A 144,179-nucleotide genomic window follows, 5' to 3' on the forward strand; every position below is an offset into this window, starting at 1 on the left:
TATGCGTACTTTATTTACAAATACATGTATATATATTTAATCTGTATAGTTTATATAAACATCATAGGCATGACCACGGAGATTTTAATTTTATACATTAATTTACAATATTGTGATCAAAATTCGTTTTTTAAATCAAATAAATAATTTTGTAGTCGCACGCTATCTTTGAAATTTAATTGCATTATGGGTAATTTTGGATCGTGTAGATAGAATGGGGAATGGTGTATGGTGTAATGTGTAAGGTGTATGGTGCAAAGGTGTAACGTGTATGGTGTAATGGCACAAGGTGTATGGTGTAATGGTGTATGGGGAATGGTGTAATGGTGTATGGTGTGAGTGGGAAGTTTACACCATCCAAGGACTGTACAAATATTACTGATTTACTATGCGACTATAAGATTTACATAATAAAGTGCAAATATTGTCTGTTTTGGTTGATGCGGACAAATAATTTTGTAATACAAGTCAGTCTAAGGTATGAAAACTACTGAAATTTGTTAACGAATCAATATTCCAAATAAAAAGAGGACATGCTGGCACTCTTGATTGATGCGAACAAAATTTTTAGTCATTGTGTTCCAATATTGCTGTCATTTGTATTATACAGTTCATCCTGATATCAAAATATAACTCATTTACTATGCGGCTACACAGATTTGCATGATAAAGTGCAAATAGGGTCAGTTTTGATTGAAGTGGTCAAATAAGGTCAGTTTTTGGTTGATGCGGAAAAATAATTTTGTTATACGAGTCAGTCTGAGATATCAAAACTACTGAAATTGTTTACGATTCAATATTTTGAATGAAAAGAGAACATGCTGGCACTCTAAATTGATGCGAACAAAATTCTGTAGTCATTGTGTTCTAATATTGCTGTCATTTGTATTATACAGTTCATCCTAGCATAAAAATATAACTGATTTACTATGCGTCTATATAGATTTACTTGATAAAGCGAAATATGGTCAGTTTTGATTGAAGTGGTCAAATATGGTCAGCTTTGGTTGATGCAGTCTAAGAATTTTATTATAAGAGATAACAAAACAACTGAAATGTGTTTAAGATTCAATATTTTGAATAAAAGAGGACATGTTTGAACTTTAAACTGATTCGGAAAATTGTTTGTAGTCATTGTGTTCCAATATTGCTGTCATTTGTATTATATAATCCCTCCTGACATAAAAATATAACTGATTTACTATGCGGCTATATAGATTTACATAATAAAGAGCAAATATGGTCAGTTTTGGTTGATGCAGTCAAATAATTTTGTTAAACGAGGCATCCTTAATTATCAAAACTACTGAAATTGGTTCACAATTCAATATTTAGAAAAACAAGAGGACATGCTGGCACTCTAAATTGAAGCGGAATATTTTTTGTAATCATTGTGTTCCAATATTGCTGTCATCTTTCTTATACAATCTGTCCTGACATAAAAATATTACTGATTTACTATGAGACTATAAGATTAACATACTGAAGTGCATATATGGTCAGTTTTGGTTGATGCGGACAGATAAATTTGTTATACGAGTGAGTCTGAGGTATACAAACTACTGATATTTGTTTGCGATTCAATATTTTGAATATAAAGAGGACATGCTGGCACTCTTAATTGATGCGAACACAATGTTGTAGTCATTGTGTTCCAATATTGCTGTCATTTGTATTATACAATCAATCCTTACATGATAATATTACTGATTTACTATGCGACTATAAGATTTACATAATAAAGTGCAAATATGGTCTGTTTTTGTTAATGCGGACAAATAATTTTGTTATACATGTCAGTCTGAGATATCTAAACTACTGAAATTTGTTAACGATTCAATATTTTGAATAAAAAGTGGTCATGCTGGCACTTTAAATTGATGCGAACAAATGTTTTGTATTCATTGTGTTCCAATATTGCTGTCATTTTTATTATACAGTCCATCCTGACATACAAATATAACTGACTTACTATGCGACTATAAGATTTACATTATGAAGTGTAAAATGGTCAGTTTTGGTTGATGCAGACAAATAATTTTGTTATACTGAAATATGTTTACGATTAAATATTTTGAATAAAAAGAGGACATGCTGGCACTCTAAATTGATGAAAAAAAAATAGTATTTATTGTGTTCCAATATTGCTGTCATTTGTATTATACAGTCCATCCTATCAGTCTGAGATGTGAAAACTGTTGGATTTTGGTGATGATTAAATTATTTGAATAAAAGAAGGACATGCTTGAACTTTTTATTTGTAAAGAAAAAGACATTTACTATGATTGATTTTCAATTAATTAAAGAGATGTAATAACATTATTAATTAACTGCTATCGTCAATATGTCAATCGAAAATGACCAGTTGGTCATCTAATTTTGATGTACCTTATCATTTGATATTTAAGGTCAATGTATACAGGATACGATGACAATCTGCGTTAACGCGCGTTAACTTCAAACAGTAAACGCGCGTTTACTTTTGACGAAAATAGAAGACGCGCCTTTTTTTCACGTTAACGCGGAAGTAAACGTGAAAGTAAACGCCCGTTTACTCTTTACAAAATTATAAGACGCGCCGTTTTTGCGTTAACGCGGAGGTAAACGCAAAAGTAAACGACCGTTTACTTTTTATATCTACTGCAATTTCGGAGTTAACGCACAGTTAACGCGGCGTTTACATGAAGTGTCCGCGAGTTAACGCCGCGTTAACTGTTTCCGCCCGTCTACATGTAATGCTTGGTCTGCACCCAACTGTAGGACAATCCCTGATGATGGTGGGCCTATATAATAATATTTTATGCATCATATAGAAAAATACCGCCGAAACACTAGAGTAGTGTAGGATTGATGCAAACATTAAATTTACAAATAGCATACATTACTTTGTACTAAAGTACTTTGGTACTGGCATGAAAATTACGGATTTTATTTTATCAAAAGTTTCTGTTACAAAATTTGGGAAATTATTAAAAATTAAGGAATGTATCTCTATCATGCAAAGCTCTGATTCCTTGCCAAGCTTTGGCTATACCTGTTGGTCCTTTTTTGTTTATAGCTCTTCATATTATTAATAAGCTTTGGATTTTCAAATATTTTGGCCTCGAGCATCACTGAAGAGACATTGATTGTCGAAATGCGCATCTGGTGCAGAAAAAATTGGTACCGTTTCTGTTATTACTGATACAAATATGATAATTTGTTATCAGAAGGAACCCATCTCTTTATAGACATTATTATAGATTATGTGATAGAATAATTGTAGGACATTTATTAAACTAATATGTTCAAAGTTATTCCGTACATGAACCATGTATTTCTTTTATAAACAAACAAAATAACAGTAATTGCCCGTAGATGAGGAGGGAATGTGTGGATGTTTGGTTTCGCTTTCTTTTAAATGTTAATCAATTGCTCAATAAATAACGAATTTCCTATCAGAAATTTTCCATATGTATGCATATCCCAAGTCTGTTTTTTTTACTGTTTCTTATAGAAAATAAATATAGGAAGGAACATTCATTCGTTTGACTAGATTTGACCACCCATTAATGATTTTACATGCATTCAATTCCTCTGCTCACATCGTTAACTTGGATATGTATGATGGCTCATTTTCAAGCTGAGACATTTTCACGTATGTGGTTAAATTTTCGGGGTACGATATGAGAGTTAATGTTTCCGTAAATTGGCACACCCCGAAAATCCTTTCGTGATGCGACTTTTTGAGTTAAAAAATCCTTTTTTTCACAAAAAAAGTTCTTTGAAAATTTAGTTGTTTGCATACATTTAATAACTCAATAGTTTTTACACATTTATTCTATGGTCCTCTACTTTCCAAATGAGCACACATGGTTAAGCTCAGTAACTTGTTCGAAATAGAAACATGTCCAATATCACTACACAGAGATTTTTTTGTTTACGCACAAATTTTGAGTTCCTCAATTTGAGGTGCATTTACTATATAAACCCATATTTAAATTTATAGTGGTGATTTTCAAAATATTCTGGTTTGATCTTTATCGGTATGACTTTTGAAATAAATCTGTGTATTTTGTCCATTTCTGAGAGAAAATAAAGTTGCTTCAGCACTATAAGGCAATGACCATTGTAACGCTATATCTAATAATTATTAAAATAATGTGTAAGTATACTTGATTTCTTCCAGTATACCTTAACAAGTCAAAATATGGAGAAAACATCTGATGATAACCTGCAATTACAACATACAGACCCTGTAAAAGCATTTAACAACATCTTCTGATGTCTTAAAGTGTATTTTGACTGAGAAATTATGCAAAATGTAGATTTCATCACAACCCATAAAAATACTTTATAATTTTTACCACTTGAAATCTGGTATTTTCAACTATAGAAACCTATCTGAACTACTGTGAATGTCATTTTTATCAGACAATTAAAGCGCAAGCAAGTGAAATTTTTCGAAACTTGTCCTTTCACATAATTCTATTTAAAAAAGGGTTTTTAAAATGTATTCTAGTGAAAACTTTTTATCAGTGAGAAATGCCCATTAGGTTTAAAAGTAAACATCATTACATCACACGTATTATGCTGTCATTACATAACGACTGATTAAACTAATGCTAAGCACAGTGTGCAGTGTTACATAACGAAAAGCTGCTTCAGGGTTTAACTCACACTGTCTAGTCGAAAAGATCAGTAACTAAGCATTTATATATATATCAAGACCATAGCAACAGTGTTCATATCAGCATACTTTCAACGTCCTGACTGTAATTTCAATTGCATAAATGCCATACACAATTCAGAGCTTGTCTAATAAAACCAAATGCTTACCAGTAATTCATAAACTTTATAAAACCTCTAATTTGAGTCTCGGGTTAAACTGGAATGATATGTCTGAAACTGAAATAAGACAAAAAAATTTACTCCGGTCGTATCATCATTTACACATGTATCAAATTATACTCGTACGAAGTGCGTTATTTCCCTTGATTATCAGCTATTCCTTTAGCATGTGTAGACTTGAATCACAATGGCATACCAATGTCGTTAATGTGTCATGTTGACTTAGAATATTTTACAATATTAAATGTTTCCGTAAGAAGTGAGTACCTTTTTCAAGTCAATGACATGTGCCTTTCGGCGTATCATGTAAACAAAGTTTTGATTGTGCCTAAAAATAGTTCTCCAGCCACGAAAGCTAAAATGTTTGCTGATCTTAAAAATATTGACTGTAATTTCAATTGCATAAATACCATAAATAAACAACCTAGAGCTTGCCTAATAATACAAAATGCTTACAAGAAATTAAGAATTTTCTAAAACCTCTAATTTGCCGTCTCAAGTTAAACTGGAATGATATGTCTCAAACTGAAATAAGACAAAAAAATGACTCAGGTTATGTTATCATTTCATTTATTTAAAATCTTGAGAGCGAGAAAATCAAATTCTTTAAAGTTTTATCACAAAAAAAAAGAGATGTTTCTACCTTATGGTTTCGCAACCTTCATTTTAACCTTTTTTTATGAAGAGCAATCAGTAGTAGCTTAGTAGCTGAATATGTAAAGCACTTTGCTTTTAAGAGGTTTGACCCTTACCCTTTTTCACTGAGAAGAGACACTATCTTGTGATTTGTAACTGTGCATTAAACTATAGCAATTCATCCTTTTCTTAAAATAAGTTTGTCTGTTGATTTGCATGTATTAGTAATCAGCTGCTAATAATGGTCAAATTTTTGGTGTAAAACTGTTGGTGTAAAACGCATGTATCCAATTATACTCTTACGAAGTGTGTTGATTATCAGCTATTCCTTTAGCATGTGTAAACTTGAATGATAATGGCATACCAATGTAATTAGTGTGTCGTGTTGACTTACAATATTTAACAATAATAAATGTTTCCATAAGATGTCAGTTCCTCTTTCTGGTCAATGACATGTGCCTTTCAGCGTCTCATGTTAACAAAAATTTTAACTGCTCCACCCGCCATGCCAGTAATACATTTCAAAAGCAAAATTTGTTCCTGATCTTTATAGATAATGATAATCTAGAACCATCTGTGATAACTAGGTATTTATAAAAGACAACTTACCTTCATGTTCACTATTTTCTCTGGTGAATTAGATGCAATCATGCATAAATCAATCTGACAACTTCTTAAATACATCTTATAAATAGGGCACAGATGCGCAATTCATTTCAGGTAGGCGGTAATTGTAGCCTTTTCCTCAATTCCTCTGCTCACTTTGTAATCTTGGATATGTATTATGGCTCATTTCGAAGCTAAGACATTTTCACATATGTGGTTCTATTTTCGGGGTACGAAGTGAGATTCATGTTTTCGTACATTAGCACACCCCGAACATCCTTTCGCGATAAACCCTCTGAGGTAACACATTCCTTTTTTCACACAATAAGTTCTTTGAAAATTCTCTACTTTCCAAATATGCACAAATGGTTAAGCTCAGGCACTTGTTTAAAATAAAAACATGTCAATTATCACTACACAGAGATTTTTTCGTTGACGCTCAACTTTTGAGTTCCTTAATTTGAGATGCATAAGGGATATTAACCCAAATTATTCTTTTTATTTATGAAATATATGAAAAAAGGTATCAAGCCAAGACTGGCAACACAACCTATTAAAGTTGTTGATGAATGTAATAGAAAGATTTACAGGTAGCTACATCATTAATGTACACTTTTGATTTATGGGAAAATAACTGAAACTTAAGAGAAAGTTAGCTTAATTATACTTACATAACAAGTCTGTGCGTTTAAACAATGAACATTCGTTAGATGTGTTTGATCTTCCATTTTAAAATGGACTTTCCGGTTTGAATTTCCAGTGGAATTCGGTATTGTAATTATTTTACTTTTTGTAACGATAATTAAAATGCGTGACGTTTATGACAAATGTACAGTGCAATTAAGAACATAAAAAGATATGCACTAAAAGAAGAATGACTCTTATTTTCAAAAATTATTATTGGATAAAGCTCTATACATTTCGGATATTTTATCTATCATGCAGAATTGTTTTTTTCCATAGCATTTTCAAAATTGACGAGATATACTTTTTCCTATAACAAAAGTTCCTATATAGTACCGTATAGCGGGTTATTTTCGCGGGGTGTTTTTTTTTCGCTTATTTTGGCGGGTCGCGGGAAATCGCTTAAATAAATTCCGCGAACATTTATGCATAGGTTCGATACTTTCTAATAGCTAATGCGTTTTGTATACTATCTATTCTTTCCCGTTCGACGGTTAATGTTAATTTAAACAAAATAAATGCCAAATGCCATTTTTCACTATCTGTCAGGTGTTAATTAGTTTATTGGTTACATAATAAAATAAATAATAATATAAGAGCGTAAGGTACGCTGTCAGGTATTTTGTCCTTATCAATTAGTGTCAAATTATATAAGAGTTGCAAATCACTCATGACAATTTTATAATCTAATTAGTACATCAAAGGTCCGGTAATTTCGTTACTATCAACCGTAACATTAACAAGAAGTTTGTACACCTGTGACAAATAACTATGTACCGGTATTCTATTGATTAACTGTATCAAAATATAATCAGTTAATAAGACGTCATGCAGGTAAAACAATAATTTAACCATAACAATATACCATTGTTTGTCAATTTTTACAATTTTTTAACTGTACCATTTCAGCATCCGCCATAATATTTAATTGCGATTAAAGCATCCGCCAAAATAAACACCGCCAAAATTTTTCGTATACTTTGTTGCCCCTAAATCGCGAAATTTTAAAACCGCGAAACAACTTGCTATACGGCATTTCTGTCGCAATGTTTCTCCCGTTAACATTTCTCTTGAAAAACGAAGATATTATGAGATTAACTTATGTTCTATAGAACAACACAAAATCTGACAAGAAAAAAAAAATATAAATTATAGAGCAATACTTAATTTACCGATAATTGAAACGTATTAAATGTTTGGAAATGTTAGAGATTTGGTGTTCATAAATCACTATGTTGCATAATTTGCTCTTTAAAATATGGTCCTTTCAGTAAATAAAGGCAACAGTAGTATACCGCTGTTTGAAACTCATAAATCGATAGAGATAAAAACAAATCCGGGTTACAAACTAAAACTGAGGGAAACGCATCAAATATAAGAGGAGAACCACGACAAAACAAACACACAACATTAAAATGTAACACACACAGAAACGAACTATAATAGAACAATGGCCACGTACAACCTATATCATAAAACATGCAATTGGGTCGTTTCTGATTTTCATCAATATGTACAGGTAAAAAAGCTTATTGTTTAGCAAAGGGCGTAAAGTCTATTTTAGTCTAAAATTTGCGTTCATGAACACTATCATAAATTAGACAATGAGTGTAGTCTACGTATGTTATGCATGGGTTCTACTTGTAGTCAATACTTTTAATGGATCTTCTTGTTAAAAAAAAACCCAGACAGACGGAAGAAAATTAAATAGTTCACACAATAACTTTAAAGTTAGTAATGCATACGACATAATTTGAAATGCAAGAGAGTAAACTCCTCAATCACACGAATCAAGAGGAACAACTCATGCAATTCGTCATATTGGTGAGTCCTATTCAGCCTATATGAATTATAGTATTTGCATTGATAAAACAACTTAAATCGGCATCACCATAAAAGAATAATAAAAATGTCAATCGAAATTGTCCGTATCCCTCCAAATCTCTCTCTCACAACACACACACACACACACACACACACACACACACACAATATATTTTATATGTACACAACAAGATTTGCATACTAATTGTTAATGTGGTAAACAGGCGTTTTACGTGTTTTATAAACCAAACGCTAAACGCAAGTCTCTTCATGACCACGCATATAAAAAGCATGTATGACAAAAATAAATTATGTACGTAAGAATACGTAACACGTGAGTTCAATAATAATGTATAAATGCAATTTTACGATTTATCTAGCAGATTTTGCGTTTAGGTAAGTGTGTTTGCTTCACAACAACCGCTAAACATTAGTTCGTTTTTGTCCCAAGTAGACAGCGTCAAAAGGTGAGACTTATGTTTGATGTTTCCGACAGCGTTGGTGGCGGTGGCGTCAACAATGTAATAGTTTGCGATTAGGTCAGTTTATTGGGAACCACTAATGGTAGGTCAATGGTATTTGATATGCAATTGTATTGGCATTCGCACATTTCCATAGAAATTATTTGGCTCCGCCCCCTCAGTCTTGGTCTATTGACTTTTAATGTTTTGCATATTATACATGTTAAGTTTGTGATTAGATCGTTTTAAGAGAACCGCTAATGTTAAGTCAATGATAGTAAGTATGCAGTTGTATTAGAATTGCAAAGTCTCTTTTCAATGATGTTATGGTCCCGTCCTTCTAGCGTGGTTCATTGTCTTTGAAACTTTCACATCATTTTCATGTTTACATTTTGTCATTTAGATTCAATATTTGCATTATACTATCAAAATTACAGAAAGGCGAGACATATCTCTGTGTTAACAGTTTATAAATTCAGAACAACCGTTATTCGTTTGTTTTCAGTTTGGCACCACATCCGTTATACATCTGCATTATTTCTTTCAAACGAGCCGTAACATATTATAATATTTCGGAGTGTTATATTTCCTGATTATGCATAAATATTACATATTGTGCACAATAGAAATTTTATAATTACTCATAGACAGTTATTTGAATTACTAATAAGCTTGACGAATATCCTGTCGGAAATCACGAAATCTATAGCTACATATGACAGTGTTGTTCGTCCGTGTTTTATCTTAATTTTGGTTTTGATTGCCACTTTGCATATTTGTTGTCCACCTTTAATGACCTGCCGATATCATCTTAACTATATCTCTTCTAAATAAGTCTGTTTAAATGTTTGGTTAGCTTTTGAGGTGAATACCGACATTGTTGTGCTTTGTATAAAATATTACCACACAACCTGGGATGTGAAAGCCCTACACGTATAAATACACGTGTACCGATGATAAAATTAAGTAAATGTTTCGGCAAGTTTGTGATAATTTTTAAAAAATGAGTGTGCATTGGAGCCTGTTAATATGAAAGTAAGTCAAAACATTCACAAACAGATATTAGCATGACAATATACGCATTGGTATTATCAATGATTTGTTTTAACAGATGAACAATGCACGCCGTACACGCATTATTCAGTGTGCAGTTCGCGTCAAATAATGTCTTGTTCGAAGTATACACACCAATCCGTGTCAACCAGAATTAAGATTTAAACTTACATGTAGAAAATGTATATGTTTAGTTCAAAGAAAAATCCATGTATTTCTATTACAATTTCGAAATACAACAAAATATCTCAGTTAACGAATTAAAAAATCAATTATGGTTTGTGATCTTTAATTTATAATATATATTAAACAAAATTGATGTTTAGCTTAATACTAATTTTGTTACAATACAACTGTTCCATTAGATAGGGTGGTCATGTTGGTTACTAATTCCTTATTCCTTATTCCTTACTTATTTCTTGTTCCTTATTCGTTACTAATTCGTTACGTATTCCTTATTCGTTCCTTATTCCTTTCTCGTTTCTTATTCCTTTCTCGGTATCTATTTGTTATTTATGTCTTATTCCTTATTCGTTACTTGTTCATTCTTTATTCGATTATGAGATGTGTTCCCCTTTTTATGCTTTATTTTCTAATTTCTAGTTATATATGTTGGTTTGTAGGTAGAGGTGAAATCAACTTTTTGAGCGCGTTTCTATCCGTTTCAGCGCTTGACTTATACCCTGTTGCTTATTCGTTAATTATTTGTTCCTTATTCGAGTTCATACGTTGCACCTTTTTAATGAGTTCCTATCTTTTCTTTTCGTGTCTCTTGTGTTAGTTCTTGGTTGGTAGAGGTCAAAGTACACTACTAGCACGTCTTTACCCTCTTTGTGCTTGACTTATACTATATTACTTATTTGCTACTTATTCGTTCCTCATTCAAAATGTATACGTTGACATTTTAAACGAAATTTTACGGTTGACCTTTATGCATTATCCGTTTTGCAGATGATAACGGATATGTTCTTAATGTCGTAACTACAATCCCGTCCCCTATTCCCGAATGTGACATACCGAATAAGACCGATTATTGGGTTTGTACTAACATGAACAGTCTTTTGGTGGGGTTCGTGTTGCTCGGTCTCTTTTCTGTGTAATGTTCTGTGTACTTTTGTGTGTTTGTTGATCTTTCCTTTTTTAGCCATGGCGTTGTCAATTTATTTTCGACTTTGAATGTCCCTTTGGTAGCTTTCATGATTTCTTCTCTTTTACTTTCTCTTATCTGGTGTTATTTCTTGATTCGTTGTGGTGAAATTACCCTAGTAGCGTGTATGTACCAGTTTCTGCGCTCGACTAATACCCTATTACTTATTCGCTACTTATTCGTTCCTTATTCGATTTGTATACGTGGAATTTTAATGCATTATTCTCTTTTACTTTCTTGTATCTGGTAAATATTTTTGTTTCTTAGTGGTGAAATTTTTCTATTTGCGCGTATGTACCCGTTTCCGCGCTCAACTGATACCCTGCTACTTATTTGTTCCTTGTTCGCTTTTTATACGTTGCATCTTTTTAATGCATTCTTTTCACATATTTTGTTTTGTCTCTGGTGTTATTTTGTGGATTGTAGTAGTGAAATTACCTTTTAGGCGCGTATGTTGTCGTGTTTGCGCTGGACTGTTACCCTGTTTCTTATTCGTTACTTATTGGTTCATTAATCGCTTTTTAAACGTTGAAGCTTTTTAGAGTTTTTTTCTTGACGCTGATGTTAGTTCTAGTTAATTGGAGTTACATTAACTCCGTTAGCACATATGTAGAATAAAATTGAGAATGGAAATGGGGAATGTGTCAAAGAGGCAGCAACCCGACTAAACAGCAGAAAACAGCCGACGGCAACCAATGGATTTCTTGGCTGGACATATAACCTGTTACTTATTCGCAACTTACTTGTTCCTATTCGATTTTTTATACGTTTGCACCTTTTTAATGTTTTATTTTCTGGTCTCTGCTTTAATTCTTGCTTGGTAAAATCGAAACTACACTACATGCAAGTGTGTACCTGTTTTCGCGATGGACCGATAACCTGTTTTTTATTCGCTACATATTTGTTCCTGATTTGATTTGTATCCGTTGCATCTTTTTAATTTTTTTCTTTCCTTTTTTTTCTTCTCTCTGGTGTTAGTTCCAGTTTATTGGAGTTACATTAACCCCGTTAGCACATATGTACCAGTTTCTACACTTGACTGATAGCCTGTTACTTATATTATATTCATTCTTTCCTTATTCGCTTTTTATTCGTTGCACATTTTAAATGCTTTTTATTTTCCTGTCTCTGGTGTTAGTCAATAATAGAATGGTTAAGTAGAGCTGTAAATTTGTAATATCTTTCTGATAAAGGGACAGATACTATTACATGTAGAGATGATTGTGTCCAGTTTCTGATATTACAACTCCAAGACAGGAACAATGAAGTTAATTGACATTTTGTTTATTTTAACATTTAGTATTTATTTGTGATGTATTCCTGTCATGTAAACTTATCATTTTAGCAGTATTTTCAACATTGCCATTAAGCGCGAGGTTTAGCTAGCCATAACACAAAGTTCAACCTACCATTTTTTTTTAAAAAATGTCCTGTACCAAGTCAGGAATATGGCAGTTGTTATCAAATAGTTCGTGTTTATGTATGTTGCATTGGCATTTTTTTTTGTTGCACTTCAGTCTTTCTGTTGTTCCGTTGTTTTCCTCGTATAGTTGATGTGTTTCCCTCGGTTTTAGTTTGTAACCCGGATTTTTTTTCTATCAATTGATTTATGACTTTTGAACAGCGGTATACTACTGTTGCCTTTATTTAATGTTGAACAGTTTGAAAACCAGGCCCAAAATTAAAAATCTAAAACACTGTTAGATTGGGTACATTAAACAACACCAATAATTCGATTTTTGATGAAATCAAACAAAGTTTCATTTTGGAACGCGATTTGAACCAATTTGAATACTGTGTCCAAAATCAGAAATCTAAATACAAGGTTATATTCAGCATGTCACAGAACACTAGTAAATCATTTTTTCATGAAATTAAAAAAAAATGTAATATTGGAATCTTAACACCTTAATATAATCCAATTCCAAAACAGGGCCAAACATCCAAATTCTTAATACACGGATAGTTTCAGGATATTAAAGAACTTAAAGAATTCAAGACTTGTCATAAATATTGTCGATAAACGACTTAGAAATGAAAGGTATCATGGTAAACGCAAAACCCGTAATCAACGTATTAAACATCGTATAAATTATACACTTGCTGATCTGTAATCTATAATAAAAATAATGATAGACATCAAGTATTATGCAAACTGGGAAATATACCAGTACGTAAATTATATGCTATTTTTCTGGAGTGTGATAACATTTCCTTGTTTAGCTCGTTGTATGAATCCACCCGTATTATTACAGCTTTTTGTCATCACAGGCTGTTTTTTAGAATCGATAAACCAGAAAATCATAAACGGCATTTTCTTTAACTAAGATATATAAATAGAGGTATTGATTTTATTAACTTATCTAGTGTATTCAATGACTCTACCATCTATAGCCACATGCCTCCATATTTTGATAATATAAAACCTATTATTTCGTATTCTTATAAAAAAAAAAACCCAGCAGAAGTTTGATTTTTAATTATACGTCAGTTACATTAGACGTCAATATAGAAAATAATGTTCCTTCCACTTGAGACTGTGAAACGTCTAGTTTAAGATATGTTCCTTATGGTCATGTCATTACAGGAGACCTCAACATCGTCGAAGACCGTGAGATCAAAACTTTTCTTAAGAAAGGACCTAAATCGTCCTCCATCTATATAGATTGTAAAACAGTGTCGTCAGGTCATTAAAGCTCTGTCTGCCTACTGTAAAAATTAGTGTACACGTGAAAGATCTGATAATAAATCTCTAGACAGTTATATGAATAAAATTATGAATACTGTTGATATTCCTATATCTCATTTTGAAAACAATTCTGAAATTATTGATAGGGTCCATGATATACCCATTTCTAGAAAAAAAAAATCCAAATACTCGCAGGGCGGTTTTTGTTCGTTCCGGCAGACAAAACAGCCAATAATGTAGTGGTGGTGTGACTCATATACTACACGGAAGTTCTCCAAAACGATCCGTACGATCCACAGCTAGTCAAATTGTACACAAACATATCACTGCCATTACCCAGCTTAAAGCCTCTTCCGAATATTTGAAATTCCCGACTATGTACTGGTTACCCAAATTACACAAACAATCATTTAAATCCCGTTTCATCTCCGCAATTAGTAAATGTTCTACTACTTATCTATCAGTGATTCTAACTACCTCTTTTACTACTATCAAAGAATTTATTATTAACTTTTGTAATAAAGCTTATGCAAATAATGGTTTTAATTATTTTTGGAGTGTTAAACATTCTTTAGAGGTTTTAAATAAAATACATGCTTTTGATGGTCCTTTTAATTCTGTTGACAGTTGTGACTGTTCTACTCTCTACACTACGCTTCCGCATAATCTTATGAAGAAAAAGTTTTAATATTAAGTTAAACGGTCTTTTGAAAAATCATTTGTTTTTTAAATGTATTTGCTGTAACTCGTTGAAAGTCTTTTTCTGTAACGAAAAAGGAAAGTATGCTAGATACACTTACTGGAAATGTGAAGATATGATTTAAGCTTTAAATTTTCTCCTGAACAACATATATATACGTTGTGGCAATACAGTGTATCGACAAGTAGTAAATATTGCTATGGGCACTTACTGCGCCCTATTTAATCGCAGCTGTATTCCTGTATTGCTATGAATCTCAGTTTATGACCAAACTCAATAAAGACACGTCATTGTTATATTTGGTTGATACATTCAACAATACCTACCGTTATCGTGATGATATATTTTCGTTTAATAATCCAGAATTCTCTAAATATACTACCGAAATTTACCCAATGGACCTTACTTTAAATAAATCTAACATAAACAGCAGTAGTTGTACTTTTCTAGATTTAGACATTTCAATTTCTAATGGGAAACTCCATACTAAAATTTACGATAAAAGAAACGATTTTTCATTCCCTATTGTTAATTTTCTTTTTTTAGACAGCAATTCTCCTTTGGCTCCATCATACGGTGTTTATATATTCCAACTCGTTCGTTTTGCACGTGTGTGTAGTGATGTCATAGTTTTTACGAACGAAATCAGTGCATTACTGATAATTTATTAAGTCAGGGATTTCGTTATCATAAATTACTTAACATTTTTACTAAATTCTTTCAAAGATAAGTAAATTTGGCTGTACATGTAGAAAACTTATTCAAAGCGGCATTTCACATCCTATATTTTACGGTAATATTGTACTAACAGCGCGGAAATCACTATGTGATCCGTGTAAACTCATCGAACTTTTAAACCAAATTATTAGTAAAGGTTATCTTAACAATGTTGTAATTAGATCTTTGAATATAGTTTACATTGGCACAAATATCGATTTTGTCATCAGCAAATTAAAACATAACTAAATTTGTATTCTTTGCAAACGGTTATTCGGGATGTATAAATACATAACCACAATCATTTTCTATATAAAGATTACTCTATCTGTGTATTACATTATACGTATTTTTTAAAAGGTTAACTCCTAACTATCCTACTGCCTGTCCATACTTAATTTTTGGCATTGCACAAGTCATGTCTTCTTTGACTGTCCATGACGTTAAAATACTAAATCCCTGGAATGTGTTTAAGTTGATTGTAGTCTCTGATGCAGAATTTTTTTTTATTATTAAGTGTTTCTGGCTTTTAACTAGCTTTCAGAAACTGCGAGTACTCTCAAATCGCACGTTCGTGTTAATTTGACCTGTTGATACAATTTGTAATGCTTTTTTTGTTATTTAATGTTTACTTATTTAGTGTTATATCTCGTCTCTATTTTTTTAATATATACCAGTTTTGGTAAGTGTTTAATATGACTATACATTTTCACTTCTGTTCTCGTACTATGAACAAGCAAATTATTTATTTTGTAAACGTCTTTCCGTATTCCATTTCTGTATACCTTACAACAAGATTATTTTCATTTACCTGTGTACATTTTTTTATTTGGCGGCATTTTGTCCAAGGTTATGGTTGTTCTTCTGGTATTGTTTAGCATCTCACCCCTTATATCGCAAATCGATGAACCCATCAAGAGCCAAACTTGTACATATGCGCTAACAGGATTATTGCAAATCCTCGAATACAGAACAAACAATAGAGTCATGAGAATAAAAAGGGAAATCATTTAAAACGTGCAAAGTTTAAAATACAAATAATGAACAAATAAGAAGCGAATACGTAGCAGGGTATCAACTGGGCGGTACATATGTGGTAATAGGGTTAATTTCACTCCAAATATTTAAAACTAAAACCAGAGACAAGAAAATCAATCGTTCAAAAGGTGCAACGTATTAAAAGTGAATATGGAGAGAATAAATAACTAATAAGTAATAGGGAGTCAGCACAGAGCAAAAACGGGTACATGCGCGCTTAAAGAGTAATTTAACCTCTTCGAACCACGAACTAACATCAGAGACAAGATTAGCAAAAAAATAATATCATTCAAAAGGTGCAACGTATAAAACTCGAATAATGAGGGAATAAGTGGCCAATCAGTAGCAGGGTATCATTCGAGCGGGAACAAGAGTATATACGCGTTAATAGAGTAATTTAACCTCTACGAACCACGAAATAACACCAGAGACAAAAAAAGAAAAAAAAAAGATGAAAAATATAAAAAGCGAATATGGAATATAAATAAGTAGCAGGATATCAGTTCAGCGTGGAAATGGGTACACACGCGCGAATAATATTATTTCTTCTCTACGAATAGAAATATCAACACCAGAGACAGGAAAGTAAAGCATTAAAAAGGTGCGAATGTAAAAATATCGAACAAGGAACAAATAAGGCACGAATAAGTAACAGGGTATCAGTCGAGCGCGAGAACGGGTGCATTCACGCTAATAGGATAACTCAACTTGAACAAACCAAAAACTATCACCAGAGACAAAAAAAGAAAAGAAAAGAAACATTAAAAAAGTATTGCGTATCAAAATCGCAAAAAAAAACAAATAAATAGCGAATACGAAACAAAGTATCAATCGAGCGCAGAAACTGGTACAAAACAAGGTTAATTTAACTTCAATAAAATAGAACTGTCACAAGAGACAATAAAAGAGAACGCGATTGTGTACATACGAATAGAATATTATTTTAAACTTTAACAACAAATATTTAAAACCTGATACAATAAAAGAAAGCATTAAAAAGGTGCTACGTATTAAATTCGAATAAGTAACAGGGTATTAGTCCAGCGCGAAAATGGGTACATACGCCCTAATAGAGTAGTTGCAATACTACCAAGCAAACACGAAAAGCAGAGACTAGAAAATTAAACATTAAAATGGTGCAACATATGAAAATCGAATATCATTTTCAAGTCACAACAACCTCAAATTTTAATAACATATCAAGTTCACATTATAATGTTCATTGTGCATGTTGTGAACGTGCAGGATAGTGATGATCCTCTATCTGTATGAGACCAAAATATCTTCATGCAGTATGCACTTTTGACAATGTCGTATTAATATTTGATATCGGCTACTATACGCTTTTCGCGAGATTACTTTGTTTAACTGTCTTATTAATTTTGTTGTTTGTTTTTTTCTATCCAGAGCTGTGATACTGCACTTCACATTGCTGCACGGATAGATAACACAGAACTTGTCAAATTGCTGATTGACGGTGGTATTGATCTCAATGTACAGGAAAAGGTCAGTGAATAATCAATCAAACTGCAAAACAATACCACACACATATCAATATCTACAATAAAATAAAACAATATTAATGCATCATATTTGCATGTCAAACTGTACATATTTAGCTATTCTGGAGTTTGGTCGGGTACTTTGCTAGAGTTGCAGCCTGTCTTTCAAAAGTTAATGTTTTGAGCGTTCCTAAGTGAGATTGATCTAGAATAGCGCTTTGAAGATACGGCATAAGTGACGTTACAATGTGAGGTTAAATGCACGAATGGGAAACTGAATGTCGTCAAAACATGAAAACATAATCAAACGATGGTAATAACTTGTATAATATCCATATCTTCTTAAATGAAAGAAAGATAGTCAATTAATTTCATCCATATCTGTTTTAGTATGTTATCGTATATCGTTCAATAATGTCACTTATTCAATTGTCTTCGTCATTTACGTCAATAATAATAGTGTTAACATGTCCCTTCACATAGGCGCTTCGATCCAAAAGAATTGCAGTCTTTGTCCTATTAAGATTTATATAATTCATTCGGGCTTGAATTTATATTAATTCTAACACGGGTTGGCCGTTTATGCTAATACTTTTCCCCTTCATATTGCTCGTGGTAACATATTTAGTATTAGGGCCAACCCGTTGTAACATGAAGCTCCCATGAATTATTTCGTAAATTTTACAGACGCCATCACAGATAATATCGGATATGTTCCTTATGTCGTAACTACAATACCCTTCCCTGTTCACGAACGTGACCTACCGAATTAGACTATTTACAGAATTTGTAATAACATAAGCAACACGACGGGTGCCACACGTGGAGCAGGATCTGCTTACCCTTTCGGAGCACCTGAGATCACTCCCAGTGTTTGGTGGGGTTCGTGTTGCATAGTCTTTAGTTTTCTATGTGGTGTCATCTGCACTATTATTTTTGGCTATGGCGTTGTCAGTTTGTTTTCGATCTATGAGTTTGACTGTCCCTCTGGTATTTTTCGTCCCTCTTTTGTTAAAGAGTATGACATGGTTTTACTGAATGCGAAAACTCATTAAAGACTACCCTCGAACGGGATGATACCACTAAACAATGCCGGAAAATTAAACTAAATTAAAGTATACACATAACATTAATGGCAGAATCAATTCTTTATATTTGCACAATCGAGTCTAAAGGTCTACACCAAACTGTAATAATCATGAACGTATACGCCTTATGCAAATGGAACATTCCTTTCACATGTTGCAATAAAATTGAGAATGGAAATAGTGAAAATGTCATGGAGACACCAACCCGAGACAGCCGAAGGACACCAATGGGTCTTCAACGCAGCGAGAAAATCCCGCACCCGGAGGTAGTCCTCAGCTGGCCCCTACATAAAATTGTGTATTAATTCAGTGAAAATGGACGTCACACTAAAATCCAAAACATATAAATGAACTAAAATTAGAAAACATCCCCGGCTTACAAAGGACAGAGGCTCCTGACTTGGGACTGGCGCAACAATGCGGTGGAGTTAAAATGGTTTGTGAGATCTCAACCCTCCCCCTATACATCCAGCCAATGTAGAATAAAGAAACACATAGCAATACGCACAGTAAAACTCAGTTTAAAAGAAGTCCATGTCCGATGTCAGAATAGGTGACAAAAGAAACTAAGCAAAACGACAATGATACATAAATTAACAAAGAACCACTAGCAGTTACTGACATGCCAGCTCCAGACCTCAATTAAACTGATTGAAAGTTTATGTCTTCATCATATGACAATCAAGTACAATCCCTTCCGTTAGGGGTTTAGTATCATACCGTCATAAAATATACGAGAAGATCATAACCCGTATCATGCGATTTACTGGTTTCAGAATAAATGTGTTTATTTCCGATGCAGAGGCCCTATGAGTGAATCAATATTAATACCAAAAAATGCAATCCTTAATTATTTGACAACAGTATCATAACAATATCCTTACCGAATAAGTCTGTTTAAATGTTTTGTTTAGTTAACCAACTTAATGCAATTATGCTTGAATGTGACAATTTCAAACAATGACAAAATGTTTTGTGTCATTTCACATGTAGGGATTATAGTTTCGACAATTGGTGCATGTAAAACTGTCGAGGCATACTACATTTAATTGTCGGATTTAAACATCATATATCCAAATAAGGTTGCCTTGCCATACCTCCTTTTTCTATTCACCACAATTCTAACAAGCGTACAATAAATCAAAATGAGTATCTGAACATAAATGATATAATATTATGCGATATAAAATATGAACATTGTTTAACATCTCAAAACCTAATAAAGAATAATCAAGGGAACACTGATATAATTACTCGAAATATATATAAACAGCACTGTAAAAAAATTTGACACAACATTCGATATTTTACTACATTGTTCGACAGGGTTTTAATGCATGCGAAAGCTCGTTAAAGACTACAACAGAACAGGGTGAGTCCCCTGAACAATGCCGAAATGAACTAAATTAAATTTTCATATTTGTACAATCGAGTATAAAGGTCTACAGTAAACTGAAACAACAAAAAGATTGATTGAATGGGGTAAACAACAACATTCCAAAAAGACACATTTTACACACAATTTAAAAGAACTTGCTCAGTCCCTTTTCTGTGGTGTGTTTTTTTTGTGGTTAGTTTTGTTGGTCTTTCCTTTTGTAGCCATGGCGTTGTCAATTTATTTTCGACTTGTGAGTTTGAATGTCCCTTTGGTATTTTTCGCCTTTTGTTTTTATCTCTTGTAGAACGTTAAGCTCTGAACAAAACCTCAGTATAATTTAGTATTGAAACACACTTCATTGGTGTCAATATGAAACGATATTTTCGGAGATATCAAAGAAAAAAAGCATATTATACAAAAAAGAGAGTGCAATCAAAACTTGAAAATACCATATAATTGTCAACACGAAATTTACACAAGAACAAATTGAAGTAATACTATTCATAGTATACGTGACTTTACAAAACACTTAGCTACTTCAGTTCTGCTAATATCCGGTTTTATTTGATATATCTAAAGTAAGGCGACACTGGTAATAAATAGAGACATACTAATTCATCAAATTAGCACTCTGAGCTTAGTTGAAGTAAGGTAGCGTACATTTATTGTCACCATGGAGACATTATTGGATACTTTGGGGATCGGAAAAGTAGAAAGATAGAAGGGATGAATTGGTGACGACGAAGAACAGCCTACAAAATTTGTAAATACAAACTGGCATACATTCATTGTGCTACATAGTACCAATCTTGCAAAACTAGCAGCTAAACAATTCCTTGGTGTTTTAAAAAACAATGAAAGAATGAACTGAAACATCATTCGAGACATATGTACAGACCTCTCAGAAATGTCTAAAAATAAATTATGAAGGGGCTCTTTTCCAAAAGGGATCTGTCAGTTTAGAATATTTAAAAAAAATAACAACGGAAGCTGCCAACTGAAAACAAGTCTTCTCAAATTAACTACTACAAAGGATAATTCATGTTGACTAATATATTCAATCTCCAATCAGATGCTGTAAATGCAAAATTTGGTCACAAATTCGTGCAAAGGTAAATCATGCAGTTGCTGGTCACTGCAAAAGAAAATCCTCACGTATTAAATACCGTGTGATCTCAGGTGTGCTTCTAAAAGTTGCCCTGTTTTGTGTTTAAAAGCTTTAAATGAAATACTAAAGCATAATAAATAAGTATATAATAATAGATCCAGAGGCTAGAAAATTATGCTTCGAACGCTTCAAATTCTAAACCGTCTGATGAAATAGTTGCATCTCAGAATGTTGTTATTTTCAGAACACTGACTGAATATTAGTCATCTGAATTAAACCTATAAATTTCCAAACCTAGCGTGACTCAATTCAATAATGCATCATCAAGGAAACAAACGTCTACTTCATCTTCAAGTTAACCTTTAGTCACCTCCACTCAGCTCCATCATGAACATCATCTACTAGTAAAATTAAACAAAAGGGTAAATCAACAACAGTAACGGTATCAAAAGCAATAATACTTCTTATTCAGCTTACTTAAAGTTATCAGTCGGACCAAATCTCTAACAAATGTAACCGAAACCATCAGCTGATCAATCTAATTTGAAGAAATCTAAACATTTAAAAAACTTGACTTCTAATCATAACAGCAAGGCAGAGCATAATACTGTACAAATGCATTAGCGTGTCAACCAACTAGTTGAAGAATACGATGAGGAGAACAATATATTTTACAGACATCACTTTGTCTATCCGTGACTGGTCACTCACACAGAGTTAATGCATGTTTGTCATATCATTTTTGAAGGTTAAAGGTACTTCGTCTACTACTGATAGTCATATAAACTTATTAGTAATATACAACCAATCGTCACCAATGATAAAAAATATTACATTCAACTACTTGCATCGAAAGTATATCTGTTTAAAAAACTACGTATGCATATGATTTTTACTAAAACCGAGATATTCACTTTTATATATATATTTGTCTTTTTCAAGGATGGAAATACTGCGTTACATTTAGCTGCTGAAGAAAATAACGAGGTGATAGCAACTCTTTTATTGAACAAAGGTTGTAATGCAAACATACCAAATAATTATGTAAGTACCGGTACAAGAGTATTTTGTGTTATTTCAAATCTATAAATTGCTGTAATTGATATAACAGAAGTCAAATCTGCATTGTTACTTCAGCTAATATTCATCGATGTACATGCTCATTTTGTATTCAAGCATGCCTATATTGTAATATAGACATTTTTTTGTTGATTGTATTTTTTTTATTGGAAATTGATTTAACAGTGTTGTGAATTATTTATCATGAAGTAATGTACAAAACGAAAAAATGCGAAATAAACAATCAATGGATCTAAGGTTCACTCTGTCCAAGGATGCTACTAACTTTGCTGCAATAAAATATTTAAATTGTATAAACTAGGGAATCTTAATTTAAAGTTGAAGTCCTCTCTACGAAACGAAGATCTAGTTGACAATGCATTTGCTAAACAGTTAATATCAGAGTATTTATTAGTTGCAAACGATAACAAAACTTCAATGTTAAGGTAACAAATACATAAGCTGATTGTCAAAATGTAGAAATTTCATGTTTAGAATTATTATAAGAAAGTCAAAATCAAAATGTCAATAATAATGCACTAATATACTTATTAAAGAAATAAAATAATTCTTCAAAGATCTAGAAAAAGTATTCGAAAACAATTTGTTTTTTTTCTTGACAAGCATAGTAATTTGAAATTATAATGTTCGTCAAAACAATAAATTTGATGATTAATTGATTGATTGATTGGTGATTATCTCCATTTTCAACACAATTATGCTATTTCGTGGCGGTCATTTGTTATTGGCGGAGGAAGCTAGAGTGCCCGGAGAGAACCACCGACCTTCGGTAGGAAAACTGACAATCCTAGTCAGTTAAGATGGAAGTCGAGTGCACATGCCCCGTGCATGATTCGAACTCACAACCTCTGTAATGACTGGCTAGTGGTAAAGTAGTTGGACTACTTAAACCACTCGGCCACCGGGGTACCTTAAATAAGATGAAGAACTATCTTTAAAATTGAACAAATTCAAACATATTGCAACACCTAATCATATTTACCTATGTATGTCTAATCTTTATCTTAACTGGCATATATCAAACTGACATGGCAAATGCTTGTTCATTTTCGCAGGATACAGTTATTATAAACACATACAGTGTTGTCCCTAGATTTCAGTCTCGTATGCAATCTTTTAAAGAGTATGGTTTCCTCCAAGTAAACCTTTTAACTTTCTTTAAATAATCTTCTAACGGGGTCATTTATGGTATAAATTTCCATGATAACAAAAACTTGTTCTTTTTGTTTTTGAATATTAATATTTCCGTAATTACACGTATCAAGGTCTTGATTTTCCTCTGAGATATAATCTCCAATTGAGAATGGAAATTGGGAGTGTGCCCAAGAGACAACAACCCAATCAAAAAGTAGAAAACAGCCACAATGACTGTCTGATTATCAAATTCCTCAATTACTTCACCTTTTTTGTCATATAATTCACAGGTATCGCTAATTGGGCCATATAATGTATAATCATTGTTATCTTTAATTTTAATATTTATTCATTAGAAGTAGACATGGCAATATTTTCGAAAATATCATTAAATGAAATGGCCATTCCTCTTTGGTTTAGGAAAATTAACTAAAGATACATATAGATTAGACCGTTGGTTTTTCTGTTTGAATTGTTTTGCACTTAGACTAGTCATTTGTGGGCCCTCTATAGCTTGCTATTTGGTGTGAGCTAAGGATCTGTGCTGAAGGCCGTACTTAGACCTATAATTGTTTACTTTTTACACATTGTGACTTGGATGAAGAGTTGTCTCATTGGAACTGATACAACAACTTTTTATTTATATTGTAGTTTAACAAGGTATTTTCTTCAAATCTTTTAAAATTCTTGTTCTGATTTAATGGTTGTAGAAAGACAAAAGGTGTCAACGTTAAAGGTATGCAAAATCTAGAGAGAACTATTTCCGCAGAAATTTTCAATTGCTTACCTTTTAGAAATAGTCTGTAAAAGGCTCGTTATTTTGAAACAGATAAGCCAACATATTTGAATGCGCTAGGGACATATGTGACACTAGTTAGAAGAATTTTTTGAAAAATATTACAACCTTGTTTTAATTGAATACTACTTTAAAGTTCTATTTTTGGATCTTTTAGATTTAAACGAGTTACGGTATAGCGTCAAAATGACAGATATGACGTTCGATAAATTCGGTTTTACGACGTTTCCTGAAATTCATTAAACAACATAATTGATAGATATTGCTTACGTTAGGATGTCCATTCGGACATCATCGCGGTCAATATTAATAGTTTGTACAATTAGGGGAACAACACATCTGTGTCTTAGCCTAGAGTGTCTCGGTCAAATGAATATCCTTCTCTGTCCTTTAGAAATAGAACTTATTGAATTTGTATTTATTGTGCACCGGTTGGCCTTCGTTGACGATATCTTACCCCTCGCTATAGTTCATGGTAAAATATGTTGCATAGAATGTCAACCCTTCGACCAAATTGTAGCTGACAAACACCCCCTCGTTTGAAAACCCTTAATAATCTTTAAATTTACATTAATATGTATATGACTTAGGTAGTATATTTTTTTTTCTACGTAATAATATTGCAAAAACATAAATCATTCGGCGTTTTGCATTTGCGCCGATCTGCATTTCACTTGCGCCGATTTTTTATTTCACTTGCGCCGATTTTATTTTTTATTTGCGCCGATTTAAACGGGAAAACTAACAGCATAATTAATGTACAAAAAAATGAACGAAAAACAAATATGTAACACAGCAACAAACGACAACAACTGAATTACAGGCTCCTGACTTGGGACAGGCACATACAAACAGACATTTAAACGGGGTTAAACATGTTATCAATGTTAGTGTTATATGTATTTGTCGTTTACACATTTTGAAGAATCATGTTCAAACATATTTACTTCGTCATATAAATTTTGTGATTTATATTACCTTTGATCTTGTTTCAGTTTTATTTCAAATGAAATGTGTGCAACGTATATGTTATATGCAATTATTACAAAACAAATTTACTTATTTGATCATGATAAAAAAAAACAAAAAAAAACATTCCTGTCAAAGTACAAATGAAAGCTGTAAACAATTAGGATAAAATAGGCTGTAAATGAGATATCGTATGACTGAAAGTTCGATAACTTATTTTAGTTTTGCGTTTTTAAAAACATCACAATCAAATGACAATAGGAGCATTGTTGTAAGACAATTTATAATCATAAAGAAATTAAAATTATTTGTGCCTTGTTATATTGATGGATATTGATACTAGCTCTGGTCTTCTATTGATCTTTTCAGACCAGATCTTTCTGTAAAAGGTGATAAGTGTTACACTTTACTGCTGATAAACCCCGTTGATCGGGGGAAGGGCTACTTCCCGCCGATGTAATAATATTATCTTTCGATTTTGTTTGATTTTATTGGTAAATTGTGTGGCAATTATGACACATGAATCAGTGATCCTTTGTGTGTAATTTCTTTAACTTTCTTTCGCACATACAAGAAAGTATTTACAGAGGATGCTTCGTGAAGTACAAGGAGTTCAATATCTCGTGACTGGACTTACAAATATTCGTCAATTAAATTACGATTTCTGTGTGCAAAATAACCGATTCTTTAGAAAAAAACAAGCGCTCAAGATGTGTTTTGTGTCAAATAGTTTTTGGCAACCAAAACTATTTCCGAAACTTGGACTTTTTATAAAAACGTAAAAAACCGCTCGATTGCCTTCGGAAAGCTTCCGATTTAAATGTTATACTGAGACCGCATACTTAGTATTGATTAGTCTTTGTATATGTGTATTATATCTATAAGTAACACATAAAACATATTGTAGTAAATATCTCTTTTTCTATAAAATTTAATACATTCTTTGTTTTATAAACAGAATGAATTATGACTCGTGCGTTTTCAGAAGTTTCAAAGAAATACTTAAAGGAAAATATCGTTTTAGGATATGCGAATTAACTATCATAACTGATTAACTGTGTTATCGGAACTATCCCGAGAATAGAAGGTTTTGATGGATAAAGAAATTCATGCAGTACATGCATCAAACAGTGAAGAGATCAAGAACCAATTTTATAGAATCGATTTTGTTTTATTAAAACGAAATTATTAAAATATAATAAATGATATTACCAAAATGCTAAACCCACTACCAAAAGCAGCTGTATTTGTCATATCATAGCTTGACTAGTAAAGCTATGGAAATATTTATTCATATAATATGCACATTTCAAATATATCAGCAAATTTAAAGCATATATAACTATTTACCATACATTTCTAGCTGTCTGGAATATCTGTCTTTATCATATCTTTGCATATATATTCAAAGTTACATATGCCAATATATTTACACATGTCATTGATATGATAATTTGATCAAATTTCTCAATTAAGCAAATTGTCTGCAAATCTATGTATTTACCATACATTTATGAACATGTTCATAGGCTTTTGATATAATTTGATTTGAAATACATTTCAGCCGATTATAAGTATTAACAAAAATATTCCTTTACAATACATTTGACAGGTCTCGGCAGACAAAAGGAAATGATGTTTTACACCCCCTATAACGTTTGTTTTAAAATTGAGTTACATACAAGGCAAATGTAGATGCACCTTACACTTTATAACCCCTATTCAGTAATTTGAATAATGATGCTTTGCTACCTAGATAACGAAACACATTTGTGGATAAATTAACACCATAGAAAAATACATGACAAAGATTTCCAATTGCAGCGGTATACAAATAAATAAATTTGCGAAAGTATTGAGATGGTCATAAATATATGCGAATCCTAAACTAAAGGTTTGATAAAGTGTTGATATATTTTTTTTAAACCGCGGTCTCTCATAACTGCCCATAGCAGGACAAAGCACAATAATTGTTTATATTTACTACATGTAAAGACAAGATACACTATATGCAGCGGTTTGTAAATATTTGTAAATGTCGGTCTCTGAATACATTTACATAACATTTGCATACCTCTTTAAATCCGATATTTCGTGTAATGTGTGTACAGGTAAATTACAGGTGAATGCTTTTTTTTATCTATCATAATAAACCTCATTCATTAGCCAGTTGTACATATGTTATGAATTATGAATTATTTTATTTATTTATTTTTGTTTTATTCACTTTTCAAATATATTGATCATTCTATATTGATATATGTATTGATTGGATATATTATAATTTATAAATGTATATATTTCAGATAACAGGCAAACTAAACTAATAAGTACTAACCAAACTGTTATATACCACAAATGGTTAACGAGACCGGGATACGGTACCGGTACTATATGTATCCAACTAATAAATGTCAAAATATCAAAAAAGTATGATTTACCAGGCAAAAAAAAAAAAATAATAAAAAAAATAATGTCAAACGTGAAGCAGTCCTCGATTTCATCTGGAGGAAGGAATGGTATCCCGAAAAATTGCGATAGCCATTTACAAGTGTCACTTGAATTTCTTTTATACTCTGTGATTAGCCCAACAGACTGAATTTTCCAACCAGTTTTTAGCCAGATGAAAACGACAATAATCATTTGCAGGGGACAACAGTTATATTCAAGGTATAATTGACAATTTATAATATATATACAACTGGCTAACGGAAGAGGTTTATAATGATAAATAAAAAAATAACATTCACCTGTAATTAAGCTGTATACATTCGGCGCAAATGAAATAATAAAATCGGCGCAAATGAAAGATCGATTATTTTTTTAATCGGCGCAAATGTCAAATGTTTGATTAAAACATATTCTTATGATTCAGGAGCAGACGCCAATGGATAAACCAACCAACAATGAGAAAATAAGACAGGTATTCAAGGTAATAAATGGATTATTTTTCTTTTGTTAAGATTCGTATGCTTAGCCATACTAGTGTATATTTTGCACTTAAAATCCTATCTACAAATCTGCTCGATAATACATGTGACTGATTCAAAATTTAAAAAAATATTTATTTGTTAAGAATGTAAACATTTGATTATGCTTTGCTTGAAATATTTAAAACCGACACATAATATTACTTTATGTTGTATTGCAGGATTATCAATCACGCTTGCCTGGTAAGTATTGTGTTAACTATTTTCAATAACGACTGCATCATTATTTGCTTAGTGATATCGAATTCATCAAAGGAATAAATAAATATCTATGTTTTATATTTGTCTCTAGAGTTAAATAGTTACTATTTGCTATTACAATGAGTTTAACTATTTTTTAAGTTCGTAATAAAGGCAACAGTAGTATACAGCAGTTCGATAGTATTAATTCGATTAAGCAAATACAAGTCCGGGTAACAAACTAAAACCGAGGGAAACACATCAACTATAAGAGGAAAACAACGTTAGACACCTGTTAACTTGATAACAAAAATTAAAGATTGATTTACATAATAGTTTGAAAAAAAAAATAACAGGTCCGATCAATTAAGAACTTCAATAGTCTTCAAAAAACGCATAGACGATGTCTCTAGATATGATCTTAACGAAGAACGACCTACTTTTTGGCGGCTTCAGACATGTTTAATAAAGGCAATAGTAGTATACCGCTGTTCAATATTCATAAATCGATTTAACTGAAACAATTCCGGGTCACAAACCAAAACTTAGAGAAACACTTCAACTATAAGAGAAAAAAAAACAAACGACAGAAACACCGAACTGCTACAAACACAAACGCCAACATACACAGAAACAGACCATGTGATAACAGTTGCCATATTCCTAACTTGATACAGGACATTTTAAGAAGAAAATGGTGGGTGAAACTTTGTTTTATGGCTTGCAAATCTCCCGCTTGCATGGTAATGTTAAAAATATCGCTAAAATGACAACATTACGTGACAGGAATACAGTAAAAACAAATGAAATTACACTAAGGACAGAGAAAAACATAAACAAACAATACAATAGCACATCCAAACATGTAAACCACAGAATAACAACGAACACCTAAAGTTATTCTATGACAGAACACAAATTCAACACAATATAATTATGAACTGTACGTCACACGAATGTATCAACGCCACTCACACTGACTTCACAGGTAAATTTCTAAAATTAAAATATAAAATTGGGATTAAGATTAAGACAAAACATGACATAATATATATGCCTTTCCTAAGTCAGTACTTGTCTCAGTTGAATTATTTCATATTTTTCATGTCGGGGACTTTTTAGGCGACTACACGGTAAGGGTTTTTCTCATTCTAGAATTTCGTACAGGCAATATAACACACTTATTTGTAAATGTAGAGTATTTCAGAATCAGGACTAGGTTATGATTTCATATTATAATAAAACCAATTTGTTTGTTATTTGCAACATTAGTTAAACAATTATTTTAATTGAATAATATTGTTTTATAGTATCAAATCAGTTTCTTATATATTCATCAATGTATTTCGGTAAACTATTCCTGCAATTACAAACATTGAACACTAACAATAAAACCATATTTGTTCTTACCGAAAAGTTGAAAAACAATTCATGAAGGGTGTCCCGAATATTAGAGTAATTAGAAAATAAACAAATTATCAACTGGTTTTTAGTTGTGTAATCAATGTTTTTTTCTAACTTTTTATCAATGATCAACGTACAATGTCCTTCTTTTAATTTGTGTTTTGCTCTTCACTCAATACATTCAGTTTTCGGCTTATGGAACTGAATGGAAGTGAAAATATCTGATACCATAAACTAAACGAAACTATATACCATACGTTTAACAAAAGGCTAAATGATAACAAATACAATTGATAAATGAACATGATGAACGATACCAGATGCATAATGATAAATAAAGGCAAAAGTAGTAAACCGCTGTTCGTAAGTCATAAATCGATTGTGAGAAAACAAATCAGGGTTACAAACTAAAACTGAGGTAAACACATCAATTATAAGAGGAAAACAACGAAACAACAGAAACACTGAAGCCCAACAAAAAACCAATACGACAATGCAACACACACAGAAACGAACTATAAGATAACAACTGCCATTTTCTTGACTTAATACAGGACATTTTAAGAAAACAATGGTGGGTTGCACCTGGTTTTGCGGCTAGCCAAACCTCGCGCTTTTATGGCAATGTTAAATATAACACTACATGACAGGACTACAGTACAAATAAATGCAAGAACATTACGGACAGAAAAATACACAAATAAACATTACAATAGAACATTTCGACATGCTAATAGTTATCAAAGGTACCAAGTTTAAAATTTAATACACCATGCGTGCGTTTCGTCTACATTAGACTCACCAGTGACGCTCAGATGATAATTTTAAAGAAAGCCAAAAAAGTACAAAGCTGATAACCGACATGCTTTAAAGAATACCATATACCATATTATAAACTGTTGATGTACTACTGAGATGCTGACTAAACGTTTTACGAACAATTCCTGAAAAAAGGAAGTTTTGATTTATAGGCTAAATTGACGCTAACATTTTAGTTCTTGGTTTACTTTGCATTCAATCAATCTTAAGTGATCTGTGTTATGTTTTGTTATTATTGTTTCTCCTTCCGTCCTTTTCGTTTTTTAAAAAACGATGCTTTCAATTTGAATTAGGTTGTCGATTTGCGATTGCCCATTTGGTATCTTATATGTCTTTTTAAGTTTTCACCTAGCATACCTAGCATACGTAGAGTTTTTGGGCTTGTTGGTCCTAACAACGGGACAATTTGGGACATGACTTCATAACTAGTCAGAAAAGATTTTCTCGTTTATTTCCCCAAAACCATACACGCGAATCGAACAGCAATAACACAAAACAATTATATAGGTCGTTGCTTTGATCGAATATAGTACCAACAATATAATGGTGAAATATTTGCGGAAAATGTACCAGCACTACTACGCCAATCTGTAGATCGTTTTATATTACATGTGACCTTAGATTTATTATTCGAAATTCCAGGTCTTCCAATTGAAGTTCAAAAGTTAGACAAAAAATCTGCACAAGTGTTCACTAGTCTGTTGGAAGAAGAAAGTTATCCACACTTTGAATCAAGAGTAATGTTAGCTGGAGAACAGGGTACAGGAAAGACAACCATAGCCAGGTATCTTGTCGGTAAACGGCCAACTCGATTCAGGATGTCAACAGATGGAATAGAATTATACAATGGTCTTTCATATATGGACCTTAAAAGGAAGGAATGGCTTGGTGGTGAGCAAGGTAATGCTTAAAACAAATCGAAACGATTCGAGCAGAAATGAAATTGATATTTAACGTGCATTTCATCTTCTAAACAATGAACGGTCTATCAGGACGGTCACCAATTATTTCCAATGGAAAGTGCTGAAAAGATACGAAAAAAGGCAATATGTAAGGTATCTTGTTCAAAGAAGATCATTACTCTTACTTTTTAATCATATGCTTTACTGTTTCTTTCACTATGTTCATTTATTGTTCGGCGTTATAATACCCTCATCAAACAAAAACATAGACATGACTTGGCGAGTATATATACATCCCTCATTAATAAAAACATGAAAGAAAATAAGTACAAATCTGAGAGTACTCGAAGTTGCTGACAGCCAATAAAAACTTATAGAAAACAATGTTACTAGGACTAAACTATCAATCAGTACACATCCAACAATCAATGTTAAGTGTGAAGACATAATTAACTGTCAGAGAAAACAATGGCATTGTGCAATGCTAACATATAGGTATCGACATATTGTAGTATCGTGAAAGTACATATGTGTAATATTTAGTATGGTTTAAATCTACTGATAACAACATCAGGATTTACACCAATAAAAACAATATTCAAAGATGAATGGGTAGCCCTTTAAAATAAGTCTATTCAAAGGATTGATAAGTCGGTTAATAATATCTCCGTAACCTTTAGGATGTGTTATTCCGTTTGAAATAAGTTTTCTATATATACAGCCAAACTTGGAAACCACGGTTTTGTATTTATGGAAGAATTTCTAAAAGCTTTTGAGTAATTTGTGGCATCGAAATACCTGACTTATTAATTCACAGTTATAAAGGAACTTTACCGTCTAAAAAGGAACATTAGAGTTTTTGGTGTAACACTGAAATATCTGTTGTTGCTGTTAATATTATATTGATTAAATGTCAGTTCCTTTGCGTAAGTTTCTGCAGTACATTTAGAGGATTCTTGATTTTTTAGTGAAAATGTATCATCAAGACAACGATAAGTGTTGTTGAATTTATCAATTGAATAACAAAATAGACGTTGTTTTACTGAGTTTGGCCATACAATGTGATTCATAACTGTATAGGAACAAGTCTGCTATTCTTACAACCTGTCGATAAGCTTTATTGCCGAAACGTAAATAGATAATGTCAAGGAGAAAATTTAGGGATTTAATCATCCAGTTAGTATTTCTAGCATATTTACCTTTTTATTTGAGAAAAAAGGCTGTATATAAGTTTCAGCAACTACATTTGCAATCAGATTTATCAAACTATCATTTAATTAGATAGGAAAACTGTTGTTTAATAAGATTGTGTGGTAGTGTAATATAAATAGTAGAAAAGTAAAAACCGTCAACCGAATTTAGTTCTAAATCGACCATCTTTGTCGATTTTTTGTTCGAAACAAAAACTTGAATCTACGTTTAATGCTTCTTTTTTCATTTTCCGTGGGAAGTTCATGTTTGCTGGCTGTCTCATTAGAATAAATGAAAATGTCCGAATGCAAAGGGATATAATTGATTCCAATATTTGAAACATTTTAACATCAGTACAACTGTTGTGTTAGTTTTTCCTAATTGTTCCAAATGTTTGGCTTTTTTCAACTTCATAATTTACTTTTACTTCCAATATGTAACTTAGTTCACTTAAAGAAAATCTTTTTTTTTTTCATTTTTAAATGTATAGGCATCCGACCTTTCTTTATTAAATTTTGTTGTCACATGTTTAGGTTTCCAAGTTTCACAGGTGTTTACCAACAACACAGTCCGTTATAATGCAGTTAATGCCATGCAATATTCAAACACAATTGTAAGAGACTTTGTCTCCAGTGACAACACATATTTGTAATGACGGAGTTTTCATATACTTATAAGTTTTAATTTTTTATTTTACTGATTTGCATCAACAATCTAACAGCCACCCTCGATTCTGCAAGAGTATCCTCCCTTTCGCGTTCAGTACATTCCATTCCTATTTTGCAATTAACTTTATAGACACATTTCACAAGTTATTATAGTCTTATAACATTAGTTGTGAGGTATAAGGCATCAAACATGTTTGTAATTGAAATTAGAAGTTACCAAAGATGTTAATTATTGCCGTAAAACACATAGCGTTGTCGCTGGTAAAATGTAGTGCATACGTATACAAATATGTATTTGCTTTATGTTTTTAAAGTTACATGTATATTGAACGTTGCCAACACATCTAGTATATAATGAATAGTTTTGAATAATCTCTCAATTAGATTTTCCCTCGAAGAAATCACAGTTAGCAGATCCCTTTTACGAGAAGACAAACGAAAAAAGAATGTTAAGTTACCAGATACAACGTCAACCAGTCAAAATGTATCAGATGTGAGAGTAGACGCATCATTGTCGGCCAGCGAAGGAGATCTGAATTATAAATCAAATGAATCACGATCGTCAGATGCATCGTCATCTACTAAAAGCTCCATGACAAAATATGAAAATGTCAAAACCCTGTCTGAACATGACTTTCAAACCTTACCTGATTTAGCTGGTAGTTTGGCAATAAGTATGGAAAAGAAACTACCAGGTCATGTTTCAGGACTGAAATCAGAAATAGTAGACAACGATGACACATATGAGTCAGATGTACAAGGCAAACTCCGTAGTTCAGAAAGGCAATCAGGTAGACTTGATTTTGATGGGAAAAGTTCAGATTACTTAAGAACTAGGAACAAACAAGTCACACACGATTATACAATTGAACACAGCAATTTGGATGCTGCGAAAAAAAGAGAAATATCTGAAGCTTCGTTTGCTGAATACAAACCAATAGACGATTCTCGTGATGACTCTTCAAAGGCAGGTGTCACCGGTAATTTGCTTATAGAAACTGTTACTGAAACTGGAATTATTAGAAAGCTAAAAAAATTCTTTGGCATTACCAAACAAGTCAAAGAAGTAAAAGTGTCAATCACTAAAGAAAAATTCTTAGAGAAGTCTTATAAAGTCGGAAAAAAGAAGTTACACAACAAAAAGATAGCACCTATAATCATCTGGGATTTTGGAGGGCAGGATGTTTTCTATTCAACTCATCAGACATTTCTGACATACAGAGCTATTTACATAGTTGTATTGGATGGAAGTAGAAAACTTGATGATCCTTGTCCGTTTGAACAGTACCTTCCAGGAAAGAGTGGACATAAAACCTCAAGAGGTATGTTTAAACATACATACATTTGAAATACACACTGTTGTGAAACAAAAGTAAACAAGGTAAACAACATTTCCAAATATGTTAAAAAATACGCTTGTTAACTTAAACACTTTCAAATGTTAGTCCAGTATTACAAGACTTAGCACTCAATTACTTTATTTAGTAGACAGTAGATTTCGCAGAGAACGTATACATTTAAATGACAGTAGTACCTTTCCTCTTATGTACTCTCATTCTTTATTTTGTTTATTATTACAGATTATCTGCTATTCTGGATCAACACCATTGTAACATACTGTAAAGGAAGTATTCAGGGGTTTCCTAAAATTATGGTTGTTTTAACGCACAAAGATCAGGTAAAAGCTGTAAGTATTTTTTGGAACACGTTCTACATTTGAAATGATGGACTGTTTGGATTTTGAGTAATATGCAGTAAAAAAATAATTAATGTTTAATGATTGAATATAAAATGGAGAATATTTATTGTTTTTTAGTGCGTTAAACGCAGATCAAATAAAAAGGCGTTTTAGCTCACAATAAATCAACTAGTCGATCTACGAATTTGCCTACCTAACATTGTATATGTCTACATGACATGAGCCCTACGAAATAGCCAATTAGAATGCTAGATAAAGTCCTCATTTATGTTGTATTTAATATATAAAGAAACTAGTTTTATTATATTTCGTTTCTTCATAATAAAATACACACTGTATTCTTACATATACCCATTAAAAGGTGCCTGGCTTTTACTAGAATACGCCAGATTCGTGTTTCGTAGGTAGGGCAAGTGTCTAGAAAACGGTTACAAACATACTGGTTTATATTTTGTAAAGACTGTTATATAAGATACACATCATCGTTACTTACGCATTTACTGCTTGTACTGTGTAGTTGTTTTTGTTGTCTGATCTCCAGAAACATGTTTTGTGCATATCAATTTGGGTATTGTCTGATCTAAGGTTGGATTGCTGCCTGCTAATTATAATTTTCCGAATGTTATTTATTTATTCCATTTTTTTTTTTAAATTTGATTTCTTAATTTGGGTATCTTTTCCGTATCTTTTGTTTTTGCTCCTATAAAATGATACCAGTGTTATAATTTTGAAATCCCGATTTTACTCGTTTTGTATATGCAAGTAATGGTGTGATTTCGATAATTTAATTGGTAAATTTAGTAAATAAGCAACAAGTAGAACTTACAATTAAATATTTTCATTGAAATATAAGTGATTGTTTAATATAAATATTTGGGTAAACATATCATATTGGTATTATTTTCAGTGTGAGGTTGAAACAAGACGACATGACATATTTGGAGAAATCTACGAGATGTTCCACAAAACGCCATTGATGCAACAGTTGGTGATTGATAATAAAATATTTGTAAACGCTAAAGACAAATATGACCCAGAAATGGCGGCTATAAAGGCTGCTATCATCAGAGAATCAGAGAGGCAACCAACATGGGGCGAACCCCTTCCAAAGTGCTTTATCCCGTTAGAATTAGAATTTGCATCGCTGATCAGACGCAACATTCCTCTGATCACCCTAGAGCATCTGAAGAAAATAAACTCATCGCAGCCTGTAAGACCATTGTCAGAAGTTGAGTTAAATGTATTTCTTAAATTTCAGCATTCCATTGGCAAGCTTTTGTACTTTGATGAACATAAATTGGACGACAGAATAATTCTAACTCCCACTCTTCTCATTGATGCATTTAAATCTATTGTTACTGATAGGAGGTTCTGCCAAGGAGACACAGAAAGGGAAGAGTTGTGGGATGTAATGGGCAAGAAAGGGGTAGTCTCAAAGAAAGTTATCAAAACCGTTTGGAAGAAAAAGATATATCGGAAATTCTACAAAGATAAAGATTACTTACTGGATGTCATGACCCACCTGGATATATTGGTAGAACCAAAAAGATACGATTCAGACCACAACCGTATCCCTGCTGAGTTTTACTATGTTGCAAGTATGATACGAGCGGAAGATGATTCTGGATACCTCCGTTCAGCTGGTTTCACACACAGGAGTATTGCCATAGCCTTTGAATCGTCATCATTGATGATACCTCCTGCATTATCATTTAGATTTATAAGCTACTGTCTATATGTCTGGGCGGTGAAGACATACGGAGAGCCCAACAAGGACATGTTGTTCCATAGGTCAGGGGTGTTCACCATTGATCCGTCTTTAGATATGTACATTGCCTGCGAAGATAAGATTATCATTGCCCGTCTTGTTCATGCTACATCAAACTCACTTATAATGAGGGATGTAGCTTCCAGTATCTATGAATGTCTAACATCAGCCTTAGAAAAAATAAGTCAGCTGTATATTAGAACAAGTAGCGACCAGACTCAAACCAGTGATGCATCTTTTATGACCCGGATATGTTGTAACTCACCAGATAACCTATGTTTCCTCCAAGTCAACGATCTAGCTAACACAGAAGAAGTGTGGATATGTCCTTCACATGGCATTGAACACAGGATACACACAATGACATCATGGATTTCAGAAAAGGTAGTAATATATGTGATGGAATGTTTGTTTTTGTTGAAATCGCAGGCAAAATACTGAAATGAATACACACCTATATCGATTCGACATTCCAATTTTACATCGATAAACTTGCTTATCGTTTAGAATAATATCAAATTGACCGTTAAGATCCGAGAAAAAAATGTACTGCCTGATACAATGACATTTTTTTTTTCTGTTAACGAAAAAAAATAACAACTAAACGGTAATTATGATGATCAAACTTAACACCTTTTTTTTGTGAAATGCTCGAAATTGTATTCTTCCCGTTTTACTCTATCTGTCATGCTTTTTAAATAGATACACATATGGAAATTAAAAGTTACGATGCATATATTTTCTGAGAACCAATTATAATGTACGAATAGGGAAAATTCTTTATGCCAAGCCTGATGTATGCTAATACAAAGATAGTTTGTAGATTTTACGATCGTTTTCCAATTTCTATCCCATCAATTTGGCGGTAAACCTTTTAATTATGTATACCGAATTGATGTATAAAATCAAATAATTGCCTTTCAATAAGTTTATTATTTACTTTTTTTCCTCAGGATGAAGAAAAGTGCAAACCCGGGTGCACAGGTATTGTTGAATAACGAATAACGTCATTTATAGTTTCATATTTTTGTCATTTTTTGGAGGACTACTAGCTTTAGAATATCAATTACCTCTCAACCTTTTACATTTTGATAGTTGTATTTTCGTATCGTTTCGTGTGATAGCATGAGCACTGTTCAACAAATAATGTTCGTACGTTAACAACTTTTTTTTCTGATGAAAAAGTAAAGGACACATTCAATGTCGACGAGTCTCACTGTTCATGTCTCTGTAAGTTTCGGTACTAACGTAATGTAATACAAACCTTTCAAAATTCGAAGTTGATACCCTGAGCATGTTTTAATAAAATATGCTTTTAACTCCATCAAGCAAATTTTACCGTATATAGATATGGCTATATTTAGCGTAACTTTTATGGTCACATAGCATGTGTACGGACACCAAGGTACCATGGGTAAGTAAAATATTGGGATTAAATGTTCATAATAAAGGTAAATTAAGGGAAGCTTGTTGGACGCAGTAGATATATCAAGTGTTTCCTTGAATTAGTTATACAGGAGTTTTTGTCATGATTTATTAAAACAAAATGCGCTATACCGTGTGCATATGATAATCAAATGATTTTGACAATATTTAGATATCTTGTCAATTTTCATTGCGTTATCGTCGAATCATGTGGTAAATCTTTTCAAGTATTAGCCTTTGTTTACTTTTCTCTCTCGCACTGCTATATTTATCTTAAATCTATTTATTCCTCAGTTCGATGTTAAACCGTGGCATATATAAAAGTGAATTGTCAATATTACATGTTTTAAACATATATCATTGCTAAAGGCAAACGGCTGATATAAAAAGGAAAGCATTACATGATTAACCTTTTAAATCGTTACCAGGAAAGCATTACATAATTTTTTTGTTTGAATCATAAACATATGACACGTTACGAGAATAGTGTATAACATTATATCGTAGACATATATTTCTGCATACCATTCTTACCATCTGATAGGAATTGATTTCTCACTGGCAGGAATGAATTTTAAGAAGAAATTAAAGTTATCCGGGGCACATTTTAAAACCTGATTTGAAGATAATATACATCTTTTAGTTTTAGTTTGCAATAATGTTGTTTGTATCAGTTTTTCTTGTTATAAGCTGTTTGGACAAAATATGCGTTTGTCTGTTTCTCAATGATGTTGTTTATATCACAGTAATATGTATCTGTGATATTATGTTTCGGTGTTTTTGTAAGATGTGTTTCTTCAAACTGTCTAATGACTATCTTCAATGTTTTTTTAAATAAAAATCCTGTTGTTTTAAATGATACATATGCAGCATTTTCGATACAGTTACTAAAGAAGAGTTTCTGAAAGCGACACCATCAGACCTACATTTACGTCGTTTGTCGTTATTGTACAGTCCATTTGAAGCTAAAGAGCTGACAATACATTTGGGATGGTCGAACAGAGAAGTTGAAACCATATTGGAAACTAAAGATCCAACGACCTCAAGCTTTGAAATTTTAAGACAATGTCGAGATAGCAGGATGGTGACATTTAAAGACATCAAAGAGGCATTAGAAAACATTGGAAAAGAAAGTATCCACATACTTTGTAAGGTAAACATATTTGAACGAATCACAACATCTAGTAACAGTGTTTGTCTAATAACTGTAATGTGTTTTATATTATATGTTTTATTAAAACGTTTACCTGAACATATTAACTATTAACAAACACCTGTTATCACCTATATTGTGCATATCGAGGGTACATGTAAATATGATGAATGTGGATGTAAAAGACAGGCGAAGAATACCAAAGGGACAGTCAAACTCATGAACAAGAAAAAAAGACAAACAGGCAAACAACAGTACACACAACACAATATAAAAAAAAACCAAAGACTAAGCAACACGAACACCACCAAAAACTGGGGGTGACCTCAGGTGCTCAGGAAGGGTAAGCAAATCCTGCTCCACATGCGGCACCCGTCGTGTTACTCATGTTAGTACAAACTTAATGATAAGTATAATTCGGTAGGTCACATAGGTAAGGTGAAAACACAACCCAAGTGCAACAATATGAAAGACAAAAACAAAAAACAAATATAAAAAGTAAAATAACAAAAATACAGAACTCCGAGGAAAATTCAAAACGAAAGTCTCTAATCAAATGGCAAAATCAAAAGCTCAAACACATCAAACGAATGGATACCAACAAATGTCCTTAGGGTAATTTGCAGGTGAATTTCGATGGTGTTAGGCAATCAAATATTTCATTTCAATTAGCATGTGTCTTCATTACACCAAGACATACTTATTAATTAATACAAAGAAATCCCTATAACGTTTTCAAGACATTCAAGGAATGGAACAGGCAGTTTAACTGGTGTTCATCCTATTAAAATCATAGCGAGTCTTTCGAGTCAAGCAAAGATTAACATTACAAAATGATCAGACCAGCTCTAATACTGAACGTCGATAGGTCTACATAAATGCATTGAGGATACTAATGATTTTAAAAGAAACACATTACAGACTATAACAAGCAGTTAAATCGAAAACGTTATGCTGAAAATCTCCTTAAGAATTAAAAAATACCAATGTTTGACACGCCAATACTATTTGAAAGGTAAATTTACAAAACACAATGTATGAAGTGAAACACGTCTTGATAATAGACTGCATAACTTTTATATTCTTTTGTTTCTTTTTAATTGTTTTTGTGTATGCTGATATTAAATACAGTATGAATGTATTGTACACGAAACCAAGCTTCAATCATATGATGACGTTATGTAAATACTATCTTTTTAAATATTACAGCTTGTGAAAGGTCAACCTATTTATTATGGTAAGTAGTGTTTATCAAGGATTGTCCAAGACATGCAGTACTAGAGTTGTGGATACAGATTGTCCGTAATATTAAGATATACATGTATTTCATTTCATAGTGTTTACATGTACGAAAATGTTACACAGGGATTTGACATAGGTGCTATATAACTTGGTTGACAATGGGAAACTTTACATTCTACCAAAGTAAACTTATAGCAAGAAGTACCGTAAATTCAGAAATTAATGCAATGTTTTGATAAAGGCGACAAATGCATTAATATTTTCAGAAGTGATGTTCCGTCGCATAATTTTTGCAATCGCATTAATGAGATCTCAAATGTTCGCCAGTTATCAGTGATTACCAATAATAAATGCACGCATTAATCTCTGAATTTACATTATCTACATTCGACAAGTTATGCGATTGATGAGGTAACCTGAACACTCCACACTATTATCACTTAGGCAACAAGTTGTAGTATTGATTTGATTACCTAATGGCAATGGTATGTCTGTTGGTATTTGTACGGTTATTCAAATAACACGGTTTACGTCTTCTATAAAATAGAATGTAATGCATTATGGGTCCTTTGCTATGATAAGAATTGAAAATAAATGCATCTCAGACTTCGTTTAGATTGGTTTCGGATATATAGAAGAAACATCATTAATACTTGATATAATTATTGCAATTCCCGCAATAAGACCAATAGATTGTCTTTCTGTAAATAGTTATCCATCTAATTGCATGTTTTTTAGACATTCTTGATTGAAATTTGAATCATTTGGCAAATATTTTCTTATCTTTAAACAACACAGACATGGAACCTGAGAAGTGGGATCTGGTACCTACAGCAGAACACATTGACAAATTGGCTCCGTTGGTAGGAAAAAACTCCCTCCCGTTCCTTATCGAGCTTGGAATGGATTTTCATACCTGGGAGCAGATCAGCCACAGGCAAAATGAAAGCGATTTGGTAAGACTGAACATGGATATCTTAGAAGAATGGAGATTCAAGTTTTGCAAGATCCACAATCTGAAACCAACTTTACGAAAAATCGCGCATGCGTTCAGTAACATTGGAAAACATATAAAAATCGTTGACAACACATTATCAGATTTATTTTAACTTTTTAATAATTTTATTCATGAATGATTTTCTGCTGTATGCATCTAGAGAAAACCAATCAAAAGATTGTATAGAAATCATCTCAGAAAGGATAAGATAATACGTATAGACAGAAAGTGTAGACAATTCCTTGAATTATAAATGTATTAATACAAATATCAATCTAACTTCCGAACGAGGAAATATGTTTACCGCTATCTTGGATTATAAAAAATTGTTTAAATCTGTAAATTTTGAGACAGATTTGCAATTAATGTAAGAAAATTTAGTGATGTTTTGCATTATTTAGACTGTTTTGACAAATACCAAATATTTCTGTTTGTTCGAATCAATTTTTCAACTTACCCATTTAAGGGACGAAAACATGAAACAGTATTTTTTTTAATAAATGAATGTTAAAGAAATTTTATTTTTTTACTGATAGCAAGAAAACAAGTTCGGTGACACCATTTTTTCTTTTAAATTTCTGAGCGTATATTATAAAACCTTTCTTCTCATATTTTATTTCAAAACTCTATCTCACAGATTTCTTTTATTCACATAAAAGGTTTTTTTTCATAAATAATTCTATGGACTTCTGCTTTTTGAATAAGCCATGTATTACAATTTTTTCTTCTTAACTTTTTGTTTATTGTTTTCATCTAATTTACACACTGTAGCTAAGTCATGTCTTAGTTTAACGTTAACAGATTTTATTCAAGATCATATGTTTCACATCAAAATATGGTTTATAAAACTAATTACCGTTTTATTTTTCAAACCAATACTTTTTTATTGCTTTTAAAATACTATCTAACTAATTATCATGGATATATTATATCATTCAATTTTAATGACTAAATCAAAATGAATTGTGGTCATTCTTATTTCACTGGTCATGTGATTTGGTGAACCAATGTATCCTAGATACCATGACACAGTGAACTGGCATGCGTTTAGTACTGATACTAAACATGTCTTTACCTTAAGCACAAAAGAAAAACGCACATTGTCGATCTTAACACAGAAGTAAACGCCGAGGTAAAAGTGACTCTAGTTTACAAAAATTAACTGTAATGTGTAGGCAGGTACCTACGATTTGAGACGGAATTATAACCACCACTTTTGTTTAAATTTCCAAGGTATTTGGGCTATAGTTTTCGTGTTCTTTTCATCCTTACATGTACAAAGTAACTTTATATATCCACAATAAGCTTTGAAACATACATACAAGCCATCCGTATTTTTCTTTAATGATCTGTTGATTTTTTGCCTATTATCATAATTACGGCATACTTGTCTTGCAACCTTATTTTGAAAATGATGTAACCTTAAGCAAAGTATATGTGTAAATAATTGAAAGCAACATCTCAACATATAAATGTATATACATAGTGAGATTGTTTTTAAAGCAGAATTAAACGTTCAATTAAACTTGTTTTTATTTTACACAAATTACATGTAATGTACAAGCAGGTAACTATGATTTGAGGAGGAAATATAACTACCACTTATGTTTTGGGTTATAGTTTTGAGAGTTCTTTTTATTCTTACATGTACACAGTAACGTTACATATCAGCAACAAGCTTTCAAACATAAATACATTTTTTTTTTCATATTTTTATGAAACACGTATGTTGCTTTCCTTGCTAATTATCATAATTATGGCTTACTTTTCTTGCAACCTTATTTCTACAAATAATGTAACCTTCTGCTTTATATATGAATCATCTATATATGAGCTCACACTCAAGCATTCGGTTGATGTCAGATGGTTATTTTCATAGGTTTTGTTTTAGTGTTTGTTAAATCATTATGTGTCAGAAATGTGAACTCTAAAGTACTGTACACTCCATGTGATATATAATAGAAAACAACTATTCAGCAATGTAAATGTATATACATATTGGAATGTTTTTATTGCAATTAATTATTTTGTGCCAAATTTAGTTTTCATATTTTGCTATGTATTTTGTTTGTCAATCATTTTTTCTCAAGTACTATACTTGTTTTCATTCTTTCGTGTTTGATCCGTATATTCATTATTTGATATTCTTAGCTGTAAGCTCTAAGTTTGTTATGGAAATGTATGTTTAACCAACAAACAATCCAGTTATTGTTTTATTAGGGTTTTATATGTATATAACATTAATTTTTTTTTGGAATATTTTAAATTTGCTAAAGTCCCCAACGAATTATTGATTGCTGGTCTCAAGCTTGTGATATTAATATGCTAATGTTCAAATGAAGTATTATAAATCGTTTAAGATAACTCATCAAAATCACAAAACCAATCAAAGAAACATTTGTGAGCACGATGGCTTACATAACGGCCAAACATTTTCAACAGGCAAACAAAATCTCACCAGATTCCTAACTTCAAAGACTCAAAACTCCTAGAAGAGTCAACTGATACAACACTTGCTGTAGATATGAACATCTACACACTACGTCATGTACGTCCTTATTATCTGCAAAGTCTCATAAAACTCTGTTATGTGGTTTCAAATGAGTTGCGGTGGCAAACTGTTGCAGTATTATGTTTAGGCCAACATTATATGGGCATAACGCATAAATGAAAATAATGAAACATAATTGTCCGTCGATAAGCAAATATAAATAGTATTTCCTAATTAACTACAAGGCTGCATGAACATCTGTTGTGAGGTTTCAGAGGAATTTTTGTGACAACAACAGGATTGACTGACTGGTCATAAACCATGATAACGGAACAAAGTCCCGTCGGGTTATGATAAAAACTGAGAGAAATGATCCTGGCAATTCTCCTTTCGTAGCTTTGTCGTGTAAACATGTTAAACATATAGTTTTAATTGCTTCATTGTAAACAAATTCGTCTAGTATATAAATAATTTTCATAACTAATAAAAAAAGGCCAATCAAAAACCATAAGTTAAACAGAGACAACATTATAACAAAAATGAAAAAAGGACGAAAAGTCAAACAGCTGTTCAGATGTTATTAAGAACAAATGACTGTTTCAGACTTATACTTGTTTACTAGTGCTGTTAGAAATTGCCTTTAAGTTCCTTTTATTATATGTGTGATGATAAGTGTCACTAAGTGATGATACAGAGAGAAAAGAGAAACAAGATTGTGAAAACGACACGTGAATTAAATATTCTAACTCATCTGTTGCATAACTAGTCATCACAGTCAACCAAGTTAAGATGCCATTACTATATCATTTTGATATTTGAAAAAAGAAAATAATTTCGAAACATCATATTGACTTCGTGATACAGCAAGTTGCTGTTTTTCGTAGCTCGATGGCGTTCATATGAATATAACTTCTATTGATTATTAAATGATTGTTAGTCAATTATTTGAGTGGTACTTGTATTATCATTTTGTAACAGGCATTTCGACAGAATGAAAAAAAGTTTAAATTGATTTATTTAAACAGTCTTTTTTCTGATTCTGTCGAAATATTAAGAAATATAAACAATTGCATTCAGAATTATATTGATTGAATGATTATAATAATATAGCTTTTATTAGTATCATATTTACTCATTTGCTTTATAATAAACATTTTTAAATAAACGTTAGTGCTTATTAAATTTCTAGTGTTTGGGTATTTGTGATTTGTTAAAGAGAGGTGTACTTGCCTAACAGTGGTAAAATAAGCAAAAGATAATGTACAAACAAAAAATGGACAGAGAAGATACAATTGGTTATCGTGTAGGATGTTATGACTTCATCGGAATCTCCTTTTGCTTATTGTATTGTTTTTGGTATTGTGAAATTAATTGTATAAAGTTCGAGATTGCATGTTCGTAACGTAAGTGGATCACTGTTTGTGATGTCCTGTGGTGTATGTCGTTGATGTATGGTGTTCGTTGTTGTACTGCGGTTTGCCTGTTGTGTCGACTATTATAATATTTATTTGTGCGTTTCTCTGTGATGATTGTTCGTACGTGTGTTTGTACTGTATTTCTGTCATGTAGTGATGTCATTTAGCGATATTGTTTCAAGATTGTCATATAAACGGGCGGTTTGGCTAGCCAGAAAACCATGTTCAACCCACCCTTTTTTCCAAAAATGTCCTGTACCAAGTTAGGAATATGGCAGTTGTTATCAAATAGTTCATTTCTATGTATGTTGGTGTTTGTTTTATTTGGACTTCTGTGTGCTTGTTGTTCCTTTGTTTTCCTCTTATATTTGATGCGTTTCTCTCGGTTTTGGTTTGTAACCCGGATTTTTTTTGTATCTCAATCGGTTTATGACTTTTGAACACCGGTATACTACTTTTGCCTTTATTAAGAGTTGTTCTCATGTTGATCTCTATTCATTGATACATAATATAAAAACAAGAAGGTGTGGTATGATTACCAATGAGACAACTCTCCACAAAAGACACAGAAAATAACAACTTTTGGTCACCGTACGGCTTTCAACAACGAGCAAAGTTCAAACCGCATAGTCTGCCTTTATACAATGATTGTTTTTTCAAGAATGATGGAGCCAATCCTTGGCTGACACATATGATCTTGAATTGTAAACAAAAGCATTGTATTTAGGTAAAAGAACCACCATTTAATGAATGTTTATATTTTGTTATATTTCTTGAACGTGATACGGCAACAGTATTATATATGAACCATAATGTCAAGCCAAGAAAACCTTTTAGCTGAGAAAGTAAAATACAGGCAAAATTATATAATATTTGCATTACAAAAAAGTAGAACCTACAAAAAAACGTACATTTAGAATGCATACTCATATATCACGAGTTCGCAAATACTTGGTTACTCTCTAAACCGCAGTTAAATAAAATACATTGCAATGACAATTTGTTATTGTCAATAACACTAAAATAATTACGTATTCCTATAGAAGTTTTTATTGTATTAAATCTCTATTGTTAACAAAATCAGTTGATAGGAATATATGTGTTGTTTATATCAGAATAATTCGTTCATAAAGCATACACATGATCATTTACATGACAGATTTACAGATGAAAGTAACACCAAAGATTATCAGCGAACAATTGTCTTCATGCTTTCCTCCTTCAACCCAAACAAACCACCAGAGGTTGAAAATTCACTTGTATGATTCAGTAAGTTGCTGATGTATTTGACATTGTATTGGGCAATGCATAAATGAAAAGAGAAACCAGAAGGTGCATTGCGAAATGTTTCCATGTTCAGAGTAAAACTTGTTCTCATAAACAAATAAACATCAAAATATACAAAAAAATGTAATTGATGAAAGGGGATTGTGGGGGGAAATTTTATAAAATCCCAAATAAAAATCATGTTTACAAAATATCGATCTGTAGATCAGCAAGAATGTGTAGTAAGATACATTGTGTAGAAACTGACCAATGGTTATCCACCCAAAATATCGTAATGCAGGGGTTCCCCAAAGGGTTAAGGAAAAGTAATGGTTTCCTTTGTCTGCATACAAATATTTATTAAAATGAATTGTTTTAATGCATTCCTCCTTCAACCCAATTACTTATTCATTAAAAATTGTTAAACACTCAGTAAATTGCAGTCATAACTACTGTTCAAAAGTGATTCATGCTGAAACAAATTGTACGACTTGTTATTTTAGCTATATTAGTCCACGTTCTATCTGTATCTTAACTTCACATGTAACAGTAAAAGTACCCAATATAACAAATAATAGTTGGACAGTTCTTAGATTTGATACAATACCAGCCGAAGCAAGTACTGAAAAATACAAATTAAAGCAATGTTCTGAATAATATTTTTAAAAAAGTGTTAAGGAGTGATACCAAACCAGCCTGACCAATGATCATCCCGCTAACAAATCGTAATGCAGGGTTCCTTGAAGGGTTTAGGAAAATGTAAATTTCTAACAAAATGAATGGCCTTCGTCTGCATACAAATAGTTATTATAATAATTTGCCTTTACATAAAGCATTGGTAATATTTAAAAAAAAAAGCCACTTACCACAATATATCAAAATACTGATATGATTGAGTTGAAATAAAATAATTATCCTATTCCAATTGACTGAAATAGAATATCTAATTTAATGTGCAAGAATAACAAACTTCAGCAGTTTTTTATCTTTTAAAGGACAAAATTTAAGCTGATGTATGCACAGTAGTTTTAGAAAATAAGATCTGTTCTAATGTTCATGTATAAGTAATAAGCAAATTGTGAAGAAAACAAAAACGTATTTAAAGGAGTATCATGAAATTTTGAAATCTGGTATACCAAAAAGCATTAAAACATATTCAAGTTTTTTTCTAATCTATTAGATTTATTACACACCTTCCTCTTGTTCACAAATTCTTTTCTGACTAGATATGTTATTGCTTTTCAATAGGAATGGCAAATTAATTGATAGTGTTGTATATAATAATTCCTCAAAAGTACGGCAAAATATATTTTAAATATATAAAAAATCGTCATATTCTTGTATGATAAACAAAGATAAAAACAGGTTAAATTATATTTAACGTTTATGCGTCTAGTGTTTTTCCTTTATTCGCGTGAAAAAATGGGTTAACGATAGGAACGTGTTCGTGTGCTTTTCTACCTTATCTATAAATGAGATGGGGTATGAATGAAATGAGACAACTTTCCAACAATCCCAAAATGATCATGATAAAATCAATTGAAGATCAGGACATGGCCTCTAACAACGTGAAAAAATCATTACCGTATAGACAGCTAGAAAAAATGAAACTGTTCAAACGAAAAAACTTACGACCTAATTTATGCAATACAATTTACGAAAAACAGACATTACAGACAAAAAAATACCAAACACAATCACGGAATTACAAGCTCATGACTTTAGATAGGCACATACAGATTGTGCCTTGGTTTAAATTGTTGTTCTGAGTTGTCAACCATCCGCTTATCTGGAACAGTAGCTTAAAACCCAAACATAATAACAAACTTTAAACATCTGTTACAATTAGCTTTACTTATTACATAGGTACGATGAACAAATAAACCTACTAACACTGATACAATAGACAAAACGTACAGATATGAGAGCTATCACTTCTGGACCAGAGTAAGTCTTACAATATTTTATTTAAAGTTTCCCTTCTTGGTCATAATATCATGTTTGTTTTACAACAATACAAACAATTTATTAAGCAATACAAACGTAGCCACCTAATCTTAATAAAGAAAAACTTAAAGTTCCAAACTTGTGTGTTTTTGTCGAGTAAAAACTGTACTTTACACTTAATTTTCACCCTTTTATCATTGTGTACGTCGGTAATGTCCTTTTGCATTTATATTCTACTTCAATTTATTTGACATTTTGTTATATCAACATTGTATAATGGTCGTGTGCATTTCAAGTTGGATTTGTCTTTCACCAGACAGAAATATCCAGAATTAATATAATCTACATGTCGTATTGTATTTTGTTAATACTTTTTGTTTTCCATATCATGTTTTTTTTTCTCTATCAATGTGTTTATTGAAGATCAAATCAGTATACTGCTCTGAACAGGACAACCTGATTCATGTGATTGGATTGAAACAATACGTCTATCAGGGATGGGGTAATTGTTATCTGTAATCGTAATCGACTGTTATCTGTAATCGAAGATAATTTTGATAACATGTATTCGTAATCTAATCGAATACAGCAAAAATTACAATGTAATTATCGATTACTTTTCGATTACATTTCGATTACTTTGGCCTATTCTAAATGAACATTTGTATGTATTTATCACTTTATAGTAAAGATAACATAGAATGTATTAATAAGACTTCAGAGTTTAGCAAACGCCTTATTTGTATCTGTTGTCTCAAGCTGCATTTTGATCAACCAGATTTTCTACCAAATTTCACTGAGTATCCAGCTTTTGAAACAATTGACCTTACTGTCTTCAAAGCTTGTCAATAATTCAAAGATTTGTGTTTAAATTGAAATAGGAAAATAGATTAAGATAAGAAATGAGTGTTATGTTGAGTTCTGTACTATATTGAAATTAAAGCGTAATTTTCAATAGGAGTTTGAATTTTAGATATTATAGAAAAACAGTTGATTCGACGTAATATTATGATATAAAAAATCAAAAAGTCACAAAATCCTATTGTGTCCGTTTGTTTTTTGTTCACGCATCGTTGTAAATATAATGGAAATTTGATGCGACTGTCATACAAGTGATATATTAAGCTAGCTATAAAACCAGATTTAATCCACCATTTTCTACATGAGAAAATCCCTGTACCAAGTCAGGAATATGACAGTTGTTATCCATTCGTTTGATGTGTCAGAGCTTTTTATTTTGCCATTTGATTAGGGACTTTCCTTTTTTGAATTTTCCCCGGAGGTCAGTATTTTTGTGATTTTACTTTTGACAATCTACCAATGGTTATGCATTGAAATTCTTGTTAAGAAATAGCTACATTTATCCCCTTTTGGCATTTAAATATAGTGTTTATAATTTTGAATAGAGCATTAAAAATTCTCAACAAACTTCTGGCCTTTACTTATCAGATGATCAAGAAGGACTTCTTACCAATGACATGCCAACTTTGTTTTGTTTTCAATCATGGCTAATTAAGAGGAGATTTACATTGTATTACCCCTGATTATAAAATGTACTCCATTGACAGTTGTATAACCTGTCATAAGGGAGGTTATCTAAACAAAAGGATTTATTAATTCATGCAGGTATTAATTATAAATATTATAAATTTACTTCTTTAAAATAGCTGAACTAGTTAAATATTCAATTTTTTTTATATTTTTTTCTCAGAGGAAACTTCCAACATTACATGTAATGAACTATATTCAAATATACCTGTTCAAAATGAGTAAATATAGAATACCTAACTTAATTAGTTAATATGACAGCAAAAATATTCAAAATATGGAGAAAAAAACCTCAAATATAAATAAGTGTATGAAGCCATGCGATGTAATTGCAAATACTTACACCACTCACTCATGTTGAAAACCAAAATTTAAAACAGATATACAAACAAGAACAAACACCACTGAGCACGATTGTTTCATTTTGATTTTATAATTGCAGAATATGGTCAGCAAATCCCCTTTTTTCGCCTATCTATAGATCGTAACACCTAAACAAATAACAGCTACCACCAACTTGACCACTATAGCATTGCCCAATATTATGACGATTCCTTTAGATAATATGCATTACATAGTGAAGACAAGAACAGAAAACATAATTCACTTGGGAAACGACCTTTTGAAATAGGGACTAAAACAAGTTAACAAAATAATCATTACAAACATCTCTATCATGTCTGCGCCTGTTATATAACAATGACATGCATATATTGTTAACTAAATATTTGGGTCTTGTATACTTTACCAAGGTTGTGAATTCTGCGTCATCTTGATGAAGCTGATTATTGTAAAAACATGAAATTCAGCCAGATGTCATGTTAACATCATGTATGTCTTTCTTCAGAAATTATGAAGGCACCACACTGGCTGTTTACTATACCTTATAACGTTGTCGTGCATGCAGTAGGTGTTTAGCTTACACATTAGTGCATACCTAAGGTAAACATAGTATACACTTCTGAGACAGGGGAGAGTGTAGGCACAATGTGAAAATATACGACAACTAAAAACCAGGTATTCAATTCAAGATTTCGTCAGGCAGATAATGCCTTTTTTCCCATTATTGATTAAGGTAAAGTTTATTTGCATAAAACGCACGTTAGCTCATCTGCAGATCGGTTTTGTATCCTGAATACACTGACTCAAAGTATAAAAGTATCTCCATATATTAACCAAGAACAGTTGGGTGCAGACTAAGCATAACATGTGAATGGGCGAAAAAAGTAAACGCGGCGTTTACTCGCGTGCACTTTAACTTGCAACAAGGCTTGTCTTCTATTTTTGTAAAAATTAAACGCACGTTTACTGATGGTAGTAAACGCGCGTTAACGCAGATTGTCGTCGTATCCTGGATACACTGATCTAACATACCACATGATAAGGTACATCAAAATGACCAACTGTCTATTTTCGATTGACATATTGACGATTACAGTTAATGATATTACACTTCTTTATTTAATTGAAAATGTACACATAGTTTTACAGTACTTAATTTTAGCATAATGTTTTTAAATATTTGTGTGAGTCGATATTTGTACATGTAACGTTTGAAATGAAAATATAGAAAATCCGCTGTTTAAAGTTATTAGAACTGATATTTTGCAATTAGTACAAGTTAATATTTCGAATTAAAAGTGTTTTTGAATTGTTCCGGTTTTTAACACATATACGCAACATATTAAGATAAAAGTCATTCAAACTTTTTTTTTCAAATGTACAAATGTACACAATGTTTAATTTTATAATTAACACAATAAGTTACGAGAAAAGTAAACGCGCGTTTACTTTCAAGGGCACGTAAACATACACTTGTGAAATCTGTAGTAAACGCCCGTTTACTTTTAAGTGCACGTAGAAATAAACTTGTGAAATCTGTAGTAAACGCCCGTTTACTACATACTAAACAAGCACAGAGTAAATTCGCGTTTACTCGGGTAGACATTAGAAATTGTTAACGTAATTATAGTAAACGCGCGTTTACTAGTAAAGTTAACTAACAAAATATGTGCACGCGGCGTTAACGTGCGTTTTCTTTATATAATGCTTTCTGCATCCAACTGTCTGTTGATGCTTTGTTAAATATTGACATGGATTAGTGGTCATTCGTTTCATTTAAATCACAAATCATATTTTTAAAATTATATTTTAACAGTTTGGTTACATCATCAGAAATGCCGAATGTTCATTAGTGTGATTTGGCAGATTTACATACAAAAATGTGTTATGATCTCGTATTGGTATTTAAGATGGAAATAAAATATCGAAACAATACTTGTCTATCAAGTATTTTTAAGACTTTATTTTATCACAAACTATAATGTAACAACATTAAAAGAGGGGCGTTTAAACTCATTTGTCGAAAATAAACAAACAACGCATTTTCTAAAAAAGACCAATAGACAAACAAAAGTACACAAAACACATAGAAAACTAAAGACTGAGCAATACGAACCCCACCCAAACTGGGGGTGATCTCAGGTGCTTCAAAAGTGTAAGCAGATCCTGTCGAGTTGCTCATGTTATAACGAGCCCGGTAATAAGCCAAATTCGGTAGATCACATTCGGGAAAAATAGTACGGAATTGTACTTACGACATTAGGAACAGATCCATTATCATCTTTGAAACCTAACCCTGAAATAATGCTGTAGCGAAATTCAAAATTATTGTTTTACTGGGAATTTTTTCTTGAAAATCGGCATTCGAAAGTATCGGCATACTCATTTGCTCTAGATATGCTATTATGTCGGCGTTAAATTTGACACCGGAGAGTTATTGTTTTCGCTTCAATGTTCTTCGTTTATTTGGAATTACATTCAAGTAGCTCCTTCCTGCGGAGTATATCTCTCACAACTGATGAGATATACCAGGTTTATTTGTAGGCATGCCATGAATGAGAGTAGTTTGTTTTCTAAGGGATAATCATGAAAAAATTATCGCAGTCATCTCTTCAAAAGGTTCTCAGGTGCTGCTATCCGTTTTTTAAGAAAAAAATAACATATGTCTGTTCATTTTTTCAACTCTGGTATATAATTGATCAGAAATGCTTTGTTTGAACTTACATGAGCAACACGACGGGTGCCACATGTTGAGAAAGGTCTGTATGTCCTTCCAGAGCATCTGACATCACCCCCGCTTTTGTTCGTGTTGTCCAGTTTTTAGTTTCAATTGCTGTGTTTTGTGAACTGTTGTTTGTGTTTTGGATATTTTTTTTTGCCAATGCCGTTGTCAGTTTATTTTCGACGTTTGACTTAAAATGTCCATTTTTATTTTTCGCCTCTCTTCTAATGGTATATTTCTCGTAAAATTGTATGCGCTAGTGATTACCTTGCAAGTATACATTAAGATAGTAATAATATGTAGAATAATATTATATGTAAAATCCAATATATATATATTGTGTTTAAGCAGGGTTTTTTTTCTTAACATTTCTTTAAAAGGACCATGAAAACAAAATACTTTAACGAAGCCTTATTATTATTATAAACAAATTAAAACATAGATATATAATGACATTATTTCAATTTGTGTCTCGAAAATATATTGGAAGTGCATTTAATTGCTTTGCATGCAGATAACTGTTTTCTCTTTTCTTACCAACGTCTGTGCAAATCACAAATAAACGTAAAGAAAACAGAAACAAACGACCAATTTCTTGTTTTTAATATCAGTCAATCTTTAATATAAAGGTAACCTATACATTAATCAAAGTGAGTACCACGACCGTCTCGTTACTAATATTAGGCAATGGGCAATGAAGGTAAACTATACATTGCTCAGAGTGAGTAGAACGATCGTCTCGTTTTTCATAAATCAATCAATCTTTTTAATACAGGTAAGCTATACATTGCTCAGAGTGAATAGAACGATCGTCTCGTTTTTCATAAATCAGTCAATTTTTTTAATACAGGTAAGCTATACATTGCTCAGAGTGAGTAGAACAATCGTCTCGTTTTTCATAAATCAATCAATCTTTTTAATACAGGTAAGCTATGCATTGCTCAGAGTGAGTAGAACGATCGTCTCGTTTTTCATAAATCAGTCAATCTTTTTAATACAGGTAAGCTATACATTGCTCAGAGTGAGTAGAACGATCGTCTCGTTTTTCATAAATACTTTGCAATTAATACATTGGTATACAACATTTGTGGAACACATACTGTGTAGGAGGGTAGTGCTATGATATTTATCTTATTATTTTTGTTCGCCAACCAGTTCTCGGGTAATTTTTATCTCTGTTATCAAGCTTGTACGACCTCTTATGTATGTTGGAATCTTCCAAGAAAACTGGAATACTTGAGCATATCTTGAAATATTTTATTTTTATAGAAATTAATTTCAAATGATAAAGAAAAAACGAATGTTTCATCGATGGTAATAATAAAATGTTATACTCCAAACTTCCCCGTTTCCGGGTTGTTGACCCGTCTTATTCCATCTTTGCTTTTCTCCGTCTCTTGTGCGTTTGTATTTTATCTCGGAAACTAAAAACAATTCAACAACTATTTTTGTATACGAAAAGTGCAGGTTGAATATCAATGAGTACCTCTTAATTTCAGACATGTATAGATTCAGAAGAAGTTGCTGTTTATAAAAAGTGCTGTTACAATTAAAATATTTGTGGATCATTTTTCTAGCGCCATCGGGAGGGTATTTTTTGCCTCTTTATGCCATTTTACTCGTAAAGATAATCAATTTTCAATTTAAAGGTAAATATTGAACTTGTGATAGCAGTTTTTTATATAAAGTATACCTAGCAGTGTCTAGAATTTCTTGGTTGGCGTTTGTACGTGGTTATCTTCAACCTGCACTTTTCAATTTTGTGATCGCTACGGTTGTTTTTAGATTAGTGGTCACGTGACTACTTTCACTCTACTGCAAGACCTTACAATGTAATACAACTGTTTACATGTATGTTTTTTTTTGGAAATAAAGACATTGGCATTTACTTTTAACCAAGTTATAGGTGATAACAAGCGTGTTTTTTTGCAGATACAAATTAGGGCCAAAATTAATTGATTTTCCTTCAATGTGCCTTAACCTCGCTGCGTTGTGTGTTTGGATACTCTTTAGTGAAGTATCTCTTAATGTTGCAGCGTATTTACGTATTTACTTGTCTTTGAAATGTAAAGGTTTGAGTGTTTCTGATGGAGTTAAATCCACAAAAGCGCATCGAAGGCACGACATTTATAAGTGTTCATTTCATTTATGTTACTTAAAACTTAATAAACATTAGTGATAAGTTAAAAATTAATATATTCCATTGCCAACATTGTAGAATGCAGGACAATGGAAAAGTTTGTTTTAACTTAAAAAATGTCCCTAGAGTTGGGGTCACAATATACATTGTCGAGTATGCACGCTCAAAAACAAAAGGTAGTATTGTTACAATTCTAGTGACGAAGCTTACAATCAATGACAATTAAAATGTGATGAGATAATATTATACGAAATACAATATAAACATTATTTAACATGCCCAAACCTTATAAAATAAATCAAGAGCACACTGACACAATTACTGGAAATTAAATAAACTGCACTGTTTTAAATATTACACAATATAAGATATTTTTTTACCTAGAATGACAATGCTTCACTGCATAAGAAAGCACAAACTCAATACAGATTGCTGTAGAAACAATCAATACAGATTGCTGTAGAAAAATTAACAATACTGGAAACAAACTATGGTAGTAAAATTTTATCTTTTACATTCATGGCAGGATTAAAACTTCATATTTATACAATCATATCTAAACGTCTAAAGCAAATTAAAAACAGACAAAAACTGTTTGAATGGATCGAGCAACAAAACTTGAGGAGCAAAATTGAGAATGGAAATGTGGAATGTGTCAAGGAGACAACAACCGGATCAAAGGACCGAAAACAGCCGAAAGCCACCAATGGGTCTTCAACACAGCAAGAAAATCCCGCACACGGAGGCGGGCCTCAGCCAGCCCCTTAACAAAACGTGTACTAGTTCAGTGAAAATGGACCGTTACACTAAACTCCAAAACATGTAAATGAACTAAAATTAAAAAAACATACAAGACTATCAAAGGCCAGAGGCTCCTGACTTGGGACAGGCGCAGAAATGTGGCGGGGTTAATCGTGTTTAGTGAGATATCAACCCGCTCCCTATACCTCAAGCCAATGAAAAATATCGGGTATTAATTGATTGGTTGCCATCACATTATGTTATTTCCAAGTCAAGTTATTTTTTCCGAAATTAGATTGTTATATGCAAATTAGAGAATGTGGCTTAATTGCCAAGTGAAACAACTCTCGACTTAAGCCTTAATGACATAGAAGTTATGTATGACTTCATTTATCATATTAACAATAGGTGTTGTGAGGCTGTTGAATATGACTTTTAATCATAACAAAGTGAGAAATCATTGACAAAAAAAAATAGTTTATAGCATTATCTTTTTTCATTTATCCAGTATAATATTTAATCTTTGTTTTTATTCAACAAAATATTGCACTACCGCTGTTTGTGAAATCTAAGGTTGCTCTCACAGATTAAAAATATTGATTTCAGTAATATTCATAATTATTGCAATAATTATTCTAAAACTCATAAAAAAAAATGACCATACTAACTTTCCCAAATTGTTAGACAAATTAGCAGGAAAAATTAATACTTTAAACTGAGGTGAATAACAATCTGGATGATAATACAAACCGACAGTAAAAGGAAACGTAGTGCGCTCTAGAAATGATAGGTCCAATATTTAATCAACATAACTGTATAAATCATGAAAATATACTCATAGAGCAAAGGGAGTATGTAGTTCAATGTATACTCATAGAGCAAAGGGAGTATGTAGTTCAATGTATACTCATAAAGCAAAGGGAGTATGTAGTTCAATGTATACTCATAGAGCAAAGGGAGTTTGTAGTTCAATGTATACTCATAGAGCAAAGGGAGTATGTAGTTCAATGTATACTCATAGAGCAAAGGGAGTATGTAGTTCAATGTAAACTCATAGAGCAAAGGGAGTATGTAGTTCAATGTATACTCATAGAGCAAAGGGAGTATGTAGTTCAATGTATACTCAGAGAGCAAAGGGAGTATGTAGTTCAATGTATAATAAAACCTTTGTACAATTGTCAATTACATTGGCATATCAACGCAAAATAAAGCGTTATATATTGCCAAAACGACTGTATGCATTATTGTTACGACATTTGACGTCCCGTAAAACTTTCAAGTTGTAATACTTTTAATTCTCGGCTGCGATAAGACTTCCTCAATGTTTTATTACATGTAAAGATCGCATAAGAATGTGTTAACTCTTAATTTTAAGGTTCTTGATCATTCCCTATACTGTAGATCAAATATATTCTTGATTCAAAAGTTTTGCCATATATGTGATTTCATTGTTTAAGTGTTATTGTGGTCGTCGACAGACTTCATGATACTTCAGGTGTCTAATGTTTTCAGTTTTCTAGAAATCGTATTTACAAATATCAAACAGATTATAATTAAAAGAAAAAAAATAGTTATATCCTTACGTCATTGCAAGGTATAGTTTTTATTTGTTTGACAATTTGAATGTGTTTATCATATAAAAAACATACATGAAGAATGCAATAATGTTCATGTCTGATTGAACTCTGATATTGGCTACCGGGTTTATTATTAGCTAAGTGAAACCCTGAATTGTTTAAATGTCTTTTTAGTTGCCTCATTTATCATTCAACGTGATGCTTAAATGTTTTTTTTTCTATCCAGAATGGTGAAACTGCACTTCACCTTGCTGTATTAAACGGTACAACAGAAATTGTTAAGATGCTGATCGACGCTGGTATTGATGTCAACTTACTTGAAAAGGTCAGTGGGTGATCAATCAAATTGATCAATTATCAGTCACATGTCAATATCTGCAATGACAATTTAACTGCACCAATGATGCTGCATATCCATTTAAGGTTTCAACCCTGCTACCAAGTATAAACATCTCATAAAACACGAAGAGTTCGAACAAGGACACGAGAGAGAGAGAGAGAGAGAGAGAGAGAGAGAGAGAGAGAGAGAGAGAGAGAGAGAGAGAGAGAAAGAGAGCATTTTACACGGAAGCAATTGTACTGCACCGGACGCGCATTTTTATATGTTAAATTTCATGTCTACAACTTTCGTGCACTAAAATGGGTTCATGCAATGTATATTTGTGCTCAGAATTTGATGCTTGTTGCTGTATCCATTTAATATCAGATGTCACCCAATTTAGTCAACACAATAGAACTATAAACAAATCAGTGGGAGATTTAGATAGCTGTTAATCAAGGTCTAAAACAATAACATTTTCTTCATAAAGTATCGAAATGAGAATGTGGTACGATTGCCAGTGGGACATCTTCCTGCCAAAGATGAAATGACAACTACAGGTCAGCGTATGCCCTTCAACAATGAGAAAAACAGTATATTAAGCAGTTCAAGAATATGACTGATTGTTTCCATTGTTTGAGCTGGTCGGTACATTCTAACGTTTGATTTCTAATGTTTAACGGACTTACCTCGTTTTGAATTTACCTTTGAGTACTATATATTTACTAATACTTTTTATCAATCTTAAGAGCAAAGTCTGAAAACATGAACTGTTTGTATTTGACACATCAGCTTCTAAACATACATTAATTGTTTTTCTCAGACATTGACCTAAAAAGGTAAGAGATCATATTCCGGAATTCGCACTGACCATCAATATAGTAGCCGATTCAACACGCCCGTTTAAATGTCCAAAATACTACGATAAACATTTAACAAAAAGAATGAAGATATCGTAGCACCATGTGAAAGCACCAAGTCAAAATAAAAACAAACACAGACAACTAGTTGCACAACACTAAACTCAACGAATGAACAAACAATTATTACAAAACATAACTGACCGACTCATGAAAACAAACCCTTCCAAAACCCCGGAGTTGAACTCAAGTGTTCAAGACGGAGAATCATTTCCTCCTCCAAAGATAGTACCCATCTTGTTACTGAAGCAATATAAAATTTGGTATGAAATCTCTTTTGATTAAGTCAAAATCGATAGAAAATATTGTTATTATGACAAGCGGAACATAACTGTGCGACATAGATATTCCACAACGTTCAACCAACACATAATTACACCCGTACAACTTTTAAATTGATGACCTCAGTTGAACCACTTCGATGTAATCGCTTCTTTGCGACAAGTTACCCTTTATCAAGAAAATCATGAGATAGGGATACAACTAGGAGATACTGGATTGTTCCTTTAAAGAAATAGCAAAAAGTCAAATAACAAAATCTCCAAAGGAAATTCAAAACGGAAAGTTCTTTATAAAAAGGCAAAATCAGAAGCTTAATAATCTTACAATTGGAAAACATCTGTCATATTCCTGATTTGTACAGACATTTCCTTGTATAAAAAATGGTGGATTAAACCTGATTTTATAGCTAGCTAAACCTCTCACTTGTATGACAAACGCTTAGAATTCTATACCAATAAAAACATACCATTGCACACTACCATAACACTTCTCATGCAATGCATGACTTTGCAGGACACTTATATACATCACTTCCACTGATGCCCGTTTTTTAACACGTAACTGTTTTTCTATCAAGGATGGTTCGACAGCACTACATAGTGCTGCAAGAAGAGGATATACGGATATTGTCCATTTGCTTATTGATAATGGAATTGAGATCAACTTTCGGAACGAGGTAAGTTGAACATATGAAATATAACATACCAAAACTGAATTAAAATCATAATGTGAACATTTCCGTGGCAAACATTGTAGAGTGCAGGTCAATGCAAACCCATCGTTTGCTTGATTCACATATGTTATAATACACAGTAGCATTACAAATTGTAGTCTGATAATTCATGCAACTTCTTTTTATTTTCGTTATTTAAAGAAACCACCCATAGCATCGACGTGTTAACAATATTTATAATATGTTTCAAAATGTAATCAAATGTTGATGTAACCACGAATTTTCCATCAGGAATTTGACATAGATATGTATATCCTAAGTCTGTTTATTCGTACTGTTCTTACTACGTTTCCTTCACAAAAAAAAAACATAGGAAGGATAATGATGTCATATGTATGTAAAATAGACTATGCACGTTACATTAGGTAGAACAGGGGTTAATTTGTTCTTTTGTGCATAACTTAATTTTAAGATCCATGCAGCAATATAAGTTCGAATGTGTGTGATACGGTGCTTTTAGTCCGCAATTTGCTTTTTGTCCGCTTTTGCTTTTTGTCCGTTGCTTTTTGTCCGTTTTGCTTTTTGTCCGATAATTTTTCTTTTTGTCCGACACTTTTGCTTTTTGGCCGTTGCTTTTTGTCCTTTTTGCTTTTTGTCCGATAATCTTGCTTTTTGTCCGACACTTTTGCTTTTTGTCCGTTGCTTTTTGTCCGTTTTGCTTTTTTAGCTCACCTGGTCCAGAGGGCTAAGTGAGCTTTTCTCATCACTTGGCATACGTCGTCGTCGTTAACTTTTACAAAAATCTTCTCCGCTGAAACTACTGGCAAAATTAAGGCAAATATGGCCAAAATCATCCTTAGGGTATCTAGTTTGAAAAAAGTATCCGATGACCCCGCCCAATAATCAAGATGGCCACCATGTCTAAAAATAGAACATTGGGGTAAAATGTAGATTTTGGCTTATATCTGTGAAACTAAAACATTTAGAGCCAATCTGACAAACATGAAATACTGCAAGCGTGGGTATATGCCATCATTATATCATCTCTTTCAAATACTCAGTCACGCAAATGCTCATTATAATTTCGTAATCATTCTATCGACCAATCTTATTTATTCATTTCCCACGTAGGTTCATATACCTTGATTATGGGTACTTTTTACTACTACTAGGTTCTCAAAGTTTTAATGTAATTCAACAAAATGTTAAATACATTTAGATAAAATACCGTTTCAAGATAATGATAAAAAATTGTTTCAAAATGTTATCTGCATTTAACCCATAAGGATGGAGTATATGTTATTTATAACCTATTACCATATACCAAGTTATTGAAGTTTTCCTGGACTGTTTGTTTTGAAGCAATTAGTTCATATCTGTACGTATGTTTTGTAATTAGCGCTTTAAATCGTAATTTTCATTTGATTGATATCCAAAATTGTAAGAAACAATGCCATTCAATCATCAATTAGTATACCTTAGCTTAAGGCAGCAAACCAGTTGGTACAGCCTAGTAGTTTGTTTCCCTTTTGCAAGAGGTGCTTTTTGTATTAATTTCAACATTTTTCATTTGAAGTTGTGTTACTTTTTAACTTTTCATTCAAAATTTTTGATATGATGTATACAAATATTAACTTTTACGAATTTTACTTTTTATAGAGATTTATGTAGAGGTTATCAGATTTTTTTTGGAACCCCTTATCATAAGAAGATAAGACGGAGAAATTTTAAATTTTACTACCTTGTAGGATCTTGTAGATTACATCTACCGGTATCGAAAAAGAACTTGCATATTCTAGATAAAACATTTAAGCTAAAGTGAATGAATTTTCAAGTATATTTAACATTAATCTGGTATTTCAAATATTTTATAGTTTCTCTTTAATGGCATACAATACAGTTTTGATCCCATGATGTTTTCTTTTACGAAAATTTGCATACACGCTATAGTTTTTCACCTAAGCAATTCAATTATATAATAAAAATATACCTTCACGGCATTTTTGCGGTATATTTATCAAATTTAAAAAAAAAGTTGACTTTTTCATTAAAATTGGTACAAATAATCTTCATACGTAATAAAACATAATGCAATTTTAAAAAAGAGGGGTCCATGTACTCGTTTTCAAGTTAAATCAGTTTAAATCACAAAAAAAAAACCAGTCATTTCCCGATATGACACAGTTTGACCTCGCGAAAATTACATTTTACGTTAGCAACGCCATTAACTCCCCTGTAGTTGTATTGTATGCCCTTAATGGCAGAGGGTAGTCGTGAAAGTATGGATTACTTGTACAATTCATGCAAACGTTTATAACATTAAAAACAATAAGAGGGATTTGTATGTTTAAGAACACATATTAATGTCATATAATTTTCACAATTCTTTTCTTACCAATTTGACTATACGTTTTGACTTTTAAGGAAAGATACCTCTGAAGGAGGTAAAAAAGACACTTTTCTAAATGTATTTACCGTGTTTTTACACATCATGATGATTTATTTTTTCTTTCATTAAAACTTTTTTATCAGAATTTTTTATTTCTTATGTTTTGTATTTTAATCTATACATGCAAATACCGTATAGCGGAAAGTTTGACTTCTTATTGACTAAAAAATCAGAAGACATCAGAAATTTCATGCCAATCCAATGGTTTCGTGTAAAACTTGTGTGGTATATTTGTACATTAAATGACTATCAAGTAAAGCCAATAATCAAAAGTGTGATCATTATAAACCAGTTTTCGCTCGGCTTCGAACAGTGAATAAACCCCACACCACAGAAAAAAGCTCGCTCAAGCCCTGGAATGATCGATATTTAACGCTAATGGCATTTTCTGAATTGCAACCCCGAGTTCGTTAGTTTATGCATGCAAATCGTAACAATACTTGTAACTTCATATTTTCAAAGTTTCATTTTTCAAGGGCCATAACTAAGGCGACAAATCACTAGTCTGAAACGAATTCAGAAATAAATTAAACAACTCAAATTAATAAATAACAATTATGCCTCGATACAAAAAAAGATGTAAAATTGACATTTCAAAGCAATTATTTATTTCAAGTCCTTCAACTTTGGCAAACATTTCTTAATCTGAACGAAATTGAAGGATGCTATGCATTTTCTAAGGATAAAACCATACACAATGTTTCAAGCTTACAGATAGATAAGGAAAATGGAAAATTTAAGGTTTCAAGCAGAAATGTTCCATCTAAAAAGGGAAGCGAAGGATACCAAGGGGGCATTGAAACTCAGAAGTAAAAAATGAACTGACAACGCCATGGCTAAAAAAGAAAAAGACAAACATACAAACACACAAAAAATTAAAGTACACAACACATAACATACTGAGCAAAACTGGGGGTGACATGTATAACCCCGCCACATTCTGTATGTATGTTTTCTGTCCCAAGTCAGGAGCCTGTGATTCAGTGGTTGGTGTTTGTTGGTGTTGTTTTTCGTTAATTTTTTTGTACAATAATTAGGCCGTTAGTTTTTCATTTGAATTGTTTTACATTTGTAATTTCGGGGTCTTTTATAGCTGACTTTGCGGTATGGGCTTTGCTCATTGTTGAATGCCGTACGGTGACCTATAGCTGTTAATTTCTGTGTCATTTGGTCTCTTGTGGAGAGTTGTCTCATGGCAATCATACCACATATCTTTTTTTAAAAGCAGTTCCTGTTACACACGTGGCACTCATCGTTTTGCTCATGTTAGTACAAAGCCGGTAACAAGTCTAATTCGGTAGGCCACATTCAAGGAAAAGGGGACGGGATTGTAGTTAAGACATTTGAAACCTATCCTGGCGTCCGTAAAACTTACGAGGGGAAGATTTTAACTTCACCACTTGGAACTCTTGTTTTAACAGCTTTTTTGTGAGCAGCAACCCTCTATCAAAGAAATTATGATTGGTAAATTGGTATTAATGTCGGCAAAATAGTCTTGAGGAAAATGGGTCAACAAAATAAGTCAAGTTGACCGATTAGTAAAAGTATCTGAAAAACTTGACTATCACAATATTGATCAAGATCAAACAGAAGTCTGATGTTCAGTCGTTTGTTGATGTGGATCATAAGTGTTTCTCGTTTCTCGTTTTTTATATAGATTATACCGTTGGTTTTCCCCTTTGAATAGTTTTACACATGTCATTTTTTTGGGCCCTTTATAGCTTGCTGTTCGGTGTGAGCCAAGGCTCCATGTTGAAGACTGTACTTTGACCTATAATGGTTTACTTTTACAAACTGTGAATTGGATGAGAGAGTTGTCTCATTAGCACTCATACCACTTCTTCTTATATCTATTCTAACGTTATCTTTTCGGTTTTTAGGTTTATGCATTATAAATGATGCCGATGATTTTCACGTTTTTGATTGTCTAAGAGGTAAAGATTTCTGCTCCGCGTTGAGTGTCGTACGGTGTCATGTAGTCTCTATCATCAAAGACATTTGGTCTCTTGTAGAGAGTGGTTTCATTGGCAATCTTACCAATTATTCTAAGTTCCATATTTTTTTTTTTCTAAATCGACCGTCACTAATGAATCCTTTGTAGGGAAACGCGAGTTTGGAGAATACAGTTATACATCTGCATAGTATCTTTCATGAATGTTTTTTATTATTATCCGAGATACAGACCTATAACCACCAATACTTAATATTTACCAATGAACTATGAAACTGAGGTCAAGGTCAGATTGCCACTTCTAGTCGGATATGTAAATCATACATAAATTAAATCTAGCCTATTTCGAGAACTCATGATTGATCGATGAATGACGAAAGTAAGGGCAGTGTCAGTTAACATGCAATTAGACATCTATATATTGCAATCATCCAATACAACCAATATTGTCCACCTATTATATTTAGTATCTAAGATACCACACTCATTAAAACAAACAAATAAACCATAAAAAAATGTATATGATTTCAGACATACTATTTGCGAATAGTACTATGTTCACATTACAATCATTTCAGAAAATATACTTGGTCTACTATGAGATTATTAAAAAAAACCCCACCAACATCTCATGAAAAATAAGCATCGACTAAAAGCACATGAAAATAAGGTCAATGTTAGATGAACCCCGTTCAATATTCTAGTAGAAATAACAAGCCCTGATTTATACTCTAATTGTAATTGAACAATTGCTTCAAAAGCATCAGAAAAAAAACCTGAACCATAAAAAAAAGAACATTGACAAAAGGTTAGTTGAAACCTACCGGTCGGACATGTGCACCCTACAATCATCCTATACACAAACGAAACAACGAAAATTAAATCAAGGACAATTGAAAATTATGTCATTGAAACATAAAGCTTTAGTATGCAAAATGTGAAGCATTCGGATCTTCTTCACATCTGAAATAAAAGAAATCTATACCAAAAGATAATGACGTCGGACTTGCATACCTATATTTTGCATTATGTTGCGATCTTCTCAGGCGAAACTAAATGTATGTCAAAATTATAAATGCTCCTAATGACGATCTTCTAAAACTTTTCCAATGAATCATACTAGATGGAGAGTTGTTTCATTGGCACTCATACCACATCTTCTTATATCTAGTGAAAGAAACGAATATTTCATGTACAAATCATTTATAAAGTGAGTATGATCTGTATTTAACTCCAAAAAGGTCATGGTGTTTCAAAGTTCAAAATGAAACCTGCAAAAAATATACACATTTTTATATCGGACATGAAGAAAAATCAGCGGACAAAAAGCAAAACGGACCAAAAGCAAAGAACAAAAAGCAAAAGTGTCGGACAAAAAGCAAAATTATCGGACAAAAAGCAAAACGGACAAAAAACAACGGACAAAAGGCAAAAGTGTCGGACAAAAAGCAAAATTATCGGACACAAAGCAAAACGGACAAAAAGCAACAGACAAAAAGCAAAAGTGTCGGACAAAAAGCAAAATTATCGGACAAAAAGCAAAAGCGGTCAAAAAGCAAATTGCGGACAAAAAACACCGTATCAGTGTGTTTGTCCATGTTAGTTTGATTTGCGTCGGGCAACCAAATTGTAAAAAACGTCGACCATGGTAGAGGTAATACACGACAAAACATTTTGTTAATTACTCACCTGCATGTAAAAATATATCATTCCATAGGATATTTCAACAGTTTTACAAATTCCTATAGGACTGTCAAACAAAATTATACAGGATAAGAAAAAGAGAGAAACGATACCAATGGGGAATCAAAACTCCAAATCCAAATGAAACAGAAAAATACAATTGTCATATAATAAATCGAATATGATATTATTTCACTTGCTTTTCTTTGCTCTGAGGCAACCACAAAGAAGTGTCACAAATATTTGAATATATTAAACCAAAGACGGGAAAAATGTGTTTTCAACTAAAGAAGGCAAACGTAACCATGATATTCCTCTTGTAATGGCTACTAAACAAAAGCCTTGCATCAGCAAATTGCGGCTACACCTTCTGAAACACTGTCTTCTCATACGGGATAATGTGGTTTGCAATCAAGTATTCACAAACACACACATGATTGCTTATAACAGGCACAGACATTATCAGATATTCCAACATCGACCAAAGTAAAGAAACAATAAAAAGAAAAAAATGTATATAGGACAATCCCTAATGATGATGGGCCTGTATAATAATATTTTATGCATCATATAGAAAAATACCGCCGAAACACTAGAGTAGTGTAGTATGAATGCAAACATTTAATTTACAAATAGCATACATTACTTTGTACTACAGTAATGTGGTACTGGCATAAAAATACGGATTTTATGTTATTAAAATTTGCTGTTACAAAATTTTGGAAATTATTGAAAATTAAGGAATGTATCTCCCTCATGCAAAGCTCTGATTCCTTGCCCAGCTCTGGCTATACATGTTGGTCCTTTTTTGTTTATAGCTCTTCATATATTTAATAAGCTTTGGATTTTCAAATATTTTGGCCTCGAGCATCACTGAAGAGACATTGATTGTCGAAATGGGCATCTGGTGCAGAAACATTGGTACCGTTTATGTTATTACTGATACATATATGATAATTTGTTATCAGAAGGAACCCATCTTTTATAAACATTATTATAGATTATGTGATAGAATAATTGTAGGACATTAATTAAACTAATATGTTCAATATGGTTCCGTACATGAACCATGTATTTTTTTTTTTATAAAAACACAAAATGACAGTAATTGCCTGAAGATGAGGAGGGAATCCGTGGACGTTTGGTTTCGCTTTCTTTTAAATGTTAACCAATTCCTCAATTAATAACGAATTTTCCATCAGAAAATTGCTGTATGTATGAATATCCCAAGTCTGTTTTTTTTTTACTGTTTCTTATAAAAAATAAATATAGGAAGGAACATTCATACATTTGCCTAGCTTTCACCACCCATTTTATTATTTTACATGCATTCAATTCCTCTGCTCACATCGTAAACTTGTATATGTATGATGGCTCATTTTCAAGCTGAGACATTTTCACGTATGTGGTTAAATTGTTGGGGTACAATATGTGGTTAATATTTTGGGGTACGATATGATCCTTTCGTGGTGCGACTTTTTGAGTTAAAAAAATCCCTTTTTTCACCAAAAAAGTTCTTTGAAAATTTAGTTGTTTGCATACATTTATTAACTCAATAGTTTTTACACATTTATTCTATGGTCCTCTACTTTCCATCCAAGTGAGCACAAATGGTTAAGCTCAGTAACTTGTTCAAAATAGAAACATGTCCAATATCACTACACAGAGATTTTTTGTTTACGCACTATTTTTGAGTTCCTCAATTTGAGGAGCATTTGGTATATTGACCAATATTAAAATTCAAAGTTCTGATTTTTCAAAATATTCTGGTTTGATCTATATCGGAATGACTGTTGAAATAAATCTGTGTATTTTGTCAATTTCTGAGAGAAAATAAAGTTGTTTCATCACTATAAGGCAATGACCTTTGTATCGCTGTATCTAATAATTATGAAAACAATGTGTAAGTTTACTTGATTTCTTCCAGTATACCTTCACAAGTCAAAATATGGAGAAAACATCTGATGAAAACCTTCAATTACAATATACAGACCCTGTTAAAGAATTTAACAACATCTTCTGATGTCTAAAAGTGTATTTTGACTGAGAAATTATGCAAAATGTAGATTTCATCAAAACCCCTAAAAATACTTTATAACTTTTACCACTTGAAATCTGCTAATTTCAACTATAGAAACCTATCTGAACTACTGTGAATGTCATATGTATCATTCAATTAAAGCGCAAGCAAAGTGAAACTTTTCGAAACTTCTCCTTTCACATAATTTAATTTAAAAAAGGTTTTTAAAATGTATTCTAGTGAAAACTCTTGATCAGTGAGAAATGCACATTAGGTTTAAAAAATAAACATCATTACATCACACGTATTATGCTGTCATAACATAACGACTGATTAAAATAATGCTAAGCACAGTGTGCAGTGTTTCATAACAAAAAGTTGCTTCAGGGTTTAACTCACACTCAAAGATCAGTAAGTAAGCATTTATATGTATATATTTGACCATAGCAACAGTGTTCATATCAGCATACTTTCAACGTCCTGACTGTAATTTCAATTGCATAAATGCCATAAAAAACAATTCAGAGTTTGCCTAATAAAACCAAATGCTTACCAATAATTCATAAACTTTATAAAACCTCTAATTTGAGTCTCGGGTTAATCTGGAATGATATGTCTGAAACTGAAATAAGACAATAAATTTACTCCGGTCGTGTTAACATTTACACATGTATCAAATTAAACTGGTACGAAGTGTGTTATTTCCATTGATTATCAGCTATTCCTTTAGTATGTGTAGACTTGAATAAAAATGGCATACCAATGTCGTTAATGTGTCATGTTGACTTAGAATATTTTACGATATTAAATGTTTCCGTAAGAAGTTAGTACCTTTTTCAAGTCAATGACATGTGCCTTTCAGCGTTCATGTACACACAGTTTTGATTGTGCCTAAACATAGTTCTCCAGCCACAAAAGCGAAAATGTTTGCTGATCTTATAAATAATGACTGTAATTGCAATTGCATAAATACCATAAATAAACAACTTAGAGCTTTCCTAATAATACAAAATGCTTACAAGAAATTCAGAACTTTCTAAAACCTCTAATTTGCCGTCTCAAGTTATACTCGAATGATATGTCTCAAACTGAAATAAGACAAACAATAGACTCAGGTTATGTTATCATTTCATTTATATACAAACTGTATTATTGAGAGCGAGAAAATCAAATTCTTTCAAGTTTAATCACAAAAAAGAGAGATGTTTCTACCTTATGGTTTCACCACCTTCATTTTAACCTTTTTTTATGAAGAGCAATCAGTTGTAGCTTAGTAGCTTTTTATGGGAAGCACTTTGCTTTTAAAAGGTTTGACCCTCACCCTTTTTCACTGAGAAAAGAAACTATCTTTGTGATTTGTAACTGTGCATTAAACTATAGCAATTCATGCTTTTCTTAAAATAAGTTTGTCTGTTGATTTGCATGTTTTAGTGACCAGCTGCTAATCAATGGGCAAATTATTGGTGTAAAACACATGTATCAAATTATACTCGTACGAAGTGTGTTATTTCACTTGATTATCAGCTATTCCTTTATGATGTATAAACTTGAATAATAATGGCATACCAATGTATTTAGTGTGTCATGTTGACCTACAATATTTAACAATAACAAATGTTTCCATAAGAAGTTAGTCCCTTTTTCTGGTCAATGACATGTGCCTCTCATGTTAACAAAGATTAGAACTGCTCCACCCGCCATGCCAATAATACATTTCAAAAAGAAAAATTGTTCCTGACCTTTATAGATAATGATAATCCAGAACCAGCTGTGATAACTAGGTATTTTTAAAAGGCAACTTACCTTCATTTTCACTATTTTTTCTGGTGAACTAGATGCAATCATGCATAAATCAATCTGACAAATTTTTAAATACATCTTATAAATAGGGCACAGATGCGCAATTCATTTTAGGAAGGTGGTAATTGTAGCCTTTTCCTCAATTCCTCTGCTCACTTCGTAATCTTGGATATGTATTATGGCTCATTTTGAAGCTGAGACATTTTCACATATGTGATTCTATTTTCGGGGTACGAAGTGAGATTCATGTTTTCGTAAATTAGCACACCCTTTCGTGATAGACCCTCCGAGGTAACAAATTCCTTTTTTCACACATTAAGATCTTTGAAAATTCTCTACTTTCCAAATATGCACAAATGGTTAAGCCCAGTCACTTGTTAAAAATAAAAACATTTCAAATATCACTACACAGAGATTTTTTCGTTAACGCACAACTTTTGAGTTCCTCAATTTTAGATGCATAAGGGATATTGACCCAAATGATTCTTTTTATTTATGAAATATATGAAAATAGGTATCAAGCCAAGACTGGCAACAAAACCTATTAAACTTGTTGATGATTGTAATAGAAAGATTTACAGATAGCTACATCATTACTGTACACTTCTGATTATGGGAAAATAACTGAAACGTAAGAGAAAGTTAGGTAAATTATACTTACATAACAAGTCTGTGCGTTTAAACAATGAACATTCGTTAGATGTGTTTGATCTTTTGAAATTTCCCATTTTAAAATGGACTTTCCGGTTTTAATTTCCAGTGGAATTCGGTATTGTAATTATTTTACTTTTTGTAACGATAATTAAAATGCGTGACGTTTATTACAAATGTACAGTGCAATTAAGAACATAAAAAAATATACACTAAAAGAAAGAATTACTCTTATTTTATATGTGATTTTTTGCTTTAGAATTATATTTAAAATAATAACTCTGAGTAAAGCGAATAGAGGTATGAAATGGCTTCACTTACTAATAGTTATTTCCATTCCACTTGTGTTCCCAGTTTTACTGGTATATAAATATATATATAACATAATTATTTAATAACTGCAACATGTTTTGTTTTTCTATCAAGGATGGTTCGACTATACTGTTTGAGGCTGTACGTAAAGGAAATAGAGATATTGTCCACTGGCTTATTGACAAGGGTATTGATATTAATGTACAGGCCAAGGTAAGCTGTAGATTGGATATAAACTAACTAACTAAAATTGATGATTTGTCAAAAATGAAGCTATTGCATGTCAAAAATTGTAAACTACATAAATATGTTTCAATATATTGACTACTTTTTTGATGAATTTTCCATCTGCCAATTTTAATAAGTTTTTTTACGCCAATTCTGTTTTATTTTTTAATTACCTTTTCTTTTTCAAAATGTGAGACGTTTGCTCATATGTTACCACCTACATGTGTTTACATATGATATTGCATGAACGGCACATATTACAAGCACGTTAGTGAAGTTAGAATATAGGTCGATGTGACTATTTTTATACCTTACATGATTTCAAGTTCTACGCTGCTATATTACTCTTAACCCCTTTTTATAGTGTTTTAGAGAAAACAGCTTCTCGGATTATGCACTTGTTCTGACTGCTAATCCATGACATGATTTATTCCTTGGTAGGTCAACCCAATTTTACACATGATAATCCTTGTTTAGTGGATTGGTGACAAAAATATGTTTTAAAAAAACAACGATTTTTGGCGCAGCATGTTAACAAAGAGTAATGATCCTATGGTATTTTTGTTTTATCCTTTACGGTTTCAAAAATTATTATTGGATAAAGCTCTACACATTTCGGATATTTTATTTATCATGCAGAATTGTTTTTTTCTCTATAAGATTTAAAAAAACTTACGAGATATATTTTTTCCTATAACAAAAGTTCCTATATAGTATTCCTGTCGCAATGTTTCTCACGTTAACATTTCTCTTGAAAAACGAAGATATTATGAGATTTACTTATGTTCTATAGAACAACACAAAATCTGACAAAAAAAAATATAAATTATAGAGCAATACTTAATTTACCGATAATTGAAACGTATTAAATGTTTGGAAATGTTAGAGATGTGGTGTTCATGAATCACTATGTTGCATAATTTGCTCTTTGAAATATGGTCCTATAAGTAGAACCTATATCATAAAATATGCAATTGGGTCGTTTCTGATTTTCATCAATATTTACAGGTAAAAAAAATTATTTTTTTAGCAAAGGGCGTAAAGTCTACTTGAGTCTAAAATTTAGTCTGAAAACTATCATAAATTAGACAATGAGTGTAGACTACGTATGTTATGCATGGGTTCTACTTGTGGTCAATACTTTTAATGGATCTTCTTGTTAAAAAAAACCCAGACAGACGGAAGAAAATTAAATAGTTCACACAATAACTTTAAAGTTAGTAATGCATACGACATAATTTGAAATGCATGAGAGTAAACTCCTCAATCACACGAATCAAGAGGAATAACTCATGCAATACGTCATATTGGTGAGTCCTATTCAGCCTATATGAATTATAGTATTTGCATTGATAAAACAAATAAGAGGGCATCACCATAAAAGAATGATAAAAATGTCAATCGAAATTGTCCGTATCTCTCCACTTCTCTCTCTCACAACACACACACACACACACACACAAGCATGTATGATAAAAATAAATTATGTACGTAAGAATACGTAACACATGAGTTCAAAAATAATGTATAAATGCAATCTTACGATTTATCTAGCAGATCTTGCGTTTAGGTATGTGTATGTGCTTCACAACAACCGCCAAACATTAGTTCGTTTTTGTTCCACGTAGACAGCGTCAAAAGGTGAGACTTTTGTATAATGTTTCCGACAGCGTTTATGGCGTTGGCGTCAACAATGTGATCGTTTGCGATTAGGTCAGTTTATTGAGAACCTATAATGGTAGGTCAATGATATTTGATATGCATTTGTATTAGCATTCGCACATTTCCATAGAAATTATTTGGCTCCGCCGCCTCAGTCTTGGTCTGTTGACTTTTAATGTTTTGCATATTATACATGTTAAGTTTGTGATTAGATCGTTTTAAGAAGAACCGCTAATGTTAAATCAATGATAGTAAGTATGCAGTTGTATTAGAATTTCAAAGTCTCTTTTCAATGATGTTATGGTCCCGTCCTCCCAGCGTGGTTCATTGTCTTTGAAACTTTCACATCATTTTCATGTTTAAATTTTGTCATTTAGATTCAATATTTGCATTATACTATCAAAATTACAGAAAGGTGAGACATATATTTGTGTTAACAGTTTATAAATTCGGAACAACCGTTATTCGTTTGTCTTCAGTTTGGCACCACATCCGTTATACATCTGCATTATTTCTTTCAAACGAGCCGTAACATATTATAATATTTCGGAGTGTTATATTTCCTGATTATGCATAAATATTACATATTGTGCACAAAAGAAATTTTATAATTACTCATAGACAGTTATTTGAATTACTAATGGGCTTGACGAATATCCTGTCGGAAAAAACGAAATCTATATTTACATATGACAGTGTTTTTCGTCCGTGTTTCATCTTAATTTTGGTTTTGATTGCCACTTTGCATAGTTGTTGTTCACCTTTAATGACCTGACGACATTATCGTAACTATATCTTTTCCAAATAAGTCTGCTTAAAGGTTTGGTAAGCTTTTTAGGTGAATACCGACATTGTTGTGCTTTGTATAGAATATAACCACACAATCTGGGATGTGAAATTCCTACACGTATAAGGTTTATATATATATACGAACGGTGTCCTTGTACCGATGATAAAATTAAGTTTCGACAAGTTTGTGATATCGAAAACCTAGGTGTGATAATTTAAAAAAAATGAGTCTGCATTGGACCCTGTTAATATGAAAGTAAGTCAAAACATTCACAAACAGATATTATCATGACAATATACGCATTGGTATTATCAACGATTTGTTTTAACAGATGAACAATGCACGCCGTACACGCATTCTTCAGTTTGCAGTTCGCGTCAAATAATGTCTTGTTCAAAGTATACACACCAATCCGTGTCAACCAGAATTAAGATTTAAACTTAAATGTAAAACATGTATATTTTTAGCTCAAAGAAAAATCCATGTATTTCTATTACAATTTCGGAATACAACAAAATATCTCAGTTAAAGAATAAAACATCAATTATGGTTTGTGATCTTTAATTTATAATATATATTAAAAAAAAGTGATGTCTAACTTAATACTTATATTGCTACAATACAACTATTCAATTAGATAGGATGGTCATGTTGGTTACTAATTCCTTATTCCTTACTTACTTCTTATTCCTTATTCGTTACTTATTCCTTATTTTTTATTCCTTATTCGTTTCTTATTCCTTTCTCGTTATCTATTTGTTATGTAATGTCTTATTCCTTATTCGCTACATGTTCGTTCGTTATTCGATTATAATATTTGTTCCCCTTTTAAGGATGTATACCTCTGAGGAGCCAACAATTTCTAGAATTAAACTTTTTTTTCTTAACCTGATTTTTGGGTTTATATGACTTTTAAAAAATAATTGGTAAAGAAAAAAATCATATGGTGGTGCACATCTGTTTTGCTACGGTCATTTGAAAGCACCCAATTTTGATGATTTTCCCATTTTTATCAATGTTTGCCCCTTTTTGGGCTGTTATCATGAAAAAAATCCAAGTTTTACAATTAAACCTTTTTTCATACTTTCACTAAAGATCAATCTGAATAAATTTAACTTAAAAAAAACTATAGGTAGTTGTTAATATAAAAAAAATTATAAAATTTTGTTGCTTTTTCGTGTCAAATTTACCATAGGGTCACTTTTGTAAATTTGGGATTTTTCTCTTTTTTTAGAACAAAAAGCATATTATTTTAACTTATTTGTTATAAATGAAGCAAAAAAATACATATCTAAGAAATTTGAAAAGAACAAATGGATATGAGATGTACATGTTTCTTGTAAACTCATTTCTTGTACCCCTCACCCATTTTCTCGACATTTTGGCTAATGAGACTGACTTGATTGGTTATAAAATTTAAACATTGTATTACTCAAAAACTACTTAAAATAAATACACAATTTTTTCACAGAATTAAGTTTGATTATATTATTTTTTTAAATTCATTGATATTTTCCTCTTGACTTACATGTTTTGGAAATAATTCCAGAACGGATTTCAACGAGACGGAAACGTCAGAAGAATACATAGTTAACGCTTTATTTTCTAATTTCTAGTAATAGCTCTTGGTTTGTAGAGGTGAAATCAACTTTTGAGCGCGTGTCTATCCGTTTTAGCGATACCCTGTTTATTATTCGTTACTTATTTGTTCCTTATTCGAGTTTATATGTTGCACATTTTTAATGAGTTCCTATCTTTTCTTTCCGTGTCTCTTGTGTTAGTTCTTAGTTGGTAGAGGTTAAAGTACCCTACTAGCACGTATGTACCCTTTTTGTGCTTGACTAATATCTTATTACTTACTCGTTACTTATTCCTTTCTCATTCGAATTGTATACGTTAACATTCTAAACGAAATTTTACGGTTGACCGTTCTGGAATATCCGTTTCACAGATGATAACGGATATGTTCTTAATGTCGTAACTACAATCCCGTCCCCTATTCCCAAATGTGACATACCGATTAAGACTGATTACCGGGTTTGTACTAACATGAGCAGTTTTTGGTGGGGTTCGTGTTGCTCAGTCTCTTTTCTGTGTTGTGTTCTGTGTACTTTTGTTTGTTTGTTGGTCTTTCCTTTTTTAGCCATGGCGTTGTCAATTTATTTTCGACTTTGAATGTCCCTTTGGTATCTTTCGCTTCTCTTCACATGATTTCTTCTCTTTTACTTTCTTTTATCTGGTGTTAGTTCTTGGTTCGTTGTGGTGAAATTACCCTAGTAGCGTGTATGTACCAGTTTCTGTGCTCGACTAATACCCTATTACTTATTCGCTACTTATTCGTTTCTTTTTCGATTGGTATACCTTGACATTTCTAATGCATTATTCTCTTTTACTTTCTTGTATCTGGTGAATATTCTTGTTTCTTAGTGGTGAAATTTCTCTATTGGCGCGTATGTACCCGTTTCCGCGCTCGACTGATACCATGTTACTTATTCGTTCCTTATTCGTTCCTTATTCGCTTTGTATACGCTGCATCTTTTTAATGTTTCTTTTCGCATTATTTGTTTGTCTCTGATGTTAGTTCGTGGTTCGTAGTAGTGAAATTACGCGCGTATGTTGTCATGTTTGCGCATGACTGTAACCCTGTTTCTTATTCGTTACTTATTCGTTCATTAATTGCTTTGTATACGTTGAAGCTTTTTAAGGTTTTTTTTTCTTGTCGGTGGTGTTAGTTTTAGTTAATTGGAGTTACATTAACCCCGTTAACACATATGTACAATTTTCTGCGCTGGACATATAACCTGTTACTTATTTGGAACTTACTTGCTCCTTAATCGATTTTAATACGTTGCACCTTTTTAATGCTTTATTTTCTAGTCTCTGGTTTTAATTCTTGATTGGTAAAAATTGAAACTACACTACAGGCGTGTATGTACCTGTTTTCGCGATGGACCGATACCCGGTTTTATTCGCTACATATGTTATATTTCCAATATTTATAATATATTTAAAAATGTAATCAAATTTTAATGTAACGACGAATTTCCCATCAGGATTTTGACATATATATGTGTATCCTAAGTCTGTTTATTCGTACTGTTCTTACTACGTTTCCTCCACACACAAACAATAGAAAGAATAATGATGGCATATGTATGTAAAATAGACTTTGCACGTTACATTAGGTAGAATAGGGGTTAATTGGTCCTTTTGTACATAACTTAATTTTAAGATCCATGCAGCAATATAAGTTATAATGTGTGTTTTTCAATGTTAGTCTGATTTGCGTTGGGCAACCAAATTGTAAAAAAACGTCGACCATGGTAGAGGTAATACACGACAACACATATTGTTAATTACTCACCTGCATTTAGAAATATATCATTCGATAGGATATTTCAACAGCTAATTGCATTTTTCAAATTCCAATAGGACTGTCCAACAAAATTATACAGGATACAAAAAGAGAGAAACGATACAAATGGGGAATCAAAACTCAAAATCCAAATGAAACAGAAAATGCAATTGTCAAAAAATAAATCGAAACAGTCAAAAGAAGCCTCTCCGTAAAGATAAGCTTTTATTGCTCCACATGTGGCACCTATCATGTTGCTCATGCAAGTAAAGTCCGATAACTGGTCGCTTTCGAAATTTTCATAATCGAAAAGATGAGGACTGCATTTCTGTTACGTGATAAGTGAATATATCCGTAGTCCAATATGACACAGATATTTCATGACGGTTAACAAAACCCACGGGGTTCCTATATGAAGGTTTATACATATGTGCCGCTGGAATGGGTCCCTTTTTGATACGTCAAATATATCAATGGGGTGCAATTTTACCGAGGAAAAATATCAATAGGTCTTAATTGACCAATTGTGATATATCAATGGGTCATAATTTGTATACGCCCGTTTACGGGACGTATTATGGTATACCGTTGTCCGTCTGTGCGTCCGTCCGTCCGTCCGCCGTCAACATGTCGGACATTAACTCATAAACGCTTCAACGAATTTGCATAAAACTGTGATGAATTGTTCATATCTATTGATGTGAGCTCCCTTTCGTTTTTTATAAAATTTAGATTTTACGTTTCTGAGTTATGGGGTTTTATTCATTAAAAAAGGGGGGATTTTTCGGACAATAACTCAAAAATGCTTTCACCAATTTGCAAGAAACTTTGGTCAATTGTTTATATCTATTGACACGAGCTCCCTTTTGATTTTTATAAATTTTAGATTATATGTTTTCGAGTTATGGAATTTATTCATTAAAAAAAGGGGGGGGGGGGGGGGGGGGGGGGATTTTCCAGATTTCGGACAATAACTCAAAAATGCTTTCAGCAGTTCTCATGAAACTTTGGAGAATTGTTTATATCTATTGATGTAAGCTCCCTTTCAATTCTTATAAATTTTAGATTTTACACTTCCGAGTTATGGGATTTTATTCATAAAAAAGGGGTGATTATCTAGTTTTCGGACAATACCTTTAAAGTGCTTTGAACAGTTTTCATTAAACTTTGGTGTGACTGGTTTATATCAATAAAGATAACCTCCCTTTAGTTTTTCACAAATTTCTGATATGACATTGAACTTTATTCGTTAAATGCGACGGGCGTATAATGCGCTCATGGCACAGCTGTTTATTCAGTTTGTTGTGCAAAGATCTTCACTGAATTTCCCAAACTCTTTGTCATTAAAATTTCCACATCTGCTGAAACTTATTGACACAAGTTTTGTTGTTGATCAAATTGTATTACACTGTCACAATTAATAATCTTGTTAAAAAATGTGTTTTTAATATATAATAAGATCTTATATGCATATAGGTACTATTTGAGCTGATAAATATATGAATGGGTTATGATTTCGCTGTGAAATATATGTATAGGTAGGGATTTCACAATTATTCAATATATGAATGGGGGTGTTTTTGAAATCCAAGCTGCTCAACTGTACCTTAAATCCCATGTTGAGACCATAAAGATGAATAATTTCATAACTGGTAAAGGTCTATGGAAATTTAACAATTCACTTCAACATGACATTGAATATTCAATTGCTGTTAAAGAGACTATAGATAAAGTAAAAGAACAATGGGCATCAATAGAATATAGCAGAAAACTTTAGAGCATATAAATGACTTAGAAATTCAATTAACTATAAATGATTAACTCTTTTTAGAAACTTTATTAGCAGAAATCCAATTTCATATGCTTCTTTTAGGACGAAACAAAAAGATAAAAAAGAAAGAATACTATCAGAGGATATTAAAAAATTAGAAGAATAAATCTTGTCAGAAGAAATCTTTACTGTAATTGAAGAAATAAAACAGATCTAAAAGTATTAAGGCAAGATAAAATAAAGGGGGTCCTTCATCAGATCTAAAATGCAACGCATAGAAGAAGGGAAAAACCCTTCAAACTTTTTTCTGAATTGAGAAACTAAACATTTTATAAATAAAACTATTCCAAAATTAGTCAATGAAAAAAAGGCACTATCAATAAACAGGGTAACATATCAAAGGGGGCAAACAATTATTACAAAATGTTATATACCAAAACAGAACGCCTGAATAATGTTTACCTTAATTGTGAAATTCCTGATATTGATATTAAAGAAACTAAATACAGTAATACCATAAAAGAATCTTTGGAGGGTGAAATTACTTATAGTGAATGATCAAAGCGAAAGTGAAAAATGAAAAAAGCTCTGGGTCAGATGGTTGTACAAATAAATCTTTCAAGTTTTTCTGATTAGATATAGGAAAATTTGTATTTTGCTCTATAATTAATGGTTACGAAAAGGGGGAATTGTCTATCACTCAAAAACAAGGTATTATATCATGTAAACAACGGGTGATAAATATCACATATAAATTAGCATAGAGCTGAATAGCAGAGCGTATAAAATTAGTTCTACCTCAAGTTATAAACAGTGATCAAACGGTTTTCATGATAGTGAATATTTGATCTCTCCATATGCAGATGACAATTCAATTATTCTTGACGGTACACCAGAATCTTTGAATGCATCTCTCCGCTTATTACATAAATATATTGAAATGTCTGGTCACTATATGTACATGGACAAGACAAAGGTGATGTGGATAGGTAAGACAAAATATAGTCAAGATACAATGTTAGTAACGGGGGGATTGGAATGGGGTTCCAGTAGGTTTACACTACTAAGTATTTACTTTTCGGTCATCTTGCAAAAATGGAATTTTTGATATATTATCCAAAAATAAAAGAAATTGAAAATAAAATTAAAATGTGGTCTTAACAAACACTAACTCTAGTGAAAAAAAATAACAAGACACTTATTATTTCAAAATTAAATCATCTGTTTATAACATTACAAGCACCATGCCATACTACTCTTAAACAACTTATTAGCACAATATATTCATTTAGTTTGGAAAACAAGCCTGACAAGATTAAAAGAGAAATATTATGTCTGGATCATAAACTTAGAGGGCTGAAAATGCTAGATATTGAAAAAAAAAATATTTTAAAGGGCTTAAACTAGCACGGGTCCAACGGTTGTTAAAAAACAATACAAAAATCAAAAAGCTTGTGGAAAGCATAGAAAGTTTTAATATTGAAAACCTGGTATTTTTAGGAGCATCAAACAGATGTAAAACCCCTTTAGGAAAGAGGTTTTAAAGCATGGACAGAAATGCAAAATAAACTTATACCAAAAAATGAAGACGAATTTGTAACAGACGCACTTTGGAATAATTAAATTTGGAATAGAAAATATATCTGTTTTCTATACAGATTTGGCTGATAAAGCTATCTTGTTGATAAAAAATCTGCTAGATAATGAGGGTAAATCAATGTCTTTTGTGCAATGTCAAAATATTTCTGAAATTAAATCTAACTTTCTTTATCATAATGGGGTTTTATTAGCAATAAAATCATATGAAAAATCTCTCTAACATAATAAATGTGTGTCTCTGAAGACTGTCTTTTTTCAGTCATTGCATGGGCCAATTCTTCGAAATAATATAAGAACATATTTTTTAATCAAATAAAAGCTCAAAAGATATGTATACTGCGTTATTAGAAAAAAGAAGTGCAAGGCTTAACTGTGAAGCTAAGTGGTCTCTAATATTAAATAAAAAATTGGATTTGAAAAGGTGCACAATTTGTATTTTTACACCATAAATAATACACAGAATCATAGGCACAAATGATTTTTTTTTAAATAAGATAAAACAAACAGATAAATGTATTTCTGTAATGAGGCTATTGAAGATACTGAGCACATATTTTGGACATGCTATAAAATATCAGATTTTTGTATTAAACTCAGAGATTGGATTAATAACCAAACAATTTAAAAAAAAGTAATAATTCCATTTTGTATGGATACTTTTTTATTTGGAAATTTCGGAAATACAGGAAATAAAACAATAAGAGACTTAATAACACTCCTGACAAAATTCTATATATATAACACAACTCAGGTAAATTTTACAGGACTAAAAAATAACTCAAAGAATCTCTAACACTAGAAACAAGTGTGTGTTTTTTTCAAGTAAACCATTTCACATGGCCAACATCTGTAAGATTTTAATAATTTGGATTGGAAAAAAGTGTACAATGTTTTGTTTTACACCATAAAAAGCTCAAAACTTCATTGGTTCCAGTATAGAATAATACACAGAATCATAGGCACAAATGAATTTTTATTCAAAATTAAGATAAATGTACTTTCTGTAATAAGGCTAGTGAAGACACTGAGTACATATTTTAGACATGTTATAAAATAACAGATTTATGTATTAAACTCAAAGATTGGATCAATAACCAAACAATTAAAAAAAGGAATAATTATTTACATTTCTTTACCTTATCCACACCACAATCTATGTAATGATTTGATATTGTTATATGATGGTTTCTGTGTATGTTTGTTGTTTTGTCTATGTTTATACCTGCATTTATGTTATGCTCCTCATATTTGCTTGACCAAACATAATCCTAAAAAAAAAAAACCCGTGTGAGCTGTAATGAATGTTGCAAGTAAGACATAATGTTTTTGTCTATTTTTTGTTTTGCTGTTGCAAACATTTAATATTTCTGTGATTTTTATTTCTTTATTTTTTTCTCTTGAATATATTATAATTAAGAACTGTATATATTTCAGAAATATGTTAACTATCAAATACTAACTAGATTGTTATATATTATATACTTCTTATGGTTAAAGAGGACGAGATAAGGTACCTTTTTTTTTGTATCCAACTAACAAATTTCAAAATTATCAATAAAATATGATGCACATTTAATTTTTTTTAATTTTTTAAATTATGTAAAACGTTTATTGACGTTATACATGCATGTGCGCAATGTATAACCATCAATCTACGATATACGTATGTTTGTGTGATCTACAACATCCACTTTACGTGGGGCCTCGTTGGCCTAGTGGTTTAAGTAGTTCTACTACTGTAATCACTAGCCAGTCAACACTGAGGTTGTAAGTTCGAACCCCGCTCGTGCTGGTGCACTCGACTTCAATCTTAATTGACTAGGATTGTCAGTTTTCCTATAGAAGGTCGGTGGTTCTCTCCGGGCACTCCGGCTTCCTCCATCAATAAAAACTGGCCGCCACAAAATAGCCCAAAAGTGGTGCTTTAAAGTGGCGTTAAAACACCAACAATCAATCAAATTCACTTTACGTTGGTTTGTATTTAATATAGAATACCCGTTGTACGTTTGTTTTTTGTTTGTCAACAGCACCCGTTATACATATGTTGTTTTTGTGTAGAGAGCCTTAATACATTATCATATTTCGGAGTGTTATTTTGTCTTGGTTATGATCAAACATGTATCCTTGTCTCTGTGTGCACAATAGATATTTGACAATTACGCAGAGACATTTGTGTAAATTACAAATGGACTTGAAGTATATCCTGTCAGAAATCACGAATCACAAATGTTGCAAAACCATCAGCAAATACCATCTCTTTATGATATACAAATGAATAAAAGGAAGGGCTGAAAATGTAAAAAAGGTAACAAAATTTAGAAATGGTTACATAATTGAATGTACCAAAAGGTAGCAGTTTGCTAATCTTTTAATAATTCAGAAAATAACCAGCCTACCAGTCATAACTTTTCAAAATATTAATCTGAACTACACTGATGGCTTCACCTGTAAAATAAATTCTAAGGGAGCCTTCTTCAAAAGCCATCTGTCAGTTCAACACAACACAAAAAATGAACCATAAAAGCTTCCAAAGATAGAAATGTCTTCTCAAATGTACTAATACAAAGTATATCATTGTTTTTCTTTTTTCTTATTCGTGTTGACCAATACATTCAATCTCAAGTCAGATGCAGTAAATGCAAAAGTTTGGTCCCGGAACCAACTCGTGCAGGGGTAAATCTTGCTTTTGCAGGTAAGGAAAAGAGGGTCATCTGACTGTAAAAGAAACTCTATATGTGTTAAATACAGTGTGATCACAGGGCTTTAATATTTGATGTTTTCCTTTTTTCAAGGATGGAAACACTGCATTACATGTAGCTGCCGAATATGACAGTGACGAGGCGATGGTAACTCTTTTATTAGACAGAGAATGTGATCCAAACAAGCGAAATAATGAAGTAAGTTCCAGCAAAGGTGTACTTTTGTCATTTCTAAAACATAAATTGCTGTAATTGATTATAAGATATATTAAGTAAAACAGGTAATGTTACTTCCGCGTAAATTAATCGGTGTATTCAGGTATGGTGTTGATATATTTTGTGATCTATAGTCTGTCATTTAAGTTTATAGACCTAACTAACAATAACAGAACAAACCCCAAATTTTGTTCTAACATTTAAGAGAAGATATCAGATAGCACAATTTATTGGTTTAAATAATTAATGCAACATATGACAACTTTTTGTCAGATTGCCTGCTGAAAGAGTTTAGAAATGCGATGACGTGATATGGAACTTTTATTAGTCATCATGGTTATCAGACAATTGTCAATTTAGAAAAAAAATGGTAAAATTGGAAGGACGTTTTTGTGTAAATAAGAATTTGTAGAACACTTTCTCTGAGGACATGTTTTGAGTGAAATTTTTCTAGAAATATTGATTTAAATTTATATCACAATGAGTAAACTTCAGTAGCCTTTTTGAAGTGTTCTCCTGTCGATTTTTTTTTGCACATAGATGTCTTCTTTGAATTACGTGTTTTGATTGTGAGTTTTCGTTTTTAATCACCTCCATTAAAACAGTCAATACATTAGAGTAAACATGGCAAAACAGGAGGGGAGGATCAATGTCAAGACAATTGATTCTTTGCCCGTGTGTTAATCTTGGTATTAGATTTTTTTTTTTTTTATTTTCCCAATACTATCGAGGTGGTACGATTGCCAATCACAAACGTTTACGTTAAAGAAAAATAACAAGGACTAGTATATATCACCGTACAATCATCAACGACGAGAAAAAATTATTACAGTAAAGTCAGCTACGGAAGGCACCGACAAGAAAAACAAGAAAACAATTCAAACGAAAAAAACCAACGGCTTGGGCTGTGTAGAAAACAATCACAAAAAGAAAAACAATGAACATTCAACAATGAAAAAGGTAAAATAACAAGCAAACTGTACTTCAAGGAAAATTCAAACAGAAATTCTCTTATCAAATAGCAAAATCAAAAGCTTCAACGATAAAGGATTTAATGTAAAGAGGTCATAAATTGTCAAACACATCATCGTTCGTAATGCAAAAATATAAACAAAGACGGGACGTTGAAACATAAGTGTGCATAAATGTAAAGGAAGACATATTTAGTTATATTTGTATGTCTTTACGACAAAAGCAATGTTACTCCTAAACTACCAAATTAAAAACAAAAATGAGTATGCGGTTTAAGATTAAGACATATTACAAAAACAAAATGGAGCCTATATCAAATAATTTTCGAGTTGCTAGCTAATAACAATTTCTTAATATTTTGTTATGTCAAAATTATTGGTCAGAAGAATGCGTCTTTAATCCATAAGATATACTTAACTACTAAAAACACAAAAGAAGACATATCATCAAATGTTATTAATCGTTTATAAACATTATTTGACAAAACTTACAAATTCTGAATAAACAGGTCTGAAGACATCTTAATCACTCGCTAGTTGTCGCTTTAAACGAATGGATACCGATGTGTTTGTCGTCTTCAGTCAACATTATAATTGACCACAACAAATATATGAAAAATGTGTGACATAGATTACCTTCGCCGTATATGGCACAACATTTTGGAATTTTGGGTCCTCAATACTCAATACTCAATACATGTTTGGCTTTATAACTTTTTTGATCTGAGCGTCACTCATAAGTCTTACGAAACGCGCGTCTGGCTTATAACATTATAAGCCTGGTACCTTTGATAACCAATTTAGTCTGTTTCATATTTTTTTTATACAAATACAACTATTTTGTGTGATACAGGGAAAGACGCCAAGCGAGCTAGCCTATACATTGGAAACAAGACAGTTGTTTAAGGTAATGCATGAATTATATATACTTGTAATTAGTATTTTCAATTATATTTTTTTTAAAATATTGATACAAGTTAATGTCTGTTAAAGAATCAATGTATGTTCTGAAAATCTATTTGTTAAGTATGTAAGCATATAGGAAAATGCAAAGCTTTAGATATAAGACGCACACATAGACAATATTTTCTTTTGCAGAATTATGAAGCACGTCTGCCTGGTTAGTATGTTTTACCTATAATTTTTATTGACTAATTTGTTTTGAATAAGGAACAACTTTTTATTCATTATTTGTATTTGTTTGCACAATGAAAAATTTATCAAAACTTTAAAGAGTTTTTGGTCCTCAATGCTCTTCAACTTCGTACTTTATTATGTATTTTTTACTTTTTTTTATTCGAGTGTAACTGATAAGTCTTTTGTAGACGAAACGCGTGTCTGGCTCAAATACAAAATTTTAATCCCGGTATCTGTGATGATTTTATTGATATATTAACTTTTTTACTGTTAGTTTTTTTTTCAATGCATAATGATACATTTGTGTCAGGGATATAAAAAAACATTTTGGAATCGAGTGTCAATAATGAGTCTTTTGCAGACGTATTGCACGTCTGGCGTCAATTTTTTTCTATAATCAGTTTATTTACGACCAATCGGTCAATATTTCTGTTGACAGAAATTCCCTCCGGAGAGTATCACCAGCTCAGTAATCAGCACTGTCTGTGGTGTCAGCTAGTGAAAGGATCTCGTCATCTTGTCAAGTAGTAGTTTAATTGTGAAGACCTTGAAGGTCGTCTGCAGAATGTACTTTTTATGTACATTGTCACAATTATAAACTAATTGCTAATGAATTGTACCCCAGAAAAAGACTACCGTCGCTGTATTTTGCAAGACCTTTCCAAATGTAAAGCCCTCAATGTTCTTTAACTTCTTACCTTATTTTGCCTTTTTAACTTTTTTTATTCGAGCGAGTCAGTCTTTTAGTCTTTTGTAGACGTAACGCACGTATGGCGCATGAAGGTTTTAGCATGGTATATATGATGAAATCATTCACCACAAGCAAAGATTGATTTAATAATTACCGTTTTTTTCTGAATTCGGTTCAATAGAACGTTTATAATTTAGGGATGATGATCGTTACAATGTGGAGTGTATGAAAAAAACTCAGTTTACACATAAAGGTCTTAAAAAAGGTGAACAACATATAAACAAAAAACATGTACCATCGTTCACAAGGTTGGAATTGTGTTTAGGATAAGAAAAGGACGAGATCATATTTACAATAAATACAACAGGTAGGTTATATAATGAGGGGTTGAAGGAATTTTTCGGCACGTCAGATTGGGACTTTATTCATGTTATTGTTTGCGGGAAAATAGGATTTACCTTATCGGGACTCGGGAATTGAATATAAATATTTTTAAGTTATTGTGATGACACTCTTTCTACTACCTTATCCATTTCGAAATGAAGGTAGTTTTCAAATGAGGGTTTATTAGATAGAGAGACGTTTTCACTTGTAACAATCTGCCTCCTGGCCTTGCATACAATTGGTGCAATGGTTTTTAATGTGCATGAAATAAGGGCACTCTCCTTACACGAGGTATCGGATTTAATGTCCACATTGTGACCGGAACCGACTTTAATTGATAAGTTTGCGTGCCATGTACAACAAGAAGGATTCCAGAAGTAAATCAGGATCTACTCAAACATCAAGTACGTACTGTCACCCCTAGTGAAGTACGTGTGTATCTGTACGTATTTGGTCTTGGTGTATACTTAAATTAGCACTACGACTTATACATCCTGCACAGCTAATCGGAAGCCCTAAATGGGCAAGGATTTTAAAGCCTGTCGAAAAAGGCCTTATTAACAATATTTCTAATTTCAAGTCAACCTGAAAGGTTGAACAACAGCTAAAATAGTAAAAACAATAGTAAAAGAAGTGAAAGAGCAATAACCAATGTTTATATTAATCAACATTATGTAATTTCGAATCGCGTTTTAAAAATGGTGGACGCGGTTTGTCGTCTTAGTTTTAAATTGATAGTATCCGTATATGAAATGTATTACAGATAACGAATTGACCTTCAGCTTGAGCATTTTGATTTGTATGTCTTTATGTTTTGCAACATTTTGGGAAATCTGACACGATTGGGAGACTAGACACGTTCAAAGTTGGGTGTTTATTTTATAGTGGACCCGAATGGGCGTTCTTATAAAAAAAAAACGTTTTGAAGCTCTTTAGCACCTAGACATGTTTTGATATGTAGTGACTTTATAGTGACACGTTTCAAATATATATATAACGCAGGAAAAGAAGAGCAAACGTAAAAAAATATAATCAGGTACAACGCACTGAATATAATGATTAACTATATGATAAACGATAAACCGTACTACAACACTACTCTGTAGAATTTGAATATTACAGTGATTATTCGAATTTTCAGGTCTTCCAATTGAAGTTAAGAAATTGGATAAAAAGTCAGCGCAAGTCTTTTCCAGTTTATTGGGAGAAGAAAGTTATCTTCATTTTGAGTCAAGAGTAATGTTAGCAGGAGAGCAGGGTACAGGGAAGACAACTATTGCCCGACATCTTATCGGTAAATCTCCAACTAGATTCAGAAAGTCAACTGATGGAATAGAATTATACAACGGGCTTTCCTACTTTGACCGTGAAACGAAGGAATGGCTTGGAGGACGGCAAGGTAAGACCTACATAGCCCAAAAGCCATAACTGTGGTGCTGGATATGCAATACCGACATTGTATTGTAAAAAATTACGGTTAAAACAATATTAAAACTACTTGAATTTAAGGAATGCATGCCCCTCATAGAAATATTTGATTCCATTCCGAGTTTTAGCTATATTGTTTGTCCTTTTTTTGGCTTAACCAGCTTTACTTTTTTTTTAATTTATATTTTGAAATATTTCGGCCCCGACCATGACGAGAGACATTCATTGTCAAAAAGCTTATTATGTAGAGGTAAATTTGGTATTGTTAATGGTATTATTTCTCCTTGGTCGATACAACTGCATGTGTACTGTAAGTCACCGAGTATCAACAGCCTAAAAAAGTACTTCAGTACTTGCATTAACATGCGCATTTTGTATTATCAAAATTTGTTGTTACAAAGCTTTGGAGCGTTGATGTATTGCACAGCTATGGTCATATTTTGTGCTTTGTTGGTTTTATTAGCCCTTAAATGTTTAATGCAGATTGGATTTTTGGATTTTCAAAAGTTTTATCTCCGAGCTTAAATTGCGAGACATGTGTTGTCAAAATGCGCATCTGGTTAAGAAAGTACCACTAATGATATTACAACGACCAAAGCAAGTCTGGTGGAAATGTTTGTTTCAGTTATAAATCTTATGCGGGAAAAGTTCTGTCAAGGCGAGTTCTAAAATGTTCTGAAATAAGACAGTGATTTAGTTCAGCACACAATCTCCAATACTATTGAACACAGAAGATGGTTATCCATACATGCATATCTGTATATTTCAATATTTGCATTCTTTATATCATCGGCGTTGCCTACTATGCATCAATACCTCTAAATGGTAATATAAGTGTAAGAGTAATAGTGAAGTTTTGACATAGATTTACATCTATTTTCATAATTTTGTGATTAACAGTAAAATATGTCCATGTATTTGAAATAATCAGTCTTGGCCACTCATGTGTGCTTGTTGTCCATATACCATTGTAAACTGATTCCTTTTAGTGTAAGGTACACTTGACTAATACATTAGAAAAATTCATTCATAAAATATAACAATGGAAAGTTATGAAAAGTGCATTACACTTAATATAAATTTGAGCAATAGTGGTGATTACTTAATTCGCATTGCAATTGTAAAGCTTGGTACTGGCTTTTATTATGCGTTTCGACTTGTTAAAAATGTCTAAATGCATATCAAAGCTTTAGATTTGATTTTGATTTTCTGTATTTTAACGCAGCTTTTACGCACCGCTTTTGGGCTATTTCGTGGATGCAAGTTTTATTGCTGGAGGAAGCCGGAGTGCCCGGAGAAAACCATCGACCATCGATAGGAAAACTGACAATCATATTCAATTAAGATTAGAGTCGAGTGCACCCGCACGAGAGGGGGTTCGAACTCACAACCTCAGTGTTGACTGGCGAGTGATTACAGTAGTAACTACTTATACCACTCGGCCACCGAGGCCCCTTAAGCTTTAGAAATGTCATCTCTAGTATATTATCAGCAAATTTGAGTGTAGTCTTGGTGGTAATAAATATAATATTTATACATTATTAGGTATGAATCAAATATAACTTTACTTTGTTAAATCGGTAGGTCATGCTTAAGATGTAAAATTGCTTTATAATGCTTGAAATCGAATGAAAACACCGAAGTTTAATTTATTATTTTTATTTTGAATTCATTTCAACGTGTTAAACAGATGTAAATTAACTATATCAATTTGTGTAAAGCAGTTCTGTTTTCATGACAAAAGAAATCTGGTTAATCAGTTGCAATAATTACATTCTCCCATAATATATCAATACTTATGGTTCTGTCCTTGATTTCTTTTTGAACGCTATTCAAATCTATCTGATGACTAACAAATTGAATTAAATATTTTTTTACAATTTAAGCAGACGATATGGTCCTACATGATTTCATTGTTTTCTTATGTTGGCTGTTAATGCTTTTCAATTTTGCATGAGGTTGGCCATGCGGGTTTTCAATTTTGAGAGCCACTGATGAGTTTCTATAGACGAGACCTGCGTCTTGTGTATTTCATTATTATCCTTGCATCTTTCATGAAAATTTACAACAATAAGGCAAATGCTCTGCTGGTAGAGGTGTTTTAATTGGCAATATACTGTAAACCTACAAATTTTCGCGAGCGATTTATTTTTACGACTTTCGCGAGTAGAAAAATAACGCGAATTTAAATCGTCGCGAATAGGTATCAACATACCTTTCCTTTTTAACCTACAGTAAGTAAATTAGAAAATCGCGAAATTAAAAGGTCGCGAAATGGACTAGAAAGGGCTAAACGCGAAATAAAGTATCCGCACAAATAAGTTGGTTTACAGTATTATCCATACAGGCGACGCTAGAATGTTCAATTTTGAAGTGGAAAGTTCACAATTTCCCACACATTGTTGTCAATATAATGAATGCTACGGAACTGTCGTATAAAAAAGAGGCTTAGCTAGCTATCAAACCAGGTTTATTCCATAATGTCCTAGATAAGGAAATGTCTGTACCAAGTCAAGAATATGACAGTTGTTTTTCGTTGGTTTATGTGTTTTTGCTTTTGATTTTGTCTTTTGGTAAGGGATTTTCAATTTTGAATTGTCCTTAGAATAGTCTAAGAGTTCGGTATTTTTGTTATTTTCCTTCTTTGGGGAAGCTGAAATGATCTTTTTGTCGTAAAAGATATAGCTATAAAAGCATAAAACACAAGTTATCTTCATCTCTTAACATGACCTATTTCAGACTTCATGTACTAGTATCAAAATTGTTTGTCATTGAAATTTAAGTAACGGAAGCTATAAATCAATGCCGAAAAATGGAAGAATGGTCACTAGAAAAAATACGTTTATACTTATAAAAATATGCATCTCCTACATTTAAAAAAAAAATGGTACATTTATATTAAAATTTGCCAACACATCTAATGTAGTATGAATAGTTTAAGATAATCTCTTATTTAGATTTTTCCCTGGAAGAAATCACAGTTTGCAGATCCCTTTTACGAGAAGACAAAACAAAACAAAAACAAAATGTTCTATTAGCAGATACTACATCAAGCAGTTCAAATATATCAGATGTTACAGAGGTCGCATCAAAGTCAGCCAGCAAAGAAGAGCTGACACATAAATCGAACGAATCACATTCGTTCGATGCCACGTCATCTACTGAATGCTTCATGACAGAATCTGTGAAAGCCAAACAACTGCCCGAGCCTCATTTTCAAACCTTACCTGTAGCAGGACAGAAATCAAAAATAGTAGACAACGATGACACATATGAGTCAGATGTACAAGGCAAACCCCGTACTTCAGAAAGGCAATCAGGTAGATTTGATTTTGATGAAAAGTGTTCAGATGACTTAAGCACTAGAAACGAACAAGTAGCACAATATTATACAACTGAAAACGACAATTCGGATGCTGCGAAAGACAGGAAAATATATGAAGCTTCGTTTGATGAATACAAGTCAATGGACGATTCTCATGATGCTTCTTTGAAGTCAGATTTCACTGATGATTTGCATATAGAAACTGTTACTAAACCTGGAATTATCAGAAAGCTAAAACATTTTTTTGGCATTACTAAACAAGTTAAAGAAGTCAAAGTGTCAATCACAAAGGAAAAACTCTTAGAGAAGTCATCAAAAGTTGGAAAAAAGAAGTTACACAACAAAAAAATAGCACCTCTAATAATCTGGGATTTTGGAGGGCAGGATGTGTTCTATTCTACTCATCAGACATTTTTAACATACAGAGCTATTTACATAATTGTATTGGATGGTAGTAGAAACCTCGATGATCCCTGTCCGTATGAACAGTACCTTCCAGGAAAGAGTGGACATAAAACGTCAAGAGGTATGTAAAAACATACATACATTTGAAATACACACTGCTGTGAAACAAAAGTAAACAAGATAAACATCAATTCCAAATATGTTAAAAAAATACGCTTGTTAACTTAAACACCTTCAAATGTTAGTACAGTATTGCAAGACTTAGCACTCAATTACTTTATTTAGTAGACAGTAGATTTCGTAGAGAACGTATACATTTAAATGACTGTAATACCTTTCCCCTTATGTACAATCATTCTTTTTTTGTTTATTATAACAGATTATCTGCTATTCTGGATCAACACCATTGTAACATACTGTAAGGGAAGTATTCAGGGATTTCCTAAGATTATGGTTGTTTTAACGCACAAAGATCAGATAAAAGCTGTAAGTATTTTTTGGAACACGTTCTACATTTGAAATGATGGACTGTTTGGTTTTTGAGTAATATGCAGTAAAAAAAATATAATGTATAATGATCGAATATATAATGGAGATTATTTATTGTTTTGATTACATAATCGTTATTGTACTAATTTGATATATAAATAATTGTTTGTTTATTGCGTTAAACGCAGATCAAATAAAAAAACGTTTTAGTTCACAATCAATCAACTAGTCGATCTATGAATTTTCCTACCTAACATTGTAGATGTCTACATGACATTAGCCCTACGAAATAGTCAATTTAAATGCTAAATAAAGTCCTCATTTATGTTGTGTTTAATATTTAAAGAAACTAGTTTTTTTTTTTTTATATTTCGTTTCTTTATAATGAGATACACACTGTATTCTTACATATACCCATTAAAAGGTGCCTGGGTTTTACTTAAATACGCCAGACTCGTGTTTCGTAGATAGGGCAAGTGTCTAGAAAACGGTTACAAACATACTGGTTTATATTTTGTAAAGACTGTTGTATAAGATACACATCATCGTTACTTATGCATTTACTGCTTGTACTGTGTAGTTGTTTTTGTTGTCTGAACTCCAGAAACATGTTTTTTGCATATCAATTTGGGTATTGTCTGTCTAAGGTTTGATTGCTGCCTGGTAATTATGATTTTCCGAATGTTATTTATTTATTCAATTTTTTTTAAAATTTTTTTTCTTAATTTGGGTATCTATTCCGTATCTTTTGTTTTTGCTCCTATAAAATGATACCAGTGTTATAATTTTGATTTTACTCGTTTTGTAAATGCAAGTAATGGTGTGATTTCGATAATTTAATTGGTAAATTTAGTAAATAAGCAACAAGTAGATCTTACAATTAAATATTTTCATTGACATGTAAGTGATTGTTTAATATAAATATGTGTATTTTCAGAGTGAGGTTGAAACAAGACGACATTACATATTTGGAGAAATCTACAAGATGTTTCACAAAACACCATTAATGCAACACTTGGTGATTGATGATAAAATATTTGTAAACGCTAAAGACAAATATGACCCAGAAATGGCGGCGATAAAGGCTGCTATCATCAGAGAATCAGAGAGGCAACCAACATGGGGCGAACCACTTCCAAAGTGCTTTATCCCGTTAGAATTAGAATTTGCATCGCTGATCAGGCGCAACACTCCCCTGATTACCCTAGAGCATCTGAAGAAAGTAAATGCATTGCAGCCTGTTAGACCATTGTCAGAAGTTGAGTTAAATGTATTTCTTAAATTTCAGCATTCCATTGGCAAGCTTTTGTACTTTGATGAACATAAATTGGACGACAGAATAATTCTAACTCCCACTCTTCTCATTGATGCATTTAAATCTATTGTTACTGATAGAAGGTTCTGCCAAGGAGACACAGAAAGGGAAGAGTTGTGGGATGTAATGGGCAAGAAAGGGGTAGTCTCAAAGAAAGTTATCAAAACCGTTTGGAAAAAAAAGAAATATCGGAAATTCTACAAAGATAAAGATTATTTACTGGATGTCATGACCCACCTGGATATATTGGTAGAACCAAAAAGATACGATTCAGACCGCAACCGTATCCCTGCTGAGTTTTACTATGTTGCTAGTATGATACGAGCGGAAGATGATTCTGGATACCTCCAATCAGCTGGTTTCACACACAGGAGTATTGCCATAGCCTTTCAATCGTCATCATTGATGATACCTCCTGCATTATCTTTTAGATTTATAAGCTACTGTCTATATGTCTGGGCGGTGAAGACATATGGAGAGCCCAACAAGGACATGCTGTTCCATAGGTCAGGGGTGTTCACCATTGATCCGTCTTTAGATATGTACATTGCCTGCGAAGATAAGATTATCATTGCTCGTCTTGTTCATGCCACATCAAACTCACTTATAATGAGGGATGTAGCTTCCAGTATCTATGAATGTCTAACATCAGCCTTAGAGAAAATAAGTCAGCTGTATATAAGAACAAGTAGCGACCAGACTCAAACCAGTGAAGCATCCTTTATGACCCTGATATGTTGTAACTCACCAGATAACCCATGTTTCCTCCAAGTCAACGATCTAGCTAACACAGAAGAAGTGTGGATATGTCCTTCACATGGCATTGAACACAGGATACACACAATGACATCATGGATTACAGAAAAGGTAGTAATATATGTGATGGAATGTTTGTTTTTGTGGAAATGGCAGTCAAAATAATGAAATGAATACACACCTATATCGATTCGACATTCCAATTTTACATCAATAAACTTGCTTATCGTTTAGATTTATATCAAATTGACCGTTAAGATCCGAGAAAAAAAATGTACTGCCTGATAAAATGATTTTTTTTTTCTGTTAACCAAAAGATAATAGCAACTTAACGTTAATTATGATGATCAAACTTAACACCTGTTTTTGGTGAAATGCTCGAAATTGTATTCTTCCCGTTTTACTTTATTTGTCATGCCTTTTAAATAGATACACATATGGAAATGAAATGTTACGATGCATATATACTCTGAGAACCAATTATAATGTACGAATAGGGAAAATTCTTTATGTCAAGCCTGATGTGTGCTAATACAAAGATAGTTTGTAGATTTTACGATCGTTTTCCAATTTCTATCCCATCAATTTGGCGGTAAACCTTCTAATTATGTATACCGAATTGATGTATAAAATCAAATAATTGTCTTTCAATAAGTTTATGATTTACTTTTTTTTCCTCAGGATGAAGAAAAGTGCAAACCTGGGTGCACAGGTATTGTTGAATAACGAATAACGTGATTTATAGTTTCATATTTTTTGTAATTTGTTGGAGGACTACTAGCTTTAGAATACTAATTACCTCTCAACTTTTTACATTTTGATAGTTGTATTTTCGTATCGTTTCGTGTGATAGCATTAGCACTGTTCAACAAATAATGTTCGTATGTTAACAACTTTTTTCTGAAGAAAAGATAAAGGACACATTTAATGTCGACGAGTCTCACTGTTCATGTCTCTGTAAGTTTCGGTACTAACGTTATGTAATACAAACCTTTCAAAATTCGAAGTTGATACCCTGAGCATGTTTTGATAAAATATGCTTTTAACTCCATCAAGCAAATTTTACCGTATATAGATATGGCTATTATTAGCCTAACTTTTATGGTCACATTGCATGTGTACGGACACCAAGGTACCGTTGGTAAGCAAACAATTGGGACGCAGTAGATATATCAAGTGTTTCCTTGAATGTAGTTATACAGGAGTTTTTGTCATGATTTATTAAAACAAAATGCGCTATACCGTGTGCATATGATAATCAAATGATTTTGACAATATTTAGATATCTTGTCAATTTTCATTGCATTATCGTCGAATCATGTGGTAATTTTTTTCAAGTATTGGTCTTTGTTTACTTTTCTCTCTCGCACTGCTAACTTTATCTTAAATCTATTTATTACTCAGTTCGATGTTAAACTGTGGCATATATAAAAGTGGATTGTCAATATTACATGTTTTAAACATATATCATTGCTAAAGACAAACGGCTGATATAAAAAGGAAAGCATTACATGATCAACCTTTTGAATCGTAACAAGGAAAGCATTACATGATCAACCTTTTGAATCGTTACCAAGAAAGCATTACATAATATTCTTTTTGAATCATAAACATATGACCCGTTACCAGAATGGTGTATAACATTATATCGTAGACATATATTTCTGCAGACCATAACATTATATCGTAGACATATATTTCTGCAGACCATAACATTATATCGTAGACATATATTTCTGCATACCATTCTTACCATCTGATAGGACTTGATTTCTCACAGGCCGGAATGAATTTTAGGAAGACATTAAAGTTATCCGGCGCACATTTTAAAACCTGATTTGAAGATAATATATATCTTTTAGTTTTAGTTTGCAATAATGTTGATTGTATCCGTTTTCCTTGTGATATAATGTTTGTATAAAATAAGCGTGTGTCTGTTTCTTAAGGATGTTATTTATATCATAGTAATATGTATCTGTGATATTATGTTTCGGTGTTTTGGTAAGATTTATCTCCTCAAACTGTCTACTGACTTTCTTACATATGTTTTTAAATAACAATCATGTTGGTATATGATACATATGCTGTATTGTCGAGACAGTTACTAAAGAGGAGTTTCTGAAAGCGACACCATCAGACCTACACATACGTCGTCTGTCGTTATTGTACAGTCCATTTGAAGCTAAAGAGATGGCAATACATCTGGGATTGTCGAACAGGGAAGTTGAAACAATATTTGAAACTGAAGATCCTAAGACTGCATGTTTTGAAATTTTGAGACAATGTCGAGATAGCAGGATGGTGACATTCAAAGACTTCAAAGAGGCATTACAGATAATTGGAAAAGAAAGTATCCACATACTTTGCAAGGTACATTTTTTTAAATGAATCACAACATTTAGTAACATTGTTTGTCTAATCAGTGTAGTTTGTTGTATGTGATATGTTTTATAACAATATTAGTTTGAATATATTAACCAGACAAACAAATACACAAAAAATCCGAACATCTTCTATATTACGCATATTGAGCATGTTGAGGGTAAACAAGTAAATATGATGACTATGCATGACATGTAAGGTGAAAACAAAATTCAAAACCAACAACATGAAAAACAAACAAAAATTTGTCGGAAAAACAGTTTGATTAACATGTGTTTTTATAACACTTCGAAAGACATAAATATTTATTTATAGGAATGAAATACCTACAACATTTGAAAAATGGGACAAGCGACTGTAATAGTTAGCATCCTATAAAAAAACATATTGAGGCTTTTAAATCAGACAAAAGTAAAAACTACAATATGATCAGAACAGCTCTCACACTTGTTTGATGAACATTGATAATCATCATGAATGCATTGAGGATACTAATGGTTTTCTAATGCAACACGTTACAGACAAAACAAGTAGAAACATCAATAATCTTATGTTAAAATTTTCCAATCATTCCACCTGAGAACAGAAAAAAAAAACACAATGTCATCTGTTTGACACACATACAATTTGATAAGTAAATTGGCAGAACTAATGTATGAATTGAAACACATCTTGATAATACACAGCATTAAATTTATTTACGTATACGCATAGAAGTAATTAGAAATATGAATAAAAAAGAACGTGTTTATCTCTAATCTGACAATTATTTTATGTTTTTGTAATTAATATGAAGTATGCTCATATAACAAACATTTTGACTGTAGTGTACATCACAAATGTTTTCGATCTAATGACAGTTGTGTAAATAATTTTTTTTGATTTTTCAGCTTGTGAAAGGCCAACCTATTTATTTTGGTAAGTAATATGAATCCAGTATTTTCCAAGAGGTGTAGTTATATGATTGTGGATATAGATTGTCCGTAATATTAAGAAGCAATTTTAAGATATGTATGTATTTTATTGCAGCGTCTTTATATGAACAACGATGTATCACAGGCATTAACTAGGTTCTAAAAGACCTGGTTGATAAAGGGAATCTATATACATTCTACCAGAGTAAACGTTTAGCAAGAAGTACCGAAAAATTATGCAATGTTTTGATAAATGCGAAAAATGCATTGAGATTTTTGTAGGGAATGTTCCGTCACATTTTTGCCAGTAATCATTGGTTTTTAATGATATATGCACGCATTTATGTCTGAACTTACATTATCTACATTTGACAAGCTATACGATTGATAAAGATACCCTAATACTCCACACTATTATCCTATATGCAACAATAATGGCTGTGTTCAGTAGTGCTTTGAGTAACCAATGGCCATGGTATGTTTGTCGGCATTTGAACGGTGATATAATTCACATGTTTTAAGTCTTCCCTATGTTATGCATGTGTGTCCTTTGCATCCATAAGAGTTTTAAAATGCATGCATCTCTTTTATATTGTGCTTGAAACATCAATCATACCTTACTTACTTATACGTATTGCAGTCCCAAAAATAAGACCAAATAACTTATCTTTGTGTTTACATAAATAGTTTTCCATTTTTCAAATTTTTCGAAATATTCTAAAACAAATTTTAAACATGTAGCAAATATGTTTTTTTTTCTATCTTTGAACAACACAGACATTGAACCTGAGAAGTGGGATTTGGTACCTACAGCAGAACACATTGACAGATTGGCTCCATTGGTAGGCAAAAACTCCCTCCCGTTCCTAATCGAGCTTGGAATGGATTTTCATACCTGGGAACAGATCAGCCATAGGCAAAATGAAAGAGATTTGGTAAGATTGAACCGGGATATCTTAGAAGAATGGAGATTCAAGTTTTGCAGGATGCACAGTCTGAAACCAACTTTACGAAAAATCGCGCATGCGTTCAGTAACATTGGCAAAAATATAAAAATCGTTGACAACACATTATCAGATTTATTTTAACTTTTTAATATTTCTATTAAGAATGATTTTCTCTTGTACGCATCTAAAAGACACTATTCAAAACATTGTATTGAAGTCATCTGAGAACGGACAACATAATACGTATAGACAATTCCTTGAAATATAAATGCATTGATACAAATACCAATCCATCTTTTGAACTAGGAAATCTTCATAAAGGTAGATTAGCTGTTTACCGCCCTCTTGGATTATAAAAAAACAATAGTACGCAATCGGTCTAGTTCTTTGTAAATTTTGAGACAGATTTGCAATTAATAAAAGAAAGTTTAGTGATATATTTCATTTTTTAGACAGTTTCAACAAATACCAAATATTTCTGTTTGTTCGAATCAATATTTAACTTACCAATTTAAGCGGAGATAACACAAACAGTATTATTGTCATGAATGAAAGTTAAAGAAATTGCATTGTTTACTTCTAGCAAGAAAACAAGTTCGGTAGCACCATGTTTTTCTTTTAAATGTCTTAACGTATACTATCAAACATTTCTTTTCATCTTTTATTTCAATTTTTTTTTTCACAGATTTCTTTTTATTCACATAAAATATTTTTTTTATAAATAATTTTATGGACTTCCGCTTTTTGAATTGGCCTTGTATTTTATTTTTTTCTGCTTATTTTTTTCATTGTGTTCATCTTATTTACACACTGTAGCTACATGTATGTAATGTCTTAGTTTTACGTTAACACATTTTATCCAAGATCATCTGTTTCACATCAAAATATGGTTTCAACACTAAAAGCCTTTTTATTATTATTTTTACTATTGAAATACTAATTTACTTATTATCATTATTAATTTGTATCATATATGCACATTCAATCTTAATGACTAAATTAAAATAAATTGTGGTCATTCCAATTTCACTGGTCATGTGACTTGTGAATCAATGTATCCTAGATACAATGACACAGTGGATTGGCAGGCGTTTAGTACTGATACTAAATGTGTCTTTATCTTAATTTAAAAACCAAACGCACATTGTCGATGTTAAACAGAAGAAAACGTGACTTTAGTTTATAAAAATAACATGTAATGAACATGCAGATACCTACGATTTAAAATGGAATAATACCCACCACTTTTTTTAAATTCCAAGGTATTTGAGCTATGTTTTCGTGTTCTTTTCATCCTTACATGTACAAAGTAACTCATTATATAAAAAAAACAAGCTTTGAAACATAAATACAAGCCATCCGTATTTCTCTTTAATAATGTGTTGCTTTTTTGCTTATTATCAGAATTATGGCATACTTGTCTTGCAACCTTATTTTGAGAATAATGTTACCTTAAGCTAAGTATATGTGGTACCTCTTTATGTGCTCACATATAGTATATGTAGTATCTATATACGAGCTCACACTAACACATCCACTTTAGACAAGATGGTTTTTTTTTGGGGGTTCTTCTTGCAGTGTTTGTTATATCACTATCTGTCAGAAATCCGAACTCTAAAGCATTCACGAGTACTATACACTCCATGTGACATATAATTAAAAGCAACAATTCGACAATGTAAAAAAGTATATTCATAGTGTGATTCTTTAAAATCAGAATTAAATGTCCAATTAAACGCGTTTTTATTTTGCACAATTTACATGTAATGTACAAGCAGGTAACTATGATTTGAGAAAGAATTATAACTATCACTTTTTGTTTTGATTTTGCGGTATTTAAGTTATAGTTTGAGTGTTCATTTTATTCCTACATGTACATAGTTACTTAACATATTCACAACAAGCTTTTAAACATAAATACACATTTATATTTTAATGATATGTTGCTTTTTTGCGAAGTATCACAATTATGGCATACTTTCCTTTCAACTTTATTTTTAAAATTAATGTAACCTTCTGTATTATATATGAATCATCTATATATGAGCTCGCACTCAAGCATTCGGTTAATGCAAAATTTTTAATTTTTTTGTTTTAGTGTTTGTTATATCATTATGTGTCATAAATGTGAACTTTAAAACATTCACGAGTACTCTTCAATCCATGTGATAAATAATAGAAAACAACTATTCAGCAATGTAAATGTATATACATATTGATATGTTTTGATCGCAAAGGAGTTGATAATGTTGTGCCCTATTCATTGTGTTATATTATGCTGTGTATTTTGTTGGTCAATTACTTTTTCTCATGTAATATTTTTGTTTGAATTCGTTCGTATTTGATCCGTATACTTATTGTTTGATCTTCTTAACTTTAAGCTCTAAGTTTGTTACGGAAATGAATGTTTTACCAACAAACAATCCATATATCATTGTTTTTGGGTTCATATGTGTATAAAATTATTTTTTTCTGAATTATTTTAGACTTGCGAAAGTCCTTAATGAATGATTGATTGCTGGTCTCAAGCTTGTGACATTAAAAGAGGGACGAAAGATACCAGAGGGACAGTCAAACTCATAGATCGAAAACAAACTGACAACGTCATGGCCAAAAATAAAAAGACAAACAGACAAATAATAGTACAGATGACACAACATAGAAAACTAAAGACTAAGCAACACTGGGGGTGATCTCAGGTGCTCCGGAAGGGTAAGCGGATCCTGCTCCACATGTGGCACCCGTCGTGTTGCTTATGTTATTACAAATCCGGTAAATAGTCTAATTCGGTAAGTCACATTCGTGAAAAGGGAAGGGTATTGTAGTTACGACAAAAGGAACATATCCGATATCATCTGTGAAACGGTTATTCCATAACGGTCAACCAACTCGTGATGGCGTCCGTAAAATTTACGAAGGGATGACTTCAACTTCACCATTTGAAACTCTTGGTTTAATAGCTTCCTTGTGAGCAGCAATCCTCTATCAAGGAAATCATGATAGGAAACACAAGCCCGTGAATATCATATTGGGAGATATATACTCCGTATGCAGGCGCTGCTGGAATGTTGCTACATAGAAATGGAAAGTTCACAATTGGGAAGCTGAAATCATCTCTTTTGTCTTGAAGTTTTGTTTTCAACCGACCCTCATTGTCAATTTCTAGATGTAAGTCAAGATATGAGGCAGACTTAACTGTATCTGTAGTATCCTTTATCTCTAGTTCGATGGGATAAATGCATTGAACATAGTCACCAAATTTTGTATTATTTAGTGAGAGAACATCATCTATATAACGGAACGTAGAGTTAAAGGATATTACTAACTTCTTATCTCTCTTCCTAAGAAGCTCCTGTATGAAGTCAGCCTCATAATAATAAAGAAACAAGTCGACAAGAAGAGGGACACAATTGGTTCCCATTGGAATTCCGACAGTCTGTTGAAAAACACGTCCTCCAAACGTAATAAATATGTTGTCAATCAATAAATCAAGCATCTTGATAATGTCAGTTTCAGAGAATTTTTTGTTTGAATCAGATTGATTCTTTACAAAGTAGGATTTATCCCTCCCCAAGACAAGATACTTGTATCTACGTTCGCCATTCTTTTTTAATGAAACAAAGTAATACCAACTCTTTCAATTTGTCTTTTAGTTTGGAATGGGGAATACTTGTGTAAAGTGTAGAAAAGTCAAATGTTTTAATGCTATTGCAAGATGAGAGAGTCTTAGATTGTATGTACTCTAAATATGCTAATGTTCAAAAGAAATATCATAAATCGTGTTAGATACCAAATTAAGGTCATAAAACCAATCAAAGAAACCTATGTGAGCACGTTTGCATACCCAATGGCCAAACATTCTCCACAGGCAAACAAACCTCACCAGATTCCTAAGTTTAAAGACCCATAACTTCTAGAAGAGTCAACTGATACAACGCTTATTGTGGATATACACATCTACAAACTACTTCATGTACGTCCTTATTATTTTCATAAAATTCTGTTGTGTGGTTTCAGATAAGTTGCAATGAAAAACTGTTGCAGTAGTATGTTCGGGCTAACAGTATATGGGCATAACTCATATATTCAGAGGAGTTTTGTGAAAAGAACAGCACTGACAGACTGGTCAAAAACCATGATAACGGAACAAAGTCCCGTGGGGGTATGATTAAAATAAGGGAAACGATCCTGGTAAATCTCCTTTCGTAGCTTTGACTTGTAAACATGTAAAACCTATTGCTTTAATTGCTTTCATTGTAAAAGAATTCGTCTATATAAATAATTATCCTAACTAACAAAAAAGGCCAATTGTAACCATAAGTTAAACAGAGACAATATTATGACAAAAATGAAAAAGCACAGAAAAAACAAAGAACTGTTCAGAGTTATTAAGAACAAATGACTGCTATTTACTAGTGCTAGTAAAAAATGCCCTTGCGCTCCTGTTATTACACGTGTGATGATAGTCGTCTCTACGTGATGATATAGAGAGAAAAGAGAAACACGATTGCGAATGCGACACGTGAATTAAATATTCAAAATCATCTGTTGCATAACTAGTCATCGCAGACAACTAGGTAAAGATGAAATTACTATATCATTTTGATATTTGAAATTGAAAAACAAATAATTTCTTAACATCATATCATGGTACAACATTGCTGTTTTTCGTAGCTCGATGGCGTTTATATGAACATAAATTTTATTGATTATTAAATGATTGTTAATCAATTAATTGAGTGTTCCTTAATGTGTATTAATATTTTGTAACAGACCACATGATAAGGTTTTATTTGATTTATTTGATTTATTGAGACAGTTTTTGTTTCTGATTCTGTCGAAACATAAAGAAATATAAATAATTGCAGGTACAATTATATTGTTTGAATGATTATATTAATATAGCTTTTATTAGTATCATATATACCCATTTGCTTTATAATAAACATTTTGAAATAGATGTTCGTGCTTATTTAATTTCTAGCTTGGGGATAGTCATGATTTGTTAAAAAAAGACGGACTGCCTAACAGTGGTTAAATAAACATATGATAATGTACAATTACAAAAACAAAATGGACAGTAAAGGTACAATTGGTTATCGTTTGGGATGTTATTACTACATCGGAATCTCTTTCGCTTGTTGTGTTGTTTTAGGGTTGTTCTCATATTGACGTATATTCATTGTAACATTAGAACGATGCTTTGCTGACACATGTTGTTTTGAACTGTAAACAAATCATTCCATTAAAAGGACCACCTTTAAATGAGTATTTTTGTTTTGTTATATCTCTTGAACAACGGGATTATCAACGAACATTAATGTATAGCCAAAAACAAAAGCTTTAAACAGAAATAACTGAGAAAGTAAAATACAGAAATAAAATACATATGCGGAATACAAACAACTTGAACCTACATTTGGAATGCTTACTCCATTTGTACTCATAGATCAAGATATATGATACAATTAGATACTCTCTAAACCGCAGTTTATTAAAGATCGATAATACATTTATTAACAATGTGTTACGTTCAATAAAACTGAAAAAGATACTTGGTTAAAGGGGTTTTGCATCTAATACATCTCTATTTAAAAAAAAGCAGTTGTTAGGAATACATCTGTAGGGATATATGAGAAGGATTCGTTCACAGAGCATGCTTACTATCATCATGATCATTTACATGACCATGAAAGAATTACAGATGAAAGTAACACCAATGATTATCAGCAAACAAATTTCTTTACATGACAAAATGGTAATATTTATTTAAAAAAGACACTTACCAACTAATATCAAAATATTGAGTGGAAAGAAACTGATTTTTCTATTCCAATTTCATGACATAGCGTTTCCATGTATAATGTTCAGGAATGATTGCAATTTCAACACTTTTATCTTGTTTGGATAAATTGTGTTGTGTGTCGATTAACCTTAGTATGAACAGTAGTTGTAGATATAAGATCTATTGATATGTTCATGTATATGGTCAATTGTAAAGAATCCAAAATAACATTTAAAGGAGTATCATGAAATTTCGAAATCTGGTATAAACAAACTTTTAAACAAGTTCAAGTTTCTTTTATTATTTATTCTGTTTAGATATGTTATTGCTGTTCAAGAGGAAAGGCAAATTCATTGATATAGTTGTAAATGAACTCATCATAGATACCAGGATTAAAATTTTGTATTTCCGCCAGACGTCTACAAAACACTTATCAGTGACGCTCGAATCAAAAAATGTTAATGTCCAAATGAAGTACGAAGTTGAAGAGCATTGAGGACCAACAATTCCTAAAAGTTTTGCCAAATACAGCTAAGGTAATCTATTCCTGAGGTAGAAAAGCCTTAGTATTTCAAACATGCAAAGATTTGTAAACAGTTAATTTATAATTATGACCATATCAATGATAATTCATGTCAATGCATACATTCTTAAAAGTACAGCAAATAATATTAAACAACATCTTATACAAAAATTTAATAACACTTTTAGATATTTGGACGATATATTGGCTCTCAACAATGGCGACTTCAGTGTGTACACTAAAGAGATATATCCTGCTGAACTTACTTTAAATAAAGCTTATATACTAACAATTAACACTGCCCTTTCCTGGATATTGATATTTATATCTTAAACGGGAAGCTTTATACTAAAATGTATGATAAAAGAGATCATTTTTCATTTTTAGACGGTGACGTGCCCTTGTCACCATCTTATGGTGTTTATATTTTTCAAAGTGTTCGATTCGCTCGGGTATGTAACAACGTATTTGATCTTTTACGAAAGAAATCTCTGTATTACTGAAAAATTATTACATCAGGGTTTTCGACATCACAAACTAGTCAAAACATTTAATACATTTTAGCATCGGTACAAGGACACCATTCTTAAATATAAATCAACATGCAGACACCTTATACGTTCGGGAACTTCACATCTAATTTTTAAGGTGATATTCTGAATAAAGCACAAACATGTCGACATTCACCTCAAAAGCTAACCAAACATTTAAACAGACTTATTTAGAAGGGACATAGTTACGATACTGTTGTCAGATCATTAAAGATGGCATATTTTGGTATTAATATTCATTCTCTCATAGGTTCTTTGTTGGGAAATTAACACATGTATTCTAAAACCAGTTGTTGGCATGATACGGGTTATGATCTTCTTATATATTTTATGATGGTATGATACTAAACCCCTAACCTAACGGAAGGGATTGTGCTTGATTTTCATACGATGAAGACATAATCTTTCAATCAGTTTAATCGAGGTCTGGAGCTGACATGTCAATAACTGTTAATAGTTCCTTGCTATTTTTTGTATCATTGTCATTTTGCTTAGTTTCTTCAGTTACCATTCTGACATCGGACTCGGACGTCTTTTAAACTGAGTTTTATTGTGTGTTTGTTTTTTCATTATTGGCTAGAGGTATAGGGTGAGGTTTGAAATCTCACAAACATGTTTAACCCCGCCACATTTTGCGCCTGTCCCAAGTCAGGAGTCTCAGACCTTTATTAATCTTGTTTATTTTTTTTAAGTTTAGTTTATTTATATAATGTGGAGTTTAGTTTGACGTCCATTCTCATTGAACAAGTACACATTTTTTTAGCGGCCAGCTAAAGTCATCCAAAAAATAAACAGAAATACAAAGAGGACAGACAACACTTAACAGAACATGGTTCAGATTGATTTGATACCAAATATGGTCAACAAACCCCCCTTTTTTGACTTTCTATATGTCGTAAAACCTAATCAAAGAACTACTACCAACTTATTGACCACTATCTATACAAATAACATAAAAAATTGTACCACCGTAGAATGATTCCGTTTAAAGCTACAGGTGCTGTTTTGATAATGCGGTTTACATAAAGGGGAAAAAGATGGAAAAAGAAATAATAACTCAAGAGCAATCAACATGATATTAATCATTACACTAAAGTCTTCACAACACAATACCAACCAACATTTTGGGGTTGTCGCTCGTGCTCTGGATCTGGTCAGTAGATCCTGCTTTATAATTGACATCCTCCGTGTTACTCTTTGTTAAAATACAGATAAGAGTCATATAAGATGATTATGCAACATGCAATGCATTTGATGAATTTATATTATCTACCACTTAATCATCACACATTACTTAACAAGCGACAAACACAAATTCTCTTACACTGAACTTTAATTTTGAAATGAAAACAAGGGTTTCAGTGCAATATATAGACAAAAGTGATAACGGACATATACATTACAAACAAAATAAGACATAACGCAACACGAACAACTAAAACAAGAGCACTATTACTGCTTTTCACACAAAACATTGGGTGTTATATAGTGCTCCGGAAGGGTAGACAAACCTGCTAGACCAGTGTCACCAATTGTCAGTGGTAGGTGAAACTTCGATGATAAGTTCCATTTGGTCATGTCATAATCAGTGATCAGTGGACGAGAGAGTGGCAACAGCATTTCAAATGCATATCTGAACATCTAGGAAAACTTTTAAAGGATACCACATGTACCAGTCACGTGATTGTGTTTTCCCTTATTTTTAGTTGAAGTTGAAGAGGACTAACACCATTTAGGTTTTGAAAATAAATGTAGCAAGAGTGTGCTCAGACTGATTATGTTACTGTTCACACTGATTTGATATATATTCTAGTACTGATTGTATGTTTTGTAAGTACTCAAAGGTGTTTGGTAACTTTAACTGCATACAAATCGCTAGTATGGTTATATAAGGTAAAAAAGAGGAGAACGATACCAAAGTGACATCAAACTCATCAGTCGAAATTAAACTGACAACGCCATGAATAAAAAAAAAGGTAGAAAAGGTAAGGTAAGGTTCAATATTAGTAGAACATGTGCATGCAAATTGTAAAAATTACGAAATGTATGTGCCATAGGATTCGTCGCAAGATGTACGATCGTCGTCCTACACCGGAAATCAATTAATAAGATTCTTGTAATCGTATACTTTAGTTTGAATATTTCCATTTCGTGCCATTACATTGTTGTCTAAACATGGCTTTGAATAAATATAGCAAGGCTAACGGTGGTATCATTGTCAACAGTAAGTACACCAGCAGGCCTGATTGCCTTCTTCTTTGTGTCAACCAAATTGATCAGTTTGTCAAAAATTCCAATATTCCCTTTCTAAAGTTCGTCAATGAAATACTATGAATAACTGTAAATTCAGTTAGAACACATGTTAAATAGCATTGACATACATATATCATTATCTAAACACGAGAATCTAGTCTGCGACATCTAAAGAAACTAAAAATAATAAAATTCAGCAAAATGTCATGTTAACATTTTGTGTTTATTCCTTAAGAAATTATAAAGATGCCATGACGGCTGTTCACTATACCTTTCAACTTTGTCTTGCATTCAGTATGTAGATATAAGAAGATGTGGTATGAGTGCCAATGAGACAACTCTCCATCCAAGTCACAATGTGTATGAAGTAAACCATTGTAGGTCAAAGTACAGCCTTCAACACGGAGCCTTGGCTCACACCAGACAGCAAGCTATAAAGGGTCCAAAGAATGACTAGTTTAAACCCATTCAAACAGGAAAACGGTCTTATCTTTATAACAAAAAAAAAAAAATATATAAACGAGAACACTTATGAACCACATCAACAAACGACAACCACTGAACAACAGGTTTCTGACAGGTGCAAACAAATACAGCGGGTTTAAGCGTTTTAACAGGCGCCTTCTTTCATCCTAACCTGAATGTAACATCACAACATAGAAAGACACACTATAAAATATCAATTGAAATGGCTTAACTCAATCAAAAGACATATTAACAAAAACAAGAAAACATACACTGCACGAATAAATTTGATCTATGACATAATGTAAATACAATATTAATAAAATAGGGGGAAGATGTAAAACAATATCAGAAAGACAATTATAACCTTGGACAAAATGACGTGTAATAAAAAAACGTACACAGGTAAATATAATAATTTTGTTGTAAGGAGTACATGGAGTACGGAAATATTTTTTTTACAAAATAAATAAATTTGTTGTTCATAGTACGGGACCAGAAGTGAAAATTTATCGTCTTACTGAATACTTATCAAAGGTGGTATATACTAAAAATAGTGAGACGAGATATAACACATTGAATAACAAAAACGCATTGCAAATTGTATCAACAGGTCAAATTGACACGAAAGTACGATTTGAGAGTACTCGCATTAATGAAAGCTAGCTAAAAGCCAAAAACAATTAATACTAAAACATCATGCATCACAGACTAAAATCAACTAAAACACATCCCAAGGATTTAGTATTTTAACGTCATGGACAGTCAAAGAAGACATGACTTGTGCAATGCCAACAATTAACAATAGGGACAGAAATATCTCTTTTGTCGTAAATTTTAGTATGGAGTTTCCCTTTAGAAATTGAAATGTCTAAATCGAGAAAAGGACAACTCCTGCAGTTTATGTTAGATTTATTTAAAGTAAGTTCCTTTGGGTAAATTTCGGAAGTATATTTAGAGAACTCTGGATTATTTAACGAAAAAAATACCATCAAGATAATGGAAGGTAGTGTTGGATGTGTCAAAAAATGTAACAATGACGTGTCTTTACTGAGTTTGGTCATAAACTAAGATTCATAGCAATACAGGAATAAATATGTTATTACGGGGCGCAGTTAGTGCCCATATGAATACCTACTACCTGTCGATACACTTTATCGCCGAAACGTACATACATGTTCTCCAGGAGAACATTTAAAGCTTCAGTCATATCTTCACATTTACAGTAAGTGTATCTAGCATACTTTCCTTTTTCACAGAAAACGGCTTTAAAAGAGTTACTGCAAATAAATTTGCAATGAGATTTTTCAAAAGACCATTTAATCAAATATAAGATTGTGTGGAAGTGTAGTGTAGAGAGTAGAAAAATCATAAATGTCAACAGAATTAAAAGGACCAGTAAAAGCACATATTTTATCTAAAACCTCTAAAGAATTTTTAACACTCCAAAAATAATTAATATCATTATTTTCATAAGCTGTATTACAAAAGTTAATAACAACTTCTTTGATAAGTAAGGGAGGTAGTTAGAAGCTATGACAGATCAGTAGTAGAACTCTTACTAGATGCGGAGATGAAACAATATTTAAATGGCTGTTTGTAGAATTTAGGTAACCAGTGCATACTCGGGACTTTAAAATGTTCGGAAGAGGCTTTAAGCTGGGTAGTGGCAGTGATATACTTGTTTACAGTTGACTCTCTGTGGAGCGTATGGACCTGAATGTAGAATAATTAATAATTTCATTTTTGGGAAGTTTCGTGTAGTATATGCGTTACAACACCACTACATTATTAGCTGCTTTGTCTGCCGGTACGAGCACAAACCACTTATGGAATACCACACTTTGGCTGGGTTCAAGTTATCACAAAGATAAGGTTTTGAGCTTTTCAGGTAAAGTCACAGGAAAACAATGGAAAAGGAAAGTGAAAAAGCTCTCCCGTTCACTGTTGGCCTAATAGTATTTTGTGAAATTAATCTGAAACAGGAAGGTCTTTTTTAGCATTGCACGGGAAAATGTGTGGATATCCACGTGCATTTTTGTTTAACAACTGGCTGCAGAGGCATAACAAATACGATTGTTTAATCAAGTGGATATCCTAGAAGTTGGGTTGTTTTTTAATATCTTTCCATTACGTAATATCATGATTATATAAATAGGGGTATAGGAAAAATAAAAAAAGACCGGAGGTTGTAACATTGAATGAGGATCACAAATACTGCTATTTCCAATTACTGTTAACACATGTTAAAGTATGTTTTTTTTCTTCACTAAATGAACGTTAACCACACTGTGGCTTGATTTTGTATCCTGCTTAATCTGATTATCAACCGAATGTGTGTCATAATAAACGCCGTTGATATTATTTTATATACTTACAAAGATATGTCGAATCGACAAAACAGATTAGTGTTCCATTGCATAAGTTTTTCTTTACAATCGAAAAATATAGGCAAACAAAAAAAATCCTTTACTTAAATGGGCGTAACATATGACTATAGAGAATTGTTTTAGTTTCAATGTCCTGTGCTTTTTGGCATTTCATCTTCTGCTGTTACATCCAAGCAGCTCTTTCCTGTGGATTATATCTTTCCAAATTGATAAAATCCTAGATCAAATGGTATGAAACAATGAACGAGGGTAGCTGATTCCAATAAAGCTACGTCTCTAAGCGCTCATTATAAAAACGACCGTAGTAATCTTTTCAAACGGTTTTCGGACGCCATCTGTTTTCAAAAGTGTCACAAATATTACCTTAAGTGCATGTACATAAATTCGTCCCTTATATATTGTCGTCCCCTATAAATAGTCGTCCCTTATATATAGTCGTCCCTTATATATATATATTACTTATTGAATATGCCAATCATAAGTGCATTGGGCATTCAGAGGTAGGTATCAAAATCTTAAAATTAAAGAAAAGTACGTCACACCATTGCCATAATAAAACCCAAAAAAAATCAGAACAAAGAATTACATTGTTTATTAAAGTACTGCTTAATTAGACCATTTGAACTTGCATTTTCTAAAAAAAAACTTCAATGATTACAGTTGTTCCTGTGAAGACGTCAACAATAAACTATTTGACATACGAAATTATTTTTATTTTGCTTGATGATTATAATCTATTGTCTTAATAAATTGTATTTTTCTCGTTTGTTTGATTCACTAGTTATTGCATTGCATGTATATGATAAGATACTAATAATTTTGAAAACAATACTGTATGTAAAATCCCCAAAAAATTCTATTAACTTGTAGCGGTGTTTTTTATTAACTTTTGTATAGAATCGTTCAATAAAGGCAATAGTAGTATACTGCTGTTCAATAGTCATCAATCAATTTAACTGTAACAAATCCGGGTCACAAACCAAAAAGATATGTTCATAGAATTGCATTGTCGACGCTGGGATAAATATGTATTGCTAAACATGTTTACCGTGAGACCAAAGAATAATAATCTGTTACATGAAATGAAGGCCTATTACTTATTTCAGTGTTCATACCTCAGATTCAAAGTAAAGTCACAGCATTTGTTAATACAAAAGGACAATAATAATCGTCTAGTTTCGAATATCAGTAATATTTTAATACTTTTCTGAAGGCATATACGATGTAATGTGATGTATGCAATAAACTTAGTAACACCCAATACATAATGACAGATTGTCATTCAAAATAAAATTACAATAAAAAGTTCGGAATATTGTATTACAAACAAAAATAATAAAAAAACACAGAAATAAATATGAAAGGTGATTGATGGTTGTATTTAATTTACGTGATAATCGCTCTATTTAACATGTTTGCACTTTTCATCCCATATGTTGCACAGCATGGAGTAATGAAAAGTATGATTTGTTTGTATATCTAGTACTTTGTTAACTACATGATATGTAATTAGCAATAGTAAGATTATTTTACAGCTGCGTAGAACGGTTTTTTTGTAACATAACCTAAACACGTGGTATGTAATATCAGGCACTTCTTTTAACATTGATAGGTGTATTATGCTATGTTTTTTCTTTCAAATACATTACAATATAAAATGTGGCGGCCATGTTACCGGCTTTGCAGATGACTGAGATTTATTCAAACACATTTTCAAATAGCAGAGAACTTTTATCTAGTCTAGAGCATCGATATTAACAGGATAATATACGCATGGATCAATGCGATATTACTACTGAAATTCATTAGTATGATCAGACAAAAATTAGACTCACAAGGCGTCATAATAGAATCCGCAGAAGATCCAAAAGGAAACGGAAGCAAAAGAGACATAAACAACCATATCGTTTGGCTGTTTCCCACACCTTGGGTTACCTTTAGTATGATTGTTTTGGCATTAGAGATTCTATGTGTTAACAATTTTATAATGTATGTGTTCTTACAAAAGCAAAATATATATTCGGTTACCGTGTTGCTTATGTTTTAAGCAGCGTCCGACTCCATTACCGCTGTAATCAGGTCGGTGCTTAACTTATTTGTTTTTATAACTTCAAAAAATAGTTTTGATTTAAAAGTAGATGAACTAAGTTATAAAATGCCGTATCCTCTCTGTGAATGTAGCATACACGGTTGAACGGACTTTTCATTTTGCCTCAGTGTAACTTACTGCTACATTGTGCCTGCAAAAAAAAGATATCGTGTTCATAATTCCATTTACAAACAGATTTAATATACGGAAGTCTATGTTCATATCATGTTTAAGCATTGTGGTATCTACCGTGTTATATATTCCGGAAGCCGTTTTTAGATATGGAAAATTTGGCAAAAGAAGAAACGGTCATTATATTAATACAGATAAAGAGTTAGACCGGATTACATCAAAAGGTAATGAAGTGTTCTGATGGATATTTTTTGCTATATATGTATTAATGTTAACTTCAGTATTGCTATCAACAATTTACATTTGCTTTAAGCTTACGTGTCGCAGGCATTATTTGACACGGAAATATACAACAGTTACCCAAAGAAGACATCGAAGGTCTGACTTATTAGTGATTTTAATATGAGCCGTGTTTATTCTTTCGGAAATAATGAATGTAGCTGTCATCATACATGATGTCTCGCCTAGTTACTTACTGAATCGTGACGTACGAAATTTCTTCAGACGATATAAAGCTTTTAGCCTTTAATTTGGTTTTACTATGAACTTCATTGTTTATTTTTTGATCAGTTGATCGAAATGTTGTTGCCAAAAGTGTTCGGAGACTAATAACTAAATGTACTTTGAAAAACGGCTAGACGATCTGCTGTAAAGCAAGATAATTCGATATGATGCGTCCTTCAAGTAAAGCATGTTCCCATAATGGATTTTGCGAAGTGACCAGTTGAACTTAATTAATAGCGATGTATGTTTTTCAATTATTTTTGTTCGTTTTGAGAATTCTTTATCCACACATTTTTCGACGTTTTGATAATAATTTGGGCAAACATAAAAAAATGCGAAACATAATTTCGGCAATTGTTCTTTGAAGCCTGTCCTGAAATCGTAGTATTGTAGAGAGTAATATTTTTTTGTGAATTGGGAATATTTAATGCTTAACATGTAAACTAGTTTCTGCTATTAATGTACTTTGCTCACTAAATGTATGTAAACATTGTTTGGATAAGTAAACATTTCAAAGAAAAATCATCAAAGAACAAGACATATGTTTCTTAAAAACTCAGTGACGATAAAAACAGGCTCGAATCAAAACATTGTAAAATTACATCAATTCATAAGTTTAAGAGCTTGCACAAAAAATCTACAAAAGAGGGGCGAAAGATACCAGAGGAACAGCCAAACTCATAGATCGAAAATAAACTGACAATGCCATGGCAAAAAAAGAAAAAAAGACAAACAGACAAATAATAGTACAGAAGACACACCATAGAAAACTGAAGACTAACCAACACGAACCCCACCAAAAACTGGGGGTGATCTCAGGTGCTCCCAAAGGGTAGGCAAATCCTGCTCCACATGTGGCACCCATCATGTTGCTCATGTTATTACAAACCCACAACATGTGCCCTATCTTGATACACCTATATGTGTTGCCGGTCATCAAATTGTTGCTTTTAACAGTTTCTCAACACGTTTACGTGTAATTAACGCACCAGCGTTGTTTAAACCTTTAAATGAAATATGATATTCCTCTGGAAACACAAATCAATAATATAATATGCGTTACAACATGTAAACCGCAGAATAACAACGAACATCTTTCATACAGATAAAATCAGGTTTAATCCACCATTTTCTACCAAAGAAAATGCCTTCACCATGTCAGGAATATGACATTTGTAATCCTTTCATTTGATGTGTTTGAGCTTTTGATTTTGCCATTTGCCTTGGAACTTTCCGTTTAGAATTTTCCTCAGAGTTCGGTATTTTCTGTTATTTTACTTTTTTTTATTGTTTTACAGCCCTTGGATGGTGTAAACTTCCCAAAATAACGTGTATGGTGTAATGGTGTATGGCATATGGTGCAATGGTAGAAGGTGTATGGTGCTATGGTGCATGGTGTAAGGGGAATGGTGTAATGGTGTATGAGGAATGCTGTGATTGTGTAACGTGCGATCGGGAATGGTGTGAATGAATGGTGTACGACATTTCATTGGTTGAAACCGAAGTTCATTTTATTTTAATTTTTTGGATTGTAAACATAAACAATAATAATAATCCTATTGTTCTTTTTTCCCAGTAAAGCAAATTACTTTACTCGTTAGACTCTATGTCATATATATTTAATATACACATATTAAAAAATCTTTTTTTTCATATTCTTATTTACATTAAACAATGGCTTTAAAATTACACACTTGTGATCACATGCAGTTATCATAACAGAAAGGATTTTATTTAAACTAGAAGGCGGATAGAAAGGTTATCCACGCATCGGAACAGTATTTTTATATCACGGGTTAACAAAATCATTTTTAAAGTTGCTTCGTTCCCCACTTTTGACAGTCTCTATAAATATCTTATCGTCATTCACCTATGTTTGCCTTGGATTTACGATTCTGTTTTCCAAAAAATGTTCAAAGGAAAATTGTACAGTGTTATTGCACATAAGGTGTTGTATAATTATGAACAATCTCGTCAATTTCGTTAGATTTGTCTTTACGGATTATAAATGATATCTTGAACGTCCGAAAAAATATACTTATGTGAAACGGAATGAAATATTTGCCTCTGATATTTAGCCACCAACAAAATCAACCAACCGACATAATATACTAACAGTATACTTTTCCTAGAAGAGAACTTCTCATACTTTTCATTATAAAGTACAAATGAAATCTGTCATGTCAGTCACACTGTTGGATGATGAGGTGGAATAGTTTTATTATACAAACCATCCTGAACTACTGAGTTTAAATCATCACACCTCAGCAAGCACGACTAATTTATGCGCAGACCAACCCATCACACAATAGCCCAAAAGGAATCTGTGATGTACCCGTCCATATTCAGAAGTCATGGAAGTGGGAAATACAGATACTGATACTGACTTTAGTGACATTTTTATATAACGAATACAGAGATGAAATGCTGGCACTCTAAATTAAAGCGGACAAGATTTTGTTATCATTGTATTGCAATGTTGCTGTCATTTGTATTATACAATCCATCCTGACATCAAAATATTGCTGATTTACTACTATTACCGCTATATAGATTTACATAATAAAGTGCAAATATGGTCAGTTTTGTTTGATACTTTAAAATAGTTTTGTTATACGAGTCAGCCTGAGGTATCAAAACTACTGAAATTTTCTTGCGAGACAATATTTTTAATAAAAAGAGGACATGCTGGCTATCTAGATTGATGGGGACAAATTTTTGTTGTCATTGTATTGCAATGTTGCTGTCATTTGTATTATACAATCCTTCCTCACATCAAAATATTGCTGATTTACTTTGCGGCTATATGCTGATTTACTATGCGGCTATATAGATTTACATACATGACATAATAAAGTGCTAATATGATCAGTTTTGGCTGATGCGTTAAAATAATTTTGTTATACAAGTCAGCCTGAGGTATCAAAACTACTGAAATTTTCATGCGAGACAATATTTTGAATAAAAAGAGGACATGCTGGCTATCTACATGTAGATTGATGGGGACAAATTTTTGTTGTCATTGTGTTGCAATGTTGCTGTCATTTAATTTGTATAATGCAATCCATTCTGACATCAAAATATTGTTGTTTACTATGCGGCTATATAGATTTACATAATAAAGTGCAAATATGGTCAGTTTTGGTTGATTCGTTTAAATAATTTTGTTATACGAGTCAGCCTGAGGTATCAAAACTACTGAAATTTTGTTGCGAGACAATATTTTGAATAAAAAGAGGACATGCTGGCTATCTAGATTGATGGGAACAAATTGTTGTTGTCATTGCATTGCAATGTTGCTGTTATTTGTATTATACAATCCATCCTGACATCAAAATATTGCTGATTTACTATGTGGCTATATAGATATACATAATAATGTGCAAATATGGTCAGTTTTTGTTGATGCGTTTAAATAATTTTGTTATACTAGTCAGCCTTAGGTATTAAAATTACTGAAATTTTGTTGCGAGACAATATTTTGAATAAAAAGAGGACATGCTGGCATTCTAAATTAATGGGGATAATTTTTGTTGTCATTGTGTTGCAATGTTGCTGTCATTTGTATTATACACTCCATTCTGACAATAAAATATAGCTGCTTTACTATGTGGCTATATAGATATACATAATATTAAAAGTGCAAATATGGTCAGTTTTGGTTGATGCTTTAAAATAATTTTGTTATACAAGTCAGCCTGAGGTATCAAAACTACTGAAATTTTCTTAAGAGACAATATTTTGAATAAAAAAAGGACATGCTGGCTATCTAGATTGATGGGGACAAATTTTTGTTGTCATTGTATTGCAATGTTGCTGTCATTTGTATTATACAATCCATCCTGACATCAAAATATTGCTGATTTACTTTGCGGCTATATAGATTTACATAATAAAGTGCAAATATGGTCAGTTTTGGTTGATACTTTAAAATAGTTTTGTTATATGTGTCAGCCTGAGGTATCAAAACTACTGAAATTTTCTTGCGACACAATATCTTGAATAAATAGAGGACATGCTGGCTATCTAGATTGATGGGGACAAATTTTTGTTGTCATTGTGTTGCAATGTTGCTGTCATTTGTATTAGGCAATCCATTCTGACAACAAAATATTGCTGATTTACTATGCGGCTATATAGATTTACATAATAAAATGCAAATATGGTCAGTTTTGGTTGATTTGTTTAAATAATTTTGTTATACGAGTCAGCCTGAGGTATCAAAACTACTGAAATTTTGTTGCGTGACAATATTTTGAATAAAAAGAGGACATGCTGGCTATCTAGATTGATGGGAATAAATTTTTGTTGTCATTGTATTGCAATGTTGCTGTCATTTGTATTATACAATCCATTCTGACATCAAAATATTGCTGATTTACTATGTGGCTATATAGATATACATAATAATGTGCAAATATGGTCAGTTTTTGTTGATGCGTTTAAATAATTTTGTTATACTAGTCAGCTTTAGGTATCAAAATTACTGAAATTTTGTTGTGAGACAATATTTTGAATAAAAAGAGGACATGCTGGCAATCTAAATTGATGGGGATAATTTTTGTTGTCATTGTGTTGCAATGTTGCTGTCATTTGTATTATACAATCCATTCTGACAATAAAATATAGCTGCTTTACTATGTGGCTATATAGATATACATAATATTAAAAGTGCAAATATGGTCAGTTTTGGTTGATGCTTTAAAATAATTTTGTTATACAAGTCAGCCTGAAGTATCAAAACTACTGAAATTTTCTTACGAGACAATATTTTGAATAAAAAGAGGACATGCTGGCTATCTAGATTGATGGGGACACATTTTTGTTGCCATTGTATTGCAATGTTGCTGTCATTTGTATTATACAATCCATCCTGACATCAAAATATTGCTGATTTACTATGCGGCTATATAGATATACATAATAAAGTGCAAATATGGTCAGTTTTTGTTGATGCGTTTAAATAATTTTGTTATACTAGTCAGCCTTAGGTATCAAAATTACTGAAATTTTGTTGCGAGACAATATTTTGAATAAAAAGAGGACATGCTGGCAATCTAGATTGATGGGGACAAATTTTTGTTGTCGTTGTGTTGCAATGTTGCTGTCATTTGTATAATGCAATCCATTCTGACAACAAAATATTGCTGATTTACTATGCGGCTATATAGATTTACATAATAATAATAAGCAAATATGGTCAGTTTTGGTTGATTCGTTTAAATAATTTTGTTATACGAGTCAGCCTGAGGTATCAAAACTACTGAAATTTTGTTGCGTGACAATATTTTGAATAAAAAGAGGACATGCTGGCTATCTAGATTGATGGGAATACATTTTTGTTGTCATTGTATTGCAATGTTGCTGTCATTTGTATTATACAATCCATCCTGACATCAAAATATTGCTGATTTACTATGTGGCTATATAGATATACATAATAATGTGCAAATATGGTCAGTTTTTGTTGATGCGTTTAAATAATTTTGTTATACTAGTCAGCCTTAGGTATCAAAATTACTGAAATTTTGTTGCGAGACAATATTTTGAATAAAAAGAGGACATGCTGGCAATCTTAATTGATGGGGATAATTTTTGTTGTCATTGTGTTGCAATGTTGCTGTCATTTGTATAATGCAACCCATTCTGACAATAAAATATAGCTGCTTTACTATGTGGCTATATAGATATACATAATATTAAAAGTGCAAATATGGTCAGTTTTGGTTGATGCTTTAAAATAATTTTGTTATACAAGTCAGCCTGAAGTATCAAAACTACTGAAATTTTCTTACGAGACAATATTTTGAATAAAAGAGGACATGCTGGCTATCTAAATTGATGGGTATATTTTTTGTCGTCATTGTGTTGCAATGTTGCTGTCATTTGTATTATACAATCCATCCTGACATCAAAATATTGCTGATTTACTATGCGGCTATATAGATATACATAATAAAGTGCAAATATGGTCAGTGTTTGTTGATGCGTTTAAATAATTTTGTTATACTAGTCAGCCTTAGGTATCAAAATTACTGAAAAATTGTTGCGAGACCATATTTTAATTAAAAGAGGACATGCTGGCTATCTAAATTGATGGGTATATTTTTTGTCGTCATTGTGTTGCAATGTTGCTGTCATTTGTATTATACAATCCATTCTGACATCAAAATATTGCTGATTTACTATGCGGCTATATAGATTTTCATGATAAAGTGCAAATATGGTCAGTTTTGGTTGATGCTTTAAAATAATTTTGTTATACGAGTCAGCCTGAGGTATCAAAACTACTGAAATTTTCTTGCGAGACAATATTTTGAATAAAAGAGGTCATGCTGGCTATCTAGATTGATCAGGACAAATTTTTGTTGTCATTGTATTGCACTGTTGCTGTCATTTGTGTTATACAATCCATCCTGACAACATGATATTGCTGATTTACTATGTGGCTTTATAGATATACATAATAAAGTGCAAATATGGTCAGTTTTTGTTGATGCGTTAAAATAATTTTGTTATACGAGTCAACCTGAGGTATCAAAACTACTGAAATTTTGTTGCGAGACAATATTTTTAATAAAAAGAGGACATGCTGGGAATCTAGATTGATGGGGACAAATTTTTGTCATTGTACATGTTGTTTTGCAATGTTGCTGTCATTTGTATTATACAATCCACCCTGACATCAAAATATTGCTGATTTACTATGCGGCTATATAGATCTATATAATAAAGTGAAAGAAATGGTCAGTTTTGGTTGATGAGTTAAATAATTTTGTTATATGAGTCAGCCTGAGGTATCAAATTTACTGAAATTTTGTAGCGAGACTATATTTTTAATAAAAGGAGGGCAAAAATATTTCCAAATTTTTTAACCCTATATAAATTAACAGATTGACACACTCCCCATTTCCATTCTCAATTTTATAATTATAAGTGCAAATATGGTCAGTTTTGGTTGATGCTTAAGATAATTTTCTTTTACATGTTGTACATGTACCAGTCATCCTGAAGTATTCATTTTTGGCATTGTTTGTCGATTTTATCTGAAAACCAAGTTTATAAGATTTACGATACATGTTAAAACTGATAATAATAGCATTGTAACCAATATCGTTTTTAATTTATAGATAGGCAGATCGCGGATAAATTTGCATTACAAGCAAAGTTTTATGCGTACTTTATTTACAAATACATGTATATATATTTAATCTGTATTGTTTATATAACCATCATAGGCATGCCCACGGAGATTTTAATTTTATACATTAATTTACAATATTGTGATCAAAATTCGTTTTTTAAATCAAATAAATAATTTTGTAGTCGCACGCTTTCTTTGAAATTTAATTGCATTATGGGTAATTTCGGATCGTGTAGATAGAATGGGGAATGGTGTATGGTGTAATGTGTAAGGTGTATGGTGCAAAGGTGTAACGTGTATGGTGTAATGGCACAAGGTGTATGGTGTAATGGTGTATGGTGAATGGTGTAATGGTGTATGGTGCGAGTGGGAAGTTTACACCATCCAAGGACTGTATCTTGATCTTGATGTATTTTGTTTTTACTTGAATTCCAAGTAGTCTAATTCTCCAACGTATGCTTTGTAATTTCAATTAAAAACTAAATTGTAATGTGTTTAACTCTTGTTGCTTTGATAGATGATTATTGTTAAACAATGTTTGTGTAGCGTTCCCTATAAATATTTGATAAAATATTTTCGAATCTCATACATTTATTGACGTTCGCACATGATACGTCACATTCGATGATGTCATAATCGATGAAATAAGGACGGGACTGTAGCTGCGACAACTGGAACATACCAGTGATAAACTGTAACACGTCTTTTTCATAACGTAATTAACAGAACTTTGTGAAGAGATAGACATACCCGTGGTTTTCTGTAACACATATATTTCATAACGGAATTAAGAGAATTATGTGAAGAGGTATACATACACGTGATGACCTGTACAACGTCTAATTTAATAAAGGAATACATATAATTTGATGAAGAGGTAGAAATATCAGCACTGTACTGATTACATAACATGTGAGTAAGAAGAAGGGTAAATGAGAGTTTTAATATATTGGCCTTTTTAAATGTGTAACTTTAAGCTGGTTTCCAGAGGGATATCAGATGTCAGGTAATCAGCATTCATTTAAAGGTTTAAACAAATCTGATGCGTTAATTACACGTAAACGTGTTGAGAAACTGTTAAAAGCAACGATTTGCTGACCGGCAACACATATAGGTGTATCCAGATAGGGCACATGTTGTATGTGACCTACCGGATTAGACTATTTACCGGATTTGTAATAACACGGCGGGTGCCACATGTGGAGCAGGATATGCTTACCCTTTCGGAGCACTTGAGATCACCCCAGTTTTTGGTGGGGTTCGTGTTGCTTAGTCTTCAGTTTTCTATGTTGTGTCTTGTGTGCTATTATTTGTCTGTTTGTCTTTTTCTTTTTTAGCCATGGCGTTGTCAGGTTATTTTCGATCTATGCGTTTGACTGTCCCCCTGGTATCTTTCGCCCCTCTTTTGTAGATTTTTGGTGCAAGCTCTTCATCTTATGAATTTATGTAATATTACAATGTTTTGATTCGAGCCTCCCGGATTATTCACTGTTTTTATCGTAACTTAAATTTTAAGAAACATATTTCTTGTCCGTCAATGATTTTTCTTTGAAATGTTTACTTATCCTTCACGGAATACGTAGCATCTAACATGTACTAAAGCAGTGTTAACATACATTTAGTGAGCAAAGTACATTAGTAGCAGAAACTAGTTTACATGTTAAGCATTAAATATTACCAATTCACAAAAAAGTTTACTCTATACAATACTATGATTTCAGGACAGGCTTCACAGAAAAATTGCCGAAATTATGTTTGGCATTTTTTATGTTTGCCCAATTTATATTTAAACGTCGAAAAATATGTGGATAAAGAATTCTCAAAACAAACAAAAATAATTGACAAAAATACATCGCTATCAATGAAATTCAACTGGTCACTTCGCAAAATCCATTATTGGAACATGGTTTGCTTAAAGGACGCATCATATCGAATTATCTTGCTTTACAGCAGATTGTCTAGCCGTTTTTCAAAGTACATTTATTTATTAGTCTCCGAACACTTTTGGCAACAACTTGTAATATTTGATCACTGATCAAAGGATAAACAATGAAGTTCATAGTATAACCATTTCAAGGCTAAAAGCTTTATATCGTCTGAAGAAATTTCGTAAGTCACGATTCAGTAAGTAACTAGGCGAGACATCATGTATGATGACAACTACATTCATTATTTCCGAAAGAATAAACACGGCACATATTAAAATCACTAATAAATCAGACCTTCGATGTCTTCTTTGGGTAACTGTTGTGTCCTTCCATGGCAAATTGCGCCTGCGACACGTTAGCTTAAAGCAAATTTAAATTGTGGATAGCAATACCTAAGGTAGCATAAGTACATATATAGAAAAAGTTATCTACCAGAACCATTCGTCCATTTTGGATGTAATCCGTTCTAACTCTTTATCTGTATTAATACATTGGCCGGTTCTTCTTTTGCTAAATATTCCATAATCTAAAAATGGCATCCCGAATATATAATATGATAGATACCACAATGTTTAAACATGATATGATTATAGACTTTCGTATATTAAATTTGTTTTTAAATGGACTTATGAACACGATGGCTTTTTGCAGGTATAATGTACAAAATGTAACAGTAAGTAACACTGAGGCCGTGAACCGTGTATGCTACATTCACAGAGATGACACGGCATTTTATAACTTAGTTCATCTACTTTTAAATCAAAACTAATTTTTGAAGCTATAAAGCAAATAAGTTTAGCACTGACATGATAACAGCGGTAATGGAGTCGGACACTGCTAAAAACATAAACAATACGGTAACCGGAGATATATTTTGATTTTGTAAGAACACATACATTAGAAAACTATTAAAACATAGAATCTCGAATGCCAAAACAATCATACTATAGCATGTATAGGTAACCCAAGGTGTAGGGAACAGCCATATCCTATTCAACCGATATGTTTTTTTAATTCTCTTTTGCCTACGTTTCCTTTTGGATCCTTTTCAGATTCTATTATGATGACTTGTGAGTCTTCTTGTTGTCTGGTCATATTCATAAAAGGCAGTGGTAATATCAAATGTGTCCATATGAATATTATCCTTTTGTTGTCGATGATGTCGAATAGCTAAAAGTCCGTGCTATTTGAAAATGTGTTTGAAATATTTGCATTCATCTGCAAAGCCGGTAACATGGCCGTAATACTTTATATTGTAATGTAGTTGACGACAAAGGAGTGCGTGATATTACCTACCATGTGTTAAGGTTGTTTTACCAAATCGTTCTACGCAGCTGTATAATACCCTTTTTAGTGCTAAATGCATATCATGTTGTTCAAATAGTATCTGCTATAAAACATGACACATCTCAATTTCCAATGTTGTGCAACATATATTATGAAAACTGCAAACAAGTTTAATATAGTGATAATCACGTAAATTAAATAACTATCATCAATCACCCTAAATATTTGTTTTTATGTTTTTTTATAATCGTTTTGATAATACAATATTCCTGACTTTTCATTATTTTCATTTCATATTGAATGACAATATGTCATTGTGTATTAGTTGTTACTTAATTTATTGAATACATCACATTACATCATATATGCCTTCAGACATTACGGAAAGTGTAATTGTCTGACAAATTGTCCTCCGCAAACACATTAACTTAGTTGTTAAACGATTACCAGTTTGAACAAAACGCCATTCATTTGCAGTTTTTGTGGCATTTTTGTTGCAGGAATAACGTGATAATAATAAATCAGGAATACCTGTAAATATATGAAGACTTTCTTGGTACGGTTATAATTCAAAGATACTGTAAATATGCGTGTTATTAGTGTTATGCAAGTTTCCATCAGAGCTTCGTATTTTACAGACAGATCGCAGAAAAAATTTCTATTTCAAAATGCCATATTACTGACTACGTTATAATCGCGATACTGAAAAATCCTGCTTCAATCATAAAACAAAAATACGCAAATAAGAGTTAACATTATTGGGATTATAACCATATCGCATTTTTGCCAAATACATCGCAATAAATTCCGAATTTACAGTATATCATATAAAGTCGAGGGTGACAAATCCCTACTTGAACAATGCTGTAGTTATGCTTGATTATTCGAAGTTATTTTTTGAAACAGCGCTCTAATGGCACACAATATAAACATTAGAACTAATGTATACGATACCAAGCGGTGTATCTTATGGCGTCAGCAATTCGAAATTGTACGGCTTGCATACGCCTTTTCTATTAAAGCTAAAGATATTGAACCTTACCTTGCATAACAAAACAAATTATGTTTGTGTCTTGATAGATACCAAACACTTTTGAATACTTTCAAAAATACATTTAGTACTTATATCTATTTGAAAATCAAAGTTAAACAACCCTTATCAGTCGCAGAACACTCATCTTACATCTATTTTCAAAACCTAAATGGTGTTACACACAAGGCATCTTCAACTTCAACGAAGAATAATGGGAAACACAATCAATTGACTGGCATTCTTGAAAAGGTTTTTATGATTACCATAATGACAAGAGATGCATTTTAAATTCTGTTGCCAAAATCTTGTCTTCTTTTCATCGATTATAACATCACCAATGAAAGTAGTCATCGATGTTTCACCTGCCATTGACAGGTAGTGACACCGGTGTAGCAGGTTTGTCTACCCTTATGAGCACCATCTATCACACCAATATTTGTATGGAAAGGAATGGTCGTGCTTTTGTTTTAATTTTTCGTCATCCATTATATTCCTTTTATTGAAATATGTATGTCTGTTACCACTTTTAGATATCTATTGTCCTGAACCCCCCGTTTACAGACAGATCGCAGATTTCAAAATTTATAGTTTAGTGTAAGATAATTCATGGGTGGCGCTTGTTGATCAGTCTGTGATGGTTAAGTGTTAGATAAGATACATTCAACAGTTTGCATTGCATGATGCAGAACCTACTTATATGACTAGTACAATGTATCTGCATTTTAACGGCGAATGCCAACGTAGAGCAGGACCTTAAAACCCAGATCCATATCACTTACGACAACCCTTAAAGTTTGATTGGTCTTGTGTTGTTAATTCTTTAGTTGTCAGAGTGATGATTCATATATTGTTAATTATTCTTGTGTAATATTGTTTTTTGGCATTTCCTATTCTTTCTTCCTTGCCTTATGATAACATATTGCCAACTATGCCTCTTTTAAATTTGTAAATAAATAATTTTCTTAAAAACTTAAACTAAAGGAAATTGTTAGCGTTAATGTTTTGTTTCTATATTTTTTTTTTCGTGAACGGCAGTATGAAAACAGCATCTGTAGCTTCAAAAAGAATATTCCTAGGATTGTGTCATTTCCAATTTCCTTTAAGGGTAAATGTGTTGGTAGCTGTACTTTGTTAAGGTTTTACGACATATAGAAAGTCGAAAAAGGGGTTTGCTGACCATATGAGATGCAAGTATTACATAAATCTGAACCATGTGTTGTTCAGTGGTGTTTGTTTTCGTATGTATACCTGTTTTTCAGATGACTCATGTTTTTGGGGTTACTAGCGTACTGTTTGACGATTCCTTTTACACCTATGTATATCTGTTATGTTAGTTGATACAAATTTCATTAGATGTAGATAAAGGCATAGATATATGCTATTATTCCAATCAAAGTGCGCTGTTCAGAGCAGTATATTCTTTTGTAGCTCAAAAAAAGTGCATAGAAAAGCAAATAAAGGCTACGGTAATATACCGCTGTTCGAAATTCATAAATAGATTGAGAAAAAAAAAAAAAACAAATCCGTCACTTTCTTTATGTGCCGATCTAAAGTCACGAGCCTGTAATTCTGTGGTTGTGTTTGGTATTTGTCTGTCGTTTTTGTTTTTCGTGAAATTGTATTTTATAAATTAGGTCGTAATTTTTCTCGTTTGAACAGATTTGCATTTTTGATGCAAAAGCTTTTATCTTTATTCACTGTTGGATAGAACCCTTTTTTTAACAAATGATGAATACCCACCAACCAGAAGTTAAAGCAAATCTAACATTCATTTTGTGTTTTTTATAAAACAAATATATAATAATAACAAAAGCTATATTAATATAATCATCCAAAAACAATATAATTCTGCATGCAATTATTTATATTTCTTAATATTTGGACAGAATCAGAAAAAAAACTGTCTAAAAAATTAAATAAAATCTAATCATGGCATCTGATACAAAATAAACTTGTAAAGGAACATTTATTAGAGAAGCAAACATGGTTTTGATAAACTGGCTTTTGCTCAGGCAATTGATAAGGAAAACAAAATATTAACAAAATAAAATACAAACGGTAAAGTATATTATTTCCGGACATCTCCATCTGGTTAAAAAAAAAACAAATCCAACGAAAAATGCTAAAAGACTAAGCTATTTGCAACGTGTTTTTACAATTTGTTTTCATGTGGTTATGTACGCCACTGTTTCGGATTAACGGAGGGTTGAAAGCTCATGACAAAAAGTTGAACCAAGTCACTTTCTTTATATGCCGATCTAAAGTCACGAGCCTGTAATTCAGTGGTTGTGTTTGGTATTTGTCTGTCATATTTGTTTTCGTGAAATTGTATTTTATAAGTTAGGTCGTAAGTTTTCTCGTTTGAACAGATTTGCATTTTTCATGCAAAAGTTTTTATCTTTATTCACTGTTGGATAGAACCCTTTTTTTTAACAAATGATGAATACCCACCAACCAGAAGTTAAAGCAAATCTAACATTCATTTTGTGTTTTTTTATAAAACAAATATATAATAATAACAAAAGCTATATTAATATAATCATCCAAAAAAAATATAATTTTGCATGCAATTATTTATATTTCTTAATATTTGGACAGAATAAAAAAAAAAACTGTCTAAAAGAATGAAATAAAATCTAATCATGGCATCTGATACAAAATAAACTTGTAAAGGAACATTTATTAGAGAAGCAAACATGGTTTTGATGAACTGGCTTTTGCTCAGGCAATTGATAAGGAAAACAAAATATTAACAAAATAAAATGCAAACGGTAAAGTATATTAGTTCCGGACATCTCAAACTGGTTAAACAAACAAATTCAACGAAAAATGCATAAAGACTAAGCTTTTTGCAACGTATTTTTACAATTTGTTTTTATGTGGTTATGTACGCTACTGTTCCGGATTAACGGAGGGTTGAAAGCTCAAGACAAAAAGTTGAACCAAGTCACTTTCTTTATATGCCGATCTAAAGTCACGAGCCTGTAATTCTGTGGTTGTGTTTGGTATTTGTCTGTCATATTTTTTTTTCGTGAAATTGTATTTTATAGATTAGGTCGTAAGTTTTTCTCGTTTGAACAGATTTGCATTTTTGATGCAAAAGCTTTTATCTTTATTCACTGTTGGGCAGAACCCTTTTTTTTTAACAAATGATGAATACCCACCAACCAGAAGTTAAAGCAAATCTAACATTCATTTTGTGTTTTTATAAAACAAATATATAATAATAACAACAGCTATATTAATATAATCATCAAAAAACAATATAATTCTGCATGCAATTATTTATATTTCTTAATATTTGGACAGATTCAGAAAAAAAGCTGTCTAAAAAATGAAATAAAACCTACTCATGGGGTCTGATACAAAATAAACTTGTAAAGGAACATTTATTAGAGAGGCAAACATGGTTTTGATAAACTGGCTTTTGCTCAGGCAATTGATAAGGAAAACAAAATATTAACAAAATACAATACAAAAGGTAAAGTATATTAGTTCCGGACATCTCCATCTGGTTAAAGAAACAAATCCAACGAAAATTGCTAAAAGACTAAGCTTTTTGCAACGTATTTTTACAATTTGTTTTCATGTGGTTATGTACGACACTGTTCCGGATTAACGGAGGATTGAAAGCTCATGACAAAAAGTTGAACCAAGTCACTTTCTTTATATGCCGATCTAAAGTCACGAGCCTGTAATTCTGTGGTTGTGTTTGGTATTTGTCTGTCATATTTGTTTTTCCTGAAATTGTATTTTATAAATTAGGTCGTAAGTTTATCTCGTTTGAACATATTTGCATTTTTGATGCAAAAGCTTTTATCTTTATTCACTGTTGGTCAGAACCCTTTTTTTAACAAATGATGAATACCCACCAACCAGAAGTTATAGCAAATCTAACATTCATTTTGTGTTTTTATAAAACAAATATACAATAATAACAAAAGCTATATTAATACTGTCTAAAAAAATGAAATAAAACCTAATCATGGGGTCTGATACAAAATAAACTTGTAAAGGAACATTTATTAGAGAAGCAAACATGATTTTGATAAAGTGGCTTTTGCTCAGGCAATTGATAAGGAAAACAACATATTAACAAAATACAATACAAAAGGTAAAGTATATTAGTTCCGGACATCTCTATCTGGTTACAAAAACAAATCCAACGAAAAATGCTAAAAGACTAAGCTATTTGCAACGTGTTTTTACAATTTGTTTTCATGTGGTTATGTACGACACAGTTCCGGATTAACGGAGGGTTGAAAGCTCATGACAAAAAGTTGAACCAAGTCAATTTCTTTATATGCCAATCTAAAGTCACGAGCCTGTAATTCAGTGGTTGTGTTTGGTATTTGTCTGTCATATTTGTTTTTCGTGAAATTGTATTTTATAAATTAGGTCGTAATTTTTCTCGTTAGAACAGATTTGCATTTTTGATGCAAAAGCTTTTATCTGTATTCACTGTTGGGCAGAACCCTTTTTTTTAACACATGATGAATACCCACCAACCAGAAGTTAAAGCAAATCTAACATTTATTTTGTGTTTTTATAAAACAAATATATAATAATAACAAAAGCTATATTACTATAATCATCAAAAAACAATATAATTATGCATGCAATTATTTATATTTCTTAATATTTGGACAGAATCAGAGAAAAAGCTGTCTAACAAAATGAAATAAAACCTAATCATGGGGTCTGATACAAAATAAACTTGTAAAGGAACATTTATTAACAATTGTTATCCATTCGTTTGATGTGTTTGAGCTTTTGATTTTGTCATTTGATTACGGACTTTCCGTTTTGAATTTTCCACGTAGTTCAATTTTTTTTTTTTTTTTTTTACTTTTTATTTAATTGAAAAATATATTCCGTTATGCATTTTCCTCGGAGTTCGGTATTTTACTTATAATACTTTTTTTACATATGACGTTGACAATGCGTATCTGGAGACTTTTATTTATAACGTCATTAAAAATACAGGTTGGCGGAATTTTTTCGTCTTGCGTTCCAAATAAAAAAAAAGATAGTTATTTCCATAAATATATGATTTCAAACAGTTGTAGGACTCGCAGTATATAAAAAAAAACATACATTGTCTCGCAATATAAATTGTATGTGTACTTGGGTCAAAACAGGATAAAAATTATCGCTTTCTACCTATGTTTAAGCCTTGTACAAATAAAATGTATATTTTGTGACAATGTGCGGTTTTTCTATATGTGTAAAACTAAATTGTGTAGCCAAGATGTTAAGTTCGATAAGATAAATATTGGTTAGTCTATATTTCAAATAATTCAGTTTAAAATTTTCTCTTAATATATAACATGTCTTCCTTGACCCCACACTGTGTGTTGGTGAGTTTTAAGACATGTTTTTGATCTAACTAGATAGTGTATGAAATATTACTGTATTCCATTTTTTTTTCTATTCTAATAATTAACATAATATAATAACGGCATCATAATTTGGTCGACCGTGATGACTAGTTATGCAACGGATAAGTTCGAATATGTAATACATGTCGTATTCGCAATCTTGTTTCATTGTCTGTTGAAATTGACATTACTGAATGACGCTTATCATCACATGTGTTATAACATGAGCACAATCTCATTTGCAGTTGCACTAGTAAACAATTTACGTCTTAAACAATTTTATTGTTTTTAATAACATTTGAACAGTTGTTTGTATTTACGTCATTTTTTTTCTTTCATTTTTGTCATGATATTGTTTTTGATTAACTTCTGGTTTTGATTGGCCCCTTTTTTTCCCTTTTTCGTTAGATAGAAGAATTATGTATGTAGGACTCAAATCTATGGCGGGTTCCAAATCTATGGCAGATTCCGAATCTATGGCAAATGTGACGTCATGTCATCCCAAATCTGTAGCAGATTTTTTATAATCCTAATCTATGGTAAGTTTTGTAATTTCTAATCTATGACGAATTTTTGTTGTTTCCAAATCTATGGCAAATTTTGTGCAAACGGAAAACAATGCAGTACATATGACCAATGACTTGTCTTAAACAAGTGGAAATGTACGGGAGCATGTCTATAAACATTCCATAATGGTCAACCAAATCGTGATGGCAACTAACAAATTTCGTAAATGATGAAGTCATATACCTTAATACAGACTTCAAGATTGAAATAAACATTTTCTTATCTGTGCATGGTACCTGTTTAACCCATTCATTAAACCAACTAGTAAGTCTCTTAACAAACAAGAAGGCAGTTTTTTATATTAAATAAATAAATAAAAATGAACAGTTTGAATTTTCACATAATTTTTTTTTCATCGTTAATACATCTTTTTTTTATTTAATGACGATTTAAATCAAATTGGAATCCGGTAATTTGATCTTTCACTTTATAAATTTTGCCAGCCGTAGACAGTAAAATATTTACTATAACTCCTTTTCTAAAATATCCGGTACTGAAAACAGCGGTACCCTTATTCAACGCGGGCTTCGGCAGGTACAGCATATTTTGTCCTTCATCCGGATAATAGGTCAAATCTTCCTTTACACCATCCGCAAATTGTCGTCGAGGGAAATACCTTCATCTGGAATGGTGCTCAAATCTATAGGTTCCACCATCGTTAGCGTCGGCGACGATTTAATACGGCGTTATTCAATTGTGACATTTTATGTTACTTTTTTTTCACGAAAATTACGCAATTTAAAGATCTGCCATAGATTTGGAGAACACAAAAATCTGCCATAGATTTGATTTGTTTGACGTTTGTAACGTCACATTTGCCATAGATTAGGAATCTGCCATAGATTTGGAACCCGCCATAGATTTGAGTCCTACATGTATATATCGACAAATTGGTTTATGTTAACACGACAAAAGAAAGGAATTACCAGGATTGTTTCCCTCGGTTTTTATCATACCCAACAGAACAAAGTGTTTGATCATTTCGTCAGTCCTGTTCTTCTCATCGCAACTGCTCTGAAACCTCACAACATATGTTTATGCAGATTTGTAGTTAATTAGGACATACTGTTTAGATGTGCATACAGACAATTACGATTCATTTTGGTTAGGAGTTATGCCCATAGAATGTTGTCCTACTGCTGCAACAGTTTGTCATCGCAACTCCTCCGAATCAACACAAGATAGTTTTATGAAACTTTGTAAATAATAAGAACATAATGTGTAGATGTGCATACCCAGTTGACTCTTCAAGGAGTTGTAAGTCTTTGAACGTAGGATTCTGGTAATATTTGTTTTTTGCCAAGTGAAAATGTGGGGCCTTGGGGTATGCGAGCGTCATCACAACGGTTTCTTTAATTGTTTTAGTGTCCTTTATTTGATATGAAAACCTAATTGGGCAAAATTTCCACAAATTAATAATTCTTTTGCTTTAAAAACATCCATTTACATTGCTTTCAAGTATGTATCACATGGAGTGTAGAGTACTAGTAAATACTTTCGATTTCACATTAAGGACACAAAATGATCTAACAAACACTTAAAAAGCTACGAAAATAACCTTCTGATCAAAACTGAATAATTAGGAATGAGCTTATACATAGATGCTACATATATCATACTGAAGGTTACATTATTTGTAGAAATAAGGATGCTAGAAAAGAATGTTATAATTCTGATGCTAAGCAAAAAAGCAAGACATCATTAAAAAAATGAATTTATGTTCAAAGCTTGTTGTGTATGTGTAAAGTTACTGTGTACACGTAAAAACTAAAAGGAACACTCAAAACTATAGCCCAAATACCTAGCATATTCAAAACAAAAGTGGTGGTTATAATTCCTTCTCAAATCGTAGTTACCTGCTTGTCCATTAAATGTAATTTGTGTAAACTAAAAACACGTTACAACTGGGACGTTTATGCGTTAACATGGACAATGTGCGTTTTTCTATTGCGTTTAAAGGTAAAGTACTTAACGCTTGCTAACACACGTGGTAGTTTGGATACATCGATTCACAATATCACATCACCAGTGCAACCCTTTTTAATTTCGTATGTAAGAGTGTATGTGCATATATAATACAAAACATTGATGATAATTACTATTCTAGTATTGTAAAAGTAAAACAAAAACCTATATATTGTTAAAAATATATGATGGTAACATTTGTTATAGTAAAACTAAGACATGACATAGCTACGGTGAGTAAACTGGACGAAAACAATAAAAAAGTATAACAAAAATACCGAACTTCAAGGCAAATTCAAAAGGGGGAAGTCCATATAATTGGCACAATCAAACGCTATCAATCAACGGAATAAGTGGAAAAGCAATTGCAATATTCCAGGCAAATGAAAGGTTAAGCCTGGTTGTATAGCTAGATAAATATTTTCTTGTACACGTGAAGGACAGTTGTTTATAAATTAAGGGAAGTAACAAAACAGAAGACCCATAAGTCACAACGGAGGTTGCCAGGAGAAAAAAGACATGCATCTTCTGGAGAAAAATCACGCATTCTTGATATATTTAGCAAAAACGTCACAAACAATACGGAAAGCGAAATCTTATTTTGTACATATAGTGTAAAGAAATCGAAGCACAAGTATTTGAAATTGTATTACAATGTGTACCTTGGAAGTAGGATATACCAATGTAATAAAGTTTCAGAAAATTTCTACAAAGTTGGCTGAGGAAAAATTTGAAAATAATATGCATTTCCTGACATGACTTTTAATGTGTGTATATTTTTCAATTTGATTAAATATTCCATGTTTTATAAACACATTGTACTGAAATAAGCCTCGTTCAGAAGTTGAATAGGTATCTGTATAAATACATTTATATTTACAGGAATTGTCTATATGTATGTTTTTGTCCTTTCTGAAATGATTTATATACAATCTTACAATTAGTTTGAACCAGATGCATACAGGAGAACTTACTCCATTCTTAAACTAAATATTAAAAAATTAGATTAAATGTGATAATGTGTTCTCAACCATTTTTATATTTTTGCCAATGTTACTGAATGTCTGTGCGATTTTTCGAAAAGTTGGTTTCAGACTGTGCATCTTGCAAAACTTGAATCTCTATTCTTCTAAGATATCCCGGTTCAGTCTTACCAAATCTCTTTCATTTTGCCTGTGGCTGATCTGCTCCCAGGTATGAAAATCCATTCCAAGCTCAATAAGGAACGGGAGGGAGTTTTTTCTTACTAATGGAGCCAATCTGTCAATGTGTTCTGCTGTAGGTACCAAATTCCACTTCTCGGGTTCCATATCTGTGTTGTTTAAAGATAAGGAAATATTTGCGAAATGGTTCAAATATCAAGCAAGAATGTTTAAAAATATGTAATGTAATGGAGAACTATTCAGACAAAGATAAGATATTGGTCTTATTTTGGGAATTGCAATAATTATATCAAGTAAGGTATTAATGAGGTTGCAACTTTATAACCAATCGCAATTTAAACAGAGTCGGAAATGTATCTATTTTCAATTCTTATCAATCCAAAAGAGACATTAATGCATTACATTATAGAAGACGTAAACTGTGTAATTTGTATAACCGTACAAATGCAAATAGACAAACCATTGCCGTTAGGTAATCAAATCACCACTGAACATAGCGTTTATTGTTGCCTAAGTGATTATAATGTGGAGTGTAGTGGAAACCTCATCAATCGTATAATTTTTCGAATGTAGATAATGTACATTTAGACAACAGATTTCATGGACACTACGATAAACTTAAGTTTGTCTTTGGCACTGACTATTGAAAAAAACTTAAGCACTTTCTAGATTTTACTTTAGAAAACTTCTTTTACTTTTATTTTTTTTCAAATGAGACAACGGGGATACAAATGCGTTTCTTGTATGAGTATGGTTCCTACACCATTTCCAATTTGTACACATCTAAACACGTTAAGGGACATGCCACTTGTAAAATGCAAACACCTCCTGCTTTTTTCTTGTCTGTCGTTGAAAATTGACCAAACTGAGTTTCTACAGTTCTGAAAAGTCTATGATTTATTATGTACATAGACATTCTATATTGTCGACATTCCTAAATGTTGGTCTCCATGGTATCTGACGAGAATTATTCCAAAAAATCTTGCGGTGTGCAGATGCAGCAGATATCAGGCTTCTATTTGATATATAATAAAGTTTTATATGCGTTGTTCCCAGCTGGATTTTGTTTTCAGAAATGTTGATACTGAAGAGCGGAAATCTGCTTGAATTCACGTCAAATCCCCATTTTACACACATTGTATATTGGGTATATTTATTTTTCCCAATCCAAACTACCTTTTTTTTCTGTTTTTTTAAATTATTCTTGAGACCTGACCATTCAGCTTATGATTCTGAAATACAAAGATATGCATTTAAAGATTCTGGTGAACCATCTAAAATAAGTGTGGTGTCATCAGCATATTTTGAAACAAAACAATATTAGTTTTAAATTGTAATACGTTTCATATTTTCTTTTTTTTTTCTTAGTAACTTTCAGCACATAATAAAACAATCTCTTTGAATGATTAAAAATGAAGGATAATTATTCTATGTTACCGCTGATTAAGTATATGTGTAGACAGTTTTGAGTGTTTTATGGAATATCCAAAGTTGAAATAATCAAGAACTTATTCTATGAAAATCCAGGAGATGGAATCAAAAGCTTTTTCAAAATTAAAGAGCCGGAGAATGCCTGGGATATCAATTTCGTTAGTGTAATGGAATATATCATTCTGGTATTTTAACCAATAAATCTACCATGTATAAATCCGGTCTGGTCATTACTGGTTTATATTGATGAAACAAATTGTATTTTGTCTGCAATGCAACTTGATGCTTACAGTGTTTAAAAGACTGATTGGACTACAATGTTTCATGTATTATTTTGGTTTATCACCTGCAGGGATGCAAATAGTAGAACCTTGTTTTTGTGTAAAAAAGAAAGAACTGGTAAAAGCTCAAACACATCTTACGAATGGAAACTAATAGATATTTCACCTTGGTAATACATGATCTACGGTAAAATTTACCTATATCTATCTAGAACAAATTTGAAAAAAATCATGTTTGTATCCATCAATTCCAGGGTTTTTCTTTGTGTTAATCAACTCTATAAACGTAAGGTCCCTTTTTATGAGCTCTCTCATATTTTCTGATAGTTTTGGTATATCATTATGAGAAATAGCATTATTCAAGTTATTTGTATTAGATAATAGATTTTTGTAGTTATTTTCGGCCTCAGTTAGAATTTGTTTTTGATTTTCTACTATATTTGCTGCTTTGTCAGCTAACTTAGGAGCAGTTTTTTTTCGAAATAGTTTTTTGTCTCAAAGTTCATAAAATGTTTTATGTTTTCTCCTTACTCTATTCGTTTTGACTTTAACCTTATATACATACCCCTGAATTGTATATGTCTGAGAATAATCAGATCAGATTTCTATGAGTCCATCTGTTTCAAAATTCTTCCGTTTGTGATATTTGTTCTAATTTTCATGTGAGTCGGAGTTCCGTCAGACACTTGTCAACAGCAAGATAATTTAATTTCACATCTAGATATAATGATCATGTTGATGGTGTTCTTTCCATTAACAATCCAAACTTTTCTGATCAGGTTCAATTAATATATCCTCCCAAACTGGAAATTTAAGAAGGAAAAAACATGGCTTCTTTCGCCACATTCTTAGCCTTTGAACTCGACATAAGCGGTGATCTCATTACTACAGTGAATGATAAACAAGACGACTTCAATTTTGAAATATAAATTTCCCCCTACCTTAGCAGCCACATACTAACGTCACCTACAAATGCTGATGATTTGTTCCGCGTCTTTATTTCTCTTGTTGATTTACCCTTTGGTTATTATTATAGAACATGGGCTGTATTTGTATTACCACATCCATTGTGTTGGTAGGTGCTGATGATTTTGTTCCGCGTCTCTATTTCTCTTGTTGATTTACCCTTTAGTTATTATTATAGAACATGTGTTGTCATTTTAGCGATATTTTTAAACATTGTCATATAAGCGGGAGGTCTGGCAGCCATAAAACCAGGTTCAGCCCACCATTATTTCCTAAAATGTCCTGTACCAAGTCAGGAATATGGCTGTTGGTATCAAATAGTTCGTTTCTATGTATGTTGGCGTTTGTTTTTATTGCATTTCAGTGTTCCTGTTGTTTCTTTGGTTTCCTCTTATAGTTGATGTGTTTCCCTCGGTTTTAGTTTGTAACCCGTATTTGTTTTCTCTTAATCGATTTATGACTTTTGAACACCGGTATACTACTGTTCCCTTTATTTGTATTACCTCATCCTTGTTGCTGGTTTGTGCTGGTGATTTGTTCCGAATCTTTCTTATTCTTGTTGATTTACCCTTTGGTTATTATTATAGAACATGGGCTGTATCTGTATCAACTCATCCATTTTGTTAAAAGGTGCTAGTGATTTGTTTTTTGTCTTTATTTCTCTTGTTGATTTACCATTTTGTTATTATTATAGAACATGGCTGTATCTGTATTACCTCATCCATTTTGTTGAAAGGTGCTGGTGATATGTTTTTTGTCTTTATTTCTCTTGTTGATTTACTCTTTTGTTATTATTATAGAACATGGGCTGTATTTGTATTACCTCATCCATTGTGTTGGTAGGTGCTGATGATTTTGTTCCGCGTCTTTATTTCTCTTGTTGATTTACCCTTTAGTTATTATTATAGAACATGTGTTGTCATTCTAGCGATATTTTTAAACATTGTCATATAAGCGGGAGGTTTGGCTAGCCATAAAACCAGGTTCAACCCACCATTTTTTTCTTAAAATGTCCTGTACCAAGTCAGGAATATGGCAGTTGGTATCAAATAGTTCAGTTCTATGTATGTTGGCGTTTGTTTTTGTTGCACTTCAGTGTTCCTGTTGTTCCTTTGTTTCCCTCGGTTTTAATTTGTAACCCGGATTTGTTTTCTCTTAATCGATTTATGACTTTTGAACACCAGTATACTATTGTTGCCTTTATTTGTATTACTTCATCCTTTTTGCTGGTTTGTGCTGGTGATTTGTTCCGAGTCTTTTTCTTGTTGATTTGCCCTTTGGTTATTATTATAGAACATGGGCTGTATCTGTATTACCTCATCAATTGTGTTGGTAGGTGCTGATAATTTTGTTCCGCGTCTTTATTTCTCTTGTTGATCTACTCTTAAGGTATTATTATAGAACATGAGTTGTCATTTTAGCGATATTTTTAAACAATGTCATATAAGCAGGAGGTTTGGCTAGCCATAACACCAGGTTCAACCCACCATTTGTTCTTAAAATGTCCTGTAGCAAGTCAGGAATATGGCAGTTGCTTTCAAAAAATTCGTTTCTATGTATGTTGGCGTTTGTTTTTGTTGCACTTCAGTGTTCCTGTTGTTCCTTTGTTTTACTCTTATAGTTGATGTGTTTCCCTCGGTTTTAATTTGTAACCCGGATTTGTTTTCTCTTAATCGATTTATGACTTTTGAACACCAGTATACTACTGTTGCCTTTATTTGTATTACTTCATCCTTTTTGCTGGTTTGTGCTGGTGATTTGTTCCGAGTCTTATTCTTGTTGATTTACCCTTTGGTTATTATTATAGAACATGGGCTGTATCTGTATTACCTCATCCATTGTGTTGGTAGGTGCTTGTGATTTGTTCCGCATCTTTATTTCTCTTGTTGATTTACCCTGTGATTATTATTATAGAACATGGGCTGTATCTGTTTTACCGCATGAATTTTGTTGAAAGGTGCTGGTGATGTGTTTTTTGTCTTTATTTCTCTTGTTGATTTACCCTTTTGTTATTATTATAGAACATGGGCTGTATTTGTATTACCTCATCCATTGTGTTGGTAGGTGCTGATGATTTTGTTCCGCGTCTTTGTTTCTCTTGATGATTTACCCTTTAGTTATTACTATAGAACATGTGTTGTCATTTTAGCGATATTGTTAAACATTGTCATATAAACGGGATGTTTGGCTAGCCTTAAAACCAGGTTCAACCCACCATTTGTTCTTAAAATGTCCTGTGACAAGTCAGGAATATGGCAGTTGTTATCAAATAGTTCGTTTCTATGTATGTTGGCGTTTGTTTCGGTTGCACTTCAGTGTTCCTGTTGTTCCTTTGTTTTCCTATTATAGTTGATGTGTTTCCCTCGGTTTTAGTTTGTAACCCGGATTTGTTTTCTCCCAATCGATTTATGACTCTTGAATACCGATAAACTACTGTTGCCTTTATTTGTATTACCTCATCCTTGTTGTTGGTGTGTGCTGGTGATTTGTTCCAAATCTTTCTTATTCTTGTTGATTTACCCTTTGATTATTATTATAGAACATAGGATGTATTTGTGTCTCCTCATCCATTGTGCTGGTAGGTCCTTGTGATTTGTTCCGCGTCTTTATTTCTCTTGTTGATTTACCCTTTGGTTATTATTATAGAACATGTGCTGTATCTGTATTAACTCATCCATTTTGTTGAAATGTGCTGGTGAATTGTTTTTTGTCTGTATTTCTTTTGTTGATTTACCCTGATGTTATTATTATAGAACATGGGCTGTATTTGTATTACCTCATCCATTGTGATGGTTAGTGGTGAAGTTTTGGTTCTGCGTCTTTATTTCTCTTGTCGATTTACCCTTTAGTTACTATTATGGAACATGTGTTGTCATTTTAGCGATATTTTCAAACATTGTCATATAAGCGGGAGGTTTGGCTAGCCATAAAACCAGGTTCAACCCACCATTTTTTCTTAGAATGTCCTGTACCAAATCAGCAATATGGCAGTTGCTATCAAATATTTCGTTTCTATGTATGTTGGTGTTTGTTTTTGTTGCACTTCAGTGTTCCTGTTGATCCTTTGTGTTTCTCTTATAGTTGATGTGTTTCCCTAGGCTTTAGTTTGTAAACTGGATTTGATTTCTCTCAAACGATTTATGACTTTTGAACACCGGTATACTACTGTTGCCTTTATTTGTATTACCTCATTTCTTTTTGCTGGTTTGTGCTGGTGATTTGTTCCGAGTCTATTTCTTGTTGCATTACCCTTTGGTTATTAGTATAGAACATGGCAAATTTATGAAGGGATGATTTCAACTTTACCATTTGGAACTCTTTGTTTAATAGCTTCCTTGTAAGCAGCAACCCTCTATCAAGGAGATCATGATAGGAAATACAAGCACGGGAATATCGTATCAATTGGGAGATATATACTCCGTATGCAGGCGCTGCTGGAATGTTGCTACTTAGAAATGGAAAGTTCACAATTGGGAAGCTGAAATCATCTCTTGTGTCGTAAAGTTTTGTTTTCAACCGACCTTCATTGTCAATTTCTAGATGTAAGTCAAGATATGAGGCCGACTTTACTGTATCTGTTTTATCCTTCATCTCTAGTTCGATGGGATAGATGCGTTCAACATAGTCACCAAATTTTGAATTATTTAGTGAGAGAACATCATCTATAAAGCGGAAATGTGAACTTTACATCAAAAACAGTATTCCTTAATATATCATTGTTAACTATCTGATATATTTTGAGTAAAAAAGAAATACGGGTTAAACATTTTCCCCCAAAACTCATCTAAAAAGTGGCAAGTAACAAGAAAATGTTCATAGTCATCTATAAGCTTTCAAAAACACATGTAGATTTATGATTATTTGGCATTGTTTTAACACAACTTTGTTTGGAATAATAATGTGTTATAGTTTACATCTGCACATTTTCAGTTTAAAATTTTTTAAAATAATTTTTTTTTTTTAACAACATAATTATATATTTATTTCAATTATTGGCTTGTTACAATATCCTTCAGGAGTCCAAACTCCTCCTGATGTTCCCTGTTACATTCCACTAATCACTCAGGGCAGTAATTAGTTGTAAAATTCATATTACATCAAATATATATTAAATAATATCACTCATAATGATTATTCATATGTTTTCTAATGGTTGCTTACACATTACTTTTCATGGTCAAACATACTCTTCTATTGAACTCATTAAGAAAAATTGAGAAAACATTGAAATTTTTTGTCTTTTGATCAGATATGTAATAGGCTTTGTAAATTGAAAAACCAACAATTGTTAAAAAATAGTTAAAGTCAAAGTATTCTTCGTCTGAAGTTTTATATCCAAAATACCAAATGTCTTAATTTTATCTTAAAAGTTATTTTACTCTTCTTTAAAACTTCATTTATTTTATTCCAAAAATGTTCTAAATACGGACACAATATAAAGAAGTGATCATAATCTTCTTCTTGTGTACAAAAGTTACAAAAACTATTGTTTACAATTTTCCACCTGAATACAAGTTTCTTTGAAGGTAGAATATGTTGTAGTAAATTCCATCTAAAAGTGTTAAGTTTATTTTCTTTTAAATATCTGAATAAAAATGTATATAAATTGTTTTGATATAACACATCATCTATATCAAGTATACGCAGCCATTTTTTGGGTCCTATAGCTGGTTTATTTTTTTTATTTATCAGAGACTTATATAAAAGTTTGTTTGATAGTGATTCTAATTGTATAGGTAAACCTTTCCATATACATTGGTTTCTTTTTATATTCACAGTACTTTTCACCGAATGTTCCGACTTTAAAATTGCTACCCAGTCTTTTGGTATTGATTTCTTTACCAAATTAATTTCAGCTATCTAGTTTGATTTATGTTTTAGTTTATTAAAATGATGTCTTGAGAAATGCTGCCTTTTTCATTTACGATATCATTTACATAAATAAGATCGCTTTTAATCCAATTATTTAAAACTATAGCTTTATTTTCAAATTTAATAAATTTATTGTTCCATTATATTTGTTTTCTTATATCTTTTAAATATTAATGAATAATTTTTTGCATATTCTGTCCACTTATGATACCCAATTGGAACTTTGTAATCATATTCTATTAAAATTGTATCAATTTACTTCGAATCTAATTTGTCTAGTTTATGTTTACAATTATTCTTTTCACTTTTATATAGTGCGTTATTTGTTAAAACACTAGTTTTTTCTTGAACTTTCATCATTTATTATTTAAACCATTCTTTTGGGATTGCTTTTTCTTAATTTCGAGAATTTAGCTATCCAATGCGATTACTTTTTTAGTTTTAAATTTATAATTTTTTCTAAAAAGACCCCATTTTCATCAATAATATCATGTATACTGCAACTAGTTGTGTTTATTCCCTAAATATAATAACACACCTATCTGTTGTGCAATGTCAATTTCATCATGGAACACTTTTCCCCACAACCAGAGATTCATTAAGTGATGAAAATAAGCTTGAAATTTATGTTACATTTAAATAGCTATCAATATATTTATTTAAGTTGCAGTATAAAAACAATATTAGGTCAATGGCAGAAAAATATAAATGTTTGTGTACTCGGCACAAAAATGAGGAAAGGCTCGGTAAAACTTCGCCCAGTTTCTCAGCCTCATACAAAAAAGATTATATTTGTCTGACATTGACCTAATATTGTAAATTTTATATGTATGATGCTGCTTCTATAGAGTCTTGGAAAGGTAGTGTTTTTTTTTTTAATTTGTTTAACTGGTTTCCCCAAATGACTTGTTGACGGATTAGTCTGTAGTTATTTGGATATGTTATAGATAATGCATATTTTAAGGTTTTTCTTGTCGTAGAACACACCGAGGGGTGTCAGGATTGATCAAATGAAAGACCGACCGTAGGGAGTTCTTTCTTTGGGCAATCCTGACACTCCGAGGTGTGTTCTACGACAAGAAAAACCTTAAAATATGCATTATCTGACTTATATATCGTCAAAAAATATTGTTTTTTATAAAGATTTGCAAAATTTAGCATCCTATTTTACCGACCACACTAAAGTGGGATATTCCTTTCTCTTGCGTTTAGGTTTTAATACGCCCCACGGCTCATTTGGAATGTGAATTAAAACTCACTAATTAATCTAGATATAAACCTTAGAAATTTTTATTATCCATACACAATCAAAATATTACTGTAACTGCATGAAGTAAGACACAAATGAATTGTTACCATCTGATAACGGTGTATGAAAAATACAAGACATTTGTAAGTAATTTATTGTACCAACTTAGTTTATGGAAAGGAGGAGGTGCTATGTTGTTTTTTTTTGTCTATTTGTAATGAAATTTTATCGCGGAAAAGTGATTATTTTTTCAACAATTTTATTTGAATCGAATGAAATATTCAGAATGATTTTCTTTTGAATACCAATACATTTTTTTAACAGATAATCAGGATATAATTATATACCCTCCCCCCTCCCTCCCCCCTCCCCCCCCCCCCCCCCCACCCGACCTGAAGTACGTGAATGTTATTCAATAGAATATAAGAATATTTTATTAGTTAATCATTTGATAGAGTAAAAAATATACATAAATGTTAAGAAGTTAAGAAGTGACACGAAGGGGGCAGGAAATCGTGATACATGTACATGTTACACGAAAACGAATATCAATACATGCTGTTTGGTGTGAGCCAAGGCTCCTTGTTGAAAACTGTACTTTGACCTATAATGGTTTACTTTTATAAATTTTGACTTGGATGGAGAGTTGTCTCATTGGCACTCATACCACATCTTCTTATATCTATGTAGGTCACAGTATGATTTCCTATTCAGTGTGTATCGTCCTGAACATGCATGAAATATTTGCCCCTGGACGTTAAGTAACCATCAATCAATCAACCTATTCAGTGTGAATCAATAAGATTTTCGAAATCATACACACAAATATGATAAATCTGGCTTTATTTTAAAGTGCTATGAAAGTTTTACATTAAAATTCATCTCGCATATATGATAATGTCTCTGTATTGTAGCGTTAAATTAACAAAACTTCACATTATTTGTTTCTAAAATTAAAATTCGGGCAATGACGATTTTTTTTACACCTATCATAGATTGAACTTTAAAAAATAAATTCCCAAATCGGCAACAGAAACTATCAGACGAATTTAATTTTGAAGTAAATTATAGTTTGCATTTTTATCAAGGAAAATAATGACCTCACACAGGTCATTACTTTATGCCTTTGAGCATATTCATTGAAACATGGTATCGTCCGGGTTGATTCTTCGAAGGAATGACCTATCGTTCTGAAAGAAAATAACTCCATATAGGTATATAATTAGTGTTATTATTTATTATTTTTTAACAACACCCTAATCATATCAAGATAACATTCTGGTAGATCTTTCGAACTTGGTAGAGAGTATATATCATTAGCTTTCATTCTCAAGATAAATAGATTGCTTCCAAATTTATTTAGATAAAATGTTGGTATGACCATCCAATTAAGAAATTTATCAGCAGTTAATCTTTTGGTTGTAGCATATTAAAGTGCCTTTAACTTTTTTTGGCTTATTGTTCCATAGAAGTTTATAATTTTGTTTTAAATGTGTCTAAATACTCTTTGCCCAAGGTTTAAACTGTAGCCAAAAAAAAAGTAATATTAGGAATAACTAAAGATTTAATAACTGTTATTCTTCCAATAATGGTTAAGTTTCATTTTTTCCAGTTGAATATGTTTTTTTC

At 32.0% G+C, this 144,179-nt stretch overlaps 1 protein-coding gene and 1 long non-coding RNA gene across 2 annotated transcripts; both read left to right on the plus strand.

Moving 5' to 3' along the window:
• The first annotated feature begins 34,601 nt into the window (after positions 1-34,601).
• LOC127717449 (uncharacterized) lies at positions 34,602-99,611 on the plus strand. The gene is made up of 7 exons (XM_052223088.1): positions 34,602-34,916; positions 35,175-35,281; positions 93,215-94,459; positions 95,030-95,060; positions 96,450-96,718; positions 97,621-97,648; positions 98,422-99,611. Exons 2-7 carry the CDS (start codon positions 35,246-35,248, stop codon positions 98,730-98,732), a joined length of 1,920 nt encoding a protein of 639 aa, XP_052079048.1. The 5' UTR covers positions 34,602-34,916; positions 35,175-35,245; the 3' UTR covers positions 98,733-99,611.
• Positions 58,291-71,333, plus strand: LOC127717459 (uncharacterized). The gene is made up of 3 exons (XR_007989191.1): positions 58,291-58,392; positions 60,166-60,264; positions 71,242-71,333. It is a non-coding gene; the product is annotated as an uncharacterized LOC127717459 (long non-coding RNA).
• Positions 99,612-144,179: the final 44,568 nt, after the last annotated feature.

Source organism: Mytilus californianus, unplaced genomic scaffold (genome assembly GCF_021869535.1).
Source record: "Mytilus californianus isolate M0D057914Y unplaced genomic scaffold, xbMytCali1.0.p SCAF_10, whole genome shotgun sequence".
NCBI lineage: Eukaryota > Metazoa > Mollusca > Bivalvia > Mytilida > Mytilidae > Mytilus > Mytilus californianus.

Bases quoted from the DNA above. Each gene is read 5' to 3' on its own strand.
- LOC127717449 (XM_052223088.1), top strand. From the start codon at position 35,246: ATGGTTGTTTTAACGCACAAAGATCAGGTAAAAGCT. The intron at 94,460-95,029 runs GTAGTAATATAT...TTTTTTCCTCAG, and splicing joins CATCATGGATTACAGAAAAG to GATGAAGAAAAGTGCAAACC. The intron at 96,719-97,620 runs GTACATTTTTTT...TTGATTTTTCAG, and splicing joins GTATCCACATACTTTGCAAG to CTTGTGAAAGGCCAACCTAT.